Below are 128,188 nucleotides of genomic sequence, written 5' to 3'. Positions count from 1 at the left end.
GTGCCACATGGTTACAACTTCTAACTGAGCGTCTTCCTTCGTTCCTCACTCCCTGGCACCTGAACTGAGACCAGAGTTTTAATTCCATTCCTGGGTGCTCCTTGGCTGGTTTACTTTCTGTGGGGCCACTTCTTGCCCCCATTCTGGCTGACTCATTAAATCTCTGTAAATCTATGTTCATAAAATTCCTTATGCAGAGCAAAGACAAAGCATCTTGCCTTTCTCTACCGACACTATGGATTCTCCGTCACTTGAAAGCCCTAAATCTGCATTAGCATCTCTTCAAAGAGGCAGTCTGCTAAAAGGAACAGTTTGAGACAGGAGTTACTGGTTGAAGATTTCTGGCCAGAAATCAGATTAGGGGAACACAACAGCCTTTTCTGACTTCAGAATATGTATTAGATGGGTAAACCTTATTCTAAATGCATGGATAGTTTCAGAGTGACGGTTCTTTTCATGCAGTAACATCTGCTCATTGCTTTGCTATTAGCTTGCTTAATGCTTGCCAGCAGCACAGGAGGGATGTTCAAGCATTTCTGGTGACAAATTTTTCACTCAAAAAGCCAAGGAGCATATCCCAGGGCTCTGGGTGCTCTGACTGATTGGAAAAGTCGATCACAGAGCTCTGCTCTTTTCTTGAGCACAGGGGCTGAGTTTATTTGTGTTGGTGATTACAGTGATGGCTGGCATCAAAAGGCCTGCATGGATCAGTGAATTAATGGTGTTCCCCACGCTGTGAATGCCTGTTGCTATTGCAGACATGCTGACATGTGGTACAGCCACTTGTACTCTTCCACCATACCCGTATGTCACCTTCACCAGTCTCTCTTTGCAAGACAGTTTCATTTTTAAATTAAACCCCAGATTCTCCTTCATGTTTTGAGTTGATTTTGCAGATGTGGAATTAAGCAAAGTCAGCTTCTCGTGATTGCATGAGAAGCCTGGAACAGAAATAGAAGATTAACGCAGTTTTGCTGAGTTCTTAGTATGCTGTGATGCTCGTGTTCCCATGTCTTAACCACATGCTTCAGGAAGCTGACTATGTTTCAAAGTTAAAAACATCAGTGTTTTTCCATTGCCTGTTCATTGGCCACACTGCTTTCCTGTCTGTTGTTCAAGTCTTGATTGTTTCTCTTCAGCCTTGCCTCTGTGGAGAGGAGCTGTAAATCAGAGAAAGTGTGCTGAGACGCCTACCCCGAGTCCTCACCTAAGGTGGAGGCTTTTGCTGCTCCTGAAGAACAGGAACGTCAGCCGCATTGGTGCCAGAACTGTGGTGGGCTCCTCTGGGATGCCCACAAGCTGGTGTCCTTTGCAGCTAAATAACTGTCTCGTTGACAGAATTAATCTTACAATGGTAAGATTGTATTCACAGTGGTGAATAGCCCATCTCTAACTGAGTGCATGCAGATGTTAGAGCACCATTAAAAATAGAGCACGTCTGCTTTTGATAAACTGTACCCTTATGGTAACTGGTCTCTTTGGTCCCCAGTATAACACCCAATGAGGTAACACCAATGCATCATATGATTTGCTTCCTACAGTCTCATCTTTTGTTTGTTCGCACACACAAGGAAAGCAGTTTTACACAATACATCCGGAGATCCATACTGATTTCCTTTTTGGTAGCTGTAGCTACGTTGCCTACTTGAATGTACCCGTGTGCAGTTTAGTAGCTTTTAGTCACACCGCATTCCTAAAGCTGGGGCAGTTTAAGACTAGCAATCAAGTTCAGATAGTTATCTGAAATATTATAGCACACACACACGGAGGCAATAAAGCAGACAAGGCAAGGGAGTCTTTCCACAGAGACCTTCATCGCTATTGGTGTCATCACACAGGAAGCTGAGAAATGCTCAGCTACTGCCTAGCGCTGCACTTGGTTCCTAGCAACTGGCGCTGGAGAAACTATTTCGGAAGCACGGGGAAAGATCTCGGCTCCTGTTAGGAAAGCACTGCCCTCAAGCGGCCCTTCGAACACACACACGACTTTTCCAGGAAGGTGCAGGCAGTGTAGTGGCCATGGGATGCAGTAAAGTGGTTCGAACCCCAGGTTGGTGCACCGCAGCATGAAGCTTAAATTCGATGCCTGGTCTTTCAAGATCCGCATGCTTATATGCCTTATTCAGTGAGTTCATTAAATTCCAGCTACAAAAACCCAGGTGTTTTAGAGGGTATACGAGCAGGCAAGTGACCTTAGCAGTGTCCTTGAGAGCAGGGCAGCCTGCAGAGGATGCTCCTGCACGGCTTCGCTCTCGCCGTAGCAGCTGTAGATGGAACTGCCTCTTCTCGGGCGAACGAATCGAGAAAAGTTCCACCGCGCTGCGCTGACCGCTGTGCGGGACAAACGCTCTGGCGCCTTTAGCCGGGGTACAGCTTCCCCCCGGGCAGGCTGGGCAGGTTGGTGCTCGCCCCACCGCCGGGCGTGGGGCTCCCAGTTCGGAGGGCGGCCCGCCCGGCACCTCGGCACCCGCTCCCCGGCGCCTCGGGGCGCGGAAGCGGCGCGGAGCCTGACGACAGCGGAAGTCGGGCGGCGGGGCCGGGCCGAAGGTGTCGCGGCAAGCGGCCGGGCAGAGGCGGTGCGGCTCCGCCCGCGGCGGCGGGGCCCGGCGCGCTGCCCTGCCCTGCCCTGCCCTGCCCTGCCTGGCCCGGCCCGGCCCGGCCCTGCCCAGCCCACCAAAGCCCTCTCCCGCATGAGGGAGGCAGCGAGGGAGCCAGGCCGCGCCGCGCCGCCGGCATGTCCGCGCCCTGCTGCGCCGGCCAGGTAGGGGCTGGAGGGCGCGGGGAGGCCGGCAGGTGTGCGCGGCGGGCGGTGCCGGCCCCGCAAGCGCCCCCTGCGCCGGGCGGGAGCGGTGGGATGGGGAATCGGCGCTGGGAGCCCGCCCGGGGGCTCCGACGGTTGTCGCGGGGAGCGAGGTCGCCGGGGAGCGCCGCGCGGGGTCGGGCTGGTGACGGCCCACCGCGGGGAACGGAGAGCCCGGGACGGGACAGGGCTGGGGGGCCGCATCCTTGCGCTGCCCGTCGGCCGCGGCTTGGCGCTCTCCGCCGTCAGCCTCCGGGGGGCCGGCCTCCCCCGGGCGACCAGCGCGTTAGAATAACAGCAGCGCTTGCGGAGGGGGAGCCGAGTGCAGCGGGGGCTGCCTGTCTGTGCAGCGGGGGCTGCCTGTCTGTGCAGCGGGGGCTGCCTGTCTGTGCAGCGGGGGCTGCCTGTCTGTGCAGCGGGGCTCGTTCAGTGTTTATCGTGGTGTTTTTGCGGAGTAGCCTGGATGAATTCCCTTCGCGTTTCAGGAGGACGGGCAGCTCGGGCTGCAGTACTGCCTGCCGTAGCTGAAGGCTGCCCGTCTGCCCGGGGTGTTTACGGGCGGCGGAGCGGCGGGCGGCGGAGCGGCGGGCGGCGGGCGGGCGTCCGCGTCGGGAGCTGTGGGGCGGCGGGATGAAGCGGGTGAAGCCGCGGACATTGAGAGGAGCCTTCCCAAAGACCTGCACTGCGAGGAGCAATTCCCAAAGGGGTGACAGATCACTTTGAGCTACGAGACGGGGTTAGGTAATTGCCGCTGGTGGCCGGCGGTAAGGGAGATGAGACCCCACGGCTTAATAAGTGGAATGGTCTTAACTTCTCTCTTAGCTGCTGGCTGCCTGGCACGCCTCAGCCCCTTTCACAAACTCCTTTAAATTTGGCTTGTGGAAAGAGTCAGCAAGTGCAGGTGCTGGCAGAGGAAGTGATAGATGAGAGCAGGTGGCGATGGAGGGTGGTGCAGGACCGATGCCCTTCAGCATACACAGGGTGAGGAATCAGTGCTCAGCGTCTTACCGGAGTGCACCCGTTTTCTTGATTGAATCCGTTCTGATGGATGATGGGCCGTGGAACTGGAGGGGAAGGGTAGTTACAAGGCCCTTTCCAGATCTGCTCCTTGGTTGCACTCAAGGGAAGGACTTCTGTTCCTACCAGTTATCTCTCTAGCTTGGTGTTGGACTGCGTCTGCTCCAGGCACTTTATTTTGTGCTTCATTTGCCCAGATCTCCATTTCTGCAATAGAAACCCATTACTACTTGTCTGCAGCAGACTAGCCAGTGAGCTTATTCCTGTTGTTTTACATATTTAAACACCTTATGGTCTTAATTCTATTGGTATATCTTCACTGATCACTTTGCCCACCCTCAGCATCTGATTATTCTCTTGCATTTGTGTGAACCACCTGGAAGAAATCTCAGATCTTCCCTGAAGGTTGAAATCCTGGTCTAGATTTGGTCTTCCAGACGCGGTTCTTTCAATCCACAGTGGGCTGGGAGTGTGCCTCCGGGTGCCCGTCCTCTGTAAGCTCCCTTGCGCCTCGCCAGACAGCCCTGGGTGGTCGTGGGGGGCAGCAGTAACTGCATTTATAGTATTACTCTTAAAGCAGGAGGTCTCCCTGACTGCTGCTTTACGTGTGTTTTGGTGGCATTTGAGACAAGGTTTGGAGCAGCTCAACAAAGTGCTGTTAGTAGGTGCTGTTACTGCAGCGGTTCATGGCTGTTTGCATTTTCGTTGCTTTTTTTGGTGTATCTCCTGGAGAGGTAACTTAATACTGAGAGGGTGAAACCGTTGTGAGATTCGTATGGTAAATGGCATGGCTTCAGTGTGACCAAACTTTGAGATATTCTTAAAGCCACTGTTCCTACCTCGTGTAGTAATATCTGATAGTAGTGTGTTTTATTCATAGTGATGTGTCACTTTGGAGTTTGAAAATAAACCAAACTCCTTAGTGATGTTGGAGGCAAAGCAAAAGCCCTAAAGTGGATGCAGTCATAGCACCAAAATTATGCAATAGCTTGGGGACATTTATTCTGCTAGCTCAAGCACTATTTTTGATGTAAGACTTAGCTGTGCTAAATACGGCATATTGCTGGAGTTTTACCAGCGAACTTAGTGTGGGTAAGCTTTTTATAGGCTAAGATGATAAATGGCATAAACCATGTTTCAATATGTATGCAGTATAACTTTTTTGAAAGGAAAAATGGTCTTTGCCTTTATGACTTGATTTATTCCAGCCTCAATGAGAGAATGTTTGTTTAACGTGATTAAAAAAACCAAAAGGGATGGAAGTTCTTTTTTCTCTCTCAACCCAACTTTCTTAGGCATTTTATGGGTACTGTTAATCAAGCTGGAAAATCAAGAAGGAATTTCGTGTCTCCTTATGTGTTCCAAAGATGAAGTTAGTCCTGTCTCCAGAAACAGATGATGTGCTTGATGAAGGATGAAACCTTATGCGAGTCCTGAAAAACAGCACTTATGTTCGGTCCCTCTTTTTCCCAAAAATATACTAGTTTAATGGGTTTGGTATCTTACAGAGTGGGTTTTTTTGTATGAAGTATTTTTGCCCTGTATATATCTTCTATCTGCCTCTCTGTTTCTGTGGATCCGCTTTCCTAGAACTGAGAATTTTTGTATTGTCCTTCTGAGCTGTGAGGGTGCATTTACCATGCGTGGATGTCCGTACCTGATACCAAAGTTTTGTTTTGAGTTAACATCACTTGACTATCCATTTTTTCTCTATTCATAACACCAGCAAATTTTCCTGCTGTGAAGTAGACGAGGAATGATTGGTACTTTTGATTTTGGATCGAACCATGGTAAACATCTAGTTGATGGTGCCTGTTGGCATAAACACATTCAGGTTTCACAGCCCTGTTTCCCAATGGATTCCTGTTGTTAAAGTATACAGCAGCAAGCTGCCAGACTTCGGTGTACTTCCGTTATGCTGATTTTGCACTCAAATTATTTAAAATAATCTTAATTAATATTACTATGTGACTTGTGTCATTGCCAAGTAGACCCTGGGAACTTGCTATCAAGGAACTTCGCTATTTCTGAACTTTAATTTCTGCAGTTGGTTTTTATCAGGCAATGTACAACCTTGTTTTGAAGAGAATTGTGAATTTTAGGTTTCTGAGCTGTAATAAGCTTGCTAAACACTTCTTTTGCTAGGGTTTTGTTAGTAGACCTATTTTGAGAATGCAATGAAAATACAGTTTGGCTTGGGCCTCCACAATGCTTTTGATTACACAAAAACATCTGCTTAAATTGACAGGAAACAGGATTTTACATTTGGCTTTTCTTCAGTAGTTATTCTCAGGAGAATAAAGTTGAGATCATGGTTAAGAAAAGCAGCTGTTGCGGAAAATTATTACAATGAATATGTTTTTTCCAGAGTTAAATAAATGTAATTTAGATAGTTAGCATTAATTGGGGGGGGGGGGGGGGGGGCAGTGCATTGTAGCTGGGTTGTTCAAGAAGAAGGAGTTTTCAATTAAAACTGGTAGTTACTAAAGCTTATAAAGTTATTTTTCTAGGTCTGTTAAAGCTTGAGAGCTAAAGCTTCTGCACTTCGAAATCATATCATGTATCAAATTCAGTAAGATATACTACAGGTTAGTACCAGGTTTTCATTTTATTCACAGATCTCTGATTCTGAGGCCGTCTAAAAAAAATAAAATGCTTTATTTATAAGATTGGCCTCAGCCAATCTTATGACTTCTGGGACTCATGGCTTTTGGGGCAAGGGAAGGAAGCCACCCACGTGCTCCAAGGCTGCCTGCCTTTCTGGCACTACCTATTTCCATCTGCAGGTTGAGAAGGGGGCTTGCAGTCCTGTCCTTGTGGTCTCCTCTCCTCACTACATGGTGAAAAGGGTGGCTCTGTCATCTTTGTCCAGGTTTGTGTCCTCTGAGGATGCCAGGGCATTGCTGGCCATGTGTGTGGTGTGATGAGCTGCAGCACTATGGGGTGGTGCTGGGAGCGTTCTGGGCTCCGCTCCACGTGGTGCTCCACAAAACATGTCTCTCCTTCTGCAAATGGGCTTCCTGAGTGAGAGGGGTTTCGTTTATTGTGTTTCACCTGAGCCAGTCAGTTAAAAAAAGAGAAATTTAGCTGTGGGTCTTACCCCCTCCCACAGCTGCTTTTCCATGCCCCTGCCACTGCTATTAATCATGACTGAAGGTGAAACTAGCTGTCTGAGTTCTCATGTGGAGAAGCGTACTCCACTTAAATAGGAAAAATAGACAGAGGAAGGACTTTTTTCCCTGTTTACAGAAACGTGGAATTTTTGTTTTAAACAAACAGTTGCCTGAACAACTGAATTAGCAAAGCCTGGTTTTCTGCAGCTTTGTCCATTGAAGTTGGTATCTTGTATTCATTCCCTTTCTAATGAATACTGAACTTGTGTTGCAACCTTTTTTGCTCAGGGGTGAGAGATCATTTCTGTCTGCTAAACCTTTTGCCTATTTTCAAGGAAATTGTAAGAATGTAGTATCTTTGAGGCCCCTGTCTGATTGCCATAGCTGCATAAAAGTTGCTGCTGGATGCAAAAGTGATTAGAAAGGGAGGGAAAAGCAACCAAAAGATGGTGAGATCCTGCACATGTTGTATAGTATGACGCTTGCATTGCAGGGTTGGAATCGTTTCCCTGGCGCTGCATAAGAGGCAGAAGATACTCCTCATGCCATGCAGAAGATAGTCTTTCTCATTGCTGCCTAATTTTTTTTTTTTTTTAGCCTTTTCCTTTGGATCCCACAAGTTGATTTGTGTGTTTAAAGAAACACCTTAAATATCTGTGGCTCTACAGCTGTGAAGTGAAGGCAGTATAAGAGCAGGGCCTTCACTTTTAAGGGCAAGGGGTTGCTTTTCTGTAGAAGGATATAAATCCTGCTGCTGCTTTTATTTCAATTTTTGCAATTTTTTTGGTAGGTATTTCAGGGTGGTTTTTCCGTTACTGAGACTTTCGTTACGATGGATGCACTCACAGTTGTGGGTGCAAGACGTACTTGTTTCAGGGGAGCAACTGAATGAAAGCCTGAGCTATGACTACAGTGTAAGCTGAAAGCCTTATCTGGAGCTGGCGACTGCTGTCGTCCCAAACACATGCCGAGGCTGGATGGTGTTCTCAGATTAGCCATGAGAAGATGCTTGGACCTTAGGTTGCTTCCAAGGTCCTTCTCCTACTCAAATTAACGGCACTTCAATTTCTTTTTCAACTGTGCAGGCTCTAATATGTTTTGACATGTCAGATGTCTGGGCTCATAGATTTTTAGGCTGTGATTGACCGTTCTGCTGACTGAATTTGACCTCCTGCATTGTTCAGGTCACCCAGGAGATAGGCTTCAACATTGGTATGTGCTACAGTGTGAGGCAATGAGGGACCGAGCCACCCAGAACTGTGGGGGACTGTAGTGTTCACTCATGACACCATGGGGGGAAGGTGGCTCTGTGTTTGTTTTGAAGGGAATCCTGACACACCCAGCAATCTCATCATCATTTTAATTAGTGATAAGTATGCTGGGACTGATGTTTGCCATTCAGTGATTGGAACTTGGCGTATGCTCAAGTATGTAAACATGTAAGTGTTCACAATCTGAAAATGGAAAGTTTTTCACTTCTTTCTGTCCGGTAGGACTGATCCAAAATGTGTCAACCTGTCATCTCTCACACGGAGTTTTAACAGGAACTGTTCTTAACGTTTTTTGAAGAGACCTATCTCACGTATTTTTTTTTCCTTGGCTTCTTATGTTACAGTCACCGGCAAAACAGTGGTTTAGGAATGCTATTCAAGCTACTTTTTGAGTATTCATTGTATTTAAAAATGCTCATCAAGGAGTAAGCAATGGGAAGATGTGTGCAGGCTCCATTTTGAACCTGCCTGTCTGGAAATGTGTGAAAGATTGCTGTTGTGACACTGATCTAAACTGAAATGTCTTTAGCCATGCATTGAGGAGGTAGATTTTTTTTTTAATATGATGTAGTGAGAAGTAGTTAATGTTTTATACCAGTTTATTTGCTTTTGTCACTTTGTACAAAGTGGTGTCTTTTTTCTTTCCCCTGCCTTAAAGTCCTTTTGGACTCAATATTGAAACCACCTTTTAAAGACACAACATCTTTGCGGAACAGCTCAGAGCTGTAAGTTCATTGAAAAGTGAAGCAGCTGTTCTAGCTACATGCTTGCAAGTCATTGCATACAGAAATTTCATTTTAACTACTTCTTCACTCTGGTGATACACGGACTTAAGCAGTCACTGCCTTGCACTTGGTTCTCTGTCATTGGCGGTGCACCGCATTGCATCTGTGTGTGTCATTCTACCTCTAGAGTCCTGGTTTCAAACGTTAGAACTAACCTGGAGAAAATCTGCTTGCTGTATGAAGTTACGGCCTCAAATTGTCAGACTTTGCCATTGCTGACTTGTCTTTCATCTTCCAGTTCCTCTGTTAGTAACTCCTCTGCTGTGGAAGGGAGAGAAGTGGCTGCAGCATGAGCTGAAACAACCTGCAGATGAGAAAACTGTGGAGTACAAAATGATAGGAAAGGAAATTTGAACTGTCACCCAGTGGAGGTTGCTCTCAGCGTAGATTGTCAAGGGATCAATGCAAAGAAGCTTCAGGGTCAGGTCACTGATGAAAACAGTGGCCTGTTTTCATCAGTGACCTGAGAGTACATTTGAAGTTGCTCCCAAAAGCACACAGGCGTGATGGAAGGACTGGTGGAGTGGAGAGTAGTACTAAGGGTGATGTAACCCTGATGACATGACCCCAGTGCAATACAGCCAGCCGGCTGGTGTACATGGAAGGCAGGCTGCTCCCACAGTGTGGGGTACTGCGGGGCAGAGTCTCACCCCCTCTTTGGCTGCACGTGGGGGAGAGGAGCCGGATGTCTGTCTGGGCTGTTTGCACTTGGGCTGATGATGTTGCTATGATTTTGTAGGAGGGTCTGGGAAAATTTCAGAGGGTGCTGGGAAAAAACCACAAATAACTTAGATGCTGTGAGGAAACGTCTTAAAGCTTCAAATGAAACTGAGGGTAAAAAATTTGGGTTCCTTCTTTGACGAGCAGGGAGAATAGACCAGGTAATTAAAATGCTTTCTAAGCTAGTGAAGAAAGCCTCACCAAGAACCAGTGCCTGGGAACTGTAGCAGACAGATCAGAAGGTGAGAGGCTTTTTTCGTGGTTTTTAGTGGTAGATCTAAGTAACTCAAGGGACAGACAGTCCCTCTCATACTGCTGTCAAATCCAGATGGTCTATGCTAGTGGAAAGCAGCTATACTACTGGGGAGCTGTGTGATGTGATACACTGTGAGGCTTAGGTCAGACTAAACAAATGTCTTGATTTTTCCAAAATCATCAGGAGAAGAGCAGTTGGGGAGTCTTTAATTTAGACTTTTTTGCAGTGACAGCGTTTTCTAATGCCGAGCTGAGTCACCACTTAGTAATGTTTGAGCATGGAGACAGAAGCTAATCATCCTCAGTTCAGCATAACTTCAGCTCGGCTGATGCCTGGCAGTGGCTCACCCACATTTTAGCTCTTGGCGTAGCTGTCCTAGATGCTGCTTTCTTGCCTGGGTTTTGAGCTGCTTGGTGCTGTACGGCAGTTCTGCCCCGTGGTGCAGGGAACAAGCCCTTTGCTTTGGAAACTCAGCTTGGGGCAGGAAAGCCTCGCTGGAAAGCAGTGTTCAGGCAGCATCTAGGCTGACTTTTCTCTGAAGTCAGTTTTCGTTTTGCACAGTTTGCAGTGTGAGGTGTGCTCTGAAAAATAGGTCATCCGTTTATTAACTGATCTGCTGGTCACAAAATCTGTTGGCTTAACCCACGTGGTGAGCCTGAATATTAAAGAAGCAGCAGTGAAAAGCCAGTTAAGTCAGACAAAGGACAAAATAAAGCCTTTTCAGTGAATATGGTTACTTCACAGGGACAAACCACTGTGTAATCATGCGACCAGTTGAAGAAACCGTTGCAAAATGTGTATACGTAATGACAGGGGTTTTCAATAATAGGCTGAGCCCAGCTTCTAACACTTGGGACACCTGGCAGCAGGCATCTCTTGTTTTCATGAACCAGTGCACTAGCAAAGTGGTTGGCTTGCTGGATGCCGTTTTCTGAAACTAAAAGTCCAAGAGCAGCTGTGTAGCCCTGCTGCTTTGCTCTTCCAGCCTGCTTAGGTGCTGTGTGTAGAGTAGATGTTTGGGTGTTTTTGATAGACGTTGCTGTTAACAGCTCAGTGACCTCATTAACTGCAAATCTTATGGCCCAGATAATGCTGGTAGTCAAGTAATCAAGCAGTGCATGAAATACTAAGCTGCTGTAGGCCTCTGTGAAAAGAAGCTTCAGCAAGGCACATTCCTGTGCTCCATGGTCAGGCTGGAAGGCATGCAGTCTCCCCGGCCACTCTGGCCAGGCAGTCAGTTAGGAGGAATGGGGTGAAACACTGTTAAGTCTTCGTTTCATTTAAGTATGGATTTGGGTTTTTTTCAACATGCTCTTCTTCCCTTTGATTTTTACCATTTCTGCTGAAGTCTCCTAAAAGGAGGAGTGCTTTGTTGTGATAAGCTTGATACTTCCCTATGGTTTGTATAATTTAAAAATACCATAGGCTATTTTGGGCAGTGATCCTGAAACTCCTCACTTTGTTTTAATGGCTACGCAGAGTATTTTCCAAGACCTTTGAGATTTTTTTGGAAACATCTGTGGAAAATACCTTCTAGAAATGTTACTGCCTCTACAAAAGCAGTAAGCAGGACATGTTCACTTCTCAGTCTTGTATGTAAATAGTTATCTATGTGCTTAACATTACCATCATACCTCATTCCACTGATTTATCAGATTGGATCACAGCTTGCAAAAATCAAGACTTGCGTGTGTGGCAGATGTTAAGGGTATGTTGGTGGAGTATTCATTGTAGGGAGCTGATACCTTGTGTGCAAATTGGTAAGCCTGCTTTTACCCTCTTCTGTTAACCTGTCTAACCATACCTTGTTAACCATATCTACTCCCCAGGCTTCATAAGATGGGAGTGTGCAAATATGTTCTGGCCTGCCTGTACTTGGAAAAGTGTTTTGCACGGACTAGGGCTGTTAAGTAGTCTGGTTGCTTCTGCTCCCCACTGTGTAGATGTAAAAATTACTGTTTCTCTGCTTTGACAGGAACCTTCTGCATTCAAATTGAATGAGGTCGTAGGAGAACACCACTGAAACATCGGTTCAGAGAAGGGTCAAAGCATGCAGGACTGCTGCAAGGCATTCACCTCTGCTCTCCCCTCCCACCCATGCCCTCACTTGAAATGGTAAAACTGTTTCTGCCATTGCATAATGAATCAGCCCCTGAGAAGGATTGTTATGTCATTTTTCTTCCATTTTTTTAGCCAGTAGGTTGCTTTGGTTGGTCACCTCCAGCAGCAGAAACAACTGTCAGGACTACTGAGGTGCTGATGCCAGGATACAAATGAGTGAGTGGCTGGCAGAGAGGAATGGCGGGGGGGACCCAGTGGCTGTTAAGCCAGCCTGGCTAACAGAAGAAATGTCTGTGAAACTGCACTTCTAGTGTTTCTTAGCAGAAAAATTTCACACATAGCTTTCCACAGCTGCTGTTGTGAAACCAGTCAAGTCAGCCATCATCCAGGAAGTTCAAATAGCAGTGCAGCCCCTTTTCAAGTACACTAGGTTTTCAAGTTTTGGGATCTCAGGCAAGCTGGCACTGTACCCTCCTTGAGCTCCAAAAGAGTAGCACCGAGCAAAGCAGGCAGCTGGTCTACATTGTAGAGGCCTGGCGTCATGGTGGGCTAGTGTGAGGGGGCTGGCCAATTGTAAGTATTTGTGGAAAGCATAAGTATTTGTGTAGTGCTTGTAATTGTTGTCAGACTGTGGTGTTCATGCCATGAGGAGATAAAAAGCTAGAGAGGGAGCCAGAGTGGCTGTACTTGCTGCCTAACTGGTGGGAGCCTTTGGATGAGAAAGACTTGAAGCCAGAATGTGCTGCAGTGTGACAAACTCCTGCCACAGCAGCCTGGCTTTTGGATGACATTGTACTGGGTTCTTGGGGACCCTGGGCTTAGAAGAATCACAGGGCTTTGAAGGAGCTCTGTAGGTACAGACCTAGTACACACCTGCACTTGTGCAAAGCGTTCATCACTCTCACACACGACATTCTTGTCTCTGAATTGGAGAGATGTGGTTTTCATGGATGGACGACTTGGTGGCTAAGGAATTGGCTGGGTGGTGGCACTCAAAGAGTCATGGTCAACAGCTCGATGCTCAAATGGAGACCAGCGACAAGTGATGTTCCTCAGGGGTCGATACTGGGTCTGGTGCTGTTTAACATCTTTGTTGGCGAGACAGACAGTTGCACCGAGTGCACCCTCAGCAAGTTTGCTGATGACACCAAGCTGTGTGGTGTAGTTGACACTGGAGGGAAGGGAGGCCATCCAGAGGGACCTGGACAGGCTGGAGAGGTGGGCCTGTGCAAAGCTCATGAAGTTCCACAAGGCCAAGTGCAAGGTCCTGCACCTGGGTCAGGGCAATCCCAAGCACAGATACAGGCGATGAGTGGATTGAGAGCAGCCCTGGGGGGAGGGACTTGGGGGTGCTGGTGGATTAAAAACTGAATATGAGCCAGCAGTGTGCACCTGCAGCCCAGAAAGCCAATTGCATCCTGGGCTGCATCAAAGGAAGAGTGGCCAGCAGGTCAAGGGAGGTGGTTCTCCCCCTCTACTCTGCTGTGGTGAGACCCCACCTGGAGCACTGTGTCCAGCTGTGGGGCCCCCAGCATAAGATAGACATGGACCTGCTTGAGCGGGTCCAGAGGAGGGTCCTGAAGGTGATCAGGGAGCTGGAGCACCTCCCCTATGAGGACAAGCTGAGAGAGCTGGGGTTCTTCAGCCTGGAGAAGCAAAGGCTCTGGAAGGACCTTCTAGCAGCTGTCCAGTATTTCAAGGGAGCCTACAGGAAAGATGGGGAGGGACTCTTTATCAGGGGGCATAGTGATAGGACGAGGGGTAACGGTTTCAAACTGAAAGAGGTAGATTTAGATTAGATATTAGGAAGATATTAGGGTTATCTGGGTTATCTCTGTCCTGAAAACCACACAGCACCTTCCTTCTGCAACCCGTCCTTTGGAGAAGCTTTTGTTTAATGGGTAAGCTAAATCTGTAAAAGGTTTATGACATTACTTGCTTTTTTTCACAGTCTGTCTTTTTAACAGGGGAATAATTTGTTACCAACATGTACTTCTGCACCAGTGGGTCCCGACCCTCTGGGCAGACCCTCGCCACAGTCAAAAAGCAGAGGCGAGGTGAGATGGGCCATGCCCGTGGTAAAGCATGCAATATCAAAGGGACTGTGAAGTTTAGCTGCACATTGACTGCAGTCTTTTAACAGAGAACTCATTATATATGTGGGCTTTGAAGTCTGTCACCCAAAGATAGCATCTTTGAAACCTCTTGGGTCAGTAAGTTGTGGACTGTGTCTTACTCTTTGGGACAGAGACTGTTTTCATTTATTTTTGGATAACACCTATTTCATTGTGGCCCACTCTGGAATGTAGGTAGTCTTAACCAGAGGTTAAAAAAAGAAAAAAATCAACAAAAAAACCCCAAACTACCAAATTTGGGACTGTGGTTGAATAATCTAACCAGCTTTCTATGGTTTCTGTGGCTATTCAGAGTGCTTAAAGGAATGCATCTGAAAAAAAGGTGGAGACACTGTTTTTTTTCACAAATATTGCCAATTTATAGAGTACGTGGTCAGTATTAGAAACTATCATTAAAGGCTTTCTAAGCAATGTGGAACAAGGTGTAAATGAGCTATATATTCTATTTAAGTATTTGTTGCTTTGAGTAGCAGCTCCAGGGACCCAGGACTGTAATAGCAGACATGTTGCTGGATGTGGATGAGGTTTCACTGGCAGAGCTCTGTAGCGCCTGGCTTAGGAAAATGTTGTTCCCCTTACAAATGCCAAAGCTGCCTACCTTTTTACTTCTGTACTATAGTTTTTAACATTATGGTGAGTATGGACAACAGTTGAAGTTTGTCGTGGATACTTTGGATCTGGCTGATAGAGATTGAAAGGACCTTTAGTCTTAAGCTTTTCCTTTTTTTTTTTTTTTTTTTTTCCCCCCCATGATTCTGGAGTGGGTGGATTGTACTTTTTCTGGTATGTTTTTGTTTTGAAGTGTTATTACTTCATTTGTTTGCTGAATCAGTAACTTGCCATAGCTTCCTTATTTCTTGGACTTGCATTGAATCTTTAAAAGTTAGCTTAATTTCACTACGTATAAAAGATAAAATTGCAATTCAGCCAGCACTGCCTTTGGTTTTGAAAGTATACTTGTATGATGTGCTTATGCCTGTAGTATTTTTAATTTCCAGCTTTGGTGCCAACACGAGCCTGTTCTGTTTATTCCCCACAGCTGTAGCTTTCTGTGTTTTGGGGAGGATTTCTATTTTGCAACAGCAGCAGTTTTAGCAGCTGTGTGCTTTGAGGCCCCTGTTTCCTCTGGTGCGAGATCCAGTGGTGAACTGAGAGAAGGGCAGTGTGGGAACTGGGTTGGACTGTCCCCATTTTATGTCTTCTGCAAACTGAAGAGCTGTTGTCGAGCAAGGCGAGAGCCCATCCTCTACCCCCTTTCTGTGGGGCTGAAGGCAGGAAGCCTGAGCTTAGGTGTTGCAGCAGATAGTCATGACAAGGAAATGATAAGCTGGGAATCTTTTCAAGACACTTGTTCAAATTTATTTGGGACTCATTGTTCAACCAGTCTGTTTGTGAGACTCTGTGGAGTTATGTCAGATATGTTTGTCTGCAAACATACATGTGAAACCCCCTTCTCTGGGTCGGACAGTCATTGATGTTGGAAGAGGAAGTGTCCTGGGATGAAAATAGTGCATGGTGGTTTGGCTCTTGAAGGCACATACTCTTCCACTCTTGTTCTTAGCGTGTGGGAAAGCTAGAAACTGATGTGCTTAAACCCAGTGAGTTTTGATAAACAAGACAGTCTGCTTCCACTTAAATACTGCTCAGCTGGGAGGAGAGGACTTAAGATACTGTGGAGTTTTACAGGAAGTCTCCCAGCCTCCCTGTCTGACTTCTGCAGTAGAAACCTAAAGGCAGTGATGGAATGACTTGTGATTTTTTTGTCTTACTTTCCAGTTGGCCTGCTGCTGTGGTACCGCTGCTTGTTCCTTGTGCTGCAAATGCTGCCCCAAGATAAAACAGTCAACGAGTACCCGCTTCATGTATGCGCTTTACTTCATCCTGGTGACTATCATCTGTTGTGTCATGATGTCAACAACAGTAGCTAACGAAATGAAAACGCACGTAAGTAAAAGAGATGAACCTACTGCTGCCCCTGGAAGGAAGTGGGGCTCCTTCCACAGCTATTCATGTATAGGCACTCTCCCTCAGAAGAGGTGGTCAGTTCCCTCCACCCATCCACTTCCAAACTCAGACAGGATGATTTTCTGTGCTCATCCTCTTCCTGAATTTGCTCACCCATCGAGTGTGTTTCACAATAGGAAGAGTGAAGGACCACAGGACTAGCAGCCTTCCTTCTCTTTTGCTGGGCAGAAACCCACTGCAGTGAACGCATCCCAGGTTTGCTGCACGAGTGGTGTCACTAGAAGCTGTTAGGGAACATGTTAGGGCAGAACAAGTTGGTACAGTCTAATGTTGAGTTCATCTCTGGCAACTTGTTGAGTAGCAGAACCAGCAAATTAGAAAATAACTCTCAAGTGTTGCATTTATAATTTTAATTCTGTGTTCTTGGTACTGTGTGACAGACTACTGCAATGCACAATGCTACGGATTCTTTACAAGGGGTTTTCTTCAGTGTGTGTTGAGTCATCCTTCACATGTCCTCTAACCACAGCAGATACTGTTCATCTCTAATTGTCTTTTAATTAAAAAGCTTCAAAACATGAAAGGAGCTGTGGTTAAAACTAGATTTTAAAACTCAGGTTTCTTTCAGAGTCTTAATATAACTTTCCGAAGCTTAAATGCTTACCAGCCTGCTTGCGGTCACATATTAAACCTGTGGAACCACGTCTTTGGTTTGGTTTCTTAAGCCACCCAAGTTGCTCTCGGTAGCATAAATCCTCTCTCTCGCCCTGTACAAACTACAAGAACAGAAGCTGTTTTTAAGTAGAGAAAACAATGGCTGGATTGTTTAATTCTTAAAAATTAACTTTCTGCACCAAATTGGGCATTGGGCCTCCTTCAAGGTTGTGAATGTGCTTGGCCTGGAGGCTTCCCTCACTGTGGGCATCTAGTTGTTTTGTGTTATCCGCCAAAGAGGGCATGCGGTGGGTGCACAGTTAAGGCTGCTTCCTCGTTTAACCAGTTGCTGGTCAAGTTGATGCCCTGCTTACCTTCTGCGCTTGACTTTGAGTTGTCTGTGAAACGTTTCCCTCCGCAGCAGCCCATATCCAGAAGCTGGTGACAGCACCCTGTGCCTGCAACACAGGTGAACCAGCAGGCTTATGACAGAACTAGCTGGAGAGTTTCTGTGCTCTGCTGCCAGTGGCCTATCTTTCTTCCCATTGTACCCTCTTTCTATGTTCTGTTCTAGTTTTCTTTCATTTAATACCACTTTGCCTGAGTATCCTAGTGCCACATTCTTACCCCTGCCATGAGAATTTGCTGACAGCCCTGTAAGAGCAGCCATTACAGACATGATCACAGAATCACAGAATGGTAGGAGTTGGAAGGGACCTCTGGAGATCATGTAGTTCAACCCCTCTGCTAAAGAAGATTTGCCTAGAGCAGGTCATGCAGGACTGCATCCAGGTCAGTTTTGATTATCTCCAGGGAAGGAGACTCCAAAACCTCCCTGGGAAGCCTGTTGCAGTGCTCTGCCATCCTCAAAGAAGTTTTTCATCATGTTTAGGCGGAACTTCCTGTGCTCCAGTTTGTGCCTGTTGCCCCTTGTCTTGTCACTGGGCACCACTGAAAAGAGCCTGGCCCCATCCTCTTGACACCCACCCTTCAAGTATTTATAAGTGTTGACAAAGTCCTCTCTCAGTCTTCTCTTCTGCAGGTGAAAGAGCCCCAGGTCTCTCAGCCTTTCCTTGTAGGAGAGATGCTCCAGTCCCCTAATCGTCTTCATAATCCTCCATGGGACTCTCTCCAGTGGTTCCCTGTCTCTCTCAAACTGGGGGGCCCAGAACTGGACACAGTACTACAGATGTGGCCTCACCAGGGCAGAGCAGAGGGGGAGGATAACCTCCCTCAACCTGCTGGCCACACTCTTCTTAATGCACTCCAGGACACCACTGGCCTTCGTGGCCACAAGGGCACATTGTTGTCTTGTGGTCAACTTTCTGTCCACCAGCACTCCCAGGTCCTTCTCTGCAGAGCTGCTCTCCAGCAGGTCGATGCCCAGCCTGTACTGGTGCATGGGGTTAGTCCTCCCCAGATGCAGGACCCTACACTTGTCCTTATTGAACCTCCTTAGGTTCCTCCCTGCCCAGCTCTCCAGCCTGTCCAGGTCTCGCTGAATGGCAGCACAGCCTGCTGGCATGTCAGCCACTCCTCCCAGTTTTGTGTCATCATCAAACTTGCTGAGGGTGCACTCTGTCCCTTCATCCAGGTCGCTAGTGAACATGTGGAGTAAGACTGGACCCAGTACTGACCCCTGGGGAACATCACTAGTCACAGGCCTCCAACTAGACTCAGCACCACTGATCACAACCTTCTGAGCTCTGTCCTTCAGCCAGTTCTCAATCCTCCTCACTGTCTACTCGTCTATCCCTCGCTTCCTAAGCTTCCCTATGGGGATGTGATGTGAAACAGTGTCAAAAGCTTTGCTACAGTTGGGGTAGACAGCATCCACTGCTCTCCCCTTACCCACCCAGCCAGTCATGCCACCACAGAAGGCCATCAGGTTGGTCAGGCTTGATTTCCCCTTGGTGAATCCACGGTGACTACTCCTGATAATCCTCTTTTCCTCCATATGTTTAGAGATAACAGCCAGGATGAGCTGTTCCATCACCTTTCCAGGGATGGAGGTGAGGCTGACAGGTCCGTAGTTCCTTGGATCCTCCTGCTTGCTGTTTTTGAAGACAGGAGTGACATTTGCTTTCCTCCAGTCCTCAGGCACCTCTCCTGTCCTCAATGAGCTGTCAAAGATGATTGCCTTTGAGCTGTTACTTAAAAACTGTTCAATATGTGCATGCTGAAATTGCTTGCCAGGAATTACTCTGACTTACTAGATGCTTAGCTTGGGAATAAAGTGAATAACCCAAGGAACTCAAGTGTGTGGGAGACAAGTTACATGCTCATATCCAAATTTCATAAAGTCTTTTTCCATCAGTAGTGTGGTTTTAATGCAGCTTGTATCCCTAACAAAAAAATACTCGCTCTTAATCCAACAGAAAAGTGATTCAAGAAGCCTTCAACAACATGCTTTTCAGTATTGCCAAATTTCTTTTCCAGTTCATAGTCTTGAAAGCTCAGTGTGGGAAGAAATGGCACAAAGAGTAGCTGTTAGTGTGAAGTGGAAAGATAATCACCCTCTTAATTTAGAGCATTTGATGTCTTTGAATGGGAAATGGACCGTCTGAAAGTAGGTTTTCTTTATCTGCTTTCTAATTTAATAATTATGTTCGGGGCTGTTAAAAGTTCAAAGAGTTCTGAAGCTAATTCAGCCCAGTTGTAATAGAGTGCACCTTGAAAATATTTATTCAGACTAACCAGTGTCAGCTTCCCAACGATGAACTGTGTTTAGAAAGTGCTGGCCGCTTACTGATTCCTTTGCTTTTGGCTGGATCACGGAGCACTCCTACCTCCTGAAGCCAGACTCTAAGCAAAGACTTTGCATGATGCTTCGTGGACCTCACCCTCTGTTTTTTGAGATGAGACAGAATTTTAATTAATTTTAGTTAGAATTTTTAAATTTCTGTATTAAAATAAAAAATAAAAAATTAAATTTTTAGTGCAGTCCTTTATGGAGCCGTAGTCTCGGCGGGGAACTCTGTGTCTGCTTTACCAGTTTAGAGTTCAAATACTCATGCTGATGTTACATGAAGGGAATCTCTTCCCTTGTCAGTGAGAGGTTTTTTTGGTTGATTGGCTATGAGTTCCCAGGTCTAAGTAGTTCTAAAAGCATTATTCTGAGAGGAAGCAACAGCAAATGTACACTCTTACAGACACCTTAAACAGTGACTTTTAAAAAATGTTGGTATGTGCTTCACAGTATTTATCTACCCCCATGGTCATGCAATCTGTCTATTAAAACATATTTAGCACAGTTTTTCAGTTCCGGAGGTGCCAGACTGCACATGCCAGTCCAAAGCTGGGGACCTGCTTTGTGCCCTGCAACATGACTGGAAAAATGAGGCACTGTCCCAGGGAGCTAAGCTTCCATATACTCACTTGAAGCTGGCAGGTAGATGAAACCATGTGTCAGTGGGAGGACACGATACCTGTGGAGTATTTGGTTATGGTTTCAAAACCTTGGTTCCTAATCTAACCAGCAGCATTTTGAAGATGTCGTAATTTGTGGTGAGCCTTAAGAATTGAACAGTGTCTTTTGGGGGAGGAGTTTTTTCTTTATTGTTTTCACTCTTCTTCCCCATCTCCTGAGCTGTTCCTGCGTCCAGCAGGATACCAAGAGAGAGACAACCAAAGGGTTGAATTCCGAAAAATGTGCAAAGAAACCAAGGCATTTGTCTTTGATCTTTGGGGAAGAAGCAAGAGGAACTGGAGGGGTAGGGAAGGAGTGGCTGGTTTTGACCGTGAAAATATTTTCAATAGTAGCGTGTAGAATAGATTTCAGAGGAGCAAGGTTGTGTGCCAAGGCAAAAGATTGGGTAGAGCTTCAATCAAGACATGAAAGCCTCAGTGACAGGGACAGAAAGACAGAAAAGACAGATATGCAGTTACACAAAATTTAAGTTTAGAGGCTTGACTCTGTTCCTGAATCATAGAATTGTAGAACTGTTTGGGTTGGAAGGGGCCCTGGGGCCCCTGTCCCCAGGGGCAGGGACACCTTCCACCACACCAAGTTGCTCAAAGCCCCATCCAACCTGGCCTTGAACACTGCCAGGGAGGGGGCAGCCTCAGCTTCTCTGGGCAATCTGCTCCAGTGCCTTGCCACCCTCACATTGAAGAATTTCTTCCTTACACTAAATCTCTCCTCTTTCAGTTTGAAACTGTTACCCCTCATCCTGTCACTACACTCCCTGATAGAGTCCCTCCCCACCTTTCCTGTGGGCCCCCTTGAAGTACTGGAAGGCTGCTGTAAAAGTCTCCCTGGAGCCTTTTCCAGGTGAACAACCCCAGCTCAGGACCCATCTTGAAGGAGTGCTTCTATGCCTTGATCCATATATATTTTATTATTTCTTTTTTCCAGTTATTGTGTTTTTTGAAAAACAAGTACACCTTTACTCAAAAGTGTTCTGTTGAAGCAAAACCTTGCATTTCACAGGCAAGGGTAATTTAATTTGAAAATTCATTTCATTTTGAAAGGGTAATTGAGAGAACAAAAGGGAGAGAAATCATTTTGGTCTGTCAAAATAGTATTTAGATTTATTTTTTTAATTAAATTTTTAATGTTAAAGCTGTTGCAAAACTAGGAGTTTCACCCTGACAATATCCGTGCCCTACTTAAATAATGAAAGGAAAACCAAGAAGGATGTTTTCAGGAAAACAAACACCGGTAAAAAACAGTTTTATTATGTCAAACCACTTCAGTTCTAGATGGTTACATGTTCTGGCAGAGCATGCTTTCAGGCTTGCTTCCCCAGCTAGGTTTATATCTTGGCCCCTAACTGTATTATAGGATGTTAAAACCCAAATTTGCTACCAAAAATGAGTTGTTTAAATATAGATGCCCATCGCCTATTTCTGATAATAGTTCAGCCATAGATGCAAGATGGCATGTGATTCGGTTTTGTTTTTCTATTCCATTTCTCAGCTGCTCAAGACAGGTGGTTTTACTTGTTTTTTTGCCCTTGTCTCCCTACTTACACTGATTTTCTTTATGCTTCCTCCGTTTCCATTGTGAAGTTCATCTGCCACGTTATCCCGCTGTTGGATGAGGACATCCAGATGAAAACAGTCTTGTTTGAGCTCTTCAGGCCCCTTTCTGCACACTTCTTCCCTCCTGTTCCCCCTCTGATGCTGTTTCCCGTGATCGTGCATTCACATGTTTGGGTGCAGACAGACCCAAGCTCAGAGGTGGCCAAGGCCCAGCCGGCTGGAGCCTGCACGCAATGTGGCCGTGTTGGCTTGCTGCTTGCACTGCATTTATTTTGGGCATCAGCAGCTCACAGTGAGGGGAAAGCAAGTTCCGGGCAGTCTGTCTCTGTTACTGTAGCTGATGCTGTCATCTCAAAGGGTTTCACTGCATTTGGAAGATTGCCGACTTTGCTGTGATAACATCATTGCTTGTGCAGCAACCGAGGCGTTTACATTATCTGAGCGGATACTGAGTTTCTGAAGCAAGAATGCTTTTTCCCCTACTTGGAGGTCAAATAATTTAGTTTACGTTGCTTTTAAAGGTATAAAAGTAGATACTTCACTATATCAAACTTAGCAAATAACTTTGACAGCTGGAAAAACTGCCCAGCAAAGGGAAAACCTGGTAAATCACATAGGCTGGGCAGGATGTTGGCAGCTGAACATGTTTCAGAGATACAGAACTTAAAAAAAAAAAAAAAAAAAAAAATCAGTCTTATTTAACTTTCAGCGAAGAAGTCACATAAGCCTTGATAAATTGTTCCCAGCAGTAGACCATCCTCTCATGAAAACTTGCCCTTTTTGTTACATCAGCCCTTTTGTCCTCAGCGTTGTGCTCGTGTTTATTATCTGTTGAGGTCCCCAATAGTTTGATTTTATTCTTGTTTTGTTCCTTCATGATCACTGGTCTCCAAAAGGGCGTTCAATCCCACAGGACTATTCCAGTGGCCATCACATATTACTGTGTAGTGTTGTGCATACTACGTGACAGCTGAGCTCTTTGTTGCTTGTGTAGGCACAAACTGAACTATTGTTCTTGTGAATCCATCCATTTTCTCTCAGCCAGATCTGTAAGGAGATTACTACTGACTGGAGAAAAGAACATATAGGGTCAAAAATCCCATTAAGATCTCTGTAGAAACCTGTGCAATTAAAGAAGATGCCCGTTTACAGTTACCCAGAGTTCTTCATTAGCTAGCCGACTAATCAAGTTCCATGGTATTTTTTTATTTTGTTCTGTAATTCTCATCAGCAAAATTCTTCCTGGTAGCAAGTACAGATCTTACAGAACTCTGTCTCCTTCGTCAGTACTATCACCTGTATCAAATACTTAATTTTCTCAGAAATGTTGTTAGGTCAGTATTATGCAACTTTTTAACCTCTGCTGACTGATGGTTATTACAAGCAAAGAACTAGAAAGCATTAATTGATAGCCTGTTTGCTTTCCCTAGCATCACTGTGGCCCCTTGGCTTGCCCTGGCATCACTGTGGCATTGTCTCTTAATTATTCAAGTCAATCCATTTGCTCGTTTTGAATGCTGGCACGTTTGCCCAGTCCGACGTTTTATTGCCTTTCAAGACCAGGGAGAGGCATCGCTGATGCTCCAGACAATTTCTCAGGAGCTCTCTAAAAACTCTTGGATGCAAGTTAGCCACAGCTACATGTTTACTGTCCAGCTTCTTATGCAGTGACTACTTATCTCTGAGTTACTTCTGAAAGACCATTTCAGAGTGGCCCAGCTTGAATCTGTTCTTGTAACACCAAAGAGCTGTTTTGACAGCTTTCATCTCCTTGGCTGTTTCTAGACCACCTCGGATCAGCTCGGTCCTGTTGTTAGGTTTGCTGCTCTTAGCACAGCAACTCAGTGTTGCTGTGAGCTGCTGAAATATTTGCTCTTTTTGAGAAACTGCTAGGAGGGTTGTTGAGCTCCTGACTGGTTTGGGTTGCTGGCACAGGATGGGAAGTTTCATACCCTGTGGAGGGAAGCAGGCTTTCAGAGTCTGATGGTTGGAAGCCAGCAGTGTATGTGTTTATCCCTTATTTGCTGCATCTCTTGCTCTCAGGTCCTGTTTGTCCTTTCCCTGTCCTGGTTCTGTGTACTGACCTGACTGCTGAAGGAGGAAGAGACCTCTATCTTTGCTGATTTCTTGGAAATGTTCAAGGATGGTGTTGCTTACAATCTTTGTATATTTTTCCTAAGCAAAATCTGGCATGGCTGAATGCTTTCTGAAATCTGATTCCTTACCTTTGGCCGAGTTATTTATTTGCGCACGTTGTGTCCTGGCACACATTGTCTTCTCTCTCCTCCAGTTACCTGCGCAGGTAGCAGCAGTCAGCTCCGGAGGGTTTGACATGTTGCTTGACTAGTCTCACCAGCCTCAGCTGAGTGCTGTGAGCATACAGAGAGGCCCTTCTTTCTTTGAAATGAACAGTGGTTTTCTAATTAAATGCTTGTATTTCTGTGCAGCTGAAAGGCTCCCTGGCTGCGAGGGGCAATGTCTGCACAAAGGCACCCCACAGGAGTGGGTCCTGGCCACACAAACCTGCTTTTTTTGAGCACCCAGCATCATATTTTCCTGGTGAAACTCAAGCCAAAATGTGCAGCTGTTTGCTTTCCCCTCTTGGCGAGAGCAAGGCCTCAAAGGCAAATATTTAATGAGTCAAGGGAAAGGTGGAATTTTCCTGCCTCTCTGTTAATTTGAAACAAAATCAGGGCAACTGGCACAACTCCCTTTCAGAGACTGTGATGGAGAGGAGGGAGCTGTGCCACTTGGGTGTATTTTGGTCTATGGTTGCACTGAGGACAGCACAAGCCAGAGCTTCCTGCACTGCAGCCTCATTCATGTCCCTTTGGCTGGTAGAACAGCCGGTATGGCTTATGTAAACTGGATTACTGAAACAATCAGTCTTTTGCTGTAAAGCACGGGAAGAAGGGAGAGGGTGCACAGGGTGAGGGGATAAGCAGTAAGGGGCAGGGATGGCTTAAGCAAACAGAGCTGAAGGAAAGGTATGTGGACTTGTACCTCAAAGCATCTGGAGGGATTTGAGAGTGGAAGCTCTGGAAGCCTGCAGTCCCTTGTGTTGTACATTTCTTCATGTCCCTTGGACCCTTAAATGCAGGCTGAGGGGTATTAACAGTGAAAGGTGTTAAATGAAGCCAGTGATGAGTTGGTGGTGTGTAGATATTGGCATGCTTGGTTATGAAGAGTCCTTTGTCCCATCTAACGGCTTGTAACATGTTGTACTTTTCAGATTCCCTTCTACAAGCAGATGTGCAAGGGCATTCAGGCGGGTGAGATGTGCGAGAAGTTGGTGGGGTACTCTGCAGTGTACAAAGTCTGTTTTGGAATGGCCTGTTTCTTCTTTTTGTTCTTCTTGTTCACCATCAAAATTAACAGCAGCAAAAGCTGCCGAGCATACATTCATAACGGGTAAGTATTTCTTTGATTGCATAATTTCCACTTCTCTTTACAGGTTTGTCTGCTAAGTTTCCAGTTGGGTGTAGTACTAGGCAAAAAAAAACCCAAACCAAAACACAAGTTGATTTTACTGCTTTTGTCAGAAATAGTGCCGTCAAGTGAAAACTAACTAAAATGTCAATCAGTCATCAAAGGCTGCTTTTTCTCTTGTTGGGCTTTAAATAGAGATTTCTTGTGGTCCTTGAGTGAAGACCTCTAATTCCTGTTACAACCAGGTGATTTTTTTTTTTTTCTCTCCTTGTCCAGATTCTGGCTTTTTAAACTTATACTTTTGGCAGCAATGTGCTCGGGAGCCTTCTTCATTCCTGATCAGGACACTTTCCTCAATGGTATGTCCTTCTTGTTTTGTTACGCTGCTTTGGTCTGTACTACCTTGTGAGTGGTTATAAATCCTAATGGTCTGATCAATGTGAATATTGCAACATTGCTTCAAGTAAGGCCAGTATAGCCCAGATGCAAAAGGATTATTTGGAGCTGTTTGGGGGGAACTGTGTGTGCAGAGTACATGGACTTCGTGTGAATGTGCAGTAAAGAGCATGTTTTTTTCAGACCAAGGGCAGGCCAGATGGGTAGGTAAAAGTACCACTGCAGTGCTGTCTTGAAAATTCTTCAAGAAGCAGGGGGCTGTAATGGAGCACAAGAAATTTCTCACTGAACAGCACAGAGCTGCATGTTAGTTTGGCTTGTTCAGGTAGCTCTGCCATAGCGCAGCAGCCAGGGTCCATGCTGCATGGTGGAGAAGTGCCAGTGCTCAAGGGGGCATGGTGACCTGCTGGGCGCTGGTGTTTGCTGCCTGGAAACCTGCAATGCCACAAAAGAATTTGGAATGTTGTTAGCTTTCAGGCTGGTGGCATAAATGCAGTAAGGTAAAATCAGACTTCTTGGGGCATGTTGAGAGTGCTCTGGTGAGCATGCCATGCCTGAAGCATTTCCCATTTTGGAAGGCTCCCTGGCACCACAAAGGCATCTGGTCCTGGCCTGGCGCTTAAATGCTGGCTTGGCAGGGGGGATGCTTCTCACAGGCTTCTTGTGGACTAGGACCAAAAATCGTCGTGATACCAAGATGAGTTTATGATTTTCAGTTTGCCAGGTAATTGTAAGCCCTTTAGCTCTTGACTGGGCAGGTAGAAGGGGGTGGGATCAGTAATGCAGAGGAGCGGTTGTGTCTCCTGCATGCTTCCAGTAAGGCTTGCTTGGTTACCTGTGTTTTCAACACAGATCTCCTCTAGCCGCAGTGTTTAAAAGGGGAAGAGGAAGAAGGAACAGGGGAGAAGAGAACAGAGTGGGCAGATGTACTGTGAGCACAGTACTCTGGTAAACTAAGGTAAAAACCACTTCAGGTAAAACAATGACAGGTGTAATTCTGCTTCTTGTTCTTACTAGCTGTTTGGTCCTGGTTTAGTTTGGTGCCCCGGAAGTGAAGGGCTCCTTATCCCTGTTGCTCTCCTCTGTGAAGTCATGGGATGGCTGTATGTGCTTGTCCTTAGTATCCACTGTTTGGATTAGAAAGATGTGCAATGCATTGTACTCATGAGCAAGCAAGACTGCCTGTCATCTTTGAAAGCGACCCTTTTCATGGTGAAAAGTCATCAAGAACTGAAGTGTTTGGGGAAAAGGGGAAACATAACTTTTTGTTCTGATTAGAGGGCCTTTTCTCAACAGCAGTCTAGCCTAGTGTGGAGAAACAGCATAACAAGCTTTCTTCCCCAAACTGGCTCTTGACTTTTCTCCCTAAAGCCGTGTTCTGCACATCCTGCTAAACTGTCCTCCAGTCAGCCTCTGAATTTGAGATTTACAGATGGTTTGGGTATTGTGTGGTTTTCTTTTCCCTTTTTTTTCCCCTCCCATTGAGAAACTTACACTGTCTTTTTTTTTTTTTTTTGAGCGTTCTCTCAATTTGCCTATTTCTTTTTTAAAAAAAAAAGCTGTTGTCACGGCTTGTATGTGTAGCAGTTTGTTAATCACGGAAGAGGAGTACTATGTGCAAGCTCTAGGTTTGTGTGGGCTGTAGTGTTAGATCCACACTGGCTGTGCTAACCTTATCTATGATGGATCCATAAAACATCGTGCAGAGTCCTGCCTGTGGCAGTAGGAGATCCTGAGAGACTGACTACTTAATTATTCATTCCATTGGTTGTCTGCTTTTTCCTACCCTACCTCTCCCAAACACACGTGCACGCTTTGTGCCCTACCGATTTTTTATGTACTTTTTTACATGCTAGTGTCTTCCGGTTTTTGTTTTGTTTGAAGAACAGCATGCATATCAACTGCATTCAATATGTTTAGCAAAACTAGACAAATGGCATTTTTGCTTGCTTTCAAATAGTGACCTTATGGTACAGTAAAAAAAAAACAAAACAAAACCTACATCATCTGCTAAGGGTAACATCCCTGGCTGTTCTGTTCTTCCGCTTATATAAGCTTTTTTCAAAAGGAAAACACAATAGTAGGATGTGGCTGAATGTTGCTAATTCACTTCCTTGGTCTTCACTGAAATTGTCTGCAGAGCTGGAGTCATTTATAGACTATGCATTGCACAGCAGCACAAGCTTTATATGCAACTCAACAATTTAGTAGTGATCTGTATTTCCTCGGAGACTCTTCATATTTCACATAAGAGATATGTTGTCTGACATGTACAAACAGCTTCTCAAATACAGTGTATGTAGGTCAATGGTTAAGTAGTTAAATAACCTGTCTTGAAATTAGTCAGGTAGTACCAAGTGTTCCCGTCTCTTTGGGAGTGGCTCAGGACAGCATTTGTAAATAGATAAGCTCCACCTTTGTTTTTCTGTGGTACTAGAAGGGAAGAACTTGCCCTTTTTAGTCCTGGGTTCCAGTATCTTGCAATTTCAGCATTTAGATTCCTGTGAAATGCCTTCACACCACCTCCCTCCCACCAGTCACAAATAGAGGTTTCAGTATTTTCTGTCTGAATGTAGTAACTCACTCTCCACAAAAATTCTCTGGGTTAGGGAAACTCAGTAAATATCCTAACAGGCGTATTTTGAAAGTGTAGCAGGTTGCAACCTGAATTAGTCAGGGAGCTAATCTTGTGTAAGCTGAGCTGGCCTTTCAGCTGAAATCTCTCATCTCCTCCTACATCTGCAGGCTTGAGATATTCAAACTGTGTAATGGCTTCACTGCATAGACAAGAATTCCATTTTATCTCAAGGGAAAGGTGACTGCCGTTTGACTTATTTTCTGCCTTTCTGCCTTGCAGCTTGGCGCTACGTAGGAGCAACAGGAGGTTTCCTTTTCATTGCCATTCAGCTGATCCTGCTTGTTGAGTTCGCACACAAATGGAATAAAAATTGGTATGTGTTGGGCGAGTAGTTATTTGCGTAAAATTCAGGTGGACTCCTGAACAATACATTTCTTGTAACAAAGAATTTAAAGTAGCATGGATGTAATTTCTGAAAGAAAACGCTTTAATGTCAATATTTAGAGCTGTTCATCTTCTACTTCCCCAGTGGAGATGTTTCCTCCTTGTTCACTTCTACTCTGCTGATTTTATTCTTAACCTGGATTGCTTCGCTTCCACTAAGTAGTAGCACGTCAGGGTGTAAAAACCTCTTACTTTAACTTCTTCTATATTTTGTATGAAAATGTACCTGCTAAGAAACAGTGATGCAAGAGAATAAAATTAGATTTGCAAAATGTAACAGGGAAACTGTGTGCAGTTCTGGATTTTTTGTGTGTCAGCTAAATGCACATCAATTCTCAACATCAGAACAGCTACTTTCTCTTCAGCTTCTTTGCTTTCATCTAAATACACAAGATTCCATTATCAACCCACATATACCTCGTTTTGACATTGACTTAATTTCAAGTTTAAGCATATTTTCTGCTACCTTCCTAGCCCTTAGCCTCTCATCAATTTAAAATATTTAAATTGTCCTCCCACGTATATGCAGGAACTCCTGCCTCCACCTCCACCCTTTCTGTCTCTCATTTCTTCTTCCACAAACCTTTGCAGCCTTCTTTTGTTACAGTTAGCATACTGACCGCTAAGAAAGAGTTTTAGCAAACCTTTGGGCTTTGTTAGATTTTCAGGGAGGAAGAGGTGAGATCTCTATATACCACAGATATATTTACTGCTAATTGCTGTAGCTGCTTTTCTGTGGATGGAAGATTTCCAGCAGCAGCATTAACTTCAGAACTGTCTACATTAGATATTATTTTAAAATAAGTCATGTTTCCACAAAACAAAACAACCTTCCATGCACCAAAAAGCCCTTTGTGCCAAAACAACTTTTTTAGTTGCTACTCCTGAACAACTTAGTGATCTTTGCAAGAGGTGTTTGGAAGATGAAGAGTGGAAAACAAGATGGACCACGCTTTAGCTGAGAGAGACTGGTGGGATAGACCCAAATGGAGAGAGGAGGCTTTTTGAGTGAAAGGGTAGTAATCCTGGCAAGGTAGGGCAAGGGGCTGAAGAGAGGCCGTGCCAAGCGATATGCCTTTGCTGTCCTTGTGTGAAGAGCACCACTAGCTAGCCGAGCCTGGGGCACGCCAAGTTCCTGCTGAGGAAATCCTTGAAGTATTGAGCTGCTGGGCTGATCCCAGAGATTGGGAGTTCTAGGAGTCACGCTGGGCTATAATTGCAGAAACAGCTGGGCCTGATAATACATAAGCTAAACCTAATGCTAAGGAATCTTTCCCTGTTTCATGGGAAGAACCTTACAAGGGCCTGTGTTGGTGTAGTGACATACACATGTTTCAGGAAAGTAAGCACTGCCTTTTGTGTTTGAGGATATGAACTATTCACCTGTTAGATTTTTTTTTTTATATATAATTCTATAGATAATGTGTTTCTCTCTCTCTCCGCAGGACTGCAGGTGCAAACCACAAGCAGATGTGGAATGGTTTGCTTGCCCTGGTCACTCTCATCTTGTACTCTGTTGCTGTGGCAGCCCTGGTCCTCATGGCTCTTTTCTATACGCGCTCAGAGGGCTGCATGTACAACAAGGTCCTGATCGGTGTTAATGGTGGCCTGTGCCTCTTTGTGTCGCTGGTGGCCATATCACCCTGTGTCCAGAATCGTGAGTCTGATAACCTCTTCCCCTCCTGGGTTTCTGGTGCTGCCACTGTTAGGTGCCTGGAGGCATGATCCCTTTCTGGGCAGAAAGTCTCATGGTAGTTCAGAGCTGGTGCTGCTCTTGCCCCTGTCGCTTTATCTACACTGTGAAGTGCTGTTGCTGGTCATTAGCTGCTAAAACCAGAGAGGTGTGAGATGTTTTAGGTGTGCCATCAGTCAGTCATACCGTAAAGAAAGCTCATGTGCTGATGACTGGTAATGTCTTGTGGAGCTTGCACAACTCTTGCAGTGATAGCAGTTGAGGTAACAGCTGTCAAACTCATTCACCACTTTTACCGCTTACTTTTGACTACTTGTGATTTACCATCTGTAAAGTTTGGGCCTTGAGGAGTTGGCAGCAGTATTTCATACTTTACTTCATACTATACATACATATTTTATGTGTGCTGTTAGTACCTTGCATACACTGGACCTGGAAATAGTAATTTGAGTGACTCCAACACAAATTTTATGGACAAATAAAACTATCATGGCAGCTTGTCAATAGCTTTTGGAAAGCTGATGTGTTTGGCAAGAGCAGAAGGGTGATTCTTCACTTATGTGGGAATCTTTGATGTCTTTCTAAAACAGCCAGAACTAAAGGACAGACTCTTTTCTCTTTACATGCCAGTGGAAATCTATCTAAACAGCCTTGAAGACTTATGAACTACTTTAAGTAAAGTGCGAAAGATACTCTTCTCTTCTGAAAGATGCTTTAAAGGATGTGAATTTCTTTTTCGGTTTGTTAAAACGTCTGCAAAAATCACTTTATTTTCCTCTTTTTCCTCTTTCTTGTAAAGGCCAGCCCCATTCTGGTTTGCTGCAGTCAGGAGTTATCAGCTGCTATGTCATGTACCTCACTTTCTCAGCACTATCCAGCAAGCCACCAGAAACTAGTAAGTTATCTAAGGTTTTCTGTAAGTTGTTTTAGACATGCCGTGTATTAAAAGCAAGAATTTAGCAAACCTGAATTAACAGATTCAGGTATAAAGGAGTGCTGGGTTTGGTCTGTTCTGGCCTATGCAGAAGAAATTGCAAATAAAATACGTCTGTGCAGCAAAGAGGCACTCTCCATGTACCTTAAATGTTTGATCTAGGGGGAGCTTAACTTACCTCAGGTGAGTTGCATCTGTTGCACCAAAGCAATTCCAGCCTGTTTCCTACACACAAATTTCCCAGAGTTTTGTAGCCTACTGATAGACGAAGGAGTTTTAAACTAAAGGAGGGTAGATCTATACTGGATATAAGGGAGAAATTTTTTACAATGCGGGTGGTGAAACACTGGAACAGGTTGCCCAGAGAAACGTTCTGAGAAAGGACTTGGAGTTACGTTGCAGTTCTTTGAGATGATGCAGTTCTTCAGCAGAGTTCCTGTGCTCCACTTGCCTTGTAACCATTACAAGCACAACTCAAACTGTTTCCTTTTCCCACGTAACCATCAAATTTACCTATTTGGACAGGGATTCTTTCCACTTAAAAGATGACTTTTCTGGTTCAAATTAGTAATGCTAAAACCTCTTTCTTTATTATTGCTCAACTTTTAGTGTTGAATAGTTGAAACAACAATAACTAGAGGAAAATAAATCTGTTGCCAGGAAGTAAAAGTTTTTACAGACACGTCCCAAGAAGAAAGGGGAGAGATGGGGGAACGAACCTCTCTCTGTCACACTTGTGTAGGCACAGGCACATAGACAAATGTATTCTAGAGCTAAGAAGGAAAACCAGACCGTATTTAGGTGGAAGATTTACTTACGGAGCTTAAGCAGTGGTTTTGAATGAATATAGAAGTTAATTTAGAAGTTGTCTGAATTACTCCTAAGACTTGACACTGTGTAAAAAACAGAAAAGAAAAAAGGGGAAGAAAGTGATAGGTGGTATTAAATCATTGGCCTTGTGTAATTTCGTGCTTGTGGCAATCAAAGCCTTCAGCAGTTAAGTGAATGCTCTGATTGTTGTATGTATTGCAAGTGTGGTTCTTGCATTTGTTAGTGTGCATCGAGCATACTCTCTCTGACCTCCAGGTATTCCTCCTTGTCTCATCCCAGGCCAGAGAACTCTCATAGTTGTCATCTGCTCTCAGAAATGCTCCCTTTTCCCCTGTCTGTGTGATAAGGTCTCACATACCGGCCTGTGCAGCTTTTGCAGTGGCATGGGCTGGAGAACGTCTGGGGTGCTGGCACTTACTAAGGTGTCCATGCCCTGTCACTTAGATTTGCCATGAACTTACCTAATGTTGACTCATTCCTCAAGTAGGGACTCTCAAATTGGCCATCTTGCAAACCAAGCCTGAAGAAAATGCAAGCTACAAGTATTCATTTGCAACACCGAAAAAGCAGAGTTGCAAATGTCTTTCTTAGAACAAATGAGCAAACAAAAAGTAACATCTGTTGAACCTGTGCTTATCACAGTGTGCCTTAGTTTTTTGGTGCCAGACTTAGCTAAAGGCCTGCCAGGCGGTGGACCTGTCTTCCTGCAGAGATGTCCCTGATGCAGGTAGGAGATTCTGCACATCTCTGGCCAAGGTGTTACATAAAGGTTTGTCATCCCTTCTTTTGCTCCCACCTCTGTACTGTCCCTGCTGTGTCCCAATAAAGCTGTTTGTGCTGCCCTGCAGGATGATGCAAAGTCCTCCCCCACCAGGTCAGGGGACTGACTTTCAGTTTATTTTTAACCTGGGTGTAGCCTTTGCTGTGTTTTGTCCTCTGCCCCTACAAACAGTTGTGCTCTCCCAATGGGGATGCAGTGTGGCTGCTGGAGGGAAAGGGGAGATGGGAACACAGTTTGCCTTAGACAGCATTGACTCAAAAATCTCTCCATTTGAGATAAGGTGCAGCTGTAATCTCTTGCTTTGGGGTGATACTGCAGGCTACTACTCTGCATTACCTTGAACTCCAAGCAGACACCAAAAAGCCAGATGCATCTTGGAACATGAAGGACTGAACTGGTTTCATTTCAGGGACCTAGAAGCAGTATTTGCTTAGATGTTAAGGTAAAATCTTGCCTGTAACTGCTGCATCTCCTTTTCTTTGGTCTTCTGTATATCAGTCTGAGAATAAGGCAACTATATACCACCTTTTTTCACTAAGTATGAATTTCATTGTTGTCCTCAAGGTACCTCTGCTGTCAAAGAAGTTTATGGTCTCAGGTCTGTGCTGTCTTGGTCTTATATAGCTCTGTAGTCTTGGATGAAGTGTTGGTAAATTTTCAACTTCCTATTTCTTAGTTCACCAACCAGTCCTTTTCTTTGTTTGCTCGTTCTGGTTAAACAAGAAATGTGTTGCATTTTTGTTTTGCCCAAAACAAAAAGTCTGCCAGGTCAGATTTACAGAATTTTTTTCTGTATCATCTTTTTAAAAGATAAATAGAAACCACTGAAATGTACCTACCCGGTGTCTGAAGTAATAAAAATATTTGATGAAAACCTTCAGTCTTCAGACTGAAATGCTTTGAAATGCAGTGAAATGAACTTTGCTAACTGTTTTTTGTTTGTTTTGTGAAGTGCTGGATGAAAACAATCAGAACATCACTATCTGTGTACCTGAATTTAGTCAAGGCCTGCACGGAGATGAAAACCTGGTTACTGGCCTGGGTACTACCATTTTGTTTGGCTGCATTTTATATTCTTGGTAAGTCTGGGGGTTTGCAGTTACCTCCCTGTAAATGCAATGTCATGGTCCAACTAGCGAAGTCTTATAGCAGGCCTCATGCAGACAAAGTAACAGGATAGAACTGAGCTAGAAGGTTCATATTCTCAGTTTCAGAATGGTTAGCCAAACATGTTCAACAAGATAATATAACTTTTGAAATAAATACATTTCATTAAAGCTGAATATAGCAATTTACATCTAGAGGCAAAGGGAAAAATTTCCAGCTGTCCATGATCCCAAAGTCTCAGGGTGCTTTGTTTCTGTATTTACTCGTTCTAGAAGAAAAACTCTGTGCGGTTATGTCCATCTGAAATTTCTGTAGCCTCCTGAGAGAGGCTATGACTGTTCCTTGAGGGTCTTTAAAACAAACAAAACTGCTTGGGGAGGCTTTAGGGCTTCCTTTGAACAAGTGATGAGCACCGTACTGCCATCAAGATTGGCCAGTGATCATCTGCTCTAAAAAAATCTGTTTGTGCCCATGTAGTTGTGAAGCTCCCCTTGTACTATTGCAGCTCATGTCAATAAATAAGTCATGCTCAGGGACAGGGCGAATTGCTGATGATTGAAACGTGATGTATTGCTTGTTCTGGCTGTACAGGTTGCCACGAGGCAGCACTGCCTATCTGCTGCAGGTTTTTGAGCAGGTTCTGCTTCTGCATCGGTCCACTTCAGAATTCACATACTGAAGCTCCTTCATGATTTTGAAATGAAAATTAGAGACTTTCTGAAGACGTAGCACAGCTACTTTTCTGCTATCAAATATGCATATATGTTCCATTTAATTCTGACTTCAACTATATGGATATCATGTGTCATGGTTCTAGTTCATATAGAACAGTATTTCCAGTGCCTCAGGAAGGTGTTTCAGGAATGCAGACAACCTTCACGTAGCCTGCAGGGGAAGTGCCTTCAAGGGGAACGTTTTGAAGTATTGCTTATGAAGGCTCAGTGTGTACAGCAAAGCATTAATACACATCTCCCTGTGGGTAATGGGAAGTTTGCATTACACGTCCTGAAAGGGGAAAACTAGGCCAGAAATGTTTCTAACCAGAAGAAACTAGAAAGGATTCCCCCCCGACAACTACAATCATGCAAGAAAGTTGATTTCCAGCAACTGGTACTCTGACAATAGTGGTTGGTAATTTACTTTTGAAAACTGACTGTGGCCAGTGACCTGTTACTTCGCTGGCAACGCCTCTACAGAAATGCTGAGCCAAAGTGAAGTCTATGAAGTTAATATAAAAGCATTGGTTATGCACAGCAGGGGAGATCTGTTCTGAATTGCAAATTGGAGCGCTTAGCTGTTTGTTGCTCAGTGATTGTGATGAGTTCACCACGTTTCAGGAGTGACCTACTTTTAAGCTTATGATTCAGCCTGAGTTGGCCAGTGGCTGGCTGTCAGGCTGGTTTATACTTGTGCAGAACAAACTTTTCACATGCTTAGTACTTGATGCTATATCTGGGCCGATGCTTAGCTTAGACATGAGAGTAGACTATTTATGTCTGCTGGGGTGTTGAAAGTCACACGGTCTGGTTTATACTTATGCAGAGGGTTTTGACACTATCTTCTTTTGCTCCTAGTTTGACCTCAACAACACGTGCAAGCTCAGAGGCATTGAGGGGAATATATGCAACACCTGAAACTGAAGTGAGTTCTTCCGTTCTCCCACAGGATTTCTGTGCAGACTTCCACATGTGCTTTTCTTGCTGTTGTTTTCATTGCTAAGCAATCTGTAATTAGGTGAAAACAAAAGCTTGGTCATAGCATGCTACATGCCTGTGGGTATGGACTCATCAGAACACTTGTCCACATTGGCCCTTCTGCAGCTTGTTCTGATCCCATGGAGGTGCCTTTATGTACTGAAATAATCTGCTGCTTTTGCAGTTCATTTAACATCCTGTAGACTTCCTTTAAATCTTGTGCTCCCCACAAGCTCATGTCCTCTCATTTAAAGGAAAAGTCTGCTGGGAAGCTATCAGAAAAAGAAGTGGAGGTTTTCAGTCCTGGTTGCCTTTCTTCTTACAGCAGCTATGATCCCAAGTTCCTATCTCTTATTTTTATTTCCACACCTAAGTACTTCCTTTCTTTTTGCCTGTAATTTCATCTCTGATTGTATTTCATGTTGCTGTTTCAGCAGTACAGGTTTCTTCATTCCACCTGCCTATTTCTTTGGCCGCCTTGTCCTGGGAACACCCAGAAGCACTGGGAAATGAGTGGTTTTTTGCTAAGTAACAGTTACCCCTTACTTAGGCTTGCTAGTGTCACTTCTCAAATGTACATGTGTCTTTGGAGGATGAATCTCCAAACCTAGCTCATTCTACGTTGGTGTTCCTTGCATCTGCAGTTTTAACTTCTATTTTTCAAGTCTTTAATCAGAGTGTCTCTGAGAAGCCAAAAATGCAGAAGCATCTGCTGAGGCACGTGGTGTTTGCTGTAGCTGGGCACGGGGAAGCAAAACGTCTTTCACTGTGGGAGTGTGTCAGTGCTGGAGGAGCTTCCCTCTGGCAGGACAGTGCGACCGGACAGGGTGCCGGTGCCAGCCCTGAGAAGCTGAGCGCCCAGTGGCTCCTCGCACCAGCCCCAGCCCTCGCAGCCTGCCAGCAGGGTTGGCATTGAGCACCAAGACATGGCCTGGCCTGCTGTGTGCAGATCCAAGCAGGACCTTCCTGCCCTGTGCCGAGCAGGGCAGGCTGGAGCAGAGGGGCCTCGAGAGAAAGCAGCTGCCATTCACGCCCACCCACCTTCCTCTCCCAGCCTTACGCTCGTGGACTTCTCATCCAAAGGGCTTGGGGCAGGAGCAGCAGGCGGGTTGGGAGCAGCTGGCACAGCGCCGGTGCTGGATGCAGCCCCCTCACTGGGCAGGTCCAGCTCGTCTGCTGCAGTGCTTGCCAACAGGATTATTTCCACACCGTTTGGTTCGAAAGAGCAGTATAAGAGCTGCTGAACGTAAATGTAGAGAAATGACTGGTGAAGAGCAACTAATTGCGCTCTGATTGCTTTCCCTGTGGCAAAGGGCCTTTGTCTTCTGGCCAAGAGCATGAACGTAGTTCTGCAGTTGCTTGTGGTGTACAGAGGGTCTGTCGGCATCTGCGCTGAAGACAACTGAGCGTTACGAGGGGCTAGTGGTAGGTATGCAGTGTTCCTAATTTCATCACTGTGTGTGTGCAAGCACCTAATTGTAACTAATTAAAAAGTTTGAGGGAACCCAGCACTTGCTTCAGAATGTGAGTGTGGCCCAAGGGGAGCTCAGGCTAGCGCTGTAGGTGTGGCTTGGCACAGCAGTAGAACCAGATAGCAAGTAGGGGGTTTATTTAGACTTTCAGCCAGTCTCTTAGAAACGAATGAGCTTTTTTGGCTTCTCATGAGCTTATGAACCCAATGAGTCCGTGTTATCACGGATACACAGGGTAAAACCTGCCATTTAATGTTTTCATTGGACACTTTACCTTAAAGGCTTACTGTATTTATTGGATGGTCAGCACCCCTTTCCCATTTATGTTACCACTCAACACAAGAGGTGTCAATTTCAGCTTTCCTTTTTCCATCAGTTAAAAAAAAAAGAATGTCGACAGTTAAATAAAGCAATAAAACCAGCTTTCTGCTTTTACTCATTCTGCTTGTACTCATTCTGGCCCCATTTCAGCAGCTCTTCCAAAGATAAGTACATTTCGGACTTAGGCTTATGCGGTTGTGATTTCCAACCCATGCAGCAGGGTTTTAGAAATTCCTTATACTGTCATTTCAGTGGAGAATTTTTTTAATTTAAAAAGGACTTAGATGCAAGTCTAAAGAGGGAAGTCCCCTCTGAACTACTGATGTGCAACCACTTCACTGTAGCTTTTCCACCATTTTGTCATGATTATTTGCACCAGTGTTTGACCTTGAGTTATGTAAAATGTGTAGAGTAATTCTTAAAGAATGGTTAATTTGCTCCAAATCTTACTGAGTAAGATTTTTCCTAAGCTTAGAAACTGCTGTTAAGAGCTACTTGGCAAATCCTAATTTGAGTCTTGTGCTGGTTGGAAATACAAACCAGACTTTTCTAAATTGGTGTCTGTAACGTAGACATAACAGACCTTCCTTCACCGACCATTCTGCTTCTTTGCTGTAGCACAGACTTACCCTTCCTGTTGTCTGTTCCACAGGTAGCTCGTTGCTGCTTTTGCTGCGTGCCTGATGGAGATGGTAATTACATTTTCACTGCACAATTTACCTCACTTGTGGCTTTCAGACCAAAGCCAAGAGGGTTAAGGACACAGCTGCAGATGGAGAGCTGCTTGTATCCTTGTTCTGTAGCATATCAGACTGAAGCAGCTGAACCATTCAAAGTTAGGCTAGGGAAGGAAGCAAGAGATGTAGCAATACCATTTAAAAAAAAAAAAAACCAGGCTAGTTAATAATTCCTTAAAGGACATTTCATTACTGCAACATACGAAGAGTAATCTGTGCTCTTTGCATGCTTGCGGGTGTGACCGACTGCTGGATTTTTGGCTCAGCGGCTCTGCAGGTACTGCAGTTCGGGAATGAGTTAGAAAGGGAGTGTCCCGTTTGCAGACCTGGTACAATCAGGGTTATCAGCTGGGACTTGCTGGAAGAATATCGTAATATCGTACAGGTAGAACAATTTAAATGGCTCAAAAATGAGCCAGTAGGCCAGGAAGCTGATACAAGGCAGTATTTCAGTGTCCATCCAATTTCTTTTACTAAAGGCATAGACCTGTGCCCTGAGGGAAAGGGAATGTTCAGGTGTTGCTCTGTATCACTGTTTTGCTGTGTTCTCTGTGAAGCCAGCTGCTGTTTTCAGTTCTCATTAAATTTGCAAAAGCTTTTTTGTTTCCTGTCCCTTACAGCTGATGCTGAAGAACACGTTGAAAAAAGGGGAGGCCAGACTGTGATTTACGATGAGAAGAAAGGCACGGTGTACAGTTATGCCTACTTCCACTTCGTTTTCTTCTTGGCTTCGCTCTATGTGATGATGACAGTAACGCATTGGTTCCAGTAAGTGTATTTCTTTAACGCTGAGAATTAATGTCTCTCTGTGTTGAGAGGTACGAATGGAAACTTCTGCCACTAGTGCATCTGCACTCCTTAAGTAACAAGCTTGCAAGTCTTTCCTGGGTGATAACTGAGCAAGGTTATCAAGGTTGCTGTATAAGGGGCTGCTCTCCCCTGCTTCATGTCTGAGTTAACCTGATGGAAGTCTGTGACTCAGTTGGAAAAACAGAGGGAGGGTATTGGAGTCTGAGATATGAATAGTGAGTTTATTGCTGCTTTTTTTTTTTTCCCCCTTAACAGCTATGAAAGCGCTCAAATTGAAAAATTCTTCACCGGAACCTGGTCCATCTTCTGGATTAAGATGGTCTCCTGTTGGGTTTGTGTCTGTCTGTACTTATGGACTCTTATGGCTCCACTCTGCTGCCCAAGCAGAGAGTTCTCAGTGTGAACATTCAGAAGATACTTTTGTGTTTTTCTCTCTTTTTTTTTTTTTTCCCCTGTTACAAGTAAAAGACAACAGTCATTTTGTAATGAGGAAACACCTATCGCCCACTTATTGTAATGTACCATTTAGTAACTTTTTAGTCAACCTAAACAAATGATTGAAGATTTTTTTACCTTTTTTAATTGTCATGAACAAGCATTGCCCAAGGGAACAAATCTGTTCCAAAACTTTGTAATGGTGATGTGTGGAGTGTAGGAAACACAGTTGTTGCATAAACTGGAATAAGTGAAATGCTTTTCAAATAACTGACAATCTTTATCTGGCTTCATTGGCAAGAAAAGAAAAAATCGTGGTGCAGATGTATCTTCTTCTTCTTCCCTGTGAATATTGGATATCTTCTAGCAAATACGCATTCCTTTTTATACTCTTTTATTAACTGTGTCTTCTACAATTTGCAGTGATGGTTTGGGCTGCTGTTTTGTACAGCATATAATTCTTGTAAGTAGTATCCAGATAATTTTTTCTGAAAACATAACGAAATACTTCAGTAGAAATAGAGAATATGTAAGAATTTGACTGCCAAAGCATCTACTAAAAATTGTTTATCTAAATATTAAATATATTAAGTTATTGTATACCTAGAATGAGAAAGGAATGTACCAATGATAATAGAGTATTTATTCTATCGTAACTTTAAAAGGCACCTGATTATTTTATGCAATTCAGATCTGGTCCAATTGTTACAGAAGGGGAGTTCTACACACAAATTCTTAAACTCTGAATTATTGTCCAACTTTGCTTTGCCAGCTCACTTAAACTGCAAGTTGTACATTCTGCACAGGGATTTAACATACGGTACATTCTTTGTTCAGAATGTTTGCTGTTGAGAAAATGCTAATTATGGGAGCACTGCCAGTTGCTGTTAAATTTAGAAGTGGAGTGCTCATTTACTTTTCTACCCTGCTGTTTCAACTTGCAACTAAAGATCTCCCAGGATCTTCAGTTCTGTTTCCATTAATAATTTTACAATATTTTAAATGCATTGATGATCAGAAAAGGACTATAGTGCATCATCTTCCTTTTCCGCCTGTGTGTTGGTTGGAAAGTATTCTTTCTCACTGGTATATTTTTATACTCCTCTGTTGATGTTAGTTTTGCTGTTGGGATGGGACTTAGCCAACCATTCCGTTAATGGAGACTAAACTTCTTGTGGAGAACTCCAGTGGGGCAAGCAGTCAGAAAAACAAAACCAGAAGACACAAATGTAACAGCACCTGCCTTAGAAAAAATGACTGACTTGACAATATTAACCCTGCCATTTCACTTTTATTTGCTTTAAGCAGATGATTTGGTGGTAGAACAGCAGCTCAGGTGCCCTAAATGCTGAATAAGGTTGAGCCCACTACAGTTATCTACATTCTGGTGGGATGAATTTATGACTTATGCTAGTCCCAGAGGTTTTGTACACTCTCTCTCTCTCTCTCTCTCTCTCTCTCTCTCTCTCTCCACATACAATGTGAAATAATGCAGGATATAAACAAAATCAACCGATAGCAGTTCTTGTTTTGAAATATGATTGAGCCTTAAATCTTCACCCAATGCTTTTTCAACAAAAAAAAGCACAACATAGAGGCCAATGAGATGGCCAAAATATTTGCATGCCTTATTTGTTCTGTTGCAATAACTGATGGCTAATGCACACCTGGTGAGTAATCCAAATGGAACAGATCTCAGTTCTGCTCTTGTTCTCATTAACCATTTTTGGCTGCCTGGTTGCTGTGGTATCCTAGGGCTTCTGTCCTGCTTGGAGCTTGCTAGGGGTGCGATCTTCCCAACCCTGTGCACTCTTACCTCAAATGAAATCTACAGGTCTGCAGTCCTATATACTTACACCACCTACCACAATGATTAGGACCCTCAAAATACATCTGTCATGAGATCTGAGGGACGGAAGAATTGGTCTAGAGGTGACTCTCTTGCTGCTCTTCTTGTTTACACCTAGGGGAAAAAAAGCAGTTGAAGCTTAGCTTTGACACTGAGTTAGAAAAGCAACAAATAGCTCTGGAGAGGGAGGCAAGTTTTTTCTTTCCTTTTGCTTCTGCTGGGAGGTCTGATCCTGCCAAGAGCTCTGCTAGCGTGGGGGCCCATCAGTGTGTCTCTGCCTGCTTTTGGAGTCCAGCCACGCAGATCGTTCTGCGGCAGAAAAAGGCCTTTGTTAATGTATTCGCAATCTAGCAGCCTCTATCTGTCCCATCTCTAAGATAAGAGCTTATGGGCTGTGTGATGATGACTAGCAGTTGCGCCACCTAACTTAGAGTAGCTGTTCTGACAGTCTTGATCCAGTGCTAGAGCTGTAAGCTGCAGCTGAGATAATACAGGCTCTTGCTTCTCTGTTGGCAAATGCTGTTCCCTAAAGTATAGAGGCTCGCAGGAGTTGCCTTCTAGTGCCATATGTGTTGTACTATGAGAAACTAAGCTTGCTCTTTTTTAAAATCAGCAGTGTTTTTTATAACAGAACAATCTGGGCAAGGAGCTCTACAGAAGGCGGCATGCATTATGTCAAGTTATAAGGCAGGGAATGGTAACTGTTGTCTGGTTCTGATAGCAGGCATCCCCATCACAAATGTGGATGACCTTAATACATATCTTGGCCAAGGGATCTTCTTACTTGTTTATGAAAACACTTATGTAGGCAGTATCTGCCTGCATAAGGACTTCCTGTACTTCCTTGTGCTCTTTTTTTAAATATAATTTTTATTTAAGGAAATAGGTTTTGCTCAGAGGAAACAGGGTTGTAAGAGGGCAGTCCACAGTGAGGTGGAGTCCATTCTTCTTACACAGCACTCGCCTCACTGAGTTTCTCCTTCATCCTTCCCTTCCACCAACCATTGCCCTTAAGCACCTAGATCTGTGGGTATACGTAGGATGGGAATGGAGCAGTGCCTGACTACACTGCTTTGTCTGCTTCTGAGCAAACATTGTGGGAAAAGACCCTGAAAGTACTTTGAGGACCTGTGTGTCCATGCTGGGGCCCCAGATCCAGCTATGGATCTTCAGGCCTTTCTAAGAAATCAGTAACTGGTGGCACCTGAGTGTGCAAAGCCTCTAGTTCCTCACTGAGGCATGGCTTCCTGCTGGCCAGGCAAATGTTACGGCCTTAGCCATTTGCTGTAAAATCTGTACTGTGAATTTCCATGTGCAACTGCTTAATAAAATCCTCAGCTAGCATCGAGGGTTCAAGCGCCTGGTTCATAGATTCCAAACAGTTCACACAAATGGGCTTTTAAAATCTTTTTAAGAACATTCTGTGAAGTGCCTTCATACCTACGGCTGTGATAGCTAGTAATTCAGGTGGCACTGGAACAGGAAAACCTGAACTGAGCCTGTGACTGGGTGTTGCTGCCTTGTACGTTACGGTGGTTGTACAAGACACAGTCAGACCCATAGTGCGTGTGGAAGACCAAATAGTCTGTGCTTGACAAACCTCTGGGGGCGACACCCATTCAGATATTACTGTGCAGTGGAAGATGAACTGGGAGAACTTACAAATAGCCTGATGCTTTTGTAAATAAATGAGTAGTTGTTGCTTGCATTTACATTTAAACTGTAAACAGTTGACTTTTTCTCTCTGTACCTGAAAGTGCAGGTAACTGCTATGCTTGAGGCGGTAAGCTGTCCGGTGTCTATCCTGCCTTGTGCTATGATTGTTCATTGAATTGTTCCCAGATGTGAGTGAGCAGTCCAGAATTTCCGGCTCCTAGTATTTTTGGGCTGTGTGAAGTGAGGAAGCTGTTGTTAGAAAGAGAGGAAGACTACAGAACGTGTCCTGTAGTAAGTTTCCTCTGGTTAAACTTGAACTAATGCTATTGTTTAATGGACTCTTGGAGGAGCAGACTGTGTTGGCAGAAGTTGATTCTGGTGGGAAGGTGAAACAATTGTATTGGTGTTTTCCTGCTTTTTCAAATTTGCTGTCATAGGAAAGGTTATTTGAAACCTCACTGCTGCACTGCCGTCTGAGACTGGAACAATTTTAGTTCTTCTGGTGAAGGCAACTGAGATCTGCATCATGACTGGGTCTTGCTTGGGGTAAAATCAGTGGGGTGGACTCAGAGAGCAAGTCTCTGAATCCAAATAGCTGGACTAACAAATGAGACCATAAAACCTTATTAAGAACATGTGTAAAGCAGATGGATATGCTTGTTTGCTGTTTACCACCTAGTTCCTCAAAGCGTGCAGGCAGCCCTTGCAGCTGGATGCATAGTCAGGAACTCCAGTGTGATCACACATCAGAGGTATTACATGTTTGTGATACTCTTAGCTTTGTACTTCAAGCATTTCCATCAGGTTCAAAAAGCTCATACTTGTCCAACTAATTCAGTAAATCCTGGCTGGGTTGGGTCACTTTTGTCTGAAACGGGTAATCCAGTGTTGCTAATGTATGCCTAGTCCAGAGAGAGGGTCTATCCCCTCACAGAATCATAAATACTGCATGTCTATTTATTTATTTATTTTGTGTTTTAGCACCTTTTTACAAATCTAGAAGCGCTTTGAGATTAAAAGATATGCACGTATAACTCCTTCATCAGCCATTGGTGCGGCCATTTCTGGGCTAGAACATTTGCTATTACTGAAGCAACCGTTAGACTTGTGAAAAAGCTGGTTTTTAACAGTTCTTTGGTTTTGAGCAATGCATCAGGAAAATTGAACTCAAGATAGTGCTGTTCGAACTTTGGCTAGCAGCCCATAGTATCATGGGTGTCTCTGAACAGGTTAGTAGCAAAATAATCCACTGACTGCTTTTAACACGTGCTGTCGAGATTTAATGCTATAAACTGTTAGGCTTTTCTCCTAAGTGAGCTGATGAGGCAAAATACCATGAGACTGTACCTGCGTGGCTAGATGAGCGAGATCATCTGCAGCTAAAATTTTGCTCTCATCTTTCCTTCTGGGCTTTAGAAACAATGTCTTTTGCTTGCAGGCTGTTATCTCCTTGTTTTATTTGCCTTTTTCTCCTTGGATTTCTTTTTTAAAGGCATTGTAAACCTGCTTCAGTCCTATTCTGCTTCCTGCCAAGTGGGATGTCTTTGGTGGTAGAAACTAGCAAAAACTTCTTTGCCCAGGTCTTGTTGGTCCTTTCATTTTTATAGCAGGACAACCTGCAGTGTTGAGGCAAAGTCAAGGATCATAGTTCGTTATATGGATTCCTCTGTGAAAACTGCTTCTTTGTTTTCTGAAGTGGCCTACAGGTTCTTGTGGGAGGAAAACGCATAATCAGTGCCATGACATTTTACTTTGTGTTTTCAATTTTGTAAACAGTAGTCTGAACTAGTGTTTCACATGACCATACAAGGGCATGCCAGGGGTCAAGTGCTTAGGAAGCTTTGGCTTTTTGTACTCATAACAGGTTACGTAGCTTGGGAACTGCGATGTCTCTGCATGTTGAACATCCTGATGGCAGAATGCCCAAGTGCCCCAGGATGGGCATGCAGAAACACTGCGCTGGGTTTGAAGTAGAAACTTTGGGAGACTGGCATGATGGCTGTGGCTGCTTTCTGATGGCCAAAGAAACTCAGTAGGTTTCAAGTAGGCCTTAAATCCGGTTTTGGTTTGGTTTGGTTTTTTTCTGAAACCTGGTTTTGGCTCATTCCACACCTGTTCAATAATGTTGTTTTTTAAAAGTTGGCATTTCTTTCAGATACAAGCCTTGTTGGCTTCCCCCTGTTTGCTAGTCTCCGATAGCTCTGTACAGCCGTTTGTGCAAACTTCTTCAGAGCCACAGCCATCAGATTTGAAACCACTCCAGCAGCCTAAAGCTTCCAGGGCTTTTGCTCACCAGAGCTGTGGGGTGCAGCACTGCAGCCGTGCTTTTGCCAAAGAAGCCTCAGTGCAAAGCCAAGAAGAATTTTGGAGAGCTGTGAGGAAACAATGTCTCGTTACTCATACCATAGCTTTATTTTTCTTCTTACTGATACATGTCCAGGTGCTTAGGTGTCATTGGACATCCATGCAAACTTAAAGCAAGGAGAATTAACTTCCAGAGAAAATTGTTCAACTTGTCATATACAAGCTGAGAAAATACTTACTGTCTGCTTTTTGTTTACCACCAGTGAGTGGTGTTCAGTCTCTATATGCCACTTTTGAAAACTGGATGCAAAGTAGACAAAATGTAAACACTTTTTCTTAGTGGTGAGGGGATTTTAATTAGTCTTTTTCAAGGTTCTTGATATCTCAAGGGAACTTTTTGGTGTGTGTGTGTGGTTTTGTTAAGCTGTAGCCCAGTGAAGCGGCGGTTTGCTAGTTTAGTCAACATTTTTTGCGAGTGTTGTGATCTGTAGTAACTGTAACACTTTGACTTTTAAGGATTGGTAAAGATTTCAGAATTCTAAGACCTTAATTGTAAAACAGTCAAAAGCTTTGCCTTTTCAAAGCATGCTAATGGTTTTTTATGGACACTTCCTTTTGTATACTGAGTGAATGTGTTGTTATAGATTTAATATTTAATGGACCAATAAAGTTTTTCTTACATTTGAAATGAATTGTTGTGATATATAAAAGTCAAATAGTCAACTCGTTCTAGGAGAAACTTTAAAAATACATAAATATATGAGCTAAGGAGTTACTGAGCCAGTAAAAGTAAATTGGTTGATCTTTTTTGTTCTCTACATTTGGATGTTGTTTAACAAAAAAAAAAAATGTTGGCCTGTGGAATATTGCATGGCTTCACTGTCCGTGGTATTTTTATGTTCATCCAGAGCGTGATCTCAGAAGATGGCAGGTTGTACAGATTTATCCATGGCATGTGCTCTGTACAATCCAGCTCTCTGAGATGTGTCAGATACCTCTGATGGTGCAAACAAAACAGTTTCCAAGCCAAGTACAGCACTGACACCGGTGCAGTTGTTTGAAACAAGGATTTCTGACTTTTTTTTTCTCATTTGCCCAGATGGTGGGGTGGACAGCTGCTGAATTTGACACCTAGATCTGCACCAAGGGAAGTGCTGCATCTCGGCGGGTCCTGGTCCCTTGCTTCTCGCCGTCCGTGTTGGGGCTGTTGTGGAGTCCTGGTTCAGCATGTGCCAGCTGCAGCCTGCCTGCCTGTGGTGGTGGCACCCATGCCGTAGCGCTGACCAGATCCACACCAGGACACGGGTCCCTTGCGGTTATGAGAAACCGCTGACCAAGTTTCAGAGGGTCAAATGGTGGCTGGTGTTCTCCATGCAGCTCTGGCGCAGGAGGGAGTGCTGGTGCTCATAGCTGGGAGGCTATGCATTCTGACTGAGGTGCGAGGCAGAGAGCGGTTCCTGAGTGGTGCCAAGGGTCTGCGAGAGCTGGCCTCAGCAGCCTCCCACTGGTCTGCCCGCCCCTGCCTTCACCCCACCCTGCAGCATCCAGGCGGGATGTTCTCTTCCGACGCTTTAAGCGAGGAGATGGTTTTTAGGGAACAGGTGCATTTGAAGTGTGTTTGTCGTGGTGTTTGTAGCACACAGGAAAGAGTTAACCTTTGGTGAGATGTCAGACCCTGGTGCCCCAGAACTGAACTCCAAAGCAGTTGCAGCTGCAGCTCCAGTTGAGTGCAGGCGGTGGGGGGCGAGAGAGAACTACACATTTAAAGATGTGGAATTGCAGCAAGGCCACACATGGAGCTATGTCTGTGTTACACAATAGTCCAGAAAGTGCTGGTGGTGCAAGAGGAGCTTGTTTAAATGGTTACACACAGGGACTGCACAGTCTCTGATAGGAATGTAGGGGGCAGGAGGTTTCCAAAGCCTGGACTATGACCTTGGGGCAAATCTTTGTCTGCAACAGCAGGACTTTGCTGTTCCTAAACTTGCAGGTTACCCTGAAGTTGGTGCAGTTAGTGAGCTCTGGCATCCCGTTGTAAGGTCCCAATAGCACCTTCTGAAACAAAAATTATGGCTGGCTGAGCTGTGACTGGTTTCTGTGGGTACTAGTTGAGCAAGCCAGTATGTTTTCTGTCTGGGGAGGTTAGACGCTCACAGCTTCATGCGATTACCCTTGACAGCATGAAAGCCAGAGCCTGTATCTCCTCTTCCAGCCTCCAGCTGCCAACAGCTGTGGCATAGACTGGAAGAGAACCTGGAAATGGGCAAGCTCGAAGGTGGCAAACTGTTGTGGCAAATGGCCAGGGTTCTTCCTCCGAGCCATGAGCAGAGCCTCTGGCTGCAGGCAGGAGGGCTGGGCGAAGGTTTGGAGGCTGGCAGGGGTTCAGAGGCCAGCTGCAGTCGTGTTCTCTGAGGCAGCGGGTGTGTGCTGTCGTGCTCTGACCAGCACATGCTGCAGGCAGGTCGGGGTGGGCCAGGCCTGTTGCATCCACTGTGAGGAGAACACTTGTGCAAAATGTATGCACTGCAGGCCCCGGCTGTGGTGCACCCGTGGTGTGTGTGCACATAGTGCAAGCAACTGCCTCTGCCCGGATCACGCCCAAACCATTCAGAGAGGATTTCTGCCAGGAGAAGGGGCTCCCTGCGGTGAAATGCAAATGCCTGATGAGGAAGATGTAAATTTGCTTTATGGTCTGTGGTCTCATTCATAAATGAACGATACTGCAATTACAGCCTACATTCAGCTAGAAAGAGATGGGTTTCCCATCTTTTAAGCATAATTTGACAATACCCTCTGTGTTGCTCCAAAGTAACTAGCCTTTCAATCCCCTGTTGAAAACCTGGTGAGTGAAGTTTGGTATGGTGAAGCCAAGGGGAAAAGGAGGACTGAAACTAGCGGACCTTTTATGATGAAGCGCCATGCCAGAGGAACGCTCCTGCATTGTGCTCTTTGCTGTGGTACTGTAGATTCCCTCGTGGGACAGGTCCCAGGGATGTGCTGCTCCCAGAAGCCTTGGCAATGATGGACAAGCCCACAGTGAAAATGTCCTGTAGCCCAAGCCTTTGATAGCACCATAAACCTTAAGGGTATTTTTATTGTCCTGAGAACAGGAAACTTCTGGGGTTTTTTTTGTTTGATGTTCTCACCTGATAATTTAACTCAGCATTTCCCCTGTATTCTTGTGCTGGGAAAGAGCCATGACTGTTCATTTTCTCAGGGCTACTTTTGATGATTTTAAAACCCTCTCTGTATCCTCCGTGTATTTCCTCCCTCCTCCCCCCCAGGCTGAAGTGCTGTTTCCCATTGCCCTTTTTAAAGTCATTACTCTATAGGCTGCAATATCCGTCTCTTCAGCTGTCCTTGGAGCTTGTCCTCCCTTCCTTTCCTAGCTCCATTTTGAAAAAAGAATGTAGAAAATACGTGCACGGTACCTAACACCTTTCTATACTTCGAATTACAGAATGCATTGTGATACTTTTTTTTTGGTTTTGTTTTTACTTTTTGTTTTCCAGTCCTTTCTTAATGGTTACTAATGCTTAATGCAGTGTTTTGGGTTTTTAACTTCGTGACTTCAAAGATTACAGTACCTGCTGAGAGAGCTTGGCTCTGAGTCGGGACAGCAGGTCAAAGCCTGGCTTTGTGCATAGGAAAGTTAGAATCATTCTCTGTAGAGGTGATTCTGCATTTATCGCCATGTCTTTTTTTTTTGGTTTTAGTCACATGAAAGTCCTAAGATGTGACTACAACGCCCTGCAGTCAGCTTTTTTGCTTTTACAGGATGTGATAGTGTTACTCATTGTTTTCTGGGAGTGGGAGGGCAGGGAGGTCTATAGAGCTCTTAAAGGAGGTCTGCCAAAGGTAACTAAGTCTCGAAAGGAGTTCAGCTGCTCTGAAGGAGGTAAAACTTTTTCCTATCAGGACTGGAAAGGTACTAAGAAGCCCTTGGCTTGGCCAGACAGCTCCCAACTACTTCATGCCCGGATGCAACCTGTTGTTTGTGACACATTCCAGATGACAGACAAAATGGTGCTTTCCTCCCCACCCTATTTAATACTGAATCCAAAATGGCAACAGATTCAGACTTTTCCTGAGACTTTTAGGCAAGTGTCACTCCATTACATGCTGCTCCCTAGCTTTTAGGGCAAATTTGAAAACAAGTGAAGCGCCAGTCTATTTTGTCTCTTTTTATTTTCACTTTTATACAAAAAAAAAAAGTCTGACATAGTCACATCAATGAGAACAAGCTGCGGTGTGCATTCTTACAACAACAGCCATATAAGGATTTTAGAATATATTGTTTTATTGTTTGCAATAGCAATGTTAGTTTGCTTTTCCTTCTTAAATATCACCAACGCCAAATTGCTGAGCTTGAAATTCTTGAAAGTCCTCTGGGATGGTGTCTGAAAACAGGAGAGTACACAAAAGTTTAGTCTCTTCTGACAAAATCAAGGAGCACTTAATTAATTACTCACCTACTCCTTTTTTATAGGTAACATGCCTTCTCTTTTGTTTACACTTTAAGCATGAACAGGGAGTGCTTTCAGTTTTAGCTGTACCCCACTGAAAGGCGCAGAGAGGCTAACAAGACAGTGCCAGCCCCTAATGGAGTACTATCAATCTTCAAATTACATTTCCACCCACAAACTTTGTGGCTTCCACTCTTAATTTTTTATTAATAAACACTGACCAGAAAGGCAGAAAAAGTGGTTGTCTTGCTCTGCACCCCAGACATGTAGCACCAGCATGTCTATTTCTCATGTATCCTCATTCCAGTTCTCTGGGATGGTTTCCCACCCCACAAGAAGGGACAGAAATATTAACCCAAGGACCAACAGCAACTGGTAGAAAAACGTCAGAATTGGCGAAGGGAGCTGGAGATGGGTCAATGTCGTAAGAGTAACTACAGCTCTGTTTGAAGCGTTGAGTTTGCAGTGTGCCTTTGCCAGATCCCAGAACATTTTATCTAGAGCACCACAGAGCTAACCGTAGAGCTAAAGCTGCAGCCAAAGATGGAGTCACAGCACTGAAGCTCAACTGTGTGACCTCAACTTTACTCTGATTATTTCTACCCCAATGCAGGACTGGTAACTCTAAACTAAAAAAGGAAGAAACTATATAAATAAATACACATAGTATGTATAGAAAAAAAGGGGCAAGTCCTTGCTTTTTGTTGATCATTTCTTTTTTTGAGGCTTGAAAATTCTTTTTAAGCTTTTTTCTGCAAATGTAGGAACTGAAAATGAAAATGTCTGAAATGAAAGCAGGGATACTTGGGAACTCCAGAAACTACTTCGAGTGGGTTTCCTTGACTTACTGCAGCATTTGCAGCAAAGCCACTGCCTGCTCACTGCCAGGAAAGTACAGCTTCAGTGGCAGCTTTGAACTGCGCTTTCTGGGAAGCCACATGCTGTTTGAGACTCTTATCAAGTAATTTCTAATTGTAAGCACCACTGTCTACAAGTTCCCCTGTTTAACCATGACCTCCAAGCACCAGCCTAATTGTACAGAGTGCCAAAGAGCCAGGGTCTGGCCATCCAGCGGCTGTGTCCACTGCAGACATGGGCTGGGCTGCTTGGATCCACAGAAAGCAGACATAGGAACTATTCCAACTTGGCTTGGAACTTACTTTCCTAAGGGTGCGTTGTTCAGGTAGGGGTTGATCCTGAGAGGAGTGGGGGGGTGGCCCCTCCAACCCTATTGCAAGCTACCTGAACTGCTGCTAGGGCAAAAATACCCTGACATGATCAGCTTCTGTGTGAGTGACCAAGGTTTGAGTTATTGTGTGTAGCGGGAGACAGTGCTAAGGTGCGAGGCTCTCACCCCAAGAGGAGCAAGCCAGCAGGCGCCTACAGTCTGGAGTCCTCTGTGAGAGGAAGGGCAACCAGCAAGTACGTGAGTGACGCTGACACCTGATGACTGATCCCACTGGCTCTCCAGATCTATTCACCTTGTATTCGGAGATCAAGGCACCCTACATACACAATGGCCTCAGTATATTGTGCGTGTACAAGTCTCACGGTTGGTAGGTTTTAAGTAACGTTTCTAATTCTCTGATGACAGCTATGCTACTTAGTTGGCACAATCTCTGCAGCAGAGTGACTGCTCTGGGAGGAGCGGTTGCGAGGTGTTAGTTCCCATCTGGCTGGTGTCAGGGGAGGCGTTTCACAGCTGTGAATAACGTGTAAATGAAAACCAAAGGAAAGGATGCAAAATGGCTTAATCCAACAGCCACACTACTGGTTCTTTGTGGCCAGTTGCTAGTCATTAGCTGAGATGACATTAAGAGCACCATTACCATTGCAGCGATATTTCAGGTTGGACCAAATAATGTTTTCCTGAGAGAAGCAGAAAACGCCAAGCCGTCCTCCACGCATCGTGGTGTCTATAGTTACACCAGAGTCTGCCACTAGGTCAGAGCCTTCATAAAATCTTGCCCTTAATGAAAGCAAACAGAAGCTCTGTTAGGTCTTTTCCAAGGCTGCGACATTCATAAAGGTAATGCCATTATCCATGGTGACTCTAGCCTTGGACATGCTACCCTCCTGTTTAGCCCAGGGGAGAAAAAGCAGTTAAGGTATCTCCTCTGTAGGCGGGGAACTGGAGCAATGCTGCATGTGGCAACAGCTGGGCAAGGAGTGTGTTTTGGTGGTGGTTGGGGTTTTTTTTTATACATCCTGTAGTCAGTCAGGCTGAGAGCTTTAACTCTTAAAAATTTCTACAGTGAATAGTTACAGGAGAAAGGGAGGATGAGATTACATCAGTTGAAGAAGGCCAGATGGATATTGTCTCACAGTTTGAAGCAAAAATTTGGGGGGGAAAAAAAAAAAAAAAAAAAGGCAAAGTTTCAAACAAACCATTCAGAATTTTAAACTTGACCATGAAAATTCTTTTAAAATGTGAACATGATTAATTCCAGGAACATTTCTGATGATCTGGCATCTTCTTGTTAGAAAACCCACAGCCAAATTCCCAAACAGCTCTGGGAACAGCTGCACCCTGCCAGCTCCCCAGCGTGTGCCCTGTACCGAGGGTTTGAGCGGGACCACGCTGGAGCCAGCTGAGCCATTGCAGTGCTGTCTACACCAGGTCCTCAGCCTCTGGGGTACTGGGTAAACGACTCAGAGGACGATGAGCCTGGAGGGCCCTGTTTTGGGCGAGGACACTGCTGGTCTGATGTGCAAGAAAATAATGAGTGGTGAAGGGAAGGAAAGTTCCTGTGTCTCTTCATAAAATAAGAAAAAAAAACAATTCCTGTTATGTTCCCAAGTTTATTTCCTGATTTGCTAAGGCAGTTCAAAAGTATCTGTACAATTAATAGAACTTGTTGTCTTTCAAATTTCCGTGGGAGAGGCTGGCTCAAGTGACTTTTTCCTAGGCTTCCTTGAAGCCTCAGAAAACCTTTGCTAGACACACTATGGTCTGTGGCATCTGGCCTGAACAGGCCACAGCGAGATGTGGACAGAGAGCTGGCAGAGGTTCGCTTCAGGCCTGGCTGCCTTCAGTTTTTGAAGGACTTTGTGACACTGACTTTGCTACCTTTCCCAGTTGCAGGGGGCATTAATTAGGCTGGCTAGAAAGACTGCAACCATAGGCAGATGTTTGCTTGTGAAGCAGCTTCACAAACAGCTTGGTCTGCACAAAGTTGTCACCCCACATCTATGCACTACTGCCCTGTGGCTGGGACACAATCATTGACAGTATAAAGTTCTTAATCCATTTTAGCATAAAGCCAAACATGGTCACTCCAATTACTGCTGAAGATGATGCTCCGCACCAGAAAAGTGCAATAATTGTACCATTAAGTTACTGTAGGGTGGTGATTTTTTGAAGAACAACTGATTTACCTGTATTTCTGTTCTATTCTAAGGTTGCAAAACCTGAGCTGATGATGCCAGAGAAGTTTATTTTTTGCATTTTAACATCAACCTTGATCTACAAGTATAATTCCTGCTGATCTGGATGTCGCAGAGTGAAACATTTCCTCCTGAACAGCGAATTTTTTTAAAAATAACTTTTTTAAAAAGAACAAAATAAAAACCAGATAATATGCATTTTGACAGCTTTGACAAACTTTCTGAACATATGCTGTGTAATCTCCTATCTATCACATCGGGATAGTTACTGATATTAGTCAGGTAAACAACCTGTAAGTGAGCAACTTTTATTTATTGTTATCGCAGAATAGGTAAATGAACTATCACCGTTCCAACAAAAATATTCTAAAAGGTCAAAATTACGGAATTTTGAAATGCATTGTTTTTCAGATCAGTGGCCAGTAGTAGCTTGGAAAATAGGGTATTAAAGCCAGAAAAGGGCCTATTAGGTTAGGGCACAGTTACAACAGCCAGATGGTAGAAACCTTCAGTTACAAACAGGCTTAGCTTGGAATTGTCTTTCCTAGGAAAAGAATTGCAGGCTGGTTTCAAAAGTCTAACCTATTATAAAGCTTCATCAGTGCAAAGACCAGACAAACTATAAATTCTCAGATTATCATCCGAATTAGGTGTTGAGAAATAACAGTTTAGGCAGGTATGTATCTGTACTCACCTTATCTATCCTTTCCTCTCTTACCTGATATAACCGATCTGGGGTCTGTGCTGCAAGAACCAGCGGTAGGAGACTTTGTCTTTCCACCCTACATTTCGGGGGTCCTTCCACAGCAGCCTGACCTGATCACTGGTGTCCCCCGTGTGCCAGAGGGAGTTGCGGAGGTGCTCACCAGGGCCCGTCTTGGATTTCACAGCCTGCAGAAATATAATTTTCCTCTGCTGACCACAGAGAAATGTCACTTTCAGGAGCTCTTAAGTCTTTTTGCAGTGGGGAGCAGGTCTGCAGAAGCACCCTCCCTCCTGCTCACAAGCCCCTAGCTTCCCTTGCACAACCACAGACACTGCTTGCTGGACCAAGGAGAAGGAGGGAATTTGACCCATTACAGTCAGCGCACAATGAGAGCAGAGAGGAAATGCTCCAGCTGATGAGCAGGGGCAAGACTGGAGATGAAGTTCCTTAAAAAATGGTGCTATTAAAAGGGCTGCGTGGCAGCCACCTGACTTAGCAGATTTGACACCTGTTGCCGGGAGCACAGCCAGCATGCGGTGCGGTGGCTTGGCCAACGCACGGCATGACGGCTTAGCCCACGGCAGTCAGATAGCGAGGTGGCATAGCCAGCAGACAGCAGGATGGCGTAGCCAGGCTGTGTTCACCACTGTGTCCCCAGCTAGGAGCCACGACCAGTACCTTTAGCTGAATGCCAGGCTCTGCAACAGCTCTGAAGGGAGTCGCTTGCCAGTACGTCTGTTCAGTCTGTTTCCACATTACCACATAAAAGCTAGAGCTGTCTTGATAACCAAAAATAAAGCCAGCGTAGTCGTCGTCCGTGACCGTGTTCACATGAAAAGTGCCCTCAAAGTCAACGCCGTTAAAGGCTGTGTAACCTGAGGATACATGCAGGTTAAAAACAAGTCTGCAGAAAACACGTTCACATGCTGTAAGTTTTCTGCTGTAAAACTTGAGTCTGAGAAGAGGGTACATACCAACAGCAAGGCCAGGATCACTGTTCATGGTCTGCACAATTTCCATGCCCTGTAAGAGTAAATTCAGGGTAGTCAGTGTGCGTGACAAGCTGGGCTGGGTAAGCCTGGCAGCCTCTTCTGGCCTCCCTCTAGCACCCCCTCCATCTGTCCCCTCTGTTTGCTCAGAACATGGCTGTAACACCTGTAGCTCTGAACGAAAATGAGAACTATAATCAAATACTGTTTCAGCTGCCTGTGTGTCCCTGAGTCAGGAAGGATTTTTCCTTTCCCATTGCAGAATGGACCATACTGGTACTCTGGTAGTTTCTTTCTCTTCTTGGTAGTTTCTTTCTCTTCTGGAAATCACTGAACCTGGCCAGAATTTGAGATTGGACTGGGCATGGGGTCGGGAAAGAGGGCTTGGTGGGGGGAAGACAGCTTTTCCTAGGCTTGCCTTATACAGTTTGATCATGAAGTCTGGGATTAAACTGACTGCCAGGACTGGGTTAAGGAAGGTGTATACATCTCAGCTGGCTTGGCAGAGACTTTGGCAATGGGAATAAATTCTACGTTCCTTGTGACTCAGAACACATTAGTCTCCTGAAGGCTAAAATGTGTTAGTGTAAGTAACAGTTATTGGACTCCATCTAGGGGTAAATGCTCTGCTATACAGCAGGTCAGATTTTCAAATTCTGGGAAAGATTCATGAAACTGCTTGCCACAGAAATATTTCAATAGGGTGACACAAAAGTCTTGTGTTTGCCTTCTTGGCAGCAGTAAAATCCACCCAGAACAAGTTGACCAGCCTGTGGTCTAAAATCTTATTTTAGATTATTAGAAGCATCAATCTTCAGGCTATCATATGCTAAAAGAAAGTTCCTTCATTGTAACTGCTGTAAAATAGTCAACCAACCAACAGCTTCAACTTTTCACTTGTTTGCCACAGGTCCAGCAATTACAGAGACAGTTTTACTGTGGTTTTCAAATTATCTTTCTCAGACAGGTAAGAAACCACAGATGTATTTTTACCTGATTCAGAACCACCCAGTTGGGATCAATCTGCGCATCCCCCTCTGGGTCCAGCACCACTGTCTGATAGGCCCTGAAGTCTGTCAAGGTGATCTCCGCGTTCTCAGGGCACACATCAATCCGATCAATCACTGTATCCTGGTCAAAATCAGACTCGCAGATATCCCCAACTCCATCACCTGAATGCATCAGAGAAATGAAAGCAGATTTATGGTGCAGCAAGTAGCCACATCCGGCCAAGCCACTGGATCAGGGTGTCCGACAAGCACGTGGAGCCTCAGCCCTGATGGCTGCAGTGCCTGGAGAGGGATTGTGGTCCCTCCTGGGATGAGTGTAGGCACACATGGTGACTGCGTCGGATCCTGGTGCACATGTGTGATGCCTTGGGAAGGATGTAGTGCCTGAGCATCAGAATGGCTCCTGAAGGCCCATCTTACCGTTATCATCTTCCTGCCCTGGGTTGGGGACTAGCCTGCAGTTGTCAGGGCCTGGGGGCAAAAGGTCAGGAATGCCATCGTTATCATCGTCCTCATCACACTCGTCACCCAAACCGTCCTTATCTGTGTCCAGCTGGGAGCTGTTAATGATGGTGGGGCAATTATCTGTGCTGTCCTGGTGGCCATCGCCGTCACTGTGATCACAGAGACAAAAAGAAATGACATACCAGCATCAGCTCCTGCCTCTGCATGGGGGACAGCACAGGTACCTGAGCGCGAAATGCACTGGAGGCACCCCTGAAGCTGGTAACAGACCACTGGGGCACCATGACCTGGTGCTGCTCAGGTGGCTGAACAGCGAGGTAACAAGGAACAGAGACTGGTAAGGTGGTAGGAAGATGAAAACTAAGCCTGGACCTATAAAAATACTCAGATAAGGAAAAGAAAAAGAAGCCTTACATGGAGTGGGAAAAGATACCAAGAGCCCAAGATTCAACAACATCCAATCCTAGAGGGTGTGTAAGGCACACCCAACAAGTGCAGTGTCACCAATCAAAAGGCACCCACGAGACACCAAAAGCTCAACAGCTGGTTTTGTACACACACACCATAAACAAAATAGTTTCTGGTTGTAAGCAGGCATGTTTCCCCTCAGCGGCTTTTTGCCTAGCACAGGCAGAGCAGAAGTGACGTGCAGCCAAATTAGGGCAGGGCTGCAGCTTATAGCTATGCCTATTCCCACCTATCTCTCCGTGTTTAAGAAAGGTGCTGTAATTTTAGGTCAGAGCAGCTACTGTTTGCACATTCTTGAGATAAAATGCAATAAGGGCCAGGCACATATATCTACTGCAAGGTTAACCTCAGCCACAGCTACAGCATTTCTAGTAGGAAATGCTTCATATGCATTAATTACGTTTCAGGAAAAAAAAAAAAAAGAAAACACATACTTCTTTAAAACAGGAAAAAAAAAACCAAGGCCATATCTACTTAAGATTAGAACAGTTCCCAGGTGGGGGCTTGGCAGCTACTGGCCTAAGACTGGGAACGCTCCCTGTGGAGGCAAGGAAGTGGGCTCCCTGCGCTTATCATCCCAGACAGCAGCACCCACCAACAGCCTGGGGTGAGACCTTGCAGCCGTCTTCAGCTGGTAAAATGCTGTGCCAGCGCAGAATTTATCACTTCCCTTTCCTCTGGCTTTAAGTGAGGAGCACAGGGGAGGACTTGCCACCCCCAAAGCTGGTTATGCAGAAGCTGCTTTCAGCCAGGCATTAGCAGTTTGTCATAGGACATGCTCCCCTGAATGATCAGGGCACGTAAAAGCCATAGAGAAGTCTTGCCACTCTTGCTGTGCAAATGTTGTACACTTGATAATAAATCCTGTTTCTGAAACACTAGGTTCTTACGGAAAGAAAAGAGGAATGAAAAATAAAGAAAAGAAAAAGAGATGTTACCCCACTAAGATGCTCTGAGCAGTGCTCTGGGTTTTACAGGCAGAGAACTGCTCTGAACTTCACTTCCACAGGAACTCAAAGGAAGCTTGTGTGAACATGGGGCTAAAGGTGAAGGGCTCTATAACTGTACTGCTACAGGTAAGTGAATGAACAAGGCTGATAAATCACAACATTATTTTTGAAGTAACATCCCTTTGAGGAGGTATCGGAATTAAATCCAGGCTAGTCTGAGGGATTACAGCTCTCCAGAAACAGTAGCATGCTTCAGGCAAGACTAGCCTCTTCCACTTCCCTGGTGCTGTTAAAAGCCACAATACAGCATACCTGTCCTGATTGGTATCACAGGAATCTCCAACCAGGTCATTGTCAACATCTGACTGCAAAACGAAACAGAAAAAGTTCCAGTATGAGCTGCTGACACCATCTATTAAAATGGCAGTATTAAACCAAAGTAAATACAATAAAAATAAAAGCATGGAAAAACATATGTTTTACAAAACATACTTTCTTGTTTGCATCATCCACCTAACGAAACAGTCAGTTTCATTAGAGAAAAAAAAAAAACAGACAATGAATAAACAGGGTTTAACTTGATTGGAGCAGTTCAAGCAAGATTCCTCTGCTACTGGAAGTAAGTATCCCTCATTTCTAACCAAGGTTGATTTCTTAGGCTGCTTTAAAAATCTACCATGTTTCTGATAAGTTTCCAGCATTGTTTGTTAGTCACAAAGGGCTTAATCAGAATTTAAAACAAATGAAAAGTCTCACTGACTTCTCACCTAGGAGCAGTGAACGTTTTGCCAAGTAAGGACACGAAGATTTTGTCCTAATTAAAAAAATACCAAGTGTAACTAAATCTCATCACCATGTGGAATCTGGCATTGGAGCCCGTGGGACTGGAGAATGCCCACATTTCAGAGCATGACAGTAGAAGACACTGGTGCTACCAGAGGTGCTAACAACATTCCAAGCTATGAGAATACACCTGGTGGCTGGCTCCCTTTCCCATGTTAGGAGAGTCTGAAGCTCCGTAAGACTCCTGAACACCTACTGTTAAAAGATAAAACACTGTGGCTGCATGGGCTGCCTCAGTCTTTTGCATCTTTTTGGACCTCAGCAGATCCTCTCCCTAAAGGAGGATATTTTTTTTCTTTCTGCCTGCTAACCTGGTTTGGGTTGCTGACTGTAGGGCAGCTGTCACAGGCATCACCAACACCATCATTATCCTCGTCCTCCTGGTCTTGGTTGGGGATCCTCTGACAATTATCCAAAAGGTTCTTAATACCTAGCAAAAAGTGGATTGGTTGTTAGTTAAAAACAATTCCCGTATTTGTTACTGTTATATAAACACCAAGAACAGTAAAGACACTATTCCTTTTCAGCAACTACTTAATCTTGCAATAACATTATAGCCTGCACAGCAAATCTTTCTTATGTGTGCATCCATTCATTTAATAGAAGTTAGAAACATCTTGCTGAAGAACGGCTTTCAATCCCATCATACACACTTCATTAATGACACACAATTCATTCTATGCTGTTCCTGTATCACAGCTTACAGGATGGGACGTTTCATCTTCATTATTACATTTGAAGGGTTGCTATTTTTTTCACTTTTTTCAAGCCTCCTACAGCAATGAAAATAATACATTATGTAGCTTTTGGGCATCTGGGACAGGCAGCAGCTGGGTACTCTGGGACATGCCTCCACCTTTGAGGAATTACTGAATGACCAACAACCTTAACTTATACATATATATATATATATAAAACCATGAAACATGGCTTGGTTTCTCTGTTACAGTGTTCAGCGCTTCCAATGGAGGCTAAAAGATAAATATTAATCTAAATGAAAAGGATTCCAAATACAGGTTTCATGAAGAAAGAAGCTGGTGACAGGAAATCTCCTAACACATGGCACATTCTGGGCAACTTTGAAGAACAACAGAGAAGCTGAAAGTGAAGAATTACCAACCATCTCCATCCATGTCATCATCACAAGCATCTCCTTTCCCATCCCCATCTGTGTCCCTCTGGTCATTATTCAGGACATTGCGGCAGTTGTCACAAGCATCTCCAAAGATATCTTGGTCAACGTTTCTCTGGTTAACATTGGCGGCCAAGACACAGTTATCCTGCAAGACACAGATCCAAATCAGACACAAACCAGGCCACAAATCTTTAATTCTTACTTTAGTGGATTTATATAACTCTCATATTTATTTCTACTTTCATAAAAAATTATTACTGTGAGCAGTTTGACATTTTATGTGAATATTAGCTCTGGATCAGATTTCACTGGCTCCCTCAAAGCTCTGATTTGAACCACACCGTGGGAACCCTAAACATAAACACACAGTCTCATAAGGCTTTATTTATAACTTCAACTTCTGATTTGCACTTTGCATGTGCCCATGGTTTGTCATAGGTGAGTAACCTGTTTTCGTCCTCTGGCTTTCCTTCCTTCCTTCTCGAAAGCCGAAGTTCAGAGACCCTGACAGGGTTTGTAGATGCTCTTGGTGAAAGGCTGTTGCTCCCTTGTGATAGAGACTCAAACCAACGCTGAAACACTTGTAAAACCAGGACTTTTTAATACAAAAATGGGCAAGTTTTTTTGTTTGTTTGTTTGTTTTTTTTAACTAAACTGCTGTTGACCATCAGGAGGTATATGAAGAAAACTTTATTTCAAAGTGCTGTAAACTTTACTCTCCCATTTAGCACACCTCATGCTCTTGCACACATGGAGGCAGAATGCAACTTAGCAACAACACAGAAGTTACTTCATTGCAAAGGTGCTAAACCTGCAAACAGATTAGCAGTTGAAGGAGGATTTAACATTTTAACATTATAGAACCTTAATAAAACCAGTCGCTTCAAGCTACCAGAATTTAGGGTTGGCGTCTGAGGCAAAACAGCCCAAGACAGACCGTCTCTGACAGCTAGTCTGCCCTAGCTCCACACAGACTTTATTCTCTGCATGGAGAGTTCTTGTTGTCTTCCTTGGAAGCGCATTAAGCAACAACACAGAAGGACCTTAATGCAGAACAACAGTGGGCATGTGAGGATACAGGGTGAACACAAAACAGCTTTTACCATCTGAATTTATTCTCTGATATATTCTGCAGCACTGTACCCACATGGCAACCTCTTTTGCTTTGAGCACATGATTCAAAGCTTTTTCAAGTGATTGGCAAGCCACCCACTAATTTATGTAGGTTTTGGATCCCTCATGGAATGTGATATCAGGTCAACATGCTCTTTAAAAAGACAGATGCTAATGCAAGTAATGTCCTGAAGGCCTTCTGTGGGAGAGCGTGACAGAAGGACACAAGTTCTCTATACAAAAAGCTGTAGAATTCAATGCTAAAATATAATAACGGAGCATACACTGGTGGGATTTAAGGCTGGGCAAGACGGCCTGGGTTTTTTAGGTCTTGTAATAGTAACCATTATAGAAAAGAAAAAGAGGATTTAGAGAGCTGCTGACAGCGATGGATACGGGATGATCTCTGGCAAACAGTAGTGAGCCAGATTTCAAAATCACTGCCAATTGCAGTAACATGAAATCCTGTTGTTTGCACAGGTCCCTGCACACCGATGTATACGCAGCACCTGCTCATTGGGAATGCCATCTCCATCCGCATCTTCGTCACAGGCATCTCCAATCCCATCACCATCGGCATCTTCTTGTCCAGAGTTTGGGACAAATCTGCAATTGTCCTAGACAAAAAATGAGATGTGTCTGGTGTTCTATGGGTAAACTGGATGCCTTCATAATTTGAATTACTTTTTCTATTACTGTTTTAATTAATCAATTCATCAAATTAATTAGAATTTATCCAGAGGAATTCAGTAACTTGAAAAAAGATTAATACATCTAGCCACGTTTCTTCCACTCTTTCTCTTCACCCTGTCATGCTCTGAATTACTACAGGATTAAGAAAGAATTTCTTACCTTTCTGCAGTTTTCAGCAGAGCATGAGAGTTCTTCGTTAGGATAGCCATCAATGTCAACATCTTTTCCGCAAATATAACCATCACCAGCCCAGCCAATGCCACACTATCAATAAAACACCATGGTAGTACTACCAAAAGGTTAACGAGTCACTGTAGCAATAATCAAGTGGGAAACCCCACATCAGTCTTGAAAACACTAACACACAGAAGGCATGCACAGACACTGAAGTACGAGGAGGTACGCTCCAGCATCTCTCAATGTGGAAAGAAAATGTTTGTTTTGATCTCTATATCTAGAGACAGCTAGAAAGAGCTAAGACTTGATGTTAATGTCACGTGTGCCTGCAACACCTAATGATTTCAGTGGGAGCTATAGATTTCTTTTACACACTGGTCAGGAAACAATTTTGGTTCCTCGCCTGCAGGTAGAGAAAAATAAAAGAGGGGACATAGGCAGCATATGCATCTACCATCTCAGCAAGGGGCCCATGGTTAGATAGGATGACTGTGTTTTGTTCGGTATCTCAAGAATACACCTGCAGCTAGAGGAAGTTTTAAAACTGCGCTGACAGTTACTAAATTTGCATCATCGAAGCAAGGGCATCTGCACACAAGATTCTCCTAGCCAATTAAATTGATATTGTTTCAAACCAATGCCGAATTTATGTTGTAACTGAAGATACATGCATAGAACTGCACGTCAAACTCTGGCCTCCCCTTTAAATGAGGACTTGCTTAACACAAGTATCCAGGCATCTTTCCATTACAGCACGGACTTAAAATATCCTAAATTCTTCTTCTTTGAAATAGATATACTTAAAAATGAGACCAAAGCAAGTGCCAGCAAAAGCATGCACTGTATCCAAATTTAGGACATAGGATTAGTCTCTGGCTTCCCCTTGCAAGCTAAAAAACCCTAAGTAATATACTTTGGTTAGACTCTTACAATGAAAGCTAACATGCCACTTGGTGCTCCTCTGCTCCCATGGCTGGAAAGCACAGTACAGCCAACCTGTTCGTAGAATCTGTGGTCTCACTTAGAAAAATACCATCTATACCAGCAGGCAAATACAGGCATGTTGGGTATGCAGAGATGATCCCTACTCGCAGCTATGTAGCTGAGCACCAGCAGAGGAATTTGTCCTTGTGATGTCTTCTGTAGAGTGACACCTGACAGTCCTTTCTGAGGAGACTACAGAAAGTCTATAAAAGCCATTCCCAAAAGATCTAATTACACAGACACAGTAAATATGGTACAATAGTATGGCTGCTTTACAGACAAGCTGCAAGAAGAAAACAATTGCAAGATACTCTCAGCCCAGTTGTTTTCGTAGCTGGTCTAGGCCAGTGGACCACAATCCAGTTAAAACACCCAGCTGTATAAAATTACTACAAAGGCTTCCCCAGTTCCAGCCCCAAAAAGGGTATTTTTCACCATACAAATGCATGAATTTATGAACTCACAATACATGTCACCTCTCCTCTCCTCTCCTCAATACAACGGGCATGGACACTACATGGATTGAGGGCTCGATTTCTGCAGCTCCTCTCAGCCTGGCATCCTCTGGCTTGGTCTCCTGTATATCCTGGTTTGCACTGGCCACAGTGGTAAGAACCCTGTAAGATCAAAAAGTTACTAACCAGCGTTTTAACAGGACTTCTTTTTGTTTTAAACCAAGCATGTGAGTGAGATTCATGTCACACTGCTTATGCTGTGCAAGTGTAGGTGTTCATCCACTGAGGCCCCTTGCACTGTAAACAGACTTTATTTTCTACAAGAAATTCAGGTTTGTCTCCTACAGTGCATGCTGGAAAACATGCTCAACTCTCACCTGTTTAGACCAGTCTTCTGTTAAGCCAGAGAAAAGCCATGTTAGCAGCAAAAACTTGTTCATGATCCCTTGTCCCTGTCAGCATCACTCTGAGCTGCTTCCAGGTGGCCAAAACTTTGTATAAAATTCTAAGCAACAGTGTGGCCAGCAGGAGCAGGGAGGTGATCGTGCCCCTGTACTGGGCACTGGTGAGGCCGCACCTCGAATACTGTGCGCGGTTTTGGGCCCCTCACTGCAAGAAGGACATTGAGGTGCTGGAGCGTGTCCAGAGAAGGGCAACGAAGCTGGTGAGGGGTCTGGAGAACAGGTCTGATGAGGAGCAGCTGAGGGAACTGGGGCTGTTCAGCCTGGAGAGGAAGCGGCTGAGGGGAGACCTTATCGCTCTCTACAACCGCCTGAAAGGAGGTTGCAGTGAGGTGGGGGTCGGTCTCTTCTCCCAAGTAACAAGTGACAGGACAAGACGAAATGGCCTCAAGTTGTGCCAGGGGAGGTTCAGAGTGGGCGGGAAAAATTTCTTCACTGAAAGGGTTGTCAAGCACTGGAACAGGCTGCCCAGGGAAGATGTTAAGTCACTGTCCCTGAAGGCAGACATGGCGCTTAGGGACATGGTTTAGTGGCGGACTTGGCAGTGCTGAGTAAACAGCTAAGCTTGATTATCTTAAGGGTCTTTTCCAACCTAAATGATGCTATGATTCTGTGATTCTGAGTGAAAGGTTCAACTTGCTTTGTAGCATTAAAATGGTCGTACACCCCTTGTATTGGATCCTAGTGTCTTTCAAACCATTTCTACTTCTGCTATGCTTGCTCTCCTGGATTTAATACCTATATGGGTATTAAAAATGGTGTACCAATTCCAGCTTTCTTCCTCTCTGTACTTATTTAGAGGGATATCTGGTACTGTATAAATATCCTAATGAAGTGAAAACATTACTCCTATAAAAAGAGCACTCAAGAGGAACAGCTTGCTGCAGCAGTTCCCAGGTGGGAATTGACGATGGGAAGCAAAGGTTTACTCTTTCAAAGGAGGTTCCTTGCAATAACATACTCATAAACACATATAACTGGATGGGTGGAGAGAAGAGTGTCTGCCATTCCTCAGGTAAAGTGATAAGGATACAGCTCAGATGGGCAGGTTAATGACAAATTAAGTATTTGGGGTTTTTTATTATTAGGCAGGAAAAGAGGAAAGGATTCTTTGGTTTAGATGAAGCCAACAAATAAACTGTATTATTCAGATCTTCGATCAGAGCCATAAATCCAATCCTAGCCTCATGTAATTTTAAAACAATAAATTTTTTAAAGCCACAAATGAAAAGGTGCTTACCAAAGTGTTTATGCAATGGGAATTTGGAACGCAGAGTCCAAGTCCACCATTCTGACATTCATCAATATCTAAGCAGACCTAGCAATAAAACACATCAACTTGTAATAAAAATAATGTCAATTTGAGATCCAAGTCTGAAGAAAAGCCACTAAAGTTTAAGTCTAGAAAGGAGTCATAGCCTCTCCTGAAACTGCTCTCAGAATGGCACAGACATACACATAGGCTAACTTTCCAACTGGTTTCTAAACACATATAAACCCTGAAGAGACACTGTGATACAGAAAATTTAAACCTTAGGATTGGCTTCTGATTCACCCACAAGAGTTTAGACAAGGATGATGTTCCCCTTGTAGGGTGCTACAGAAACATGCAAAAAAATGACAGTAAAATAGACTATCAGACTCTTCCTAGTCCAAAGCCAGTTTACAGGAATCAGACAAGCGCCCTTTAAAATTGATCAGAGATACCTGTGAAGATAATGGCATTTTTTTTCCTGTCTCTGTATCAGTCCTGAGACTGTTAATACTCCCATTAAAGCCAAGCAAACACAGCTCAGATCTTCTAATTGAGACACTCTGACCTCTGCCCAACTGCACAAGGCAATTATGGAATGACTGAAGTATGAACAAAATGCAATACAAGCGCATTGATATAAACCAGCACCTTGCAATGGCTGTTGCCGCAGGGATGCTGCCACTCACCTGCTTATTGCTTTTGGCATAGCTGAGTCCTACCCCTTGCACAGTTTGTCCTGTATATCCTGGGGGACAGGTCTCGCATCGGAAACCCGGAGCAGTGTTCACACATCGCACTCCAGGGAAGCAAGGGTTGTAACGACACTGCAAAGAAAAAAAGTGAACCGAGCACACGTTTGTCCTTCAGTAATGTCCAGACTCTGACTATGTGCACACACCTCTCAGTCAAAGGCAGTGCTACATGCAATGTCTGTATGTCTTCTGTCCAGAGCTGGCTTACAGAGGAAACAGTCTCTGCAGGTATTTCTGACCCCAGCAGGTCTTCAGCTATATTTAATTTAAGTAACATTTGCAATCTTCCATTATAGGCTGTAGTTGATGTCCTAAGCTCTCCTCCCCAATCCTTCCTTTTGCTGGGCAAGTTCAGCTCCCTTGGAGGCTGAGAGGCCCCTGGGAGGGTGCAGACCACAATATCAGAAAAGCCATGTAACTCCAGCCCACCAAACGTTCCTTGTACACACAGAAGTGGCAGCAGCATTTTCCCTCATTTATATTTGGGCAAATCTCATTGTCAGAAGTAACCCAAACATAAGCCAGATGAGCAGGGATGTGTCAGTGGCATCTGCACGTTTCTAGGCCGGAGGCCCACAGACAAGCCTTGGCACTTCTCCCAAAATACCACATGCCCACAGTATCACCCTTGGCCTGAAGGCACCATTCGCTTCATTGATTCATGGGGTTTTACAGAACAGCTGTAACCCATTTCACTGGCCTTGTGGGTGCCAGTTTGGGAACCACATCCCACACTGCTGCCTTTCCAACACCAATTACTGCTAGGTAATATTGTAAGAGTACTGAAAACATCAACATGCCATCACGCTGCATATGGCTCAAAGACAACAATAAATAAGAAACATGAGAAAGAAATATAAAAGAGTTGTAAATATATGCCTTTTTTTCCCCCTCCATTGCTAACAGAAAAACATCCTCAAGATGGAGGGAGAGCAAGCCAGAAGATACCCACCTACAAAAAACATACAAGTTCACACACACAAGGGAGCAAGAAAAGGTACATTTAATATCAAAGCCTGTTTGATGGAAAGATTTGTTAGTAGTAGGTTCACAACTAGCATAAGAAAACGTAAAACCTAGGACAGACATTTTGTGCTCCTTATTTGTCGTGGATTTTTTATTGTAGGCTGCAGAGGGCACTCAAATTACACCATACACACAGCAGAGCTGCAGCTCCCAAGATACAGGCATCAGCATATAAAAGTAATGTCCTCAAACTGGTAATGAATAAGGGAGCATATTGCAGAGATGCTAGCAGCCTCAGAAAAGATGATGACAGCTCTTAGTGAGGAAGCTTCTAGATTTGTCTTTGCCAGAACTTGTACATGAACTTCTTTTTATACATCAGTTATTAGGAAATACAGAAATAGTTTACTTAGCAGAAAGATGCTCTCCTAGAAGAGATTCCTACAGAGCTTTTAAAAAAAATACTTTCCTTCTCAGTCTCAGCTAACTCAGGAAAACAAACAATATAACACATCCCCTCTTGCTAGATAATGAAAAGCTATTGCCATTTATTATCTCTTTTTTTCCCCCTGCACAACCATTAGTGAAAATCCAGCTGTCAAAGGAGATATTTATTGGTGAAAAAAACCACACCAGATTAGGCGGCATTTTAGTAGCAGTGTCCTCATATAACCAAGACTGTATCTCTGTGACGCTACTTTGGCAAAATTTCCTTGCTGTTTCCAATTTGAGAACAGGTCTGCCACGTGGAGTGGTGGCAGGAACATGAAGCCATGTTAATCTCCAGGGGCAGAGCCTGACCATTCACAGAAAATCATGCTAGTCAGGCCACTACAGACCAGTCTCAGTTTGTTTTCCCACCACTGCTGTCATTGATAGAGTTGCTCCAACCCTGAAACGGCAGGAAGGAGATTATTGCCATGCTCTGCCTCAGTCTGGGTATGGCTCAGGAGGTAGAACCCATGTGTACTGGTGAGCTCCACCTAGGCTGGCTTGAGTCTCTCACCATGGTTGTCTATGGCACGAAACTCACACCACAGCTGTCTCGGCTTCACCTCTTGCATTCACATTTCAGAGCTTCACCTCCATTTTTTGCACCTTCTGTTGCAGCAGACACAGTCCACGCCATGTGAGACAAAACAAAAGACATCGCCTACAATGCAGGAAACTGCCACACTCAACCCGCTTTCTCTCCCCAGTGTTTTTCACGGACAGATACAAGTTGGGCACATCCCATCCTCCCTGCTGATGGCCTACAGGAGGGAGTAAACCAAAAGAGCAGTCAAAGCACATCTCCTGTTGCCTAGGAAGGAGAAAAAAGGAATTGCTTTTGCTGTTTTACATCATCAGGCAGGTATAGTGGTAATATTGTGTTATCCACAGGCACAGTTAATGACCTAATTCTCCAAATTCCCTGGTGTAATAGATCCAGGTGCTTTTCCACAAAAATCACTAAAAAGTAACGGCAAAAATCATCACACAGAAAAAACGTGGTGAATCTGTAAGTGGTTTTGTTGTTTGCGTTCTGAGTGCCACATTCCAATTAACACAGTTTTTATTTAATTGTTTAAGATACTGTAAATTTATTAACTCAGTCCTTAATACAAGCAAGCTCTGAATTTCTAACACATAGCATATGAAAAAAAACCAAACAGATTTAAGTTAACATTATCAGCTTTCAACACAACCATAAAGACGCGACACGAACAACAACAATAAATGTTTATTTTCTTTCACAGATTTTTAAAGCAAGGCTGAAAACATGGCTACAGTTTGGAGTGGAAGAGAAGACTTTGGTCTCCAAGGCTGGTTCAGGAGCACTACAATTTGAAGTAACAAAGCCCACACTGACGAGAAGTGCTTCTGCAGCCTATAACAGAAGCTACTTCATCTTCTTGTGGAATAGAAACAACTACATCAAAAACTTGTTTTGGTTGTCTCTAGGTTTTTTTGTTTCCAACATTAAACTCCTTTAAGTAACTTCTCAATGCACCAGGGAATTTCAAGTTTTTCACACATATAACCTCCATAAAGTTGCAGCAACAGCAAAATAGGGAGGCAGAATCAAATCAGAATGAATTAATATTCACTGTGCAAGCAGTAAGCAAATGCTGAAGACAGCAAGCATCAGCAACCCATTGATATGTATGAAAGCTTCTTTTTAGCATTCTCCCCCCGCCCCTTTTTTTTTTATATTCAGTCAAAGTCACTATTTTACCTCATCGATATCTGAGCAGGTAACTCCATTTCCCGTGAGCCCTTCAGGGCAGGGGCCACACTGAAATCCCTCTGCTGTCTCCACACACCTGACTCCCCTGAAGCAGGAATTAACTTCGCATTTGGGTTTACTGCGCCTAGGAAGCTGAGTTGGAAAATTCACAGTTCCCAAACCTTTAATGCAGAAAGAAAGAACAACAGTTTCAGTGATTGAAAGAAACATCCATCATAGCTTTCAGCTGGCAAATGCTCTGAAGAGATCCCCAAGATGCTGCACAGCAGGAGCTTCGTGTTTCTGCACTGCACTGCTACCAGCTGTGCTGTGGCTAAAGAGAATTTACGCTGGGAACGGCCCAGCAGCTTGCTGTGTCCCCAGACAGGGGAAATTAAGCCTATTTTGTTAGGTCCACGTGCTTCTCCTGGATACAGATCGGAGCACTCCTGCTAGGTTAGTCCCAGCACAGATCTGTTGCTGGCCAGGGGAGGAAACTCTGAAAGCCGGTGACCTCAAATGGCCCAAGGGACTCAAGTGCAATGGTACAAGGCATTTCTCTGGCTAAATTGGCAACCTCATGAAAAAAAACAGTGCCACGGTTTCGTGAGAGCATATCTGAAGGTCTACAAATAAAAGGAATAATGAAGCAGGAGCTGGCAGCCCACAAACATGCAGGAGGACATGCCAAGCACACTGACTTAAGTGCACAGAGACAAGAGGAAAAGCAGGGTTTTCTGAGACTCTGGCAGGAGCTGAACCTTGGTACTGATGCATACAGGATTTAAAGGCTTTTTCTTTTGCAATTACACATAAAGGTTAACCTGGCTGGAGCTCAACTTGAGTTTTGATGAGGCTGACAGACTGGGAGAAGCAAGCCACTAAAACGACTGATGAGTTTAAGTCCTTTCACCCCACTCAGTGAGGGAGTATTCTAGTTTTTATACTGAGTGCATGTGTGTCCTGATTGTCAGTTGTGCAGTGGCATTTGGGAATGCATTTATTTCTTCCATTTAGTGAAAAGATGGAGACCACCTTTTGGGTCTCACTGCTGTTAACCAGTAACTGCCTACTGAGAATCAGTTGACTTTCAGGTGGACTGCATAGGATTTTCCTCAGACTGACAATACCAGTAGAGCAGAACATGATTCCTCCCTTGTCCTTCTACTAAGGTAGCTCATGAGATACCTGGCAGGCAACATCTCCCTCCCCAGGAACATGTGGCATAGCAAGAACTGACAGTACGGTGTGAGTGGTACTGCTTGGTTTAGTGGGGTTTTATTCCCCAATAGGCGATTTTCAGGTCTATGGAAACTGAAAGCTTTTTATCTAACGAAGACCTATTTTAAATTTGTGTCCAATACATCTAGAACTTTGGACACAGTATTTTTTAAAAAGTAGTGCTTAGAAATCACACAAAGCTGGTGCAATCAATACTAGTTCTAAAAGGACTGTACGTTTCATCTGGTTGCCTTTTACAGGGAGTAACAGGAATACTTACCACATGCTTGGCACTCAGCTATGGTATTTCTCAGAAAAGTTGTTTCTTTGACCTTGAGGATACAGAAAATAAACATTATTCGGATACAGGCAGCTCCAGTTTGCACCTGGCTGCTAGAAGAACCATTATCATATTTCCTCAAGATGCCACGCAAACCACGCAAAGTAAGTACTCTATTTTGAAATGGTATGCTCTTTGTACTCCTAAAATTAAGGACAGTGATAATGGTTGTACTTCAGTTCAGCCTTCATCAACAGGACCTTTAAAAATGACATGCTTAACTAAAAGCATGTGCCACCAGCAATTCCAGTTCTGACATCCACCAGCAAGTGCAACAAATGCAACTTCAGTTCTGTGCAACAGACCTACCTCTAACAGTGGGCTAGGCTGGCTACTCCAGTTCCTCTCCACTTAAGATACTAGACTTTTCTGGATCTGAATAAGCAAGTCCCCTAAACTCCCACATTCAGTGATCCTCCACAGTGAGCACAGGGCACCAGGACCTATATGGTTATTTCCTCTCCACTGTGTCGTGCCCCTGAGACAATGAACCCTACACACCAGTAGAGTTCATTGCTTCCATGAATTCTGCCCTGACTCTGTCAAAAGTGGAAAGCTTGGGATATTTCACACTGAAGCCTTTATACAGTACCTGTTGTCTGAGAAGGTCTTTCACATCTCCCAGTATTTGGTTCATCTGCATCATCTGACCCATTAGTTGCCTATTAAAATCACCTGCAGGGAAACAGCAATGAAAAAGAGTGCACAATGCACATACCTCTCCTTCATTTGCCATGATAATTTCTGACATATAAGACGGAAACATGAAAAGCCAAGGAGGGCAGGCATTACTGTTACTTAGCCCCTGTAGGAATCCTTAGAGCAAACACAGTATCTAGCTCCAATTTTTACAGAGTGATTTGCATGAACTCAAGACCTTACTGGACTGAACTCCCCTGTGTATACCACAGAAACAGGCAAACCACAAAACCCTGCACAGAGAGAAAAGCAGCCTTTTTATTTTTCTACCACTGCTTCAGTGTTAAGGCTCTCTAGTAAGACCTAACAACACTGGCAACTAATGCCGCTAGTGCTACTGGTTCCCTCCAGGCCTGAGATCAGAAACCCTAAGTGAAACCTTAGGATTTCAAGTCTGGGTTTTTGTGATAACTCATTTGGGACAGGAGGGCAAGGTGGGACATGAAGTATCTGTGCATACAATGGGAAGCCACCCTCCATAAATGTATTCCCTGTCACTACAACTGATTCCTGCACACTTTTCAAAGTGAAGCTACCCAGCTTTCTGTGCAGCTCCAACCATGCATCAACACTGCCTGCTCTGACAAAACCAGGGCTTTTAATACCTGCTTTCAACAGTCATTTGGCTTTTCTTCCAAAAGGCAGCTCATTGCACTGTACACAAGTTTCTTGGCTGCGTTTCCTTCTGGGGGGTGGAGAGTTCGTATGGACTCACAAAACATCTACTCAACATGCTACAGACTCACACCAAAGCCAGTTCTCAAGTAACAAATTAAAGACCTCTAAGACAAGACCAGAAGTTACATCTGTAATGAGCCATAGGAAAAGACCAGAACCAACCCAAGATCTTCACACGAGACTCTTATCTGTTAAATGAAACATTAGTATTGACCTAGTGACACAGGAGAAGCAGTAAGCGTGTTCAGCACAGTAGCTCACAGTAGTTTCTGTTTGTAGCTCACTTGTGAGTTTGTAACTCTCTTGAGCAGCTATTTGTTTACTTCTCTAAGTCTGTATGTCAAAACAAATTCCACAAATACATGCTCTTTTACATTCTAAGCAGGCAGGATATTTTGATATTATGCCCAATGGCTTCAGGGAGGCTTATTCATGTGTTACTTTTGTGAGTATTGAAAACTTATACGAAAAAATACTTTTCTTAATGTTTACCTCATTGTTTTGTACTTCAAAGCACATCTAACTGTTTCCAAATGTCCAAGTGGGAATCATCCAACTCCTCACATGCTACATCTTCATTTCAGATTTTGTCATCAAAACACTGAACAAGTTTAAAGACTCGGGAACCACCTGTTCCAGAACCTGCCTCTGTTCTAGTCCCAGCTTTGTCTTATTTTTATCTGGGAGGAATGTAGCAGGACTTAATATCATGGCTATTTGAGAATCCCATACCAGAACCTGGTAGGCTGTTGGGACAGATGATGGGGTCTGTTGCTGTTTTGCTTGTTTTTTTAAAACAAAAAATGATTTAGGCATTATTGATTGAATCCAGTAAAAAATTCTCAAGATTTCAGATACTGTTTGTTGGCTAGCAACTAAATCAAAACCAGATCTATTCTGTACAGTTAAGTTTTACAGACTGTTAAACTTTAAGGTGGACTAGAAAGGTTATACTGCCATAAACTACATGTTCTGTTTGCAAATTTAGACAGCAGAGCAGAAACAGATGACTTCCCATAGATTTTTTTTTTCTTCTATTCCACTTAAAGCCAAGTCCTACAGTAGACCCCACCTGCTGCAGAATGGCCAGTGATCAGTGTTAAGAACTCAGAAAGAGGAGCTGTTGGTCCATAGTATATTGTGAGGTGGCTTTTTCCAGGCATGAGGAGCGTAAGCAAAAGGTACAGCCTGAAGCTATACCTGTTCCTACCACGTAGTCTCTCTCATCATACCTCACCTACTGAGACAAACCCTCCAGTTCAGCTAGTCCCTAGCTCTATACTCTGAGGCAGTAACAGCCTGAGTAACAGAATGGCTTTCAGAGCAATAATTAAATTCAGAGACATGTCTAAAGAATTGCTGTCCAACAGGGCACTGAAGTCCCTTGCCATGCTTATTCTCTGTAAGCCTGAGATCATGTCAGGGAGACACCCTGTCTTTCTCTTCCTAGGTCCTTGCAATATAGAATCATAGCATGGTTTGGGTTGGAAGAGACCTTCAAAGATCATCTAATCCAACCCTCTTGCCATGGCAGGGACATGTTTCACTAGGTCAGGTTGCTCAAAGCCCTGTCCAACCTGACTTTGAACACTTCCAGTGATGGAGCATCCACAATTTCTCTAGGCAACATGTTCCAGTACAGGGCCTTGATTTAGAGCAAGAGACCAGATCCGTTGTACAGCTAACTGGCCCAAGCAGGGCAAAGGCACATCAACTAGCTTGCATAATTGCAGGCCACTGTGAAATGCCTCATAGATACTTCTAGCTCTCTTGGGAGCAATACTGGCTCAAGCACCCCACTTGCCCCCATCCAGCAAAGTCAGAGTCCTGAAGAGAAGAGATTGTGGTTACTTGGCCAAAGGTTTAGCCATGATCAAAGTATAGATGATGGCTGACAAAAGAACAGTTTTCTGTCAGCCTATAATCCTCCACCAAAGAAGTTGCATATACAAGTTGCACGTGGAATTGCAAAAAGGCAGGTTCAAAGTAAACACAAGATATCTCCTCAGATGTGATGAATTTCTTGCCAGGAGACATTCTTGATCATGCATTCAAAACTGACTAGACAGATTAACGGAAGGAAACATATACTGGGTATGAAACACAAAGATTCAGTCAAGAGGTCTATATACCATGAACTCCTAGAGAACAAGAAAGCATTCAAGGAAAACCACACTGTAACTCCACTCTCTTATACTCTTTCCATTTGGTCTATATTGGCATACTGTCTCTAGCAGTAGTTAGATTAAAAGAACCTTTGATCTAGTGCAATATAGCTTTTTTTTATTTTTTTTATTTTTTTTTTTTTACACTATGTCAGGTTCAGGTACCCTACATGAACTAGATGACCTGCAAAGATCCCTTCTGACCTGAACCATTTTGTGATGATGATTACATGCAGCATAATAATCTCAGTGCATCTTGCACTGCATTTTCCTACCCACACAGGAAGATCCAAATATACATGTTCAACCTCTGTCTGATCATCGTATTCTTATCTACGCTGCTTAGGTGTCTCAGACTCTCAGACTGAACATGGAGGGAATGCTGCTGCCACAGAAGCAATGACTAGGCAGGCAGTCAAAGCCACGTACAGTTACTCAGGTCCAAAGCTCTTTCAAGGACTTTCCAATTAATATGAAAACACATGCTTTTACCAAGATACATAGGTCTCACACCCCTATACAGCCATGCATTTGCATTTCAGTTTTTTCTGGCTGAAGGCAAAATTGTGGTTATCTGATACTGCTCATGTAAAATGGCATGGTGAAGCATATACAAAGTATAAAGCAGCTGAGTTAATATTGCTGTTGGCATTTGCACCTTTTCCTTCGGTGGATTTGACTATGTTGACGTTGAATATGTTCATGTGAGTTGTTTTATTAAGACGATACTAATTCTACTTGAAGGCTATAAGCAATTGAATTTGAGAGCCTCAGCCAGGTGGAGGCAGCAAGGAGAGACCAATGTCTCTGTATTACTACGTTTCGTATTATTGATTAATGAGCAAAAAGTTACAAATGAAAAAGCTGCAAGTCTGCAATCCAGAAATCTCACTCACAGAGCTCTATGCTTTTCCAGGAGGAAACACCAAACTACCCTTCCCTTGTATGTGCAAATGCCTGTTGATGTAGGGAAAAAGAGAGACCTTTGATGATAAAACTCTATTTTTTGCCTAGTGTATATATGTTAAAGAGCAAGAAAACAGAAGCATGTGCAACTAAGGATTTACATAGCTACAAGGCAAAATAGATTCTGTTATTATTGCACACCACTGATGCCTACATTCATATACCATACCCAGGATGCTCTCATATAAAATTTGTGTATCTTGTCTCTAATCAAGAGTAGCAGGGCTGGGTTTGGCAGGGGGGGCAGGAAAGGGTGTGGGAGAGAGAACTTCTCATGGATCCTATTTCAAACCTTGCACTTTTTTTTTTTTCCATGGTTGTCTCATATTAACATACTGCACGCACAGTGCGAACCCATTCTTCTCCCTCACACTCACTGCAGAAAGGCAGATTGCAGAAAAGCAGATCAACAGGGACTAGGAAAGGGTACAAATGAGGCATTCTAGCCCAGGTTTGCTGTGTGGAGAGGTTAGAGAGCACCTTCACCCATCACCCAGCCGCTGGGGACCTGCAGGAATTCCAGCAGCCTCAGCTCCTTTCTTTCTTCCCTGTTCCCTGCTCAGCACAGGCAGAAAAGGAATTGGCTTCAGAGTAGGTTTCCAGTCCACCAGGTGACAAAAGCCTCAGCCGACTTGTGGCAGGGCTGGTGGCTGCCTTGCAATGGCTTTTCCCAGGCAGACCAACAAGCTCTGTAGCTGTAGCACCAACACACTCTGCAGTCTCCGATGTCCTTCCTCACGCCTTGTTCGTTCCCTTTCTGGGACACTCCACTGATCAACAGAAGATTAATACTGGCCATGTGGGTAAATATTCTGTAGGTCTTGCTACTCTATCCATCCACCTATTTTCATAAAGACTGTAGCAGCGTATGACATTTAGGACTACTCCCTGTCTGCAACTGTCCGCAATGTGAACACTTAAAATATTATTAAGCTAACACAAACAGATCGTGATCACAAAAGTTTGTCTTCCAAATTAGGCTAAAAAGGCTCTTTTAATCGTTACAGACAACTCCTTCACTAAGACAACTGCTCATTGCTTTATCACCAGCAGCAGTGACTGTTTTCTCTCCAAACTGAGCTATTTCTAAACATTTACAGGAAATTATCATGGCTGTAATTCAGTCAAGTAATTGTTACTACTTGTCTATAGAGCTTCTCAACATTTTTAATATTGCTCACATTAGCTTCTTTGCACTGGTATCCTACGGAACAATTTTAACTCCTGGTTGCAGGCCTTACCAGTGTACTGAGGAACAGGTTCAATTTGTTGAAGAAAACAATCCTGCAGGTTTCCCACTTGGGCAAGTGTTCCTCCAGCTACCAGCTTCAGCTCATCTAGCATATCCTGGATTCACAAAAAAAAACAGAGCTCATAATCCTGGTACAACAATGTAAAAAATGTGAAATATCAGACAAAGTAAACTAATTTTTTTGAGAGGTTGTCCAAGGGCTCCTATACTGTCCCCTTCAGGACCACCCATCACCATCTGAACTGTAACAAAATCCCTAATCTTTGCCTTGCAGGTTTTCACATAGCTGTGGTTTTATTTTGAACATTTTTTTTTTTACTATTCAAATTTGTATGATCTCACAAACCAGGAAGTTCATGTATTTTTATATCCATGGCATATAAGAATGATTTTTTTTTGTTGCTGAACTGAATCCAAAGCAGTCTTCCCCCCCTCGCCGCCCCCAAACAGGTTTACATTCGTGTCATGAATGTGGACATCTTAGTGATTCCCCATATAAACAGGCTCATTTCCAAGCCTGCAATGAAGCAAAACAAGGGGGCAACCATGGGGGGAGAATGCCTTTGCAACTTCTAATGCATGTTTTGCATTAATGATGATGGAAGATGCTGTTTACCTTGGACAGCTGATATGGAGATGACAGGAAGCCATGCCAACCCCCTGTTGGCAGACTGGAAAAAAAAGCTATTGTAGTCAAACAGATGGGGGTTGGCCTTTTGCACCATGCCAGTCCCCCCCTTCTTTTGTCTTTTTTAGTCTATGTGACTTATCATGAAGAGGAAAGCCACATACACAGCCAAGCATTGCTCATACCAACCAGCCGTAAGAAGCTGATGAAGAGCTGCCCTTACTGCATCAGCTAAGTCCTTGCAAAAAGTCCAGTCCCCAAGAAACACCTAGACTGAAATGAGGGAGGCAGTAATTTTTTTTCTTTTTAATAAGCTAAAAATTGTGTTTAAAACAAATAGCTTAACTGTTACTGGGTTCAACAAAGCTAAGATTTCACCTGTTCCATAGGGAACTTATATTTACATTTACTTCACAAGTTCATACTCCATTATTAGTGAAGTACCATTGTACAGAGCTTGGCTGCTGCAAAGGCTAAGGTCTGGATCAGTGATCCAGAGGATCCCTGGTGATTCATCTAAGTGCTCAGCCTGCTCTCAGTTTTCCCACTCACCTGTGGCTTCTCCTGCAAAGTGCGCAACTCTAGTGCCATCAACCTCTCAGAGAGTGCCGAAAATGCTTTTGGCAGGTCTTGAATGGCACCTACTTGCAGGCAGTCCAGATACAACTCTATTGTGTTCGATCCCTGCTGCAGGCCACTCAGCCACAAGATGACAGCATGGGGTTTCCCATCAGCCAGCTGGATGTTGCTAAAGATCACCGAATTCAGCTTCCCATCGCTCTTCAGATAGCGTAGCACCACTAGTACAAAATACACAGAAGGACTATCAGAGGGTAGCAGATACCCCAAGGCTGATCAAGGAAGATCATGTGGAAATCTGCAATTGCTCTGTTATGTTTTCCACATGTCAGCTTTTGTAAATGCATCCCATATGCAGATAGAAATGGTAATAACAAATGGGACATTGACTCTCAGAGCAGGATTACCAGGACTCCTCCATGACTCCCCATTTGTAAAGTATTGCTGCCTGCACTGTATTTTCCACTGCTTTATCCAGGCCTCTCTTAACTGGCTTAACCAATGTCACCTTACAGGGCACAATGTGCCAAAATATAAGCGGGAAAGGCAAAGGTTGTAGCGGACAGTCTGCAGTCAGCACTTTGATATGTACATATCTTATAGACCTAGAAATACTCTGTAGCAGAAAAGTACAACTAGAAAAATGAGTTTCAGTGATGTATATTGCCTTGTAAATATAGTGAAGCCATCTGACAGTGTGTCCACATGCATCATCAAAGAAACCATAGGAGCATGATTCCAAGCATTTCTCTGTAACAAACAGCAAGTAAAAACAAAATATAATGCAGAAAAGCCATATTCCACCTCTAAAAATGACTAAGCCACCTCTCAACTCTTTTTTAAGGCATTAGTGAATGACCTCCTTGATAATTCACACCACAATTCTCATTTTATAAAATAAAATGCACCATCAAAAACCACAACAGCAGACAAAAAAAAAAAAATTACACTGTGTAATATTGAAAAATAATGTCTCTTTCCTAAGGAAATTGGATTGGTAAGCTAGGATCTGCAAGCTAAATCTCTTAGACCAGCTAGCTAGGTCTCTTTACAAAATCTGTCCCTGGCTCTCTGCATGCATATTTGCAGAAGCAATGAGCTGAGTGCATCTAGACACTGTATAACTAGTCTACAATATTTGACAGACCTTGTTTCAAAGATCCCACTGGTCACCAGCCTGCATGTCCCTTATTTCGTGATAACAGTTACATGCATTGAGGAATCAACCTAAATAGTTAAGTGCTGGCTCTTGTGAATGTGTTTGACCTTCAGAGAGGGCTGGTACTGTTACAACAAGTGAGAGCTCACAAATACTCTGACGCTCAAGAAACACCTATATCAACGAGAGGTCAACTAAAAATTGCGAATCTAGTGGAGGGAAAAACTCTTCATTAGCTTCAGAGCTAGTAAGACCTACTGAACTCATCCAATTTCTATTCATTTAACAAACTATCTTCCCATCTCTCCACTACTAATGTACCCTCTTTGATGCTGTGATACCTCTGTTGGTGACCTTCCGAGTTACTGGGTACATGTTCTATACTATTTTTCTAATTGCTCAGTCTAATCACTGCAAGAATCCAGATTTATACCACATGAATGGGGCAGGGTATGTCTCCATCTTTAAAGTCTACACTAGTACTAAAGACTCAGCAGCTGTGATCATATCAGGAATGTTTTTTCTGCAGTCTATGTCAAACCACTGCCAGAGCTGAGATTTCCGCAAAGCTGCATGAGGTCATCAGTAACTTGCTAAAAGGTAGCATTTCTTGGCAAACTCAAAGATCTGGCAAGACAAAGTACGTTGCAGGCGTTTTACTTATGTGAATATTATGCACGTCTGGTCATATGAAAGCAAGGTCTTTGGATCTGGGCCCTGCATTCAGAGTGACCAAACCCAGCAGTAAGCTATAGAAAGAAAGAGGAGAAGGTGGCAAGGCTCAGAACTGACCCTGCCAGAATAGTTTCAGGACAAGAAGCAGTCTGGCTTAGAAGAAGGATCAAGTATTCCTTCCTCAGCCAAAGCCGAATACTCATCTGGTAAACTAGAGTAGGCTTTTGAAGGGAGATCTTGCTGGACCACAGCCTCTGCCTCCATAAGGTTTAACTCATCCATGCCCCTGCGCTACATGCTCCTAGGATATTCTGCACTGATAATTGATGAGAGCAAGTGGTTCACCTGTACTGTTTCAGAGATTTTCAATGAAACTACTAATGCTGCCAGTAAATAGGAATCGCTTCTCAGAGTTGTTAAGTTACATCACCTTTATGCACTTACTGCTGTTTGTTCTGTAAAGGGATTGTTCAAAAAGGATTAGAAACTCATGTATGCTATTTGCCTCTGAAATGTACATTGGTCTAATCAAAACAAGCTGAGTAGCTGCCCAGTTCAGATCTGTGCTTTAACAACATTTCAGCATTACGAACATTTTACTATCCAGTATACCACAACAAAATCAAAACATGAGCAAACCATTTGGAACACAGCTCTCAAATGTGGCACTTTAAAGGATAACGAAGATGCTTTCGGCTACTTAGATCAGATTTGGGTTCGTAAGTGGAAATACCATGCAGGGGAAGTACTATGCACATATGCACCCTTCCAAAACCGCAGATATTTGGACTCTGCATTTTGCCAAGACACCAGCACTGGCTCACCACTAAAGTGATGATCTCCAGTCTCGAGATGATCACAAACAGCCCCCACACTCCATACTTTCAGCTCATGTGACAATCTCCTGGATGCTGTTTAACTTACTCTATGAGGTAGCCATATGGGACACTTGACACTTCCAAAGAAATCACACGTGAAAACACTGCCTACTACTCACACGCTGCCATACGCCTTAAACAAGGTGCACTACAGTAGTAAGGAGACAAAGAGACCTCCATGGAACAGCCTTGTTGCAAAAAGACTCCCTCGGTTTGATCAGCCAGTTACAATAGGTAGGTTACAGATGTCCTCCATCTACTCAACACGGGTCACTGACAGGACAAGTTTCTTCATGCTGCCCATCTATATGCCACCATCCTGTCACAGACACTTCTCAAATACAACACTAACATACTGAGGGCAAAATGAAAAGAAGCCACGTCACCTTCCACCAGAAAGCCTCTTAAGTCTGTTAGTTAAAGCGTATCAGTAATGATCAGGCATGCAGGTATTCCTGAAAATCAATATAAGAGTTTGATATGTTCAAAAGTGTATGTATATAGACATATTTGTGTGTATACATATATATAGGAATGCATGTGTATAACATTTACACACATAATTATGTGTGTGTGTGTGAGATGAAGAGAGGGAGTATGTGTGATCTTTCATTTATTTACCAATTAGGTAAGTCAGTGTTATGAATTGCACAACACTGGTAAGGCTGTGTGACCACATCTTACCCACCCCAACACATACATAGCACGAAAGTTCTTACTCCCTGACCTCAGAAGGATTTTGGCATACCTGATAAAACTACCAATGTTTTATGTAACTCATTCCCTTACATGTCCCAAGCAAAAGGTGTGTTTTTCTTCAACCTATAGAATAATTTCTCCATGTATAAACTGAACTTTCTCAGTAGTTTCCCTGTATATTTGGCTCAGCTGCCTTAGCACAACATCTGCAGCAGCAAATTGTCATAGTAGTAGTAAAGTCAATGGAGCAACAAATTTGACAATTTTTCGCTGAATCTAGATCTGGTCTAGAGAGTGATGAAAGCTCTCCATTCCTAAAAGTGTGCTGAAGTTCCTACTCTGACTCCTGATTAATTAATTTCAATATATGGAGAACAAACACTTTAATTCACCCAAAGGATCCTGTAAGTGCTAGGAATGTTTGTCTTGCCTAGTCAATCTAACCTCCAGGGTCAGCAGAACAAGAACCTGCCTTTCATATGCATGAGACAGCATGTGCGTGTGTCCCTCACATTCCTGAGTAATAAGAAGCAGCAATTGTCCCAAGGGAAAAAAAGAGAGGGGAAAAGGGAAAAGAAAGGAGAGAAAAAAAAAAAAAAAAAAAAAGAAAGAAAGAAACCCAAATTGACTCCTTTCTCCATACTCCATTTTTTTCCTCCAGAGCAAGAACCCCTACAGAGTGGAGATACCAGCTGATTGTCAGGTCAGTTTCCCTTGGCCAGGAGCCGGTAGCATCCAGTGAGAGGATAGAAAGAGAAAGGGAGTGAGAGCGAATGTAACCCACACTTTTATCTTGTGATAAAAGGGGGCCTAAGTAGTGACAACATGCAACAGGAATGACTCAAGCACAAAGGTTAATCACACAGTTTTCAATATCCATCTGTGACACACCAATAACTATGGATCCAATGCTACTTTTCCTCTACATACTCCAAACAACTCACCTTTATTCATCCGTCCCATTACCGTAAATTCAAAATACTTGCTGTTGTCAGCTGACGAATACAGGCCAAATATGGTGGCTGTGCTCTTTGGCTGCAGTTTGAATGTTGAGAGCAAGTACACTTCATTCAGCATAGGATCGCCAAGCGCTTGTTGCAAGAAGTTCATTACCACTTTCTTGTTGGAATATGGAAGAAGATCAAAAACTGAAAAATAAGTGAGTTTCAACAGCAATTTAATAATGACCAAAGAAGAATGTAGTCTGAAGCCACCCCTTGGAGATTGTAGAGTCTTCGCTATTTCCATATAGACACTTTAAAATTAACCCAAGTTGTCCCACCTAAAATCAATAATATCAAAACAAAAATTAACTATATGAAGATCATCTTTAAAGATCATCTAGTCCAACCGCCTGGCAGGGACATCTCAAGCAACTTTATCTAGTGAAAGATGTCCCTGTCCCTTTAAATGTCCCTTCCAACCAAAACTATTCTAGGGTTCTATCAAAATATCATATAGATTTCGTTGCAACTGATCATCTTCTAGCAACTTTTTTTAAAAGGAATTATTGATAAGTTACTAACATACAAATAGCTAGTCTCCAAATTGAGGTACTCAAATATTTTCAGGTAGATCTCTAAAATTCTACTCTTCTGAGGAGGCACCTCAACAGAAAGCTTTTTAACCTATTTCTGCTTTCCTAAATTCAGATGCTTCTGTTCACATTTCAGTTAGACTGAGGACCCAGCATCAAAATTTTCAGACAGATTTTCAGTGTACTTATCCTAAGAACCATTTTGCTGGCATTTGCAGGGCACCAACTAAAAATGTTAAAAAGCCAGGTAAGCAATATGTTGTTCACAACCTCCTTCTCGCTTCACTGACTTCTCAGAATATGTATTATATTAATAAGACTCATCTTTCCCTTCTGGCACAGATAACAAAGAAAGATAGGCCTGACAAAAAAAAATAACCCTGAAGGCATAGTGAAAGCTGTTTCGGATTTTTCTTTTAATTTTTGCACAATGCATCAGCAAAGAGTCTAACATTATACTCATACATATGTCAGCTACCCCCCTTATGGCACTGAAACAAACTGGGTTTTTCCTCAATGTTCCTAAATCCACGATGTCTCCAAACTCAATAAACTATTCCATAAGGTTTCTTGATAATCTCCTATTTCAACCCACTGCTGTTAAAGAAGTATATTTATTATACCCTTCCAATAAAGTCTGATAAATGACTATGCACAGGTGTTACTTAAATATAAGGGCATATTTAGCCATTGTATACCACGGCCACTCCATAGGCCTATCATAGCTGGGCCATGTTTTTCTCCCACACGAGCACAACGCTGTAGAGCTGCCACTGGAGAAGAGCCCTAACACCAGGCAGACAGCAAAGGCACCTCACAGCACATTGTGCCTTACCTTGATTCAAGCCTGAGGTTGTACCACTAAGTTTAGTTTCCCAGGCCAAAAAACAGTGGACCTTTGCAGATGAGTCTTTTCTACCCAGCGCGACCTCAAAGCTGTCATCACCAACTAAGGTGAGGGGGCCATCCTACTGAGTCAGCATTTCCATACACTGCAAGCAGGAGGAGACCGAAGAGCGCTCAGAGGACAATCACATGGGCACACAGACCTACTCACAGCCATATGTGAAACCCTGTTCCCTTATATTAGAGCCTGGGTTTGTGCTGCTTCCACTGCTCGTTCTGGAGCACCCATTCGTGTAGACACTAATGCCATTTCCAAAAGAGAAAAAGGAAGAGATTTTTCCCTTCATCTCATGGAACCATTGAAATACAGATCATCACGTAAGTCTGCACTTGTGTCGGGTTCAAGGGTCCCATGACTCTACTGAGAGTTTTCAGGACACAATACAAAAAGAATCAGGCTCTTGATTTGCATGCACTTAAAATACTGTTGTCAAACAACTGAGAAACGTATCCGAGATGGACCTGGTCAAAGGACTTCTCTTTCACTCAGCTCAGATTCACAGCATCCCAGGACAACCACTGCTCTCACTGAAACCAGTGACCCAGATAGCAGAGGCAAAAGGCTGCATATGTCATCATGCTTAGTGCACAGACCGCAAAGCAATTGCTCAAGCAAGAGACTGAAATGTAATTCACTGTTCTGTACAACAGCATTTTGCAGGTAGTAATCATTCATAAGATACAGTTGTGTTTCCTCAGCCAGAGCACCACAATACAGTACTTAAGTCTTTGACAGCACAAAATACATCTATACATTTTGTCCAGTTCTAGGTCTATTGGCTGATTTTATATCAGTTCCTGTGAGACTAATTAATCTCTGCTAGAGTCGAACACTCAAAAATACAGGGGAAATAAAAGTAATGACTGAACACTGGCAAACATCTGTCTAACCTCATGGAAAACATTTATTGAAATTTATGAAATTTGTATATTTGAAAGAGTGCTCCAATTGGTTCGGTAGTTGCATTCTATAGAGCGCATTGCCTCAACTGGATCCTTCGGCACCGTGTTATCAAACCCTCTCTTGGGATATTTTCTCTGACCAGCATGTAGACGCAGTATGTGGCCGGATCCATCCTTTAGCATAAATCATACACATGCTAGCACAAGTGGCTAGCAGAAGAGCAATGAGGTTACAAAAACTCATTCTACATCCTTACTACAACAGGCAGAGAAAGACAGCTCTTAGACGTTACAGAGACAATTGCTTGTTTGGAAGGAACAAGAAAAAAAGACCCACAAGGATTTCAGATTTCATTTTTAGAAGATTCTCATCTTTTTGTTTCTCTCCCTGGAAAGGCAGACTTGAAAACAAAGGGATAGAAAAGGACTGACGAAGCTGAAAAGCACAAGCAGCTGGTTTCAATCCATGCAGTGAGAGTGAGGGCTCCGACATGCCTCCAAGCACAGGCGTGCACACCCACCAGGCTAAACCAAGACCACTCATGAGACAGACCAGGAATTCTCTCCCCCACCTGCTTTCTGTGGTTTTTAGAAGGGGGCTGTTCACCCTTCTATGAAAATGCTAATAAGGCATCAGATACACCTTGAGACAGTGGCAAACCACTCTGGAGATCTGCCCAAAAGCATCAAGGCTAGCTCTTCTGGTGGGAGCAAAGGGACATGACAGGAAGCCCTAAGAGGAGGCATGGAGGAATGAAATTAGTGACACAGGAGAGGGTAGAGCTCAAAATAAAAGACCTTTCTTTCCCTTAATTCTGCTGCCATTTCATACCAGCTTTTCCAGACCCTCCAAGGTTCTTCCCTGGTCACAGCTAACCATAATAACTTTGAATGTAACACTGCTCCAGTGTTGTTCATCACTTTTCAAGATAATTAAGGATGGCTTGGACACCTCGAGTGAAACCCTAACCCCACTGCAACGATTTCTGAGTGACTGTTATGAAGGTGAAAATTTCACATGTTGAGAAGTGGGGTCTTTCACTGGCCACTGCCCCGACAAGCTGGAAACACGCCTCTATTTTTCAGAATAAGGCAATACCCTACTTCTCAATATGACAATTTTCTGAAATGTTTTTACATCAAGAAGGACTTTAATAAAAGCTTTTGGAAATGCAGCTAAATTAACCTGATTGGCTGTCTTTTAGATCTGCTTCACTTAACCCAGGAATAACCTATTAAAATGTCAAACATCATTTCATAAGACAATGGAGGGGAGGTAAAAACGCAGAGAGAGCCAGGAGCAGCCTTAAGGCCGCTGGAGTGGCACCAAGTTACACTAACTGCTGCACTCAGTAGCTGAGCTTGATCGTCAGAAGCTGCTACTGGAGAGCGATACCACTCACTTCTTGCAGGCTCCAAGAACAAGCGGCTCCTGAACATAGTATTGCCAAAGTAATGCTGGATTCAGAAGGTACCTGTATTGCTACGCGCTTTTTACGAAGTAGCGTTTCCCCGACGAGTTGTCGCAGCTTAGCAATTCACTTCCTAGTTACGAGAACTTGCAACTGAAAAAGCGCTCTGCAGACGCTCAACACACCTACTAGCACCCCCAGAAAACCAGGCGACCTTTTGCTGATTTTAAGCGGGTGGCTGACGGAGCGGCCACACCGCGACCTCCTCCGCTCCCACGGCGAGCCCGGCGGGGCGAAGCCAAGCCCGTCCAGGGCCAGGGCCGGTGCCGGGGCAGCCCGACGGGGTGGCGGCTCCGCGGGCGCTCCCTGCGCCCCGCCGGGCAGCGGCAGCCCCTGCTGCCCGCGACGGCGCCGGCTCCCCTCGCACCTGCGGAGCTGGCGACTCCCCAGCCCCGCTTCCCCGCCCGCACACGGCTCCCGGCGGAGCCGACGGGACGCTGCAAACCCAAAGCCGTCTTGAATGAAGGAGGGGAAAGGAAAGATTGCTAAGCGCAGGCAAACAGGGGCTGCGGGGGCCCTTACCTCGGGGGGCGGGCGGGGCGGCGCGGCCCGGGCACAGCTGCAGGGCGAGCGGCAGGAGCAGCAGGGCGGCGCCTCGCTCGCACCCCATGGCGGCCGCGGGCCGGGCAGGGCGGCGGAGAACGGCGCGCCTCTCCGCTGCGGGCCCCGCCGTTTAACGGGGGCGGCCCCGGGTCCGGGGAGGGACGGCGGCAGGCGGCAGGCCATTGGCCGGGGCTCCCCCGGCCCCCGGGGGCGGGCGGGGGCCGCGCCGGGGTAGGGCCGGGCCGGGCCGTCGGGGGCCGCGGAGGGGAAGGGCCGAGCCCCGGGGTGGACCAGAGGGGAACGAGCCGTCGGGGCCCTAGGCGGCCACGACCGGTGTCGGTGGGGGTGTTTGAGGCCAGGCAGAGCCGGGGATCCTGCCGAGGTCCAGGAAAATCAACACCTGTCGGGATGCCGGCTGGAGTCTGCCCTTCAAGGGGCCCTGGGACCTGCGACCTGTGTGATGGCACAGAATTCAAAATGGATGGAGATGCTCTGGTGCATAGCCTTGGTCTCGGTAGGAATTTAACTCATCCACTTTTCCTAACTGAAGAGTGTCACCCAAAGGGGTCATGCAGATTGCACAGTGGGGCAAATTAGGTTTCTAGAGGTCTGACTGGTAAAGTGAGGGGCGTATCATCTGCCCCTCCATTTCATTTAGAGAGTGCAAGAGCATTGGGAGAGAGAGCTCAAAGTGGCTGGATTGAGGCCACTGAAAAAAATTTGCTTAACAAACCCCCAAACCTCATGGCTTAACCAAAGTCGGTTTTAAAAAAAAAAAAATCTGCTTTCAACTACAACAATTTTCAGCATTGTGTGTGCTCCCAGGATCCCATTATCCCATTGTTTCTCCTCCAGAAAATTCTGCCCTCTGCATTGCTGACATAAAGGAAGCACAGGAGAAATGGAGGAAGCGAGCAAGCCCCTTTGGGGCTGAGCAGCTCTGCAACCGGTTTGCTACATGTCCATGTGAAATCGCCCATCAGGCAGACCACCCTGCCCTCCCCCATGCTTTCTGCTCACAAAGGAAGGGGTCTCCCACAGGATCCTGCAGCATTAAATTGCTGCAAGGCACTTCTTCCACTCAGGAGCTGACAGCACATGATGGGCCTCCCAACCTGCTGCACGTACCTCTCCATGTGCCTCAGCCCTGCAGACGAACCTCTGCCACATCAGAAGAAACCCAAGAAGCCATGGCTGGCCCCCTCGCAGCTTGCTACCCAGCACACAGTTGGAATAGCTGGAGCTGTCTGATATTATTTACATCATAAAAAGAAGGGCAACAATAGGAGGGGAGTTTTATGTTAAGTGAGGAAAGTAGCGCTGATTAATGTTCAGTCACATGAGGCTTGGTGTATACAGCTAATGAGCACAGCAGAGAACAGCCCTTGGGGGGCTCATTGTGTGCCAGGCAAGACACAGCCCGCTGCAGGGCTGGGGCGGCGGAGCGCGCCGCTAAGGGTCCACCCGAGCAGCTGCACCTCTGCACAGAGCGCGGGTGTGGGCTCCTCTCCAACGCAGCCGCAGTGGGATTTTCAAATACCTCCAGCTGGTCTATATTCACATGCCCTTTAGTTGCCCTCACTGCATGGTATATACCCTGTAACAGACCCTACTTGCTCACTTACTTGTGTAACAGTGTTGACCCACTCCTTTAGCTGCTCATTTCCTCCTCTACCCATTGCGAGGCTGGAGAGTGCTCACCCATATCCAGTGTGTCCCAGCACAGTGCTTATTCCTCCTCCTCACCCTGCTGCTCTTCCGTGTATGTCTCCACACAACCAGAAATGCCTCAGCTTCACTCTCACCATCCTTGCCCCTGACGCGGTGGTGTCAGCGGGCTGGCAGAGAGCTGCACCGTGGAGTGAGAAGAACAGAGCAGCAGGTGCAGTGTGCTATGGAGCAGGGAGAAAGAGAGATGCTGAAACAGGGTTGAGCAGGGGACAAGCATGTGGAACTAAAACAAGGAAGAAGGAAAGACTTACAGTGCCACAAGCTCCCTAGAAAGAAGTCTCAGTCCAGAACTTGTCGACAGCCTAAGGGATGGAGACAGCACAGAGGCTGCAGAGGCTCATGTGGACTTACTGCGCAACTATCTGTTAAGGAGAAGCCCTTCATCACCAGTGAGCATTCGCTGAAACCATAGGCTTAAACACCTGACACAAAAACATGGTGAAGGTCTGCAAAACCATCACAGTTCCGTATTGAAGTATTCAATGACTACAGCAGACTAGAAAAAGGGACAAAAGGAGAGAAAAGTTTTGCTTTCTCCTATCTAAGGGAACACCATCAATTATTTACAATAATTTATTATGTAATTTGAGTTTTTCAAAATATATGAAATGTTTTCTTGAAAAATTCCATTCTCTGTCAAAAATATTTATTAAATAACTTATCATTTTTCGCTTAATTACAGAGGAGTCCTTTGCACTGACGCTGATCGACCGTATGGGAGGAGGATCTTATTTATAGCATTATATATTTGTTAGTGTTGGACTTGTGAGGGCCACATTCTGTTCTGGCTCTACATCTGCTTATTCTTTGTGCTTATTCACCAAGAATGCGCATGGAAGCAAAACAGAGCATCCTGCACAGCACAATATAACAGAAGTGAACCAGTTCACAATGTATATAACAGAAGCTAAAGTCCATGTTTAGATGAACTTAGCCAGTACACAAAAAGGTCACTGCAATTTTTCCAGTTTTCATTTCTATGCTGAGTTTCTATTATTGGAGTATGTTACAGACTGAAGGGGATTTTGTGCTCAAGCACAACCTTCTTTAAGGGATTTTCACAAAATACAATGTTTATCTGCTGTCTGAAAGGGGCTATTTGACCTTCTAATCATATTTTTCAATAAAAACAATGGAATACTAGCTATTGCCTTTTCACTCTTCTGGATTCTTTGAAGCACAAACTCCAGCTTAATTTACTGGAGGTTAGTGTCTTGGATAAGAATCAAAACATGACTATTGGACACTGTGTTTTCAAGAAACTTTCATAAAGCCAGTAACATTTTGTAAAGAAGTTTCTTACAGAAATACATGACTGGTTTTTTACATAGGATCTCCAAGTAAACCTCAACCATTAAAATATTTGTCCTGCTTACTTTACATAAATCAATAAAATTCTGAGCATACAGAATACAGAGAAGCTACCAAAATTATAGATTTTGCTTTAAAGAACTGCCCATGACTTGTTTGAATTCCAAGTAATGGGGTAGGGGAAGTAGAAAGGAATCCCTGCTGCTTAATTCAGCTTTCATATTTTTCTCCTAATATGCATCAGGAGACTCACTGTTTTTATGGAATTATATGGATGATTAAAAATCAGCATTCATAGGCAATTAAGATATAGAAGCCTTAATGCAAGTGAAATGTCAGCTCTAAACCACATTCTTCTACATTTATGTTGAGGCTTCTGGGTTTGATTCTGCCACATTTTCATAAAAATTTTGTAGAACGTAAGGTTCAAACACGGGTTTCAGAAGAAGATTTTCTTTTTTGGAAACACAAATCGAAACTCCACTTTTTCAAGTCAAGGCAGATATCCATTCTCAGTGCACCTATTCACTTTTCATTTACACTAAGAGGAATTCCATTTAGGCAACCAAGAGGAAAAAGTTCCTTAAGAGCTTTTGGATGGGGGAGGGATGATGCAGATTATGTTGCTCTGGACTCCACAATGGCACAGAGATTAATTGAGCCCTAAAGCAATGCAAAGAAAGTTTACTCTCCGGTTTACCTGCTAAGCCTTCTTGCACCCTGCCTTAAGAAAAGCTATAAGCTGGCTCATCATCCTTATAGAAACAGATGTTTGGGATCACAGCTGTTAGGAGCCACCTTTGCCTCCAGAGCTTGCACATCTCAGCGAGGCGATCACACGGTGAACAGGTCAAAGCAAAACACCTAGACAGACTCACTGGGAGAAGCTGGCCCCTGCGGGGAACAAAAGAGATGAAAGGTGTCCTTAAGAATATGTACCTTAAGTACCTCTTTGCAGGGAGAAGTGTAATGTAGCCATTAATTTTTACTTTTTTTTGCTAACATTGCCAGTTTTTGTTAACATTGCCAGTGGTGTGTTTTCCTGAGGAAAACAAAGGGTGTTTCTTTTCCCATGTTCCTTACAACTTGAGCAAAACGATCTCAGATCTGTGTTGCAGATTTTTATCGTGACGCTTTCTGCCACAAATTTCATGCAAATCTGACACCACAGAGTGGGGGGTGGGGGCGAAGATAGGTATAGCTTTGCCCTTGCTGTCATCTCTTTATGCATAGGAGACCTGAATAAGGGTGGTCAGTGGATGGTATTTTTAAATCAGTGTGTGGTATTTTTTCCTTGTGTGGGAAGGATGGAAATATTTTACTTGACTTACTATTTAGATGTGCTGTGGCATGTCTGCACCAACACTGAAATGGAACAGCTGACAACTCGATGCCTTTAGAGGTCCACAGTAAAAAGACACACTGAATGGGTTATCATTATAACCTGGTCAAAACTGGTACCGTATGATCAGAGTTCTTTATTTTTAGGGCCAACTTGCTGACGACTGCTCTTCAAGTTTTTTTGAAAGCCACATTTTTTTGCTCCTGTGGAAAGTCACAATCTCCTGTGTAAACACAGAGCCAGAGACCTGGTCACGCCACCGCGTTTCACGAGTAAATCGACGGCGCCTCAGGGCGGGCAGCCTTCCCTCGCAGCGCGACGGCTTCGGGCCGCCGCCGCCCTTCCCCACAGCGACGCCGGCAGCCGCCTCGCCCCCGGGCCCCGGCAGCAGGCGGTGGTGATCCAAGGGGGGAGCAGGACACCCTTCCGCCAAGGCCCCGCCGCCGGCTCCCGGCCACACGGCCCCGACGGACGGCGACGGCCCCTAAAGCACGCACATCCCCCGCCGCTTTCTCCCTCCCCGAGGCGCGGCCGGGGGCGCTCGGGCGCCGCCATGCGAGGGCAGCAGCGCCGCGCTTCCCGGGCTGGCGCGGATGGCGGGCAAGATGGCGGCTCCCATGGAGCTGAGCTGCTGGGGTGGCGACTGGGGGCTGCCGTCCCTGCACCCGGAATCTCTAACCGTTATGGTAACGGCCGGCGGCCGCCACCCGCCCCGGGAGGGAGGAAGGGAGGGAAGAAGGGAGGGAGAGCGGGCGGGCGTCCGGGCGCTTTCCCGCCGGCGGCGCGACAGGCCGTGGGGCTCTTCCCGCTGGAACAGGCGGCGCAGCCGCCGCGGGGCGCGGCTGCCCTCGTCGCCCTGAGGCCGGGCCTGTGCCGGGCGCCAGGGGCCCGGCGCTGCCGCCGTGCTCGGCCGGCCGTGGGGCGCGGCGGCGGTTGGGCCCGCGGCGGCGGCCCGCCGGCCCCCGCCTCTCTCTCCCCCCACGGGGAGCCGCCTCGCCGGCGAGCCGTTGTTGCGTCCTTCCCCCGCGGAGCCGCCGGCCGGGCTGCTGCCCTTTGGGAGAGCGTCGTGCTTCCCTGGGGCTGCCTGCATCGGCCTTGGCGGGCGGCGTTTCCGAGAAACGCGTTACGGCGCGGAAGACCGATTGAAAGCGAATGCCCCGGTAGGCGCCTTGGCTTTTAGTCGGTCTTTAGTGCCCGAAGGTGTTTAAACCAACTTTTAAAGTGCTGTCTTACACTTCCCTTACACATAGTGACTGGACTTTTTCTCCCGCAATCTTTATTGCAGGCTTACGCCAAATTTTCTGGTGCTCCCCTGACAGTGAATACTATAACTAACTCTTGGAGAGCTCCAAAAGGTGCCATCTTTGATTTTTTTGTTCTTTTAGTCATAGCCACGTTATAAATGCAGGATCTAATTTCTGCGTTGTTTCAGAATTTACTTTGGTTTTGTGTTCATGGGTGCAGCCCACCACAGTGAAGGCTACCTGCTTTCACGGTACATCAATAAATGACTTTACAGGATCAAATGTGGCGAATTTGTGGGAATAGAATAATGGAAGACATAAATAAAGTGCCTCAAAGGACACTTTATTAAAACGTGTATGGGTGAAGCAGTGTAAGTCAACAAAGCAGTGGTGCCAAGCACATACCTGTTTCTGTCAGGCAGTCTAAGTTGAAGGTACAGTGAAAGTAAATTTTTAAGCTTTTTGCACTTGCATGTTTATAATGATAGTAAGTAGACGTGTATGGAAATAATGTTCTTTAATTATACGTAATTTAATGGGCTGGTACAGTTGGAAGTGGAATGTGAGTCTCGAAAGAGTATAACTTGCACCAGCTGGGATGTTTAATACTGTGCTGAGTTAGGTTGACTCAGAAAAGATGACAACCTAGTTGCCAGAGAAGTTGATGATAAGGTATTGGAGGGGACTTAATTGTGTTGGAGACCTCTACTCATTGCTTATCTGTTTGCTCAGCGTTTAAGTTACTGTCTTGGTGTATTCCAGAGAGGTAAAATCACTCATTTACACTAACCATGTCATCAGTTTAGGCATTACCGGATCTATGCAGCAGTTGCGTCTTTGACTCTTGCTTTTCAGTCTATTGTTTTCTTTTAGCAGAAAATACAAAGAACTAGCAGGGTGTACTTGCCAAAAGTTCAGTGGCTTTCTTCATAGCCAAAATACATAAAATCCATTAAAAAAAATCCAAATAGTAAGTGTTGCTGATAATTGATACTTCGATAGTATTTAGCAGCCCAGTCATGTTAGGCTCATTGTGGCAGTTATGTTGTGAACATGCTATAAGATAGCTCCTATACAGAGATTTTATGCTCTACAGTCTGTGATCCTGCGATCTGATGGGTAAAGGCTGAGCAGTAAACTTCTGGCAGAAGGGAAGTACTTCTGGAATAGTTCATGGTTATGCAGTGGTAGCTTGGGCTAGAGTGATTGTAGCAAGGTTAGAGAAAACAGGTGGTTAAAATGGATTTGGAGGGGAAGGGCAGGGAAGAATTGGAGTAGAAGGAAGGAGAGGCCTGGAGGAGAATGAGTTGAGAGGAAGTTGGACTGAGTTGGAATTTTTGCCTTAAGATGAACAACTGAAGTCCAAACAAGTAGCTTGGTTCTCAAAGCATCAGGTATCTAGCAGAGAAGATTGGCCTCAGTCTGATTTGATGTAGGCCCTTTTTAATGTATTGTTATTAGTGAAGACCGCAATACACGAGATATATTTGTGACCTTGGTGGAACTCCCCTGCTATGTAAAGCTTAGTTTATGTGTACATGTTAGGAAGATCAGAGCATGCTACGGAGAAAAGGAAAGTAGATGAAGTGACAGATTGCTTTCTAGTTATATTAGACTTCATCCATATGAATTGTTGACTGGGTTATTTGTGCCTTCTAGGAGATGTACCAGTCCTGATATCAGAAGACACTGTTATTTCTCAGCCAGCAAAAATACTAAACTTCTTAAGAAAGCAGGTAGGTTTCTTTCAAAAGATTCGATTTCTCTGCCTCGTAGTGACTCTACATGTCCCCTGCATACATTGATAGAGGCTTCTGAAGGCCTGGAACTCAGTTCAGACCCAATGCTTTCCTGTCATGCATGCATGAGAACTGCAGAATGGCGGATAACAGATTGCTGCTTGAAAGTTCGGTTGTTAGTTATGTGAAAGATTGAAAAATGGGCACGAGAAAACTGTTCATTGAAAAGGAAAACAAACTGGCCTTAATTGAGCAGTTTCTCACTGAGCACCCTGCTCTTAATTATAACACTTTTAACATCATTGTGGCTTTGCAGACCTAGGATATCACAGTTTGGGAAGTGTGGTTTTAGCTGCTTAAATCGATAATTGTCTCTTAATGCTCTTTTTTTTGAAGAATAATACATACAGTGCTGGTTTTACTCCGTGTAGCTGTTCTGTAGCTTGTAGCGTAAAAATGTCTGCAGGCATTTCTTGATGCACATCATGTTACTCTGTAGTCAACTCTTGCTTGCCTTTTGTAGATCTCTTAGTGTTTTATTCACAAAGAATAAAGCTATACAAGTTCTTCTTTTCACAAAGTATAATGATGTCTAGTAAAGCGTGGCATCATCTTTTTGTTTCTAAGATGGTCCTCCAGACCACTATTCTTTTACGTTAGACATTCAGTTCCTGCCTAGTCAAGGAGGTTGTGTGATGAATGCCATGTTAGTGAAACTTTAAAACTTCGGGGGGAGAAAAAGAGAATCTGAAAACTGCACGTTTGAGGTGGGATTTCAGACAGTTGTTTTAAAATTTGGAAGTTTCATAGCCATTTGAATACCAAGGATTCCTTAATGTTGGGGAAAAAACCCTCTTTGAGTTAAAGTATAATAATAATCTGCTTGCTTTTGAGATATGTAACGATCAGCACTCACGCTTTGTTTCTCAATTACTGAAGCAAATCTCCTCTCCCCCCCAAAAACTTATCAACTCTTTTAATGCACCTTAAAAAGATCCAGTGTCAGAATTAAAAGCACAGTCAGCTATAACTACATTAATTTAGCTGTGCGTTTCATCCATTATATTGTTAGCATCCATCTTCTAAACTTTTAGAAAGGTAATTAAAAGCAAAAGATGGGAATGCTTGCCTTTTTTTTTATGCTTACACCAGCTTAAGTGCCAGATGCGTCTTCAAAAGTAAAGGTAGGGGCTTGCCAGAGGTTTGCTACATCTCTAAGTACTGAAAAATTGCCCCTGTATCACTGGACAGTTTCTCGGAAAGCAGATGGGAAGGAGACACTAGAGTTGTTTTGGGAATAGGAGGGCCCAAAAATCTGAGAATGGGAAAGTGGAAAGGGGAGATGCAAGGAGGTTTGGCCTGAAGAAGTAGAGAAATTCTAGTGAGCACGTGCTTTCTGTCCTGAAAAGTGTTGTTATGTATACTGACTTGGTAGCTGTTAACTTCAGGTTGTATCGATCATCTTTTTGGAAAGTTCTATGTAACACTATTTGCAGTATGTATTGTTTCTTTAATTCATAGAAATATAATGCTGATTATGAGTTGTCTGCAAAACAAGGAGCTGATACACTGGCATATATTGCACTACTTGAAGAGAAACTGCTTCCCGCTCTGGTAAATATTGAGAAATGCTTTGTAATGGTCAGAATTTTTGGAAGTGAATGCTACAAAAGGTGCCCAATGTGAGAGATGTTAAAGTCTCTCAGTATAAGCCTGGCTGGAATGTATTTGCTTTGTTAGTCCAATTTTGGAAAAACTGCCTAGCAGCTTTTGAAAAAGAGAGAAGTGTGTGTTTGTGGTGTGTGAATTAGTAATAATAAATTTATGAAAGACTTATAAAAGGGCACCTATGAATGTTTTTTCTTGGAGATGCTCTTTGGGAAACTGTATCCTGAAAACAGCTTGTTGTGGCCATTTTTTGTTTCATTTGATTCTCTTGAAAAAGCTTTCAGTAAGATATGGCATGTCTGATGTGGGCGGCACAACTGTGGAAGCCTTTTGAACTGTTCAGTTAGAACTTTTGAGAAATTAAAATACCCATCGGTAGTTTCATTTTTCAGTTCTAAATAACGCATGGCTGCATGCCCTCACCGATTTACTGTAACTACATTAGAGCTATAAAAATCCCCCGACATTGGATCTCTTGAATGACTATGGCGTCGGCGTCAGTTTGTACAGGAGATTATCTGACCAGATAGTATTATAGGCTAGCCTCTTCAGCTGACTCACGAAGTTTTGATTTCATCATTTCATAGTATCTTTCATTTCAAGACTTACATAAAACTGAAAAAAAAAACCCTAGAAAGTTCAAACCTGACCCTGTACATCTGCAACTTTTTTGTAATATTTTTTATATGTACAGTGTGTGTGTATGAATGCATATAGATGTATATACACATCCATGAACATGAATGTGTATGTAAAATTTTATGCATTTACATGTAGGTCTATGTAATATCTTTGTTATTTTTCTTTAGGTGGAAGGTAGCTATTGACTTAATTACATACTCCTCCACTCAAAGGATTAATGTAATCCTTTATGGAGCCTGATTGCCTTAAATTACAGTGATTCCTGAGCTTCTGCTTCTCTGACAGAGATCTTATACATCAAACTTTTAAGAGATGTCTACTATTCTTACTCAAATTCCAGTCATGTTTTTCCTTGTGTTGATACAGCTGCACACTTTCTGGGTTGAGGCTGAAAATTACTGCAGTGTGACAAAGCCATGGTTTGCCTCAAGGATTGCCTTCCCACTGAGTTTGTATCTGCCTGGAAAGATGTCCAGGGAAGCACTGAACAGGATCTTGCTGACCAGGGGAGGGCCTCCACTCTGCAGTCTCACTGAAGTGGAAGCACAGGTATGTGTTGTGTAGTAAAGGGTTTGTAAGTTGGTGCTGTCAAAGACAAGAACTGAAACAGTCTAGTGCACTGTCAAATGATGAACGATGTTGTGCGTACTAGCCTTGCTACACCTAGGGCTCTTAGACAGTCTTGTGTCTCATCAGATATACAGGGATGCGAAGGAGTGCCTAAATCTCCTGTCGAAGAGATTGGGAACATCTCAGTTTTTCTTTGGAGATACGTGAGTGTGTTTGTTTGTTTGTTTGTTTTTTAAATGACTAATAAAAGAGGTACCACATGACTCTGTGAACACTTAAACTTTTTTTTTTTTTTTAACCTGCCAGAATGTTGAAGTGCTGCACAGTAGTTTCATGTCTCACACTCTGCTTTTCAGATAAATCTGAATGAGCAAATGAGGCACAAATGAAATCTTTGGACTAAGGCAGTGTGATGTCTCCCTTATCCTGCATTTTTCCACAGAGAGGCAGGTGCTGCCCACAGCTGCTAAGAAAACGTGGGGTGCTTGATGAGTTAGTGTAGCGCTATGGAATGCTTTTCTAGCTGCTGAATGTCGCCTCCTGTGCCTGTATGTAGGAAAAATGCTTTAAGCCTGAGGTGTCACCACTGCCTTCATGGGAGAAAGGTGTAGGTCTGGGAATGCTCCTCTTCCCGCGGTACGTGCGTAGAGCAGGAAGCAGATACTGCCAACAATGTAGCACAAACACATCCTAAAAGGGATAAGTCTGGTTTTGTAGCCACTGAAGTCAGACCGCTTCATGAGAGAGGATCTGGTCCCCTTGGCTTTTGTGGTGCCAGAAAGATATTTTAGAGTAGCGTGTTTATGTGTACGTGACAGCACGACTGGATTTTAGTGCTGGTTACTGCTTCAGCTTGCCAGTGTGTCTCTGGTTCAGAGGTGCTGAAATCAGTAGATAGTTTACCAGATTGATAGGAAAAGGTGGAATGCAGGAATTCTGTCTTGAGTTGTGTTTGACATACGCAGAAAACAGTTACATTGTAGAGGTATTAATGTCTTGCCTCAGTCACTTTGGTTTTTTGTTTTGTTTTGTCACTCTTTTCAGGCCTACCACCTTGGATGCCTTTGTGTTTGGTTTCCTTGCACCGATCTATAAAGTGTGCTTCCCCAGAGTACAATTACAAGAGCATTTGAAACAGCTTCCCAATCTGTGTCGATTCTGTGATGATATTTTAGCTTGTTACTTCAGGTTAACTGTCTCAGGTAAGCTCTGTTTCTTTTCCCCTTTTTGTCATGCATAGATTTATTTGGATTAGGACTCCAGGATTCCATCTGTGAACCACGGCTGAATTAGATTTTATGTAGTTTATGCTAGAGCTTCTGTGGGGAAATGAGGTAGAGAAGCTTCCAAAGTTATGCAGAAGGGACTGAAAATTAACAGCAAGGGTTAATACTCAGTTTTAGACTCTGTCAAAATGCACCTCTATCTATCCTGTATAACTACTCATGCTTAGTACTTCTGTTTTTCTCACATGGAATGGCTTTTTCCACTTAAATTCCTCTCAGCATAAAAATACTGCATGAACTTTCTCTCCAATGTGGGTTTATTTTTTAAGGATTTAAAAGCTTTTGTAAATACATTTTCACTCTTCATCTTTCTACCTTCACTCTCCAGGCCATTCTCCGGCTGGACAGGATACAGCAGATGCTAATCTGCAGAAACTCACACAGCTTGTAAATAAGGAATCCAACTTGATTGAAAAGGTTGCTTTTGCTTTAGTCTCTGATTTTCCTGCTTCATTGCGGTTACTTGTTCACAGATATTCTTGCATGGCAACTGCAACTGTACAACGGACATTTTATTTCAATTGCTTTTCTAGTGAGCCACTTTGTGTAGAGAGGCAGGGAGAATATTATGTCATTTGAAAGGAATAATTAATGAAGCCTTGTACTTAAAAAGAATTTTTATGACAATCAAAAGAACATTATCTTGCAAGTGTGCATACCAACGGAAGAAGTGTGTCTTTCTGCAAGTGTACGTTCCAGCAAAGGAGGAAACAAATGTGTTGATCAAAACTCAGAAGTGCTCCTGCTAGCTGAGACCATCAGCAGCTCTCCTTGCTCCCAGCTGAATGCTGTAGTCACTAACCTACAGTCCCTCTTTCTCCTGCTTGTTCTACACCTAGCTGTTCTTTATGTTCTTTGTTTGTAAGGCTGTCACTCATCACCTGTCAAAAGCTGTACAACTTCACGACTTACATGAAAAATGCTTGTGAAGAATTAGTCTTATGATGCAGACAGAACACTAACTGGAAGGATAGAAGGTGTTTCTTCCTGAAAAAGATCAGTGTATGAAATAGATCATTAACTATGATCAGCTTCTGTAGCATTAGGTATTGATTTTATTCCCCCTTTGTGGTAATAAAGTGTGGCTGTGGAAGTTCTACAGAATGGGTTACATAGACATGTGCCAGGCATGATTTAGGTAAGGCTGATCCTACCTTGAGGAAATGGGATGGACTAGACAGCCTCTGGAGATAGCCTCTGGAGACATCCCCTGTGCTGTCCTCTGCGATTCTGTTTGTTCTGTAGTAACCAGGCTCTTTTTGATAACACATTACGCACAGGGCATTAGATTGATTTCCTGTGAAAATGTTTCTTTATATTCAGAGATTAATTTTAACCTGTCTTTGAAAAGGTCTTATCACAAATTCTTCACTAAATCCTTTTTGAGATCTGTAACTAATCTAAATTCACCCAGCACCTCCAGAACATTTTAATTTGAAAAAGATCAGTTCTTGCAAGGTGCTGAACATGACAAAGCATCTATTGATGTTGGCAGTTTGACTTTTGATCTGCTTTCTAGCAGCATTTGGCTATTGTACAAAATTGAAACTTTGACCTCTTAGGAGTAGGTAGCAGTGTTGCTTTCTTCAGTGATCTTGATGGCATTATTTGAGCAGAAGCACACATATTTGCCTTGGGTTTGATGCACCGTATGCTAATGGAATGAGTAGCAGCTCTAACACAAGAATATATTTGGGAATGGAAAGGAACCAAGGCATTAGTTTTGGCTGGGCCTGAAATAACAGGGTTAAAAAATACTCCAAAACAGCATTAATGATGGCAGCCCTGACAAATTGTATAATCTATATTCTACTGTTTGCCAGATCTGGCTCTCGTTATTTCTCTGCAGATGGACGACAACCTTCGTAAGAGTCCTCAGCATCCCCCTCGAAAGCTGACAACACTCAAGCTTGCTGCAGGTGGAGAAGAAAGCAGTCCATTGAATCGTTTGTCACCTTGACAGCTTTTGTTGCCCATGCACATGTGTTTGCCTTCAGCTCTTCTGAGTGCCACAGTAAATTTTTTCACATGAATGTTGTTTTGCAAGGGAAGAATCTGCTAATGGGTACAAGTAGGGAAGAAATACAGCTTTACAATCTCCTATCTACCCGTTCTTTTAAGAAATTGCGTAGTTCAGGCTGACCACTCTCTAAACTGAGGCTAAACTGAACAAGAGGCTTATTCCTGCAGATGTTAGATTGATTCTGTACAGCGTGTTTTTGCCTTTAGCCTAGCAGAAATGTTGACCAAAAGTTAAAATTGCAGTTGTGAAATATTCATTGTTACTTTATTTTGTGGCTTTTGATTTTACTGTAATCATGTTACTATATGTGAGTGGGTATACTCTTGTATCTGTCTGAAAGCTACGGAGTCCAGCTGCAAAATTGGTGAAAAGACAGTGAAAAAAACAGAAATGTTGCCCTTCATGGCAGCTGAGAAATGAAAAGCAATGAGAGGAAGTTAGGTACTTTTTATTGTACTTTCGTGAACACTCTTGGGCCTTGCATTTTAAGGTTGTTTGTATTTTTGAAAACTTGTCATGTTGTACTTTGAAGGGGATTATTGAAAAGTATGTGTACTGTGAAGCGTACGATGTACCATACTAACATTTCACGGGTACCTGGTATTAGTCCTGTGAAACAGGCTTAGCCTGTGCACAGGGTAATACCACAGGCTGCAAAACTGTTGAGTCAAAATCACAGAGGACTGGTAGTAAGATGGAGAGGTTTGATTAGCTCCTGACAGGGCAAGAGACTTGACTAGCAAACATGCTGCAGCTCTGGATTGAAAGGAACTGGTTAGGGTTTTATAAGAAAGCTGATGTAGGCTTTTAAATTTATCAGAGATGCCTTTGAATTAGTTTTGTCTTACTTTTTTATAATCACTACAGTTAATTCAAAAACTGAAATGAAAAGCATCCAAATTTTTATTGTTTGACAGTCCGGTTCGGAGTTTTTTATCTCTGCAAACTGTAACACATTGCAGCACATAGTTCTTCTGTTTAATTAAGGGACTTCTGTGTCGTTATGTTTTCTCTTAGTAACAGCCTTGCCAGTTTGGGAGCAGCCGAGGGCACTGGGGCTGGCTGTTCAGCCTGGAGAAGAGGAGGCTGAGGGGAGACCTTATCGCTCTCTACAACTGCCTGAAAGGAGGTTGTGGTGAGGTGGGGGTTGGTCTCTTCTCCCAAATAACAAGTGACAGGACAAGAGGAAATGGCCTCAAGTTGTGCCAGGGGAGGTTTAGATTGGACATTACGAAAAATGTTTTTCATCAAAAGGGTTATCAAACACTGGAACAATCTGCCCAGGGAAGTGGTGGAGTCACCATCCCTGGAGGTATTTAAAAGACGTGTAGATGTGGTGCGTAGGGACATGGTTTAGTGGTGACCTTGGCAGTGCTGGGTTAATGGCTGGACTTGATGATCTTAAGGGTCTTTTCCAACCTAAACGATTCTATGATTCTAGAGACCCAAACAATTCTGTTACAAGGGAGATGCTGTAATTCTTTACTGGCAGTGTACTGCCAGATGCTTCATGCGTGGGTGTAAAGAGAATTAGTCAAGGAGGTTGGTCAAAATGGTAGTGCATGGGATACAGAATTCCAGTAGCTGTATGTATGGGATTACCGTTCTATTTTTTTTTTCTTTTTTTTTGGCCAAATCAAAATGATCCTTTCAGCTTCCCTTCAGCTACTAGTCATGTCTGAGATTTATAGATAAATTATTTCCTATTTATAAAGACAAGACTGTAGATTGTGTACATACTGTACTTTCAGACTGGATATGTAAGGAATGTAGTATCTTTATCATTTCTTAATTACAATTGAAATGTTGCATTTCTAATGAGCACTTTAAAATAATGTTTAAGCTTCATGCTCCTATAGAGTATTTGTTTCAGTGATTTGAAATTGATCTAGCTCATACTTGTGATAATTGTATAAACTGACAGTCCACTACATGTAAAAGTAAGGCAAACATTTGAAATTTTTACTGCCTGTATCTTGACAAGGTTTAGATGAGATTAAGTCACATGGCTTTTCAAAGTCTCTAATTTATAAACACTGCTGTGGAGAATATGCCTTAGTTTGTTGCTTTTGTGAATATGTACACTCAATCTTTAAAATCTCTTTGTAAAAAGGTCATTGTTCGAAGATTAAAATTTTGGATTTTTAGTGGAGTTTTGATAGTGGTTTTTGAGGAAATTATGACAGGTTTTTTTAATTTTTTTTTCCTTGTGAAAAAGTTTATCTTGACTGTGAGAACAAAAACAAAAAAAAGAAAAACTGCTGACTGCTAGAACAGGGAATTGGAATAATTTCCTGTATCCATGAGGTAAGATTTTAAATTATAATCGCAGCCCTTTAGTACCAATCTTTTTTTCATCACAAGTGCTTTTGGGAAGGGGGGAATGGGGAAGCACAGGTTTTCTAATCGTACTAAACACGAGCCTTGGGCTGCGTGGCAGAAAAATTTTGACAAACCAATGCCTGAGTAACTTTATTCACTTGATGGCAGAGGACAACGAGGCTACAGATCACAGCAAATGCTGCCTGCAGTAGTGCGCACGGAGTGAGGCTGCAGAGCTGTGGACTTCCTTCCTTTTTTAACTTTTTTTCCCCAAGGAATTCAAAACCGAACTCCTCTGTCCTGACAACTCAGACTTGCCCGTTAGTTTACTGGCATATATTGTGTGCCCGAGTTTTCAATCTGGGCAGTTAACGATGTCCAGGGTAGGATCAGTTTGAATAACTGTAACTACCTGCATCTGAAGTAGTCAAAGCTCCTTCTCTGGCTGGTGGAGAAAGATGGGATCTAGATGCAGTTAATCTCCTTAAAGTAGATACCTAAAATAGAGAAGTGAATTGAGTCCTGAAGGTGTGCGTGTCTGCTGAACGTTAAAGGAGGCCTTAGCTAGCTGGCTCAGCTATAGAGTGAAGACCTGCCGCGGTGGCTGGCTTTTTCTCCGCTGCCTGAGGTTGCAGGTGGTCTGCAAGCACGAGGGGTCAGGCCTTCGGGCCGAGCAGCAGTGGTGCGGCTGTGAAGCCATTGTATGCAGCCTTCTTCCTGTGCATGCTGCAGCTCTGCAGTCTCAAAATACTGGGCTTTTTGTACATGTGCCTGCAACTCGCAAGTGCAGCATAGACCCTTGGGTTTCTGTCGTCTTGCTGCTACCAGGGCCACTGGTGGGCCTCCTCCTCTGCCCTCTGCCTGTGAGGTGGTGGCTGGAAGCAGGCTATTACCTCTAGAGCAGCTCATCCTGCCTGCCATGCTTTTCCTGGTGCAAGAGGCTGCCAATTGTAAGCGGGGTGAACCACACCAGCCGGCTGTGAATTTTAACATCTCTGCTCCCAGGCAATCTTGTGGTGAAAGCGTATCTGTAGATACCTTTTGGGCTATTCTGTGTCTTTCTGTCAGCTGGTTGTAGGAGCATGTATATTCTGGAAGAAATAAGATGAAAAATGCCGTGAATTAGTTGCTACAAATATGGTCTATTTAATATTTCCAAGATAGCTTTAAAAATGTCTTTTCCCGCCTCTGAATGTATTGTTACATTAGGCTTTTATATACACTGACACATTGGTGAAGTCACATCACTTTTGCTAATGTAGCTTAGCATTCCATTAAGAAAAACACCCAATTGTATTTTGATTCATGGTTAAAATAGTTTCCAGACTCACTTGAGTAAGTTTCCTCTTTTGGTACTATTCCCCTGCTCAGCTGGACAGGGGGAGAAAATACAACAAGAGGCTCATGTGTCAAGACAAGGACAGGGAGATCACTCACTAATTACTGTCAAGGGCAAAACAGACTTGACTTGGAGAAATGAGTTTAATTTATTACCCATCAAATCACAGTAAGATAATGACAAATAAACCTATATCTTAAAACCACCTTCCCCTCACCCCTCTCTTCTTCTGGGGCTCAACTTCACTCCTGATTTTCTCTACCTCGTCCACCATGAGCAGTGCAGGGGGACAGGGAATGGAGGTTGTGGTCAGTTCATCACATGTTGTTTCTGCCACTTCTGTCTTCCTTCACCTGCTCCAGTGTGGGGTCACGCTTATGGAAGAAAGTTGTCCATGAACTTGTCCAGCATGGGTCCTTCCCACTGGCTGCAGTTCATTAACTGCTCCAGCGTGGATTTCCCATGGGGTCACAAGTCCTGCCAGCAAACCTGCTCCAGCATGGGCTTCTCTCTCCACAGGTCCTGCTGGGAGCCTGCTGTAGTGTGGGCTTCCTACAGGGTCACAGCCTCTTTCAGGCACATCCACCTGTTCTGGTGTGGGGTCCTCCAGGGTCTGCAGGTGGATATCTGCTCCACTATGGACCTTCATGGACTGCAGGGGGACAGCCTGCCTCACCGTGGTCTTCACCACAGGCTGCAGGGGAATCTCTGCTCCAGATTGGAGCACCTCCTGGAGCACCTCCTCCCCCTCCTCCTTTACTGACTTTGGTTGTGAGTTGTTTCTCTCACATCTTCTTTCTCCTCTCTCCCAGCTGCTGTTGTGCAGCAGTTTTTCCCCTTCTTAAGTACATTATCACAGAGGTGCTACCACCATCGCTGATGGGCTCAGCCTTGGCCAGCAGCAGATCCGTCTTGGAGCTGGCTGGCGTTGGCCATGTCGGACACTGGGGAAGCTTCTAGCAGCTTTGCACAGAAACCACCCCTGTAGCCCCCCTGCTACAAAACCTTGCCTCGCAAAACTGATACAGACCCATTCATGGTGCCTTTTTTTCTTTTTTTACATACAGAAAGGCAGACCAGCTTTTTATGTTAGCCTGACAAACTAAGCTGTAGCTCAAATCTGGCGGGTCTGTGCTGTTGGCAACAGCTTGTCCATTCGCTAGCATACTTAAAGAACGCGTTGCCTCACAAGATGCTGCATTGCACTGTTTCACAGTATAAGAGTCCGGTTTCACAAGTATTTTAGTGTGTTATTAGTGGTTAGCCTGATTCAGCAAGATGCTCCATAATCCTGCTTGGTGCTAACTGATGCCAGTGAGGTGGTGGATTTTGATGTGCTTGCTGGAGCACTAGTGCGGGATCAGGCCATTCAGCACACGTGGTGATATTAAAGAGCCACACAGAGGGTTGGGCTGGTCAAATACCAAAGCACACAGCCCAGAGCTTTCCACTTGGCATCCAGCCACTGTCCTCATTCAGCCCTAACAGTGCCAGTGGAAAAGCCACTCTCCTCCACCTGGCTGGTCCAGGCGTTTTAGCCACCATGGATGCTGTGGCCCGTGTGGTTGGGAGCTGCCAGGTGTGTGTGTGCTGAACAGCAGCTTTAAGCAGCTTCAGCTCATTGAGCATTTTGTCTCTGAAGCAGGTGAAGGAGCAGCCATGGAGCAGCTTTGCCTGCAGAGCTTGGGAGTGCTAGTCCCTGCTGGGGAAGGCGTGAAGTGGCTGAGCATAGTCAGGTTTCTGGGTGGGAAACCATTCCCCCAGCCCAGCCACTTGCCAGGCATGGGCCCATGTGATACCTGGCACACACACCTCTTGGAAGGACTGCTGTTCTGCATTTATGTGAGACCCAGCCATGCAGGGATGATGATGATGACGTAGGGCTTAATACTCTCGTAGTACTTTGTGTCCTGGTCTGGGCAGCAGAGCAGAAGCCAAACCCCGCTGTACTGCTCTCCTTGCATTAGGAGACCTACCCAGCAACAGGGAGGGCCAGGGACAGCCCATTCTGGAGCAGAGCTCTGTATCAGCACTCTGAAAGCGCAGGTGAGCTTTTGCACCACCTCAGGGATATGCTAAAGCAAAGAAGGGAAGAAGGAGATCCGGTGTTCCCTGGTTTAGTGATTTCATTAAAAGCTAAGCTGGGACCAGGAATCAATGATGGGACAACTTCAGTTACAGAGCAAGTAAGATCTTACAGTAAATCAGCCTATGGCACAAGCCTGTTCCTCTGCTCTGTTCAGCTCCCTTTTGTTCATTCTCTCATTAAAACCACATGCGTTTTTTTTCATCACCAGTCCCAAATGTGTGATGAAAATCACTGATCATTGATGTCCCAAATTTTTGCAGTGTTGGAAGGGTGGCGTGTGGGTTCTGTTGGTGATTTATTGTTATCAAAATACAAAATGTTCCCAGTCCTCCAGTTAAACCAAGACTGCAGAGAAATTGCATACCGTGGGTACCAAGCGGGCTCATTAAGTAGAAGCAGTCCCTGTGTAAGCATCAGTGCTCAGCTCAAATTCGCCAAGCTATTTTGACAAGGGTGGCTAGGCAGCCTGCCAATTCACACAAGCACCTCACGGTTTTTTGTTTCCGAGACTGTAGAGGTGAGAGAGAGAGAGCACACACAAGGAAGTGCAAGTCTCTGCAAACCTGTGACTTATCCAAAGCACCCTTCAAGTGATGAAGGAGGGAATCTCCTCTTGTGTTGCTACACAACAAACTTTGCTTGTATTGTCATTTTCTGCAGGGAATGATCATTTATCAATTGCCGCCAGCTGATTTGCTGTTTGAACAACAGCAATTGTGCAAGTGGTAACAATGTTGGGAGCTGTCCTTTGCTATTTGAGGACTAGGCTGCTGTCCTTACTATGCAGCAAACAGCATCCCCGTGTCTGCCCTCTTACCTTTGATGCATCACTCTCTATTGAATTCCACATAGTGGTTATTGCCTACCTGTGTTCTTACAGGGTTTTGGTACTTGCAATTATTGCTTATTTAGGTAATTATTTCAAACAAATGTAGCTGATTTTCTGTTCCCTATGCCTTTTGATTGTTTTTATTTTAAATCTTAGGTCTCCTTCTCCAACGTTTTTCCATTCCTGCTGTCAGTTATTTCAACTTATATTTAATCATAGAATCATAAGATGGTTTGGGTTGGAAGGGACTTTAAAGATCATCTAGTTCCAACGCCCCCTGCCTTGCACTTGAGCACCATAGCATTAAAGAGTCATATGCTGAGGGGAAAGTATTTAAGTTTTCATGTGCGGTCCAGCTATGGGGTGTCCTTCTGTTCTGAGAATTAGTAAAAGCACACACAAAAAAAAAAGGAAAAAAAGAAAAGGAGAAAGCTTTTCTTCTCACTGTTGAAAGGTAAGACCAGTATCATATAATCATAGAATGGTTTGGGTTGGAAGGGACCTTAAAGATTGCCTGTTTCCAGCCCCCTGCCATGGGCAGGGACACCTTCCACCAGCCCCATCCAACCTGGCCTTGAACACTGCCAGGGAGGGGGCAGACACAGCTTCTCTGGGCAGCCTATACCAGTGCCTCACCACCCCCACAGTGAAGCACTTCTTCCTTACACTTAGTCTAAACCTACCTTCTTTCAGTTTAAAGCCATTACCCCTTGTCCTATCACTGCATGCCCTCGTAAAAGGTCCCTCCCCTCCTTTCCTGTAGTCCCCCTTGGAGTACTGGAAGGCTGGTAGAAGGTCTCCCCGGAGCCTTCTCTTCTGCAGGCTGAGCAACCCCAACTCTCTCAGCCTGTCCTCATAGGGGAGGTGCTTCAGCCCCACGATCATCTTCGTGGCTCTCTTCCAGAGATGCTCGAGCAGGTCAATGTCCTTCTTACGCTGGGAATCCCAGAGCTTGGTGCAGTGCTCCAGGTGGGGTCTCACCAGAGTGGAGTAGAGGGTGAGAATGACCTCCCTGGACCTGCTGGCCATACTGCTTTTGATGCAGCTCAGGATGCGATTGGCTTTCTGGGTCTCAGGTGCACACTGCCGGCTCATGTTCAGTTTTGCATCCAGCAACACCCCCAAGTCCCTCTCCCCAGGGCTGCTCTCAATTCACACATTTCCCACCCTGTATCTGTGCTCGGGATTGCCCCAACCCAGGTGCAGGACCTTGCACTTGGCCTTGCTGAACTTCATGACCTCATGATGTTTGGATAACTGTGAACCATGATATTTGGTTAAACTGGGCAGCGTATGTTCGGGTCAGGATTTCCCAGCGAGTTTTGCTTTTAGTTGTGACCACAGTGAGATGCATCTCTAGAAATTCCTCCAGTAACATGTTCCACTGCTCAGCAGCAGCCGTGGGGAAGAGGGAGGGCTGCGGCGCCTTGATGTCCAGTGACACGTGTTCTTCTGAAACTTGTGTTGGAAGACGCAAATTTTTGAAACCTATATGTTCTACAAAAAATGTTCTTTTTTGAACAGGGAAGATTGCTTATACCCAGTTAGGGATTTGGAGAGGGGGGAAAGGAATTGATGGATACAGAACAGGCACAAATTTGCCTGGAATAGCTGATACCCTGTGGTTGTGCAGGAGAGGGATTTCAGCTCTCTGGTCTGAATTAAGGAAAGTGAGAACTCATTTTTGGCTGCTTCACAGCTGTAGGCAAGTGTCTGAGCCAGTGGATTAATAGCTTTTCTGCAGTGGGAAGACATATCTCATTTTTCTCAAAAATCCTTGAAAGGTCCTGTTTCCTCAGTGCAGGATATGCTCAGACATCCCCCTGACTTCCACAGGATAAGAAATCAGTTTCCCATCTGTTCTGTCTGCTTCCTTAGTGGCTCACAAGGATTATTCTGTTTATCTTGTTCCTTATTTTAGCTGAGCCAGGTAGCTGTCTTCACGGAAGGAAGACTAAGTGTTGAAATGGTGTTGGAGATCGCTGGCACCCAGTGTAGAGAACATAGCAATGGAGAAGGTCTGAAGCAGGCAAGTTGCTTACTTTTTTTTCCTGAATAGTATTTTCTGGGATGCACAATACCTACTAGATACCACCTCCAGCAACGCCAGGTCTTGAGAGCAATTTCCAAGTGCTCTGTGAAGTTTGCAGCCCTGTCCAGCAGACATCAAATGCCACCAAACAGTCCAGGGAAAACAAGGTCAGCTGGGATTACAGTCCCCAGTGAAAAACAGTGGGAAGAGTAGGGCATTACCCACATTTCTTCTAATATTACCAGCTCAGCTTTCTCTCAGGTCAGCCTTAGGTCACACTTAGGCACACTTAAGTCAGTTTGGTGTAAAGGCCCCTGGCTTGTGTTGGCATGTCTTGAGACTGGCATTGTGGCAGTTTGCTCTCCTGTGGTCTCACCAGCCTGAAGACTGAACCTAAAGTTGCCAGCTGTCCATGTAATTGCTTATTTGGTTTCGTTTTGGAAGTTCCAGCATGTTAGGATGCTCCCATCACAGCTTTTGCAGCTTTTATCCTGGGATTTAATGACCAGTTGACAGTTGGACAGGAGACAAATATGGATGGCTTATCTTTGTCTTTGGGCATCAGAAATTCACCCATAGCCGTGGCAAGCGCTGACTCTGAACCAAGCCTGATACACAGCTTAAATGAGAGAAAATTTGGCAGAAAAATAGGGGTAGAAGTCTCCTTTACTAACCTGTATAGTTCGTAAATGAACACATTTGAAGAGGAGTCCATGGCATTTTTAGGGCCTTTTGTTTTATGGTCAGCGTAGATTTGTTAAAAGTATTTGCCCACTGTGTTTTCCTCTTTATCGAGATGGTGTCAGTCCTCTGAGCTGACTATTGCCAGTGCTTCTTTGCTGGGTTTCTGCGTGGGCCAGATTCCTGGAAGGAGGCTGCTGGATGCTGGCTAACACCTGGTGGCAGGAGAGGTGGGTGTTCCTGAGAAATATGAGGGGCTGGTTGCCAGAGCTGGGTTAAAGCACACGCTAAGGTTCTAAAGTGATTTGTAGTCTGGAAAACCTTTGCAGAGTGTGAGTTTGCTGTTTTATCTTGCAGAGTAAAGGAAGATCTCATTACCTCCTCCACACTAAGGGCATGTGTTTGTAGAAAGGTCCTGCCAGCATCTATGTAAGACTATATATTCTGCTCTCAAGTTCCTAAGCCTGTTGGTTTCTTGTGCCTGGCAAAGTCTAACATAAAAGAAAAATCGGTTTTGAGATGTACTTTGTTCACTCTTTAAGTAAGAAAATTGTCCACTGGCATAGAGGGAAGCGTCTTATTTCCTGATTCACAAGATGTACACATGCAGAAAGAAACAGTAAGTGCCAGAATGACATCTGCTCTCTGAATTGTCAGGCTGTATGAAGGGTTTTCGACAGCCTTAGGGCCTACATTGTTTCACTGCATCTGCTGTTCCGTTAAAGCGTTATTGAAATTTTGTGTTGCCACAAGGGGGACGGTACAGAACAAAACCAGACCACATTTCTTTCAAAGATGATTGAATGAAATAAAATAGGCTATGCTCCTGGGAGTTACCCACACAATGCAAACCATCTGATTTTCATTAAGAAATTAGCTGCTAGTTCTTAACAATAATGATATCCTTTGCAGCCTCTTTCAGTCAGTTCAATGTGGTCTGAGGTTTTAATAACTTTCTTGCGTGTTTTCAGGTTTAGTAACACTTCCTTTGGCTGTAGGTTTATCAGATGTCTCCCTGGGGCTTGGTTGGAGATAGTTACTATAAAAATTTTGGTAATTTAGCATATGAAGATGATACACCCTGGAAAGAATTTATATAGATGCATTTAATTTGCCTACCTGTTTCTTCTGACTACATCTAACAACATGTGATTTAACTAGCCCCCACTTTCTCCCCTCCCATGTTTTTACAAAACCAATTTTTTCTTGGTGCATTTTTGCAGAAGCCTCCAGTGCTGTCACACATCAAACTTCAACACTGAATAGACGGGATAGCTTGACCTGGCATAAGCAATTGCACTACTTGTGCTCCTATTCTCTTCAGCCATTTTCAGGACCTTCTCAATTACTCGGTAGCTGAATTCTGCAAGAAGTTACTGGTAACTTCAGGAACATCACAGGAAGGTACACCACAGTGCCTGGTGCAGTGTTGCCTTTAAGAAGGAGAATAGGATATTTTCCTCGACTCTCTGTTACTGTATGGATGATGATATAGTGGATGAATTATTTTTGCAAAGAAATAGATGCACTTCTCTTGTTCAACTCTCAAAACAAAATTACGTGAGTTTGGACATCACTGGTCAGGCACAAACCTTGAGGGAAGTTTTTTGAAAGAGACAATATTATTTCTTGGACCTGCAGCTTATAACGTTATCCTTAAAAAATTATATGCACTTGGGACTTGCCTACATCGTTACTAGTTGTGTTTTAATATCTCCTCGCCAATGCATTTGTACACTGAAACAAGACAAAGACGAGTCTTTATTGCTTAGTTATGTCTATCTGAGCCACAGAGCTGTAGGTGGGGCAAAGTGACAAGATTTTCCGAAGGCTGACCTCTGCGTCTCCCAGCCTTATGTTCATCTGGGTCACCTCTGGAGACTGACCCCCAAGATTCGCTTGGCGGACCCAGCTGCTGATGGGATCACTTTATCCGTCCATCAATGGTGAAAGCAGAGAAGTTGTTTTACAGGTCACAGTATTACTGCACGGAAGTTACAAAACAAGAGCTGAAGAAGGCTACTGTACTGGGAGCCTGAGGTCAAAGAGAGACTTGGAGCAGCAGGTAGCATTTCCACAAATACAAAGAAAGGATCCTGCATGAGGAGCTGATAGCACATTCATCACTTAAGAGAGCAGTTTGTGATTCCACTGCCTGACTTTTCCAAAGTGTGCTACAGCAGCTCATGCTGAAAGTGTATTTTTTTTTTTTTTAAATACTTTGGCACAAGAAAAAGGTACTTAGAGTACCATAAGGGAGAGCTGAAATTGTGGTTGATTCCTCAAAAGTGCTGTCAGGTACATGTTCTAAACCATGTATTCTCTGTTTGGTGAACTAACACAGTAATTTTTTTACTCCAAAACATTTAATGGTAAGAATTACCTGGGGCTTTCAACGAAATGATTCAGACAGAGAAACAAAAGGATTATTTCTTGATAGAAGCATTTGTCTTGTTACTTCATAATGATTTAATACTCATTCTTTTAATTTCTTTTAATAACATTAGTTGTGTTAGAGCATGAGTGAATTTTATTTTCCTTCTTTTCTGAACATCTTCCTTCGTGGAAAAATGAACATAGTTGCAGCTGTCTTCCCGAGGACTCAAGCGTATGAAGCAGAGCTGTGGTTTTTTTCCAGAAGGTATTTTAAAGTATTTTAAATTGGAAAGGAGATCAGATCTTGGTAGTGCCAAACCTGACGATGCCTTGTCACAACTGGTCTCAGCTCTTGGCAAGCCTTGAGCAGAGCAACTACAGACTTTCCTAGGAAACAAAATCCCAACGGTCACAATAGAAGCAGTAAATGCACTTCAATTCTGTTCAAATTCCAGAAGTTAAGTTCTCAATCACATTACAGTTTGATACTTACTAAACAAGTATCTATTTTATGTAAATGAGGCCAGCTGATCAGGCCCTGGGTGTTGTGTCCTAAAAGTAAACCAGAGTGTCACATTGTCTCAGTACTGACTCAGAAAAAAGACTTTTTTTTCTTTTTTTTCCTGAATCACTAACCCTATAAACAAGCAGGATGCCACCCATAGGACATTTTATAGCTACTAAGACTTGTGGCTTAGTTTAAAAAATGCAGTGTAAATGTTGCGTGACAAAGCCTGTTTGCAACATAGACCCCATTACACCACTTCTCTCCAAATTCCAAATTTAAAACTCTGGTTGTAGCATAGATGCTTTTAGCTAGTGGCATTTATTGAACATTAAATCGTTTCCTCCAGTTCAATATTCCTGCAGACTAATGAAATGGAACCTATACCTTATATTTCATGAGTTGTAGTGATTTTTGAGCAGATCGGTTTGGGCTATTAAATGAGTCATTATGCTGATTTTAACAGCATAAAGAAGGTCTTCCACAAGTTCAGGTATTGAGAAGAAGCTATGAAAATATTTCACCTGCAAGAGAGAGTGTACTACTCATTAGAACTTTCACTTTGTACAAGAAAGAAAGAAAACTGTTAGACTGCTCATTCTACTTGACTGTTGATCTCTGCTGATGTGCAGCTCTTGCTGAACTTGAAAAATACTCTTAGAAATCAGATAGAAATAGAAATCATAGAACAAAGACAGACTTTTTTGTTGGCTTACACTTCAGATGTAGTTAAAGAAGATGGGGCCTTAGGTTCCCTTATCAATTGCTTTGTAAATATTGACCAGCGTCTCTCTCACACTGTTTTGCTCAAAGAAAGAAAGAGGAGATGTATGAAGTTTACCTGTTGTTGGCCAAAAGTCAGAACACAAAAGACACCTTTTAGGTTGCCCCAAAGAACCACTACACAAAGAAAATCTTCCCGTTACTTTTCTCTCTGTGCTAATAGATCAGCATTACCAAAAAACATTCCAGATATAGTACCTCTCACCAGCAACTGCTGTTTCAAGCCTTTGTCATCTGCAGGGTGAAATGAAACTAAAGATTGATTTTGCTAGTCACTGGTGTTGGTAAATAACCTAACATGAAAACTCTGTTCTAGACAAGGGACCTTTTAATCCATGTCAGCTCTTTAGCTGTGATCTTAAATACTGTGTATCATAATGTAATACATTCATAAAACTGTATTTCTTTAGGTTTTTTGCCCATATTTACCACTAACTTAATTAATGCAGTTGACAGGGATTAGCAGGAGCTGATTATGCCTAACCTCTATAAACATTTGCAGCATGTAGGGTGCCTACTCTTGTTTGAACTGCTTGTAAAGCTTGAATAGTAAACCATCTATTCCTAGTGTTTTCCCAGGGTGCAAATGGGATCCAGGAAAACCAGCATGTTTTGCTAGCTGTAAACCAGATACCACAACAGCGATCAGACTACAGTTTCTTTTAATGACTTCAAAGTCTTTAAATTTGAATCGCTTAAACACGTGATGCCAGTAACATGCATGCAAAAAGCATTAAAGCCAAAAAATTAAGGTAGCTCACTAGAGCTGATGCTTCTGTTCATGAGTAACAACTGGAGAGCACTAATTGATGTGCACTCATTATTGTGTTTCTCCAAGAAAAGACATTACAGAAGTTTCTCTGAAAATGGCATCTTTTAGAGACCTCATCAGTTAAAACAAATGGTTCCATCTGGGCAGGCACTTGGTGTGCTGTGGCATCACTTGCAGCCCCTTGCACCATAGGAGCATCCTGGGTGTGCTTGTTATACAGCTCTTTGAGAAGGCAGAAAAGTTGTCCAGTGCTCAAGTGTGTATCTGGCCCCATGTAAGCAGTACCATGACTGCTGCCTCAGTGCCCAGATGTGCCCACAGCTGGTGGGGACTGTGCTGTGCAGGGGGCAAAGCAGTCCCACTCAGCGCTGGCTGCAGGGAGATGTATGTAACAGAATGTCCAAGCAGCTGGGGAAAGGGAGGAAGGGGCCTCCCTGCTCTGTTGTCAGCCTGCTCTGTTGTCTCCAGGTGGGCACCATTCCCTGCAGGGACATTTCAAGGGAACCCAGTGTCTGCGCATGGCCTGCAGCTGGAGCGGGACCACTGTGGTACCACCCTGTCTGCCCTGGCCACTTTGGGTCACTCTGTTCTCTCTGCTCCTAGACAAGTCATGGTCTGCAGCCTTCTAGACCAGGGCGGTCAGACTGTGTCACACAGCACCACCACAGTGCTGGCTGGAAGGGGCTGCTGAAGGTTTCTTGTCCCTCACCAGCCGGAGCAGGACTGTTGCTAAGTCAGACTGAGCTGTGTCCAGCCAAGTCCCAAATAACCTCCCAGGAAGGGGCTCCATACCACCTCTGGTGAGCCAGTCTAGTTCTGCACTGTCCCCCGGGAGAGGAGACTCTCCTAGCATGCCGTTTGAACCCCTACGGGAAGACCATTTCGGGTATTAAGCTCTTTCTTTTTACTTTCCTGTGAAAGGCTGAAATTCACTGCTGCATTTTCTTTCCACTCCACTTCCCAACCTACATGCACATAAACCACATGCAAGCAAAAATCCCACCCAAAACAGCACCTCAAGTATTACAGGACAATTGGGCATATATAAGCAAGTGCAACTTCTTTGTTCAAAAGATCACCAGAGTAGGCTTTCTTCATAACCTTTTCAGGCTTTGATAGGCAGAGCAGTATGCTGCAGAGAAGAGAGGGTGAGCTGAGGATTTTATTTTGGTTGGTAACACCAGACTCGGAAGCTGTACACAACAAGGACAAAAATCTTCGTTTAAGTGGCACACAGTCAGAGCTCTGAGAAGCCTTCACAATGCTGGGAGGACCTGGGAGATATACATATGGTACATTATTCAGCACAACAGCTTATTTGAGGGTGTAACATATGCCAAGCAAGATGACATCAGATCTCAAGAATCTACATTGCACATTGCTGAGCTGATAACCATGACAGTTCTGAAAAGTGGGAGGAAAAGGATAAATAGAGTTTTGAGCAGAGGGTGGCAATTGAATTTCAACAACTGGAATATGAGAGAAGAAAAAAGTTTGCTTGGTGAAACAAGGGAACTTGAGTAGCTGAGGAGTGTCCTCTCCGGGTGTCAGAAAATTGCAGGCATCTAGAAGGGGGTTTGGTCATTGTTGCAGAGACGTAGCTGTGTATTTAACCAGCTTGTTTTCAGTGAAGAGACATCTCATTTCTTATGGTTAGCATAAGCATGACCGACCTTTTCAAGAACTAAACATTTACGATCAGTAATGTGTTGGAGTTACTATAGATTTCTGTCCGTCATGAGCTGCTGGAGTATTGAGTAGGACACTATAAGCCCTACACTATGTTTTACAATGAAGTGTTTTCCAGTTTTGCTGGCTTGCTTCCTTCAGCATGTATTGTTTGGTGTTGCTGCCTCAGTAGTGATGGGTAATATCTTCCACTGAAGCGGATCCAAGTATATGCTATGTAATATCCTTTCACCCACCACTGGGTGTGAAACAAAGGAATTGTTCAAGTGTATGAAGTAACTATTTAAATCAGATTTGAACATGAAATGAAAAATCTTTCTGTAGCTGACTGAAACAGCATGGAAAGTTTGCAGAGGTAGTTTGTAACTACCTGAACTGGAATCCAGCCAGTAAATCCAAGCTAACATCCTGATGTGAAAGCTTTACTAGACACTCATTCCTGCAGAGAGAAAGGCGCTCTTGAAATGGGAACAACCATAAGCATGCTCTTTCACGCCTCGTCACTTACAACAGACTCCCATCACACTCTTTAAAAGCAGACTTTGCTTAATCAGCCAGTGCCACCACAAGTGGCAGCATGCAAGTCGTGCTTGAAGCGCTCTCATCCAAATACTGTCCTACTTCATTTGCAAAAGATGATACGTGATGGAGTGGTTGCTATTGACGTAAGTATTACTGCCTTGCATACATACAGTCCCGATGAAGTATGAAATTCTAGCAGCTCTCAGTCTGGAGAGAGTCTAGGTGGAGGCACTGCCTTGGGGGCAGCCCTGCCTGAGGAAGTCTTTGTGTGGCAGGCATTGCTGAGCTCACTTGAAACACACTGGCCAAAAGCCAGCATAGAGCTCCTCAGGCAGTTGTGCTCTACTGCTTGCTAAACACTGAGCTTCTCCTTTTGCTGGAGCAGCTCTGGCAGGTGAGAGTGAACCCATCACAGAACCATTTCGAAGTGTGGCTCTCATCCCCATGCTCAGCAGGCCAGACCACCAGGCAACCTTGGACATAATTTGGCATAATGGTCATCACATTACTCCCTGGAAACCACAAAGACCAAGATAAACCTGGGCTTTCCTCACACTGAAGTGCTGAATATAGCTATGGTCATACAGGTTCACATGCTGGCTTCATGAACAGTGGGACTTATGGACCAGCATGTCTATGTCCAGCCTGCTAACTGTGTGGGGTGGTCCTGAGCACACAGCTAAGATTCTTCCTAATGTGGTTTTTTAGATGCTGTTGCCTCTTAGATATTACCTCAAAGTCACCTCATCTCATCTCAGTTCTAATTTTGATCTCCCATTGACAGTGAACACATCTAAATGACACCCATGGTGGCACACACAGCCAGTGTTCATCCTGGAAACCCTGTATCAGCCTGTTGGTGTGGCTGAGAGCCAGAAGATGCAGACCACATACAGTGGGGTCCTGAGGTGTGGTTCAGTGCCTGGTAGGGAGAGGATGACTAAGGCTCACTGCTTAATTATATGCTGGGGCTGTGCACACAGCTGCATCCCAGGTTGTGAGCTACCGGAGTCCTTCCTGCTGCAGACCCAGGCCACCCAGCCACTGCACCTCCGTGAGACCAAGCTTCCTGTTTGCGCGGCTGTTCCTACAGAGATTTGGCTAGCCCTCCCTGCCTCACAGCATTTCAAAACCAGCATGACAAACTCTCACAAACTGGCAGCTAAAATTTACTGATTTTACACATTTTTGCACAGTGGAATTCCTCCTGGGAGATAAAAGCAGTGGCTCTAACCTTTGCCTCTGCTCCATTGGCTTCCCAGTTTGCCTCCCTGCCTCTAGTAACGTTCACTCCAGAAAAACAGAAGAGAGAGATCACCTCCTACATAGCACAGGTTATAAAAGAACACCCCAAAGGCAACGTTCATGCTCCGCTTCAGAGCACTGCCTTCCCTGTGACTGCTGGTGGTCCACAGGGCCTCTGTGAGTGCATAGAGAGAGCTGCAACATGTCACATCTTCTCCTTAGGGACAGCATGTCCTCCTGACTGAGAATCAGATTAAAGATTAATCTTTTGCTGAGCTGTTTCCAGAAAAACCCCAGTTCACGCAAGCACTGACCTAGCTGTCTACTGAACTTTGCTGGTCTGTGCCCAGAACGTGCACCGTTCACAGGGCTCTGCTCCATGATCTGGACAGCCCTATGGTATCAGAGAGGCTTGGGCAACACCGTGACTTGCAGGAGGATGCGTTTAATGGGTTGTCAGGTTGGGAGTTTAGGCATGTTTTAATTTACTTGATTCTCTTCAGCAATTGCTGTTCTGACTGACTGATCAGGAATCTCCATCCTCCCCAGATCAGAACTCTGCTGGGAGATCAAAAAGGACCCCAGTCACGCTTTTCCAAGCAGACTGAGAAATGTGATCTGGTGGCAAATAAGCATTTAATACTGGTCTGTGGGCCCTAGTGATGCTTTTTGCAGGGACTTTTGGTCCACAGCATCAGCAAGCTGTTCACACTCTTGGTACATGCTTGTAGGACCCTGGGCTCAAAATCACTTGAGCTAACTTTAATCTGGTGGAAAATTATGACCACTGGTGTGATTTTTGATGTACCTCAACCTATAAACTCAAAAAAGAGAGGAAAAAGTGCAGTAAAGAAAGTTAAGGAAAGAAATAAAAGAAAAATTAATCACTGACTGGAAAGACAGCTTCGTGAGGAACACAGAAACTATTCCTACTGCAGTCCTTTGGAAACCAGAGATATTTCAGAGGCATTAGAAGTTGCACTTGTTATTTAAATGTCAGTAGTGCTTTTCTTAGGCATATGTAACCCAGTCAAGAAAAAAGAACAACCGACACCACACCTGCAGCTCACAGTACCCAGCTTTCCAGGGGCTCCTGGCAAACATTTTAAACTTCCTGTTGTCTGCCTGGTCTCTTCTTCACACTGCTGGGGAAATCTCCACAGTTCTGGACACTTTCCTATTCCCAGCGGACTGTCCCACTCTGTGGACAGGAGCACAGCTCATGCGACGGGATGCATTGATTCTATCAGGCAGCCTTTTCCCTCCAGGTGGAGACAGTGAGAAGCTTTAGGTTTTTGGTTGTGGGTTTTTTTTTTTGTTTCCCTTGTTCAAGAGGTTCTGGGGACAAACTATTGCTGTTATGACTGCATTTCTGCCAATCTCTGAAAAAGCAGATGTGCCATCTGAGCAGGGCTGATTGTTGTATTAACACTCAGCATTTTCTAACAAAAACACCCTTTGCTTCCTCCTAAACAAAACCATTCAGCTGTGTCCCTGCCACAGGCAAGAACATCGAACTTCTCAGACATCAGCAATTTTTGAAATTTTGGAAAATTAACACTGACTGAAAAAGCAATCAAAATGTTTTCATAAGGTGATCTTAAGTATATGCCTTTCTATTATAAGCCCTTATCATTTCTCTGATAGATATACAGGCCAGTATTCATTAGAATCATCAAAGAGTTTGGGTTGGAAGAGACCTTAAAGATCATCTAGTTCCAACCCCACTGCCATGGGCAGGGACACCTTCCACCAGACCACATTGCTCACAGCCCCATCCAGCCTGGCCTTGAACACTGCCAGGGAGGAGGCAGCCACAACTTCGCTGGGCAACCTGTGCCAGTGTCTCAGCACCCTCACAGTGAAGCACTTCTTCCTTACACTTAATCTAAACCTACCTTCTTTCAGTTTAAAGCCATTACTCCTTGTCCTATCACTGCATGCCCTCATAAAAGGTCCCTCCCCATCTTTCCTCTGGGCCCCCTTGAAGTACTTGAAGGCCAGTGGAAGGTCTCCCCGGAGCCTTCTCTTCTGCAGGCTGAACAACCCCAACTCTCTCAGCCTGTCCTCCAGCCCCCTGACCATCTCCATGGTCCTCCTCTGGACCTGCTCAAGCAGATCCATGTCTTTCTAGTGCTGGGGACCCCAGAGCTTGGTGCAGTGCTCCAGGTGGGGTCTCACCAGAGTGGAGTAGAGGGTGAGAAAGACCTCCCTGGACCTGCTGGCCATACTGCTTTTGATGCAGCTCAGGATGCGATTGGCTTTCTGGGTCTCAGGTGCACACTGCCGGCTCATGTTCAGTTTTGCATCCAGCAACACCCCCAAGTCCTTCTCCCCAGGGCTGCTCTCAATTCACACATTTCCTACCCTGTATCTGTGCTCGGGATTGCCCCAACCCAGGTGCAGGACCTTGCACTTGGCCTGGTTGAACTTCATGAGGTTTGCATGGGCCCACCTCTCCCGCCTGCCCAGATCCCTCTTGATAGCCTCCCTTCCCTCCAGTGTGCCACCCACACCACGCAGCTTGGTGTCATCAGCAAACTTGCTGAGGGTGTACTCAATCCCACTGTCTATATCACCAACGAAGATGTTAAACAGCACCAGATCCAGTACTGACCCCAGAGGAATGCCACTCATCTTGACTTGGACATCGAGCTGTTGGCTGTGACTGTTAGGACAAGCCTGTCTTTCCAGTTTAGTTAACTTGATCGGACGCTGAGCTAAGGAAAGGCAAATACTCTTTTTTTCCAGGTCAGGATTGCTTTGGATACCACTGCAGAGAATTTATAAACTGTGAAACTAGCGAGTCCTTCAGCAGCAAAGGAAGATGGGGTGGCAGGTCTCTTTGTGGCATCCTGCCCTGCCTGGCTGCAACTGCAGTGCCCCACAACAGCCCTCTCCCTGCACCTGGCACATTCCTGCATCCCCAACCCAAAGCTCCCCATTGTCTCCTACAGGAGGTTTTTGCTAGAAAACACTCTGGAAGAGGCAGGGTTTGTGCAGCTGTTCATTGCCCTGCAGGGCATGGTGAGGTCTGGGCACCATTGCTATGGCAATTTCACTGCCTCCGCCTGCAAAACTTCTCCCTAGGGCTTTAGAAGTATTGTACTGTACATAGCAGAGAGTAAAAGCTGTGGCAATTTCAGTGTGCTGGACTTGACCAACTGCAGATTTAAAATATGAGCAGATGGAGAAAACCTCCATATTTACTTCTAATTACTTCTCACATTGTTCAAACCCTCCATAGAAACCTAAATTAGAAGAGATGGTGAGAAACATGAGATTTTAGATTTTGCAAGGCACAAAGAGCCTTCTAAATCAACATGGCTGTATGACAATCTTTTCTATCTACATGAGCATTTAAGGATTATCACCTCTTAAGCTAACCATCTGCTCAATGACCCCATAGTTTGGAAATTGCTACAATAAGACACATATATACCTGTGTACAATGTCACCTACACTGGGCTATGTGATACTCTGTTACACTTGGATTTCTCACCGGCTCTGTGCGCTGTACTTCATTTGACAGTACTGTATCTCAAGCGTTTCCTTAGTATGAAATAGGCCAAAAAATAGCATGAGAGTGTTGTCACACACTCAAGCTGCTTTGAAAAAGTGAGTTCATGCCTTTTCACCTGAAATTTCCTCTTGACATTGCTTCTTGACTAGATGAAGACCCAAATAAGCCAGTTAGGCAGTCAACAGCAGTTCCACATTTTCTCCCACTTCACCAAAATACTCAGCTACCTTTCTATTTCATCTGCAGTCAGGTGCAGGTTTTACAGCATCTGCAGCAGCTCTGAGCTTCTTCCTTGGAGGTGATATAAGGGCTAAACTTATCATAAGTATCATAAACTAAGTGAGGCGTTTCAAGACCCATCCTATACCAATCCCATCCTGGTAGAACAAAACCAGAACTGAGCAGTACTCTAGAATCCCAGCATTTCACAAAGAATAAGAAGCTGGTGATGAGCCTCTGTTGTAGCAGTATTAAGGCAGCATGGAAATAGTAGTTAATATTGAAAACTGCTGACTCCAGAGATCCCACCCTCCTCCAACCCAACCAGCCCTTCTGCTTCAAGATACGTAATGCAGAGAAGAGGCTCAAACCTGGCGGCTGTAGGTAGTTAGCTTTGTCTTCACACTTATCTACCCCCAGGCTTGGTTCTTCAAAACAGATAGTCCTTCTTTCCATCTGGCATCAGAAATCCGCTTCTGCGGGAGATCGTGGTCCTTTGTACAGTGAGCTGATCCCTTTTGCTTTTCAATATCCAGCCTTATTTCCTGGCTTTGGACAAGGATGGACATAGCAGGACTACACTGATGGTACAGTGTGCAGCAGGAGTGATTTCCAAACCACCAAGTACCCTCCAACGTGGCACCTGATAACGCCTTAAGCCCAGACCAAGGCACTTTCATCCACCTCACTCATCCAGGGTTGTGGGGACTCAGGATGCTTGTCCCTTTTGTAAGGCACACCAGCTGATAAGACAGGAGGCAACTTAATAAGAACCTTCCTTGCTGCTACCCAGCTCCTCAGGGGTTCAACAGTTCAATAGCTGTGGAAGATATTTATTTTCCCTAGAATTAATCCAGCTGTGAGCTGGATTAACTGACACAGAGGCCTCTGATCACCACCAGATGTTTGCAACATACCCAAATAGCAATGTGTGTCTTCTTTTAAATGTGGTTTGCATTCATGAGGAAGAGGAAAGAGGGGAATAATTTGACCAACGTTGGATTTGTGTGGTTAAGATGATGGATAACATATTTTGTTTGTCCATCTTGAAAGCCAGAAAACTGGTTCTTAAGACCCATGGCTTCTTATGGTTGGGGTTTTGGTTTTTTTTTGGCTGTTTTTTACCCTGAAAAAATGTGATATTCAGGGTCTGAGTCTTTGCTGATGGAACATCCCCCCCCCCCCCCCCCCCCCCCCCCCCGGCTTATTAAGTCAATGCAGAAGTACTCATAATGATTTAAACTCATCTTCAAGTATCTACTGCTTCTTGTCCTGCCCCTTAGCTGGTTATTTTAGAATGGCCACTGACCCTATTATTTCTCATCACAGATTTTTCCTACCATACTGAGACCAAGTCTTAGGCAATGCATTACTACCTGAGAGCTATACTACAAAAGGCATGCATAGGTTGATATGTGAAGGTAAGATGCAGTTCCTGCTGGCACCAGAGGTAAAGTTCCCCTTGAGTGTAACAGAAGTGCATCAGTCTCAGGGACTATAATCTGCCACAACTTTGTGTAATGCCTAGTGTAAAAAGTCCCCCATCCTAGCAGATGCTTAAGGCACTATTGCCATGAACAATATTGCAGCAGCAGGAATTTCTGATTAAATGAGACACGTTCCAAAGTAAGTAAGATCTTGTAGTGGTGTCAGCATCATTATGTGGCAATGAATATCTCTCTGACAGCTGATGCCAAGCAGCCCTACCTGTCTCAGGGTACTTCTTTCAACAGCCCCCATCCTGTGCCATCTAGCCAGGGCAGGGCAAAGCTCTGCCCCTATTACAGCAGTTATTCTCAGTGTTAGAAGCAATGGGATTTTCTTTGCAGTAGCCTCCCATCATCCAGTGCTTATAACCTGTTTGCTTTGGATTTGCAGGATAACCTGGCAAACCTGTACAAGTGCTGTACTTAAATAGAAAATGTTGCCCATTTTGGGATACCAATGTCCTTAACTTACTGAGATCACCGCTGAAAAAAATGGTCCCATTACCTTGTTTTGGAAAAATCTTGTTTTCATTCTCCACCTGTTGACTCCTGTCAACAAACGCAGTGTAAAAGCCTTGTGATTTAGCACAGCTATTTTAATATTGATTCAACATATGTCAGCTGGGACTGGATCTCTACCCAATTCATCTATTTGCCTGTCTTATCCATCTGTCTATAAATCTAATTTGTTACCCAGACATTTCATTCCAATATGGTCTTAATATGTACTACAGGAACAGGCTTTGCTGATCCATGCTCCAAGCAGAGAACAGTACTTGAGTTTTCAAAAGAGGTTTCAGCCAACAAAGCAAATTGTAGATACAATAGAGGATCACAGATGAACCAACAACTAGACACAAGAAAGACTGAAGAACAGTTTTCTTAAATCTCAGCAGAAATGTGGCTGTGCAACATTCTGGGTTTGGCTCTTAAAGTAGCCTTGCATGTATTTCCATTCAAACTATCGCAGTCTTTAATATGTTATGAAGTTAGTGATGACAATAAAAAATGAGAATATGCTACACAGTGACACCTTCCAGACTAGATTTCTCCATTGTTTTATTTGCTTAATAGCCCATTACACAGAATGAAGAATGAGTTTTCAAAGCCATAGGTTTAGTTAGCCAATCACTGGAGATTTAGAAGGCAGAGATATAAATAAATACCTGTCTGTCATTCTTCAAATACAACCCTCAGAGATTTTAACAAAAAAAAAAGGCAATATCAAGGGCTGGCAAAAAATATTTGAAAGAGCTAATAAACCAAATTGTGACATTAACCTATTCAATATTAACTGCTTTACAAGAGTGAAACTATTTTAAAAGCTGACAATGTGATATATTCCTCCTTCCCCCTTTCTGGAATTTAAATGATTAGGTTATTATTGAAACATCAAAATAAAAAATGATAGTTAAAATCAGTTTTGCAATAAACAATACCAGCTCAGATTTATCCCTTTTATTACAAATAAAGTTGTCATAGTATAAACCCAAAATCTACCACACATCTTTGCACATATGCCCTCTCCAACATTTGTTGATAGAAAAAGGAGCAAAATGTGCGTGTTAGTCTACAGGCTTTAATTAGCTCAGATGAACAGCACATCCACAGGATCATTTTAAACACACAGGAATAGCAGGCTTCTGAAAGAAGCAAACCAAGGATGACATTTGGATGAATTCTGATGAGAACTCTCTGGGAGCTGAACAGACTCAAGAAAGTTCATACAGCTCATTCTGCTTTCCACAGTTCTTACACTCATGCTGGTACTAATTAATTCCTTTGGTAGTCAAAAGGCAAATGAGAAGAGACATTGAGGTATATTTTACAGACTCTATTCTGCAAGGTGTTTAGTAACTTAAAAAATAAACTGTGGCTGAATCCAGAATGTTGTTTGAGTATATAACACAAAACTGAGGCTATGCCAGTTGCAGAGACGGGCTTGGATGTCGAAAGCACCACAGTCACAGCTACCTAGGGCTTAGTAAAGTGCCTAGGTGAGGACAGAAGTGGTGAGCCCATATGGCTAGCTGTTGTGGCTAACCAGTTAACTAGGTTCAAATGTGTCCCCATGCACCTGTAGAGGAAGCTTGAGTGCTTCAGCTGTGTAAGGGGGCCATCCCTGTGTCCATGCACTGTCTGCTGTGGACTGCATGGGGCAAGCACTGAGGAGAAGCGTTGGAGCAGATCCTGCACGCTTGTGTCCACATTCACTGTAAACCAAAGCACCCTCTTCTCCATCTGCATTACTATGCACTGTCCTCTTTTGTAACAGTTCTTATGCTCAGCCGAAATGGCAGCAGCTACAAAAGAGAGAGAAAAAAGGGAAGAAGATGCTGAAGAGTAGCCACCCTCCCTGCTGTTCCTGGACTGAATAACTAATACTCTTTTTATATTCTATCACACTGCCTGTTAGCAGCACAGATGGTAAAAAATACCCCTGAATGCAAAGGAGTGCAAAATAAAGATATAACCATGTGGGACCTAGACAGACTGACTGTGTGGGGTAAGCAAAGATAGTACATTTGAATACAGCTAAATGGCAAACCATCCATTGAAGACTGTAAAGCATAGTGTAGGTTTCCAGAACAAGGGAGTTCGTCCTAGCAGTTTAAAGAAGGACATGGGGTCATGGCAGATACTTTGTTAGTTGTGAGCTCGCTGTGTAACACTGGGGCCACAAAGGCTGAAGGACGACGTGAAAATGGGCCAGCACCCAGTTGCAAAGAAATTGTCTGTCTTTGACATTGGTGAAAGTCCTGGAGTGCTCAGCTGGCTCCTGATGTTCAAGAAGGGTGCTAGTGAATTAGAGGCTGTCAAAGCAGAGCTAGGAACAATTAACGTATTGGAAAATGCCTTCTGGTAAAGGACTGCAGAAGCTCAAATGTATGCAGCTTAGCAAAAAAAGAGGGGTTTGGATGTTCTTGATGACAGTCTGAGAATACTTGTAAGACCACAGAAATAGGATTATAGAATAATAGAATACCAGGTTGGAAGGGACCTTAAGTATCATCTAGTCCAACCTTTGGATGTTATTCTGGAAGAAAATGGTATACGCAGATTTAACGGACAGATGTTGAGGTTTGATAAACTCAACCAGAAATACAGCACTGTGTTCTTAATAGGGAGAATGTTTAGGGTTTGGGACCTCTTTGCAGTGTTGTGGTGGCTTCACCTCCAAGGAAACTGTAAAATAGAGAGAGCTGGTTTTCCAGCTGGTCTGCTCCAATGCAAGCTGAAATTAATTCTGGGTGCTTCTCTGGCCTGAGTTTTAGAAAACCTTGGACTGGATGGTTGTGGCATCTTGTCTGGATTTTCAGCACTGACACATTTGCGTCTTCCCTGGCCTAGCTTTCTATAAACATCTGTATGCACGAGCCCTACATTTCAGCTATACATTTAAAGGTCCTGGAAGTAAACAGCTCAAGGGATCTGGCCTACAAATAAGAGAGGAATCAAAAGGTTTCATTGCCTGGAATCAGATACTGCTATTGTCTGTAGCAGCATGCAACTTGTTTGCTGATGAGCTCATTAATCCTTCACTCTCTGAAGATCTTGCCTTTGAGGTTAGATAAAAAATTTTCTCTGAGGAGACTTCCTCTTCCTTGACTGCTTTTCTTCCCCAGGAGCAAAGAGGAAGCCTGTGCAGAAGGGTGTGTTTTGAGTCAAGAATTTGGCATTTGTTGAATAGGGCAGCTAGGGCATTCTTTCAACATCCCAAGTGATGGTAACTTTGGATAATTTCTGATCTTAGCCCCTGAAAGATTTACTTTGCTTAGAGTGGGTGGTTGCTGAAACTGTTCAGCAGCTGGAGGGGAGCTCACTCGCATTTGTGAGATTGTGCTCATGCTCTTGCCTCCTAACTCTGAGACCTGGATGGACAACAAGGTTGTGTTATGGGGCTCTGGGAGCTGGTGTCATAGGACTAAAGCCATGTGCATTACAGACACCACTGTTCTCTGCTGCATCACACATTTAAGAGGAATCTATGTGAATGTTTCCAAAGTCCCTATCAGGATTAGCTTTTACATGTGGCCTGTTCATGCTGCTGCATTTTTGTTGCCTCCTTTTTGAGGCACTCCAGAGGACAGAGGAAGGTGTATTAGTTGGAGTCCAGCAATGGGAGTGAGATCACGGTGTGTACAGGCCCAGGTACTCCACAGACTCACAGCAGAGCTGCTGAAGATCTGTACACTGAGAGCTAAACCCCTTACCTATATTTCTGTGGTGAACCTCACATGATGGCTTTGCTAGTCCCCAACAAGAAACTTGTGTTTCCTAGAAGGGGTGGTTTCTGGCTCTAGATTTGGGGTGTGGGAAGAAAACCAGTTGCAATACTTTGATGGGAAAGAATTCATCAGTAAAGACCTGATGTTTACATTGGGGTGGAGGTGGGACTGGGAGGCGGGGGGGGGGGGGGGGGTTTGCAAAAAACCTCAGATATTTTGATATGTTCAAGGTGGTAAGTGCCTATTTTCTGATACTGTTACACAACCGTTTTACAGATCCCTTTTTTCCTGACCCTCAACATACGGGAAGAATATTATTTCTTCTTTTTTTTTTTTTTAAAACAGATGGAGGCTGCTGGTTGCCACAGCTCTGTCAAGAGTCAGTTCACTGTTTGGAATGAATGTGGACTTGGTAAAATATATTCCTCATATGAACTGGCTAATCTTTGAAATTTAAGTTTCCTGAGTTTCCTGTACCATCTTCAAAGAAAAGCAGTGGGTGCTTTTTCCTCGTCTCTTAACAATCATGCTCTAGAAGTCAAATAACTCAGAAAACAGGAAATTAAATGAATTACTGCAAAATCCTGCAGATGATTCTAATTTTGGTTTTACAGCTAATAAAGATAATGTGTTTTTACACAAAACCATAGAAAAACTACACTGCTAGATTTTTTTTTGCATGTGATTAATATACTTACACTCTGCTTAGTGTTGGAGTCCTGTTTGTGTAACCTTTATTCATAATAAAAGAAAACAGGTAACTTTCATGTATGGTCTTTGGAGCATATGTCTCACAAGGACTTCATCGTGACTCTCTCTGGAAGCTCAGCAGCTTATCAATGAGATCTTTTGAGCTCAGCGTTCAAGAAATATGCTTCTGCACACATACCAGCAGAAACAGGAGCAGTTTTAAAATAAAGACAGCCCCAGTGATGATTCCCAAAAGATTAAGGCAGGAGACCAAAAGGACAGATCTTCTTAAAGAATGAAGAAAGCTCTGCTAACAGATTGAAAGTATTACTACTTGCTGTACCACTCTAAATTTCTGTTTGCTGAAAATGATCAGCATTCCTCTGCTGGGCTGGAGACAGCAGATGGCATAATGTGTCTGACCCTCAAGGGACTGTTGGGTTATGTATGTGGAATGAGTTTTGTTGGTCTCAAACCAGGCAGGACTTATCTCAGAGGCAGTCATGACTACTTCATATCCTGGCTGAAGCTCCAGCAGAGAAGCCAATTCTGGATGTACACAGCAAATGAACTGACCTGAGTGTGGCTTCCTATTGGCACACTCCTCCAAATTAATTTTCGGTTATTTTCTTGGAAGAGACCATCCTTCTCCAGGCCTAGCACCTTCCACAAGTGTCAGGAATGTATGGCTTCTTAAAAAATATGAAATGCTGCTCAGTATTTTGTGAAAGCATGTACCAGTGAGACACCCAGGATGGGGTTGTATGAGATGACACAGGACTGCACTGAGTTTGTGAGAAAATTTGCCATATGATATCCTTTGAAAATCTCAACCCCCAAACTATCCTGATACCTACTGGCAGGTGCAGAGATTTGTAATAAAAATATTACAATTCTAAGATAAACTGGAAATACATGTGTGAAAGCATGAGAAAAAACAACAAAGCAAGGGTAAGAAGAATGGTCTGTGCTCATAGCCAAGGACATGACTGTAAGCGATAAAGCTGCTGAACACTGAGGAATGTGTTGTTTACACCAAGGCCAAAGAGCCTGTACTCCGATAAAGCCATACTCTGGTGCTAGGAGGATGACAACAAAAGTACAGCCTGGTACACATGCCATTCTTCTTCCAGCTCTCCCAAAAAGGACAACGGACCACAACTGCACAGGTACCCGAAACTGGGAAAGAAAACAGTCAGGAAACTTGCCTATACATCTTGCTGCTTTGGAATATATGTGCGTGAAAGTGTCAGGGGGTAGAGGCAACTTACACAGAGATTTG

General features: G+C 44.1%; 3 protein-coding genes across 3 annotated transcripts; 2 read left to right on the top strand and 1 right to left on the bottom strand.

Annotated features, from left to right (window-relative positions):
• Nucleotides 1–14,010: 14,010 nt before the first annotated feature.
• SERINC5 (serine incorporator 5) lies at nt 14,011–39,393 on the top strand. Its single transcript, XM_086480118.1, has 13 exons — nt 14,011–14,080; nt 14,778–14,791; nt 15,935–16,102; nt 24,996–25,174; nt 25,469–25,551; nt 28,446–28,539; nt 30,056–30,267; nt 31,103–31,198; nt 33,802–33,928; nt 35,531–35,597; nt 38,096–38,135; nt 38,801–38,948; nt 39,246–39,393. Exons 1-13 carry the CDS (start codon nt 14,011–14,013, stop codon nt 39,391–39,393), a joined length of 1,446 nt encoding a protein of 481 aa, XP_086336244.1.
• A 10,179-nt stretch (nt 39,394–49,572) lies between these two features.
• THBS4 (thrombospondin 4) lies at nt 49,573–86,085 on the bottom strand. The gene is made up of 22 exons (XM_086479830.1): nt 85,998–86,085; nt 81,602–81,805; nt 77,220–77,467; nt 76,029–76,134; nt 70,872–70,954; nt 70,220–70,271; nt 68,728–68,900; nt 65,478–65,615; nt 64,777–64,854; nt 63,085–63,237; nt 61,619–61,723; nt 61,276–61,383; nt 59,639–59,798; nt 58,830–58,948; nt 57,988–58,040; nt 56,213–56,406; nt 55,776–55,954; nt 54,768–54,816; nt 54,472–54,668; nt 53,806–53,978; nt 51,530–51,669; nt 49,573–49,634 (listed from the first exon to the last, which is right to left on the bottom strand). Exons 1-22 carry the CDS (start codon nt 86,083–86,085, stop codon nt 49,573–49,575), a joined length of 2,862 nt encoding a protein of 953 aa, XP_086335956.1.
• A 4,922-nt stretch (nt 86,086–91,007) lies between these two features.
• MTX3 (metaxin 3) lies at nt 91,008–99,511 on the top strand. Its single transcript, XM_086479846.1, has 9 exons — nt 91,008–91,088; nt 91,688–91,757; nt 93,306–93,382; nt 94,907–94,999; nt 96,062–96,244; nt 96,392–96,468; nt 97,310–97,467; nt 97,880–97,968; nt 99,401–99,511. The coding sequence occupies exons 1-9, from the start codon at nt 91,008–91,010 to the stop codon at nt 99,509–99,511; spliced, it is 939 nt and encodes a 312-aa protein (XP_086335972.1).
• Nucleotides 99,512–128,188: the final 28,677 nt, after the last annotated feature.

This window comes from Leptosomus discolor, chromosome Z (assembly GCF_034619465.1).
Source record: "Leptosomus discolor isolate bLepDis1 chromosome Z, bLepDis1.hap2, whole genome shotgun sequence".
In the NCBI taxonomy this organism is placed as follows: domain Eukaryota; kingdom Metazoa; phylum Chordata; class Aves; order Leptosomiformes; family Leptosomidae; genus Leptosomus; species Leptosomus discolor.
Note: the sequence above shows the minus strand (reverse complement) of the source record. Positions and strands in the feature narration are given on the sequence as shown.

What these genes read in the sequence shown, in the direction of transcription:
- MTX3 (XM_086479846.1), top strand. Translation starts at nt 91,008, where the DNA reads ATGGCGGCTCCCATGGAGCTGAGCTGCTGGGGTGGCGACTGGGGGCTG. An exon ending in AGAAACTGCTTCCCGCTCTG is followed by an intron (nt 95,000 to 96,061) that starts GTAAATATTGAG and finishes GTGTTGATACAG; the next exon opens with CTGCACACTTTCTGGGTTGA. An exon ending in CTTCAGGTTAACTGTCTCAG is followed by an intron (nt 97,468 to 97,879) that starts GTAAGCTCTGTT and finishes TTCACTCTCCAG; the next exon opens with GCCATTCTCCGGCTGGACAG.
- THBS4 (XM_086479830.1), bottom strand. Translation starts at nt 86,085, where the DNA reads ATGGGGTGCGAGCGAGGCGCCGCCCTGCTGCTCCTGCCGCTCGCCCTG. An exon ending in CCTGCTCAGATATCGATGAG is followed by an intron (nt 65,616 to 68,727) that starts GTAAAATAGTGA and finishes TTTTCTTTGCAG; the next exon opens with TGTCGTTACAACCCTTGCTT. An exon ending in GAGGAGAGGTGACATGTATT is followed by an intron (nt 61,724 to 63,084) that starts GTGAGTTCATAA and finishes TTTTATTGATAG; the next exon opens with TGTGGCATTGGCTGGGCTGG.
- SERINC5 (XM_086480118.1), top strand. Translation starts at nt 14,011, where the DNA reads ATGTACTTCTGCACCAGTGGGTCCCGACCCTCTGGGCAGACCCTCGCC. An exon ending in CTAACGAAATGAAAACGCAC is followed by an intron (nt 16,103 to 24,995) that starts GTAAGTAAAAGA and finishes TGTACTTTTCAG; the next exon opens with ATTCCCTTCTACAAGCAGAT. An exon ending in GGCTGCATTTTATATTCTTG is followed by an intron (nt 33,929 to 35,530) that starts GTAAGTCTGGGG and finishes TTTTGCTCCTAG; the next exon opens with TTTGACCTCAACAACACGTG.